At 35.2% G+C, this 144,179-nt stretch overlaps 1 protein-coding gene across 15 annotated transcripts; it reads right to left on the bottom strand.

The window, feature by feature from the left end:
• Positions 1-68,384: 68,384 nt before the first annotated feature.
• LOC129940249 (ryanodine receptor) lies at positions 68,385-141,214 on the bottom strand. 15 transcript variants are annotated; one of them, XM_056048528.1, is made up of 36 exons: positions 141,193-141,214; positions 115,552-115,749; positions 115,274-115,477; positions 114,194-114,271; positions 113,939-114,127; positions 105,426-105,625; positions 105,181-105,355; positions 104,762-105,111; positions 103,970-104,659; positions 103,683-103,823; positions 103,321-103,617; positions 102,840-103,259; positions 102,170-102,773; positions 101,881-101,980; positions 100,380-100,486; positions 100,212-100,309; positions 94,651-94,875; positions 94,141-94,586; positions 93,999-94,063; positions 92,763-93,940; positions 91,505-91,657; positions 91,323-91,438; positions 88,995-91,270; positions 87,979-88,458; positions 87,779-87,916; positions 87,310-87,584; positions 85,155-87,252; positions 79,720-79,829; positions 79,227-79,575; positions 79,136-79,168; positions 73,797-74,097; positions 73,105-73,215; positions 72,906-73,033; positions 71,740-72,031; positions 71,473-71,674; positions 68,385-71,398 (listed from the first exon to the last, which is right to left on the bottom strand). In XM_056048528.1, the coding sequence occupies exons 2-36, from the start codon at positions 115,603-115,605 to the stop codon at positions 68,719-68,721; spliced, it is 15,363 nt and encodes a 5,120-aa protein (XP_055904503.1). In that variant the 5' UTR covers positions 115,606-115,749; positions 141,193-141,214; the 3' UTR covers positions 68,385-68,718. The 15 variants fall into 15 exon arrangements, with proteins under 15 accessions (XP_055904503.1, XP_055904489.1, XP_055904490.1 ...); XM_056048514.1 differs by lacking the exons at positions 79,720-79,829; positions 101,881-101,980 and adding exons at positions 80,238-80,350; positions 101,407-101,506 and having other exon boundaries at positions 73,105-73,239; positions 87,310-87,596; positions 91,505-91,705; XM_056048515.1 differs by lacking the exons at positions 79,720-79,829; positions 101,881-101,980 and adding exons at positions 80,238-80,350; positions 101,407-101,506 and having other exon boundaries at positions 87,310-87,596; positions 91,505-91,705.
• Positions 141,215-144,179: the final 2,965 nt, after the last annotated feature.

Below are 144,179 nucleotides of genomic sequence, written 5' to 3'. Positions count from 1 at the left end.
TTTTTTCAAGGCTTGCTTCAGGACATAATGCCTTCGACACATAATTTGTCATGGGTAGGGTCGAAATTCCGTAATTTTACAATACTACAAATATTTCTGAAGATAGAGCTCGAAAAATCTTTTGGTTTGCAGGCATGGATAGTGCTTAAAAAGACCTTTCTTTTGATGTATATCTTGGTGGGGTCCAGAACAATAATGAAAAAATTGTTATTTTTAGACAAGGGGTTAGCCCACGATTTTTTCGAAAAAATGAAAAATTCAAAATTGTCGGTAATTGTGAGGATGTTCACATCGTTAGAAAGGTGTATTAATTTCCTATCAAGCAGTGAAAATCGCATCTTTTTTCAAGGCTTGCTTTAGGACATAATGCCACCGACACATAATTTGTCATGGGCAGGGTCGAAATTCCGTAATTTTACAATACTACAAATATTTCTGAAGATAGAGCTCGAAAAATCTTTTGGTTTGCAGGCATGGATAGAGCTTAAAAAGACCTTTCTTTTGATGTATATCTTGGTGGGGTCCAGAACAATAATGAAAAAATTGTTATTTTTAGACAAGGGGTTAGCCCACGATTTTTTTCGAAAAAATGAAAAATTCAAAATTGTCGGTAATTGTGAGGATGTTTACATCGTTAGAAATGTGTATTAATTTCCTATCAAGCAGTGAGAATCGCATCTTTTTTCAAGGCTTGGTTCAGGACATAATGCCACCGACACATAATTTGTCATGGGCAGGGTCGAAATTCCGTAGTTCTACAATACTACAAATATTTCTGAAGATAGAGCTCGAAAAATCTTTTAGTTTGCAGGCATGGATAGAGCTTATAAAGACCTTTCTTTTGATGTATATCTTGGTGGGGTCCAGAACAATAATGAAAAAATTGTTATTTTTAGACAAGGGGTTAGCCCACGATTTTTTCGAAAAAATGAAAAATTCAAAATTGTCGGTAATTGTGAGGATGTTCACATCGTTAGAAAGGTGTATTAATTTCCTATCAAGCAGTGAAAATCGCATCTTTTTTCAAGGCTTGCTTCAGGACATAATGCCACCGACACATAATTTGTCATGGGCAGGCAGGGTCGAAATTCCGTAATTTTACAATACTACAAATATTTCTGAAGATAGAGCTCGAAAAATCTTTTGGTTTGCAGGCATGGATAGAGCTTAAAAAGACCTTTCTTTTGATGTATATCTTGGTGGGGTCCAGAACAATAATGAAAAAATTGTTATTTTTAGACAAGGGGTTAGCCCACGATTTTTTCGAAAAAATGAAAAATTCAAAATTGTCGGTAATTGTGAGGATGTTCACATCGTTAGAAAGGTGTATTAATTTCCTATCAAGCAGTGAAAATCGCATCTTTTTTCAAGGCTTGCTTCAGGACATAATGCCACCGACACATAATTTGTCATGGGCAGGCAGGGTCGAAATTCCGTAATTTTACAATACTACAAATATTTCTGAAGATAGAGCTCGAAAAATCTTTTGGTTTGCAGGCATAGATAGAACTTAAAAAGACCTTTCTTTTGATGTATATCTTGGTGGGGTCCAGAACAATAATGAAAAAATTGTTATTTTTAGACAAGGGGTTAGCCCACGATTTTTTCGAAAAAATGAAAAATTCAAAATTGTCGATAATTGTGAGGATGTTCATATCGTTAGAAAGGTGTATTAATTTCCTATCAAGCAGTGAAAATCGCATCTTTTTTCAAGGCTTGCTTCAGGACATAATGCCATCGACACATAATTTGTCATGGGTAGGGTCGAAATTCCGTAATTTTACAATACGCATCTTTTTTCAAGGCTTGCTTCAGGACATAATGCCACCGACACATAATTTGTCATGGGTAGGGTCGAAATTCCGTAATTTTACAATACTACAAATATTTCTGAAGATAGAGCTCGAAAAATCTTTTGGTTTGCAGGCATGGATAGTGCTTAAAAAGACCTTTCTTTTGATGTATATCTTGGTGGGGTCCAGAACAATAATGAAAAAATTGTTATTTTTAGACAAGGGGTTAGCCCACGATTTTTTCGAAAAAATGAAAAATTCAAAATTGTCGGTAATTGTGAGGATGTTCACATCGTTAAAAAGGTGTATTAATTTCCTATCAAGCAGTGAAAATCGCATCTTTTTTCAAGGCTTGCTTCAGGACATAATGCCACCGACACATAATTTGTCATGGGCAGGCAGGGTCGAAATTCCGTAATTTTACAATACTACAAATATTTCTGAAGATAGAGCTCGAAAAATCTTTTGGTTTGCAGGCATGGATAGAGCTTAAAAAGACCTTTCTTTTGATGTATATCTTGGTGGGGTCCAGAACAATAATGAAAAAATTGTTATTTTTAGACAAGGGGTTAGCCCACGATTTTTTCGAAAAAATGAAAAATTCAAAATTGTCGGTAATTGTGAGGATGTTCACATCGTTAGAAAGGTGTATTAATTTCCTATCAAGCAGTGAAAATCGCATCTTTTTTCAAGGCTTGCTTCAGGACATAATGCCACCGACACATAATTTGTCATGGGCAGGCAGGGTCGAAATTCCGTAATTTTACAATACTACAAATATTTCTGAAGATAGAGCTCGAAAAATCTTTTGGTTTGCAGGCATAGATAGAACTTAAAAAGACCTTTCTTTTGATGTATATCTTGGTGGGGTCCAGAACAATAATGAAAAAATTGTTATTTTTAGACAAGGGGTTAGCCCACGATTTTTTCGAAAAAATGAAAAATTCAAAATTGTCGATAATTGTGAGGATGTTCATATCGTTAGAAAGGTGTATTAATTTCCTATCAAGCAGTGAAAATCGCATCTTTTTTCAAGGCTTGCTTCAGGACATAATGCGACCGACACATAATTTGTCATGGGCAGGGTCGAAATTCCGTAATTTTACAATACTACAAATATTTCTGAAGATAGAGCTCGAAAAATCTTTTGGTTTGCAGGCATGGATAGAGCTTAAAAAGACCTTTCTTTTGATGTATATCTTGGTGGGGTCCAGAACAATAATGAAAAAATTGTTATTTTTAGACAAGGGGTTAGCCCACGATTTTTTCGAAAAAATGAAAAATTCAAAATTGTCGGTAATTGTGAGGATGTTCACATCGTTAGAAAGGTGTATTAATTTCCTATCAAGCAGTGAAAATCGCATCTTTTTTCAAGGCATAATTTGTCATGGGCAGGCAGGGTCGAAATTCCGTAATTTTACAATACTACAAATATTTCTGAAGATAGAGCTCGAAAAATCTTTTGGTTTGCAGGCATGGATAGTGCTTAAAAAGACCTTTCTTTTGATGTATATCTTGGTGGGGTCCAGAACAATAATGAAAAAATTGTTATTTTTAGACAAGGGGTTAGCCCACGATTTTTTCGAAAAAATGAAAAATTCAAAATTGTCGGTAATTGTGAGGATGTTCACATCGTTAGAAAGGTGTATTAATTTCCTATCAAGCAGTGAAAATCGCATCTTTTTTCAAGGCTTGCTTCAGGACATAATGCCATCGACACATAATTTGTCATGGGTAGGGTCGAAATTCCGTAATTTTACAATACGCATCTTTTTTCAAGGCTTGCTTCAGGACATAATGCCATCGACACATAATTTGTCATGGGTAGGGTCGAAATTCCGTAATTTTATAATACTACAAATATTTCTGAAGATAGAGCTCGAAAAATCTTTTGGTTTGCAGGCATGGATAGTGCTTAAAAAGACCTTTCTTTTGATGTATATCTTGGTGGGGTCCAGAACAATAATGAAAAAATTGTTATTTTTAGACAAGGGGTTAGCCCACGATTTTTTCGAAAAAATGAAAAATTCAAAATTGTCGGTAATTGTGAGGATGTTCACATCGTTAAAAAGGTGTATTAATTTCCTATCAAGCAGTGAAAATCGCATCTTTTTTCAAGGCTTGCTTCAGGACATAATGCCACCGACACATAATTTGTCATGGGCAGGCAGGGTCGAAATTCCGTAATTTTACAATACTACAAATATTTCTGAAGATAGAGCTCGAAAAATCTTTTGGTTTGCAGGCATGGATAGTGCTTAAAAAGACCTTTCTTTTGATGTATATCTTGGTGGGGTCCAGAACAATAATGAAAAAATTGTTATTTTTAGACAAGGGGTTAGCCCACGATTTTTTCGAAAAAATGAAAAATTCAAAATTGTCGGTAATTGTGAGGATGTTCACATCGTTAGAAAGGTGTATTAATTTCCTATCAAGCAGTGAAAATCGCATCTTTTTTCAAGGCTTGCTTCAGGACATAATGCCATCGACACATAATTTGTCATGGGTAGGGTCGAAATTCCGTAATTTTACAATACTACAAATATTTCTGAAGATAGAGCTCGAAAAATGTTTTGGTTTGCAGGCATGGATAGTGCTTAAAAAGACCTTTCTTTTGATGTATATCTTGGTGGGGTCCAGAACAATAATGAAAAAATTGTTATTTTTAGACAAGGGGTTAGCCCACGATTTTTTCGAAAAAATGAAAAATTCAAAATTGTCGGTAATTGTGAGGATGTTCTCATCGTTAGAAAGGTGTATTAATTTCCTATCAAGCAGTAAAAATCGCATCTTTTTTCAAGGCTTGGTTCAGGACATAATGCCACCGACACATAATTTGTCATGGGCAGGCAGGGTCGAAATTCCGTAATTTTACAATACTACAAATATTTCTGAAGATAGAGCTCGAAAAATCTTTTGGTTTGCAGGCATGGATAGAGCTTAAAAAGACCTTTCTTTTGATGTATATCTTGGTGGGGTCCAGAACAATAATGAAAAAATTGTTATTTTTAGACAAGGGGTTAGCCCACGATTTTTTCGAAAAAATGAAAAATTCAAAATTGTCGATAATTGTGAGGATGTTCACATCGTTAGAAAGGTGTATTAATTTCCTATCAAGCAGTGAAAATCGCATCTTTTTTCAAGGCTTGCTTCAGGACATAATGCCATCGACACATAATTTGTCATGGGCAGGGTCGAAATTCCGTAATTTTACAATACTACAAATATTTCTGAAGATAGAGCTCGAAAAATCTTTAAGTTTGCAGGCATGGATAGTGCTTAAAAAGACCTTTCTCTTGATGTATATCTTGGTGGGGTCCAGAACAATAATGAAAAAATTGTTATTTTTAGACAAGGGGTTAGCCCACGATTTTTTCGAAAAAATGAAAAATTCAAAATTGTCGGTAATTGTGAGGATGTTCACATCGTTAGAAAGGTGTATTAATTTCCTATCAAGCAGTGAAAATCGCATCTTTTTTCAAGGCTTGGTTCAGGACATAATGCCACCGACACATAATTTGTCATGGGCAGGCAGGGTCGAAATTCCGTAATTTTACAATACTACAAATATTTCTGAAGATAGAGCTCGAAAAATCTTTTGGTTTGCAGGCATGGATAGTGCTTAAAAAGACCTTTCTTTTGATGTATATCTTGGTGGGGTCCAGAACAATAATGAAAAAATTGTTATTTTTAGACAAGGGGTTAGCCCACGATTTTTTCGACAAAATGAAAAATTCAAAATTGTCGGTAATTGTGAGGATGTTCACATCGTTAGAAAGGTGTATTAATTTCCTATCAAGCAGTGAAAATCGCATCTTTTTTCAAGGCTTGGTTCAGGACATAATGCCACCGACTTATAATTTGTCATGGGCAGGCAGGGTCGAAATTCCGTAATTTTACAATACTACAAATATTTCTGAAGATAGAGCTCGAAAAATCTTTTGGTTTGCAGGCATGGATAGAGCTTAAAAAGACCTTTCTTTTGATGTATATCTTGGTGGGGTCCAGAACAATAATGAAAAAATTGTTATTTTTAGACAAGGGGTTAGCCCACGATTTTTTCGAAAAAATGAAAAATTCAAAATTGTCGGTAATTGTGAGGATGTTTACATCGTTAGAAAGGTGTATTAATTTCCTATCAAGCAGTGAAAATCGCATCTTTTTTCAAGGCTTGCTTCAGGACATAATGCCACCGACACATAATTTGTCATGGGCAGGGTCGAAATTCCGTAATTTTACAATACTACAAATATTTCTGAAGATAGAGCTCGAAAAATCTTTTGGTTTGCAGGCATGGATAGTGCTTAAAAAGACCTTTCTTTTGATGTATATCTTGGTGGGGTCCAGAACAATAATGAAAAAATTGTTATTTTTAGACAAGGGGTTAGCCCACGATTTTTTCGAAAAAATGAAAAATTCAAAATTGTCGGTAATTGTGAGGATGTTCACATCGTTAGAAAGGTGTATTAATTTCCTATCAAGCAGTGAAAATCGCATCTTTTTTCAAGGCTTGCTTCAGGACATAATGCCATCGACACATAATTTGTCATGGGTAGGGTCGAAATTCCGTAATTTTACAATACTACAAATATTTCTGAAGATAGAGCTCGAAAAATCTTTTGGTTTGCAGGCATGGATAGTGCTTAAAAAGACCTTTCTTTTGATGTATATCTTGGTGGGGTCCAGAACAATAATGAAAAAATTGTTATTTTTAGACAAGGGGTTAGCCCACGATTTTTTCGAAAAAATGAAAAATTCAAAATTGTCGGTAATTGTGAGGATGTTCTCATCGTTAGAAAGGTGTATTAATTTCCTATCAAGCAGTAAAAATCGCATCTTTTTTCAAGGCTTGGTTCAGGACATAATGCCACCGACACATAATTTGTCATGGGCAGGCAGGGTCGAAATTCCGTAATTTTACAATACTACAAATATTTCTGAAGATAGAGCTCGAAAAATCTTTTGGTTTGCAGGCATGGATAGTGCTTAAAAAGACCTTTCTTTTGATGTATATCTTGGTGGGGTCCAGAACAATAATGAAAAAATTGTTATTTTTAGACAAGGGGTTAGCCCACGATTTTTTCGAAAAAATGAAAAATTCAAAATTGTCGGTAATTGTGAGGATGTTCACATCGTTAGAAAGGTGTATTAATTTCCTATCAAGCAGTGAAAATCGCATCTTTTTTCAAGGCTTGCTTCAGGACATAATGCCATCGACACATAATTTGTCATGGGTAGGGTCGAAATTCCGTAATTTTACAATACTACAAATATTTCTGAAGATAGAGCTCGAAAAATCTTTTGGTTTGCAGGCATGGATAGTGCTTAAAAAGACCTTTCTTTTGATGTATATCTTGGTGGGGTCCAGAACAATAATGAAAAAATTGTTATTTTTAGACAAGGGGTTAGCCCACGATTTTTTCGAAAAAATGAAAAATTCAAAATTGTCGGTAATTGTGAGGATGTTCTCCTCGTTAGAAAGGTGTATTAATTTCCTATCAAGCAGTAAAAATCGCATCTTTTTTCAAGGCTTGGTTCAGGACATAATGCCACCGACACATAATTTGTCATGGGCAGGCAGGGTCGAAATTCCGTAATTTTACAATACTACAAATATTTCTGAAGATAGAGCTCGAAAAATCTTTTGGTTTGCAGGCATGGATAGAGCTTAAAAAGACCTTTCTTTTGATGTATATCTTGGTGGGGTCCAGAACAATAATGAAAAAATTGTTATTTTTAGACAAGGGGTTAGCCCACGATTTTTTCGAAAAAATGAAAAATTCAAAATTGTCGATAATTGTGAGGATGTTCACATCGTTAGAAAGGTGTATTAATTTCCTATCAAGCAGTGAAAATCGCATCTTTTTTCAAGGCTTGCTTCAGGACATAATGCCATCGACACATAATTTGTCATGGGCAGGGTCGAAATTCCGTAATTTTACAATACTACAAATATTTCTGAAGATAGAGCTCGAAAAATCTTTAAGTTTGCAGGCATGGATAGTGCTTAAAAAGACCTTTCTCTTGATGTATATCTTGGTGGGGTCCAGAACAATAATGAAAAAATTGTTATTTTTAGACAAGGGGTTAGCCCACGATTTTTTCGAAAAAATGAAAAATTCAAAATTGTCGGTAATTGTGAGGATGTTCACATCGTTAGAAAGGTGTATTAATTTCCTATCAAGCAGTGAAAATCGCATCTTTTTTCAAGGCTTGGTTCAGGACATAATGCCACCGACACATAATTTGTCATGGGCAGGCAGGGTCGAAATTCCGTAATTTTACAATACTACAAATATTTCTGAAGATAGAGCTCGAAAAATCTTTTGGTTTGCAGGCATGGATAGTGCTTAAAAAGACCTTTCTTTTGATGTATATCTTGGTGGGGTCCAGAACAATAATGAAAAAATTGTTATTTTTAGACAAGGGGTTAGCCCACGATTTTTTCGAAAAAATGAAAAATTCAAAATTGTCGGTAATTGTGAGGATGTTCACATCGTTAGAAAGGTGTATTAATTTCCTATCAAGCAGTGAAAATCGCATCTTTTTTCAAGGCTTGCTTCAGGACATAATGCCATCGACACATAATTTGTCATGGGTAGGGTCGAAATTCCGTAATTTTACAATACTACAAATATTTCTGAAGATAGAGCTCGAAAAATCTTTTGGTTTGCAGGCATGGATAGAGCTTAAAAAGACCTTTCTTTTGATGTATATCTTGGTGGGGTCCAGAACAATAATGAAAAAATTGTTATTTTTAGACAAGGGGTTAGCCCACGATTTTTTCGAAAAAATGAAAAATTCAAAATTGTCGGTAATTGTGAGGATGTTCTCATCGTTAGAAAGGTGTTTTAATTTCCTATCAAGCAGTAAAAATCGCATCTTTTTTCAAGGCTTGGTTCAGGACATAATGCCACCGACACATAATTTGTCATGGGCAGGCAGGGTCGAAATTCCGTAATTTTACAATACTACAAATATTTCTGAAGATAGAGCTCGAAAAATCTTTTGGTTTGCAGGCATGGATAGAGCTTAAAAAGACCTTTCTTTTGATGTATATCTTGGTGGGGTCCAGAACAATAATGAAAAAATTGTTATTTTTAGACAAGGGGTTAGCCCACGATTTTTTCGAAAAAATGAAAAATTCAAAATTGTCGGTAATTGTGAGGATGTTCACATCGTTAGAAAGGTGTATTAATTTCCTATCAAGCAGTGAAAATCGCATCTTTTTTCAAGGCTTGCTTCAGGACATAATGCCATCGACACATAATTTGTCATGGGCAGGGTCGAAATTCCGTAATTTTACAATACTACAAATATTTCTGAAGATAGAGCTCGAAAAATCTTTTGGTTTGCAGGCATGGATAGAGCTTAAAAAGACCTTTCTTTTGATGTATATCTTGGTGGGGTCCAGAACAATAATGAAAAAATTGTTATTTTTAGACAAGGGGTTAGCCCACGATTTTTTCGAAAAAATGAAAAATTCAAAATTGTCGGTAATTGTGAGGATGTTCACATCGTTAGAAAGGTGTATTAATTTCCTATCAAGCAGTGAAAATCGCATCTTTTTTCAAGGCTTGCTTCAGGACATAATGCCATCGACACATAATTTGTCATGGGCAGGGTCGAAATTCCGTAATTTTACAATACTACAAATATTTCTGAAGATAGAGCTCGAAAAATCTTTTGGTTTGCAGGCATGGATAGTGCTTAAAAAGACCTTTCTTTTGATGTATATCTTGGTGGGGTCCAGAACAATAATGAAAAAATTGTTATTTTTAGACAAGGGGTTAGCCCACGATTTTTTCGAAAAAATGAAAAATTCAAAATTGTCGGTAATTGTGAGGATGTTCACATCGTTAGAAAGGTGTATTAATTTCCTATCAAGCAGTGAAAATCGCATCTTTTTTCAAGGCTTGCTTCAGGACATAATGCCATCGACACATAATTTGTCATGGGCAGGGTCGAAATTCCGTAATTTTACAATACTACAAATATTTCTGAAGATAGAGCTCGAAAAATCTTTTGGTTTGCAGGCATGGATAGTGCTTAAAAAGACCTTTCTTTTGATGTATATCTTGGTGGGGTCCAGAACAATAATGAAAAAATTGTTATTTTTAGACAAGGGGTTAGCCCACGATTTTTTCGAAAAAATGAAAAATTCAAAATTATCGGTAATTGTGAGGATGTTCACATCGTTAGAAAGGTGTATTAATTTCCTATCAAGCAGTGAAAATCGCATCTTTTTTCAAGGCTTGCTTCAGGACATAATGCCATCGACACATAATTTGTCATGGGCAGGGTCGAAATTCCGTAATTTTACAATACTACAAATATTTCTGAAGATAGAGCTCGAAAAATCTTTTGGTTTGCAGGCATGGATAGAGCTTAAAAAGACCTTTCTTTTGATGTATATCTTGGTGGGGTCCAGAACAATAATGAAAAAATTGTTATTTTTAGACAAGGGGTTAGCCCACGATTTTTTCGAAAAAATGAAAAATTCAAAATTGTCGGTAATTGTGAGGATGTTCACATCGTTAGAAAGGTGTATTAATTTCCTATCAAGCAGTGAAAATCGCATCTTTTTTCAAGGCTTGCTTCAGGACATAATGCCACCGACACATAATTTGTCATGGGCAGGGTCGAAATTCCGTAATTTTACAATACTACAAATATTTCTGAAGATAGAGCTCGAAAAATCTTTTGGTTTGCAGGCATGGATAGAGCTTAAAAAGACCTTTCTTTTGATGTATATCTTGGTGGGGTCCAGAACAATAATGAAAAAATTGTTATTTTTAGACAAGGGGTTGGCCCACGATTTTTTCGAAAAAATGAAAAATTCAAAATAGTCGGTAATTGTGAGGATGTTCACATCGTTAGAAAGGTGTATTAATTTCCTATCAAGCAGTGAAAATCGCATCTTTTTTCAAGGCTTGCTTCAGGACATAATGCCACCGACACATAATTTGTCATGGGCAGGCAGGGTCGAAATTCCGTAATTTTACAATACTACAAATATTTCTGAAGATAGAGCTCGAAAAATCTTTTGGCTTGCAGGCATAGATAGAGCTTAAAAAGACCTTTCTTTTGATGTATATCTTGGTGGGGTCCAGAACAATAATGAAAAAATTGTTATTTTTAGACAAGGGGTTAGCCCACGATTTTTTCGAAAAAATGAAAAATTCTAAATTGCCGGTAATTGTGAGGATGTTCACATCGTTAGAAAGGTGTATTTATTTCCTATCAAGCAGTGAAAATCGCATCTTTTTTCAAGGCTTGCTTCAGGGCATAATGCCACCGACACATAATTTGTCATGGGCAGGGTCGAAATTCCGTAATTTTACAATACTACAAATATTTCTGAAGATAGAGCTCGAAAAATCTTTTGGTTTGCAGGCATGGATAGAGCTTAAAAAGACCTTTCTTTTGATGTATATCTTGGTGGGGTCCAGAACAATAATGAAAAAATTGTTATTTTTAGACAAGGGGTTAGCCCACGATTTTTTCGAAAAAATGAAAAATTCAAAATTGTCGGTAATTGTGAGGATGTTCACATCGTTAGAAAGGTGTATTAATTTCCTATCAAGCAGTGAAAATCGCATCTTTTTTCAAGGCTTGCTTCAGGACATAATGCCACCGACACATAATTTGTCATGGGCAGGGTCGAAATTCCGTAATTTTACAATACTACAAATATTTCTGAAGATAGAGCTCGAAAAATCTTTTGGTTTGCAGGCATGGATAGAGCTTAAAAAGACCTTTCTTTTGATGTATATCTTGGTGGGGTCCTGAACAATAATGAAAAAATTGTTATTTTTAGACAAGGGGTTGGCCCACGATTTTTTCGAAAAAATGAAAAATTCAAAATAGTCGGTAATTGTGAGGATGTTCAAATCGTTAGAAAGGTGTATTAATTTCCTATCAAGCAGTGAAAATCGCATCTTTTTTCAAGGCTTGCTTCAGGACATAATGCCACCGACACATAATTTGTCATGGGCAGGCAGGGTCGAAATTCCGTAATTTTACAATACTACAAATATTTCTGAAGATAGAGCTCGAAAAATCTTTTGGCTTGCAGGCATAGATAGAGCTTAAAAAGACCTTTCTTTTGATGTATATCTTGGTGGGGTCCAGAACAATAATGAAAAAATTGTTATTTTTAGACAAGGGGTTAGCCCACGATTTTTTCGAAAAAATGAAAAATTCTAAATTGCCGGTAATTGTGAGGATGTTCACATCGTTAGAAAGGTGTATTTATTTCCTATCAAGCAGTGAAAATCGCATCTTTTTTCAAGGCTTGCTTCAGGGCATAATGCCACCGACACATAATTTGTCATGGGCAGGGTCGAAATTCCGTAATTTTACAATACTACAAATATTTCTGAAGATAGAGCTCGAAAAATCTTTTGGTTTGCAGGCATGGATAGAGCTTAAAAAGACCTTTCTTTTGATGTATATCTTGGTGGGGTCCAGAACAATAATGAAAAAATTGTTATTTTTAGACAAGGGGTTAGCCCACGATTTTTTCGAAAAAATGAAAAATTCAAAATTGTCGATAATTGTGAGGATGTTCACATCGTTAGAAAGGTGTATTAATTTCCTATCAAGCAGTGAAAATCGCATCTTTTTTCAAGGCTTGCTTCAGGACATAATGCCACCGACACATAATTTGTCATGGGCAGGCAGGGTCGAAATTCCGTAATTTTACAATACTACAAATATTTCTGAAGATAGAGCTCGAAAAATCTTTTGGCTTGCAGGCATAGATAGAGCTTAAAAAGACCTTTCTTTTGATGTATATCTTGGTGGGGTCCAGAACAATAATGAAAAAATTGTTATTTTTAGACAAGGGGTTAGCCCACGATTTTTTCGAAAAAATGAAAAATTCTAAATTGCCGGTAATTGTGAGGATGTTCACATCGTTAGAAAGGTGTATTAATTTCCTATCAAGCAGTGAAAATCGCATCTTTTTTCAAGGCTTGCTTCAGGGCATAATGCCACCGACACATAATTTGTCATGGGCAGGGTCGAAATTCCGTAATTTTACAATACTACAAATATTTCTGAAGATAGAGCTCGAAAAATCTTTAAGTTTGCAGGCATGGATAGTGCTTAAAAAGACCTTTCTCTTGATGTATATCTTGGTGGGTTCCAGAACAATAATGAAAAAATTGTTATTTTTAGACAAGGGGTTAGCCCACGATTTTTTCGAAAAAATGAAAAATTCAAAATTGTCGGTAATTGTGAGGATGTTCACATCGTTAGAAAGGTGTATTAATTTCCTATCAAGCAGTGAAAATCGCATCTTTTTTCAAGGCTTGCTTCAGGACATAATGCCATCGACACATAATTTGTCATGGGTAGGGTCGAAATTCCGTAATTTTACAATACTACAAATATTTCTGAAGATAGAGCTCGAAAAATCTTTTGGTTTGCAGGCATGGATAGTGCTTAAAAAGACCTTTCTTTTGATGTATATCTTGGTGGGGTCCAGAACAATAATGAAAAAATTGTTATTTTTAGACAAGGGGTTAGCCCACGATTTTTTCGAAAAAATGAAAAATTCAAAATTCAAAATTGTCGGTAATTGTGAGGATGTTCACATCGTTAGAAAGGTGTATTAATTTCCTATCAAGCAGTGAAAATCGCATCTTTTTTCAAGGCTTGGTTCAGGACATAATGCCACCGACACATAATTTGTCATGGGCAGGCAGGGTCGAAATTCCGTAATTTTACAATACTACAAATATTTCTGAAGATAGAGCTCGAAAAATCTTTTGGCTTGCAGGCATAGATAGAGCTTAAAAAGACCTTTCTTTTGATGTATATCTTGGTGGGGTCCAGAACAATAATGAAAAAATTGTTATTTTTAGACAAGGGGTTAGCCCACGATTTTTTCGAAAAAATGAAAAATTCAAAATTGTCGGTAATTGTGAGGATGTTCACATCGTTAGAAAGGTGTATTAATTTCCTATCAAGCAGTGAAAATCGCATCTTTTTTCAAGGCTTGCTTCAGGACATAATGCCACCGACACATAATTTGTCATGGGCAGGGTCGAAATTCCGTAATTTTACAATACTACAAATATTTCTGAAGATAGAGCTCGAAAAATCTTTTGGTTTGCAGGCATGGATAGAGCTTAAAAAGACCTTTCTTTTGATGTATATCTTGGTGGGGTCCAGAACAATAATGAAAAAATTGTTATTTTTAGACAAGGGGTTGGCCCACGATTTTTTCGAAAAAATGAAAAATTCAAAATAGTCGGTAATTGTGAGGATGTTCACATCGTTAGAAAGGTGTATTAATTTCCTATCAAGCAGTGAAAATCGCATCTTTTTTCAAGGCTTGCTTCAGGACATAATGCCACCGACACATAATTTGTCATGGGCAGGCAGGGTCGAAATTCCGTAATTTTACAATACTACAAATATTTCTGAAGATAGAGCTCGAAAAATCTTTTGGCTTGCAGGCATAGATAGAGCTTAAAAAGACCTTTCTTTTGATGTATATCTTGGTGGGGTCCAGAACAATAATGAAAAAATTGTTATTTTTAGACAAGGGGTTAGCCCACGATTTTTTCGAAAAAATGAAAAATTCAAAATTATCGGTAATTGTGAGGATGTTCACATCGTTAGAAAGGTGTATTAATTTCCTATCAAGCAGTGAAAATCGCATCTTTTTTCAAGGCTTGCTTCAGGACATAATGCCATCGACACATAATTTGTCATGGGCAGGGTCGAAATTCCGTAATTTTACAATACTACAAATATTTCTGAAGATAGAGCTCGAAAAATCTTTTGGTTTGCAGGCATGGATAGAGCTTAAAAAGACCTTTCTTTTGATGTATATCTTGGTGGGGTCCAGAACAATAATGAAAAAATTGTTATTTTTAGACAAGGGGTTAGCCCACGATTTTTTCGAAAAAATGAAAAATTCAAAATTGTCGGTAATTGTGAGGATGTTCACATCGTTAGAAAGGTGTATTAATTTCCTATCAAGCAGTGAAAATCGCATCTTTTTTCAAGGCTTGCTTCAGGACATAATGCCACCGACACATAATTTGTCATGGGCAGGGTCGAAATTCCGTAATTTTACAATACTACAAATATTTCTGAAGATAGAGCTCGAAAAATCTTTTGGTTTGCAGGCATGGATAGAGCTTAAAAAGACCTTTCTTTTGATGTATATCTTGGTGGGGTCCAGAACAATAATGAAAAAATTGTTATTTTTAGACAAGGGGTTGGCCCACGATTTTTTCGAAAAAATGAAAAATTCAAAATAGTCGGTAATTGTGAGGATGTTCACATCGTTAGAAAGGTGTATTAATTTCCTATCAAGCAGTGAAAATCGCATCTTTTTTCAAGGCTTGCTTCAGGACATAATGCCACCGACACATAATTTGTCATGGGCAGGCAGGGTCGAAATTCCGTAATTTTACAATACTACAAATATTTCTGAAGATAGAGCTCGAAAAATCTTTTGGCTTGCAGGCATAGATAGAGCTTAAAAAGACCTTTCTTTTGATGTATATCTTGGTGGGGTCCAGAACAATAATGAAAAAATTGTTATTTTTAGACAAGGGGTTAGCCCACGATTTTTTCGAAAAAATGAAAAATTCTAAATTGCCGGTAATTGTGAGGATGTTCACATCGTTAGAAAGGTGTATTTATTTCCTATCAAGCAGTGAAAATCGCATCTTTTTTCAAGGCTTGCTTCAGGGCATAATGCCACCGACACATAATTTGTCATGGGCAGGGTCGAAATTCCGTAATTTTACAATACTACAAATATTTCTGAAGATAGAGCTCGAAAAATCTTTTGGTTTGCAGGCATGGATAGAGCTTAAAAAGACCTTTCTTTTGATGTATATCTTGGTGGGGTCCAGAACAATAATGAAAAAATTGTTATTTTTAGACAAGGGGTTAGCCCACGATTTTTTCGAAAAAATGAAAAATTCAAAATTGTCGGTAATTGTGAGGATGTTCACATCGTTAGAAAGGTGTATTAATTTCCTATCAAGCAGTGAAAATCGCATCTTTTTTCAAGGCTTGCTTCAGGACATAATGCCACCGACACATAATTTGTCATGGGCAGGGTCGAAATTCCGTAATTTTACAATACTACAAATATTTCTGAAGATAGAGCTCGAAAAATCTTTTGGTTTGCAGGCATGGATAGAGCTTAAAAAGACCTTTCTTTTGATGTATATCTTGGTGGGGTCCTGAACAATAATGAAAAAATTGTTATTTTTAGACAAGGGGTTGGCCCACGATTTTTTCGAAAAAATGAAAAATTCAAAATAGTCGGTAATTGTGAGGATGTTCACATCGTTAGAAAGGTGTATTAATTTCCTATCAAGCAGTGAAAATCGCATCTTTTTTCAAGGCTTGCTTCAGGACATAATGCCACCGACACATAATTTGTCATGGGCAGGCAGGGTCGAAATTCCGTAATTTTACAATACTACAAATATTTCTGAAGATAGAGCTCGAAAAATCTTTTGGCTTGCAGGCATAGATAGAGCTTAAAAAGACCTTTCTTTTGATGTATATCTTGGTGGGGTCCAGAACAATAATGAAAAAATTGTTATTTTTAGACAAGGGGTTAGCCCACGATTTTTTCGAAAAAATGAAAAATTCTAAATTGCCGGTAATTGTGAGGATGTTCACATCGTTAGAAAGGTGTATTTATTTCCTATCAAGCAGTGAAAATCGCATCTTTTTTCAAGGCTTGCTTCAGGGCATAATGCCACCGACACATAATTTGTCATGGGCAGGGTCGAAATTCCGTAATTTTACAATACTACAAATATTTCTGAAGATAGAGCTCGAAAAATCTTTTGGTTTGCAGGCATGGATAGAGCTTAAAAAGACCTTTCTTTTGATGTATATCTTGGTGGGGTCCAGAACAATAATGAAAAAATTGTTATTTTTAGACAAGGGGTTAGCCCACGATTTTTTCGAAAAAATGAAAAATTCAAAATTGTCGATAATTGTGAGGATGTTCACATCGTTAGAAAGGTGTATTAATTTCCTATCAAGCAGTGAAAATCGCATCTTTTTTCAAGGCTTGCTTCAGGACATAATGCCACCGACACATAATTTGTCATGGGCAGGCAGGGTCGAAATTCCGTAATTTTACAATACTACAAATATTTCTGAAGATAGAGCTCGAAAAATCTTTTGGCTTGCAGGCATAGATAGAGCTTAAAAAGACCTTTCTTTTGATGTATATCTTGGTGGGGTCCAGAACAATAATGAAAAAATTGTTATTTTTAGACAAGGGGTTAGCCCACGATTTTTTCGAAAAAATGAAAAATTCTAAATTGCCGGTAATTGTGAGGATGTTCACATCGTTAGAAAGGTGTATTAATTTCCTATCAAGCAGTGAAAATCGCATCTTTTTTCAAGGCTTGCTTCAGGGCATAATGCCACCGACACATAATTTGTCATGGGCAGGGTCGAAATTCCGTAATTTTACAATACTACAAATATTTCTGAAGATAGAGCTCGAAAAATCTTTAAGTTTGCAGGCATGGATAGTGCTTAAAAAGACCTTTCTCTTGATGTATATCTTGGTGGGGTCCAGAACAATAATGAAAAAATTGTTATTTTTAGACAAGGGGTTAGCCCACGATTTTTTCGAAAAAATGAAAAATTCAAAATTGTCGGTAATTGTGAGGATGTTCACATCGTTAGAAAGGTGTATTAATTTCCTATCAAGCAGTGAAAATCGCATCTTTTTTCAAGGCTTGCTTCAGGACATAATGCCATCGACACATAATTTGTCATGGGTAGGGTCGAAATTCCGTAATTTTACAATACTACAAATATTTCTGAAGATAGAGCTCGAAAAATCTTTTGGTTTGCAGGCATGGATAGTGCTTAAAAAGACCTTTCTTTTGATGTATATCTTGGTGGGGTCCAGAACAATAATGAAAAAATTGTTATTTTTAGACAAGGGGTTAGCCCACGATTTTTTCGAAAAAATGAAAAATTCAAAATTGTCGGTAATTGTGAGGATGTTCACATCGTTAGAAAGGTGTATTAATTTCCTATCAAGCAGTGAAAATCGCATCTTTTTTCAAGGCTTGGTTCAGGACATAATGCCACCGACACATAATTTGTCATGGGCAGGCAGGGTCGAAATTCCGTAATTTTACAATACTACAAATATTTCTGAAGATAGAGCTCGAAAAATCTTTTGGTTTGCAGGCATGGATAGAGCTTAAAAAGACCTTTCTTTTGATGTATATCTTGGTGGGGTCCAGAACAATAATGAAAAAATTGTTATTTTTAGACAAGGGGTTAGCCCACGATTTTTTCGAAAAAATGAAAAATTCAAAATTGTCGGTAATTGTGAGGATGTTTACATCGTTAGAAAGGTGTATTAATTTCCTATCAAGCAGTGAAAATCGCATCTTTTTTCAAGGCTTGCTTCAGGACATAATGCCACCGACACATAATTTGTCATGGGCAGGGTCGAAATTCCGTAATTTTACAATACTACAAATATTTCTGAAGATAGAGCTCGAAAAATCTTTTGGTTTGCAGGCATGGATAGTGCTTAAAAAGACCTTTCTTTTGATGTATATCTTGGTGGGGTCCAGAACAATAATGAAAAAATTGTTATTTTTAGACAAGGGGTTAGCCCACGATTTTTTCGAAAAAATGAAAAATTCAAAATTATCGGTAATTGTGAGGATGTTCACATCGTTAGAAAGGTGTATTAATTTCCTATCAAGCAGTGAAAATCGCATCTTTTTTCAAGGCTTGCTTCAGGACATAATGCCATCGACACATAATTTGTCATGGGCAGGGTCGAAATTCCGTAATTTTACAATACTACAAATATTTCTGAAGATAGAGCTCGAAAAATCTTTTGGTTTGCAGGCATGGATAGAGCTTAAAAAGACCTTTCTTTTGATGTATATCTTGGTGGGGTCCAGAACAATAATGAAAAAATTGTTATTTTTAGACAAGGGGTTAGCCCACGATTTTTTCGAAAAAATGAAAAATTCAAAATTGTCGGTAATTGTGAGGATGTTCACATCGTTAGAAAGGTGTATTAATTTCCTATCAAGCAGTGAAAATCGCATCTTTTTTCAAGGCTTGCTTCAGGACATAATGCCACCGACACATAATTTGTCATGGGCAGGGTCGAAATTCCGTAATTTTACAATACTACAAATATTTCTGAAGATAGAGCTCGAAAAATCTTTTGGTTTGCAGGCATGGATAGAGCTTAAAAAGACCTTTCTTTTGATGTATATCTTGGTGGGGTCCAGAACAATAATGAAAAAATTGTTATTTTTAGACAAGGGGTTGGCCCACGATTTTTTCGAAAAAATGAAAAATTCAAAATAGTCGGTAATTGTGAGGATGTTCACATCGTTAGAAAGGTGTATTAATTTCCTATCAAGCAGTGAAAATCGCATCTTTTTTCAAGGCTTGCTTCAGGACATAATGCCACCGACACATAATTTGTCATGGGCAGGCAGGGTCGAAATTCCGTAATTTTACAATACTACAAATATTTCTGAAGATAGAGCTCGAAAAATCTTTTGGCTTGCAGGCATAGATAGAGCTTAAAAAGACCTTTCTTTTGATGTATATCTTGGTGGGGTCCAGAACAATAATGAAAAAATTGTTATTTTTAGACAAGGGGTTAGCCCACGATTTTTTCGAAAAAATGAAAAATTCTAAATTGCCGGTAATTGTGAGGATGTTCACATCGTTAGAAAGGTGTATTTATTTCCTATCAAGCAGTGAAAATCGCATCTTTTTTCAAGGCTTGCTTCAGGGCATAATGCCACCGACACATAATTTGTCATGGGCAGGGTCGAAATTCCGTAATTTTACAATACTACAAATATTTCTGAAGATAGAGCTCGAAAAATCTTTTGGTTTGCAGGCATGGATAGAGCTTAAAAAGACCTTTCTTTTGATGTATATCTTGGTGGGGTCCAGAACAATAATGAAAAAATTGTTATTTTTAGACAAGGGGTTAGCCCACGATTTTTTCGAAAAAATGAAAAATTCAAAATTGTCGGTAATTGTGAGGATGTTCACATCGTTAGAAAGGTGTATTAATTTCCTATCAAGCAGTGAAAATCACATCTTTTTTCAAGGCTTGCTTCAGGACATAATGCCACCGACACATAATTTGTCATGGGCAGGCAGGGTCGAAATTCCGTAATTTTACAATACTACAAATATTTCTGAAGATAGAGCTCGAAAAATCTTTTGGCTTGCAGGCATAGATAGAGCTTAAAAAGACCTTTCTTTTGATGTATATCTTGGTGGGGTCCAGAACAATAATGAAAAAATTGTTATTTTTAGACAAGGGGTTAGCCCACGATTTTTTCGAAAAAATGAAAAATTCAAAATTGTCGGTAATTGTGAGGATGTTCACATCGTTAGAAAGGTGTATTAATTTCCTATCAAGCAGTGAAAATCGCATCTTTTTTCAAGGCTCGGTTCAGGACATAATGCCACCGACACATAATTTGTCATGGGCAGGCAGGGTCGAAATTCCGTAATTTTACAATACTACAAATATTTCTGAAGATAGAGCTCGAAAAATCTTTTGGTTTGCAGGCATGGATAGAGCTTAAAAAGACCTTTCTTTTGATGTATATCTTGGTGGGGTCCAGAACAATAATGAAAAAATTGTTATTTTTAGACAAGGGGTTAGCCCACGATTTTTTCGAATAAATGAAAAATTCAAAATTGTCGGTAATTGTGAGGATGTTCACATCGTTAGAAAGGTGTATTAATTTCCTATCAAGCAGTGAAAATCGCATCTTTTTTCAAGGCTTGCTTCAGGACATAATGCCACCGACACATAATTTGTCATGGGCAGGCAGGGTCGAAATTCCGTAATTTTACAATACTACAAATATTTCTGAAGATAGAGCTCGAAAAATCTTTTGGCTTGCAGGCATAGATAGAGCTTAAAAAGACCTTTCTTTTGATGTATATCTTGGTGGGGTCCAGAACAATAATGAAAAAATTGTTATTTTTAGACAAGGGGTTAGCCCACGATTTTTTCGAAAAAATGAAAAATTCAAAATTGTCGGTAATTGTGAGGATGTTCACATCGTTAGAAAGGTGTATTAATTTCCTATCAAGCAGCGAAAATCGCATCTTTTTTCAAGGCTTGCTTCAGGACATAATGCCATCGACACATAATTTGTCATGGGCAGGGTCGAAATTCCGTAATTTTACAATACTACAAATATTTCTGAAGATAGAGCTCGAAAAATCTTTTGGCTTGCAGGCATAGATAGAGCTTAAAAAGACCTTTCTTTTGATGTATATCTTGGTGGGGTCCAGAACAATAATGAAAAAATTGTTATTTTTAGACAAGGGGTTAGCCCACGATTTTTTCGAAAAAATGAAAAATTCTAAATTGCCGGTAATTGTGAGGATGTTCACATCGTTAGAAAGGTGTATTTATTTCCTATCAAGCAGTGAAAATCGCATCTTTTTTCAAGGCTTGCTTCAGGGCATAATGCCACCGACACATAATTTGTCATGGGCAGGGTCGAAATTCCGTAATTTTACAATACTACAAATATTTCTGAAGATAGAGCTCGAAAAATCTTTTGGTTTGCAGGCATGGATAGAGCTTAAAAAGACCTTTCTTTTGATGTATATCTTGGTGGGGTCCAGAACAATAATGAAAAAATTGTTATTTTTAGACAAGGGGTTAGCCCACGATTTTTTCGAAAAAATGAAAAATTCAAAATTGTCGGTAATTGTGAGGATGTTCACATCGTTAGAAAGGTGTATTAATTTCCTATCAAGCAGTGAAAATCACATCTTTTTTCAAGGCTTGCTTCAGGACATAATGCCACCGACACATAATTTGTCATGGGCAGGCAGGGTCGAAATTCCGTAATTTTACAATACTACAAATATTTCTGAAGATAGAGCTCGAAAAATCTTTTGGCTTGCAGGCATAGATAGAGCTTAAAAAGACCTTTCTTTTGATGTATATCTTGGTGGGGTCCAGAACAATAATGAAAAAATTGTTATTTTTAGACAAGGGGTTAGCCCACGATTTTTTCGAAAAAATGAAAAATTCAAAATTGTCGGTAATTGTGAGGATGTTCACATCGTTAGAAAGGTGTATTAATTTCCTATCAAGCAGTGAAAATCGCATCTTTTTTCAAGGCTCGGTTCAGGACATAATGCCACCGACACATAATTTGTCATGGGCAGGCAGGGTCGAAATTCCGTAATTTTACAATACTACAAATATTTCTGAAGATAGAGCTCGAAAAATCTTTTGGTTTGCAGGCATGGATAGAGCTTAAAAAGACCTTTCTTTTGATGTATATCTTGGTGGGGTCCAGAACAATAATGAAAAAATTGTTATTTTTAGACAAGGGGTTAGCCCACGATTTTTTCGAATAAATGAAAAATTCAAAATTGTCGGTAATTGTGAGGATGTTCACATCGTTAGAAAGGTGTATTAATTTCCTATCAAGCAGTGAAAATCGCATCTTTTTTCAAGGCTTGCTTCAGGACATAATGCCACCGACACATAATTTGTCATGGGCAGGCAGGGTCGAAATTCCGTAATTTTACAATACTACAAATATTTCTGAAGATAGAGCTCGAAAAATCTTTTGGCTTGCAGGCATAGATAGAGCTTAAAAAGACCTTTCTTTTGATGTATATCTTGGTGGGGTCCAGAACAATAATGAAAAAATTGTTATTTTTAGACAAGGGGTTAGCCCACGATTTTTTCGAAAAAATGAAAAATTCAAAATTGTCGGTAATTGTGAGGATGTTCACATCGTTAGAAAGGTGTATTAATTTCCTATCAAGCAGCGAAAATCGCATCTTTTTTCAAGGCTTGCTTCAGGACATAATGCCATCGACACATAATTTGTCATGGGCAGGGTCGAAATTCCGTAATTTTACAATACTACAAATATTTCTGAAGATAGAGCTCGAAAAATCTTTTGGCTTGCAGGCATAGATAGAGCTTAAAAAGACCTTTCTTTTGATGTATATCTTGGTGGGGTCCAGAACAATAATGAAAAAATTGTTATTTTTAGACAAGGGGTTAGCCCACGATTTTTTCGAAAAAATGAAAAATTCTAAATTGCCGGTAATTGTGAGGATGTTCACATCGTTAGAAAGGTGTATTTATTTCCTATCAAGCAGTGAAAATCGCATCTTTTTTCAAGGCTTGCTTCAGGGCATAATGCCACCGACACATAATTTGTCATGGGCAGGGTCGAAATTCCGTAATTTTACAATACTACAAATATTTCTGAAGATAGAGCTCGAAAAATCTTTTGGTTTGCAGGCATGGATAGAGCTTAAAAAGACCTTTCTTTTGATGTATATCTTGGTGGGGTCCAGAACAATAATGAAAAAATTGTTATTTTTAGACAAGGGGTTAGCCCACGATTTTTTTCGAAAAAATGAAAAATTCAAAATTGTCGGTAATTGTGAGGATGTTTACATCGTTAGAAATGTGTATTAATTTCCTATCAAGCAGTGAGAATCGCATCTTTTTTCAAGGCTTGGTTCAGGACATAATGCCACCGACACATAATTTGTCATGGGCAGGGTCGAAATTCCGTAGTTCTACAATACTACAAATATTTCTGAAGATAGAGCTCGAAAAATCTTTTGGTTTGCAGGCATGGATAGAGCTTAAAAAGACCTTTCTTTTGATGTATATCTTGGTGGGGTCCAGAACAATAATGAAAAAATTGTTATTTTTAGACAAGGGGTTAGCCCACGATTTTTTCGAAAAAATGAAAAATTCAAAATTGTCGGTAATTGTGAGGATGTTCACATCGTTAGAAAGGTGTATTAATTTCCTATCAAGCAGTGAAAATCGCATCTTTTTTCAAGGCTTGCTTCAGGACATAATGCCACCGACACATAATTTGTCATGGGCAGGGTCGAAATTCCGTAATTTTACAATACTACAAATATTTCTGAAGATAGAGCTCGAAAAATCTTTTGGTTTGCAGGCATGGATAGAGCTTAAAAAGACCTTTCTTTTGATGTATATCTTGGTGGGGTCCTGAACAATAATGAAAAAATTGTTATTTTTAGACAAGGGGTTGGCCCACGATTTTTTCGAAAAAATGAAAAATTCAAAATAGTCGGTAATTGTGAGGATGTTCACATCGTTAGAAAGGTGTATTAATTTCCTATCAAGCAGTGAAAATCGCATCTTTTTTCAAGGCTTGCTTCAGGACATAATGCCACCGACACATAATTTGTCATGGGCAGGCAGGGTCGAAATTCCGTAATTTTACAATACTACAAATATTTCTGAAGATAGAGCTCGAAAAATCTTTTGGCTTGCAGGCATAGATAGAGCTTAAAAAGACCTTTCTTTTGATGTATATCTTGGTGGGGTCCAGAACAATAATGAAAAAATTGTTATTTTTAGACAAGGGGTTAGCCCACGATTTTTTCGAAAAAATGAAAAATTCTAAATTGCCGGTAATTGTGAGGATGTTCACATCGTTAGAAAGGTGTATTTATTTCCTATCAAGCAGTGAAAATCGCATCTTTTTTCAAGGCTTGCTTCAGGGCATAATGCCACCGACACATAATTTGTCATGGGCAGGGTCGAAATTCCGTAATTTTACAATACTACAAATATTTCTGAAGATAGAGCTCGAAAAATCTTTTGGTTTGCAGGCATGGATAGAGCTTAAAAAGACCTTTCTTTTGATGTATATCTTGGTGGGGTCCAGAACAATAATGAAAAAATTGTTATTTTTAGACAAGGGGTTAGCCCACGATTTTTTCGAAAAAATGAAAAATTCAAAATTGTCGGTAATTGTGAGGATGTCCACATCGTTAGAAAGGTGTATTAATTTCCTATCAAGCAGTGAAAATCGCATCTTTTTTCAAGGCTTGCTTCAGGACATAATGCCACCGACACATAATTTGTCATGGGCAGGCAGGGTCGAAATTCCGTAATTTTACAATACTACAAATATTTCTGAAGATAGAGCTCGAAAAATCTTTTGGCTTGCAGGCATAGATAGAGCTTAAAAAGACCTTTCTTTTGATGTATATCTTGGTGGGGTCCAGAACAATAATGAAAAAATTGTTATTTTTAGACAAGGGGTTAGCCCACGATTTTTTCGAAAAAATGAAAAATTCTAAATTGCCGGTAATTGTGAGGATGTTCACATCGTTAGAAAGGTGTATTAATTTCCTATCAAGCAGTGAAAATCGCATCTTTTTTCAAGGCTTGCTTCAGGGCATAATGCCACCGACACATAATTTGTCATGGGCAGGGTCGAAATTCCGTAATTTTACAATACTACAAATATTTCTGAAGATAGAGCTCGAAAAATCTTTAAGTTTGCAGGCATGGATAGTGCTTAAAAAGACCTTTCTCTTGATGTATATCTTGGTGGGGTCCAGAACAATAATGAAAAAATTGTTATTTTTAGACAAGGGGTTAGCCCACGATTTTTTCGAAAAAATGAAAAATTCAAAATTGTCGGTAATTGTGAGGATGTTCACATCGTTAGAAAGGTGTATTAATTTCCTATCAAGCAGTGAAAATCGCATCTTTTTTCAAGGCTTGCTTCAGGACATAATGCCATCGACACATAATTTGTCATGGGTAGGGTCGAAATTCCGTAATTTTACAATACTACAAATATTTCTGAAGATAGAGCTCGAAAAATCTTTTGGTTTGCAGGCATGGATAGTGCTTAAAAAGACCTTTCTTTTGATGTATATCTTGGTGGGGTCCAGAACAATAATGAAAAAATTGTTATTTTTAGACAAGGGGTTAGCCCACGATTTTTTCGAAAAAATGAAAAATTCAAAATTCAAAATTGTCGGTAATTGTGAGGATGTTCACATCGTTAGAAAGGTGTATTAATTTCCTATCAAGCAGTGAAAATCGCATCTTTTTTCAAGGCTTGGTTCAGGACATAATGCCACCGACACATAATTTGTCATGGGCAGGCAGGGTCGAAATTCCGTAATTTTACAATACTACAAATATTTCTGAAGATAGAGCTCGAAAAATCTTTTGGTTTGCAGGCATGGATAGAGCTTAAAAAGACCTTTCTTTTGATGTATATCTTGGTGGGGTCCAGAACAATAATGAAAAAATTGTTATTTTTAGACAAGGGGTTAGCCCACGATTTTTTCGAAAAAATGAAAAATTCAAAATTGTCGGTAATTGTGAGGATGTTTACATCGTTAGAAAGGTGTATTAATTTCCTATCAAGCAGTGAAAATCGCATCTTTTTTCAAGGCTTGCTTCAGGACATAATGCCACCGACACATAATTTGTCATGGGCAGGGTCGAAATTCCGTAATTTTACAATACTACAAATATTTCTGAAGATAGAGCTCGAAAAATCTTTTGGTTTGCAGGCATGGATAGTGCTTAAAAAGACCTTTCTTTTGATGTATATCTTGGTGGGGTCCAGAACAATAATGAAAAAATTGTTATTTTTAGACAAGGGGTTAGCCCACGATTTTTTCGAAAAAATGAAAAATTCAAAATTATCGGTAATTGTGAGGATGTTCACATCGTTAGAAAGGTGTATTAATTTCCTATCAAGCAGTGAAAATCGCATCTTTTTTCAAGGCTTGCTTCAGGACATAATGCCATCGACACATAATTTGTCATGGGCAGGGTCGAAATTCCGTAATTTTACAATACTACAAATATTTCTGAAGATAGAGCTCGAAAAATCTTTTGGTTTGCAGGCATGGATAGAGCTTAAAAAGACCTTTCTTTTGATGTATATCTTGGTGGGGTCCAGAACAATAATGAAAAAATTGTTATTTTTAGACAAGGGGTTAGCCCACGATTTTTTCGAAAAAATGAAAAATTCAAAATTGTCGGTAATTGTGAGGATGTTCACATCGTTAGAAAGGTGTATTAATTTCCTATCAAGCAGTGAAAATCGCATCTTTTTTCAAGGCTTGCTTCAGGACATAATGCCACCGACACATAATTTGTCATGGGCAGGGTCGAAATTCCGTAATTTTACAATACTACAAATATTTCTGAAGATAGAGCTCGAAAAATCTTTTGGTTTGCAGGCATGGATAGAGCTTAAAAAGACCTTTCTTTTGATGTATATCTTGGTGGGGTCCAGAACAATAATGAAAAAATTGTTATTTTTAGACAAGGGGTTAGCCCACGATTTTTTCGAAAAAATGAAAAATTCAAAATTGTCGGTAATTGTGAGGATGTTCACATCGTTAGAAAGGTGTATTAATTTCCTATCAAGCAGTGAAAATCGCATCTTTTTTCAAGGCTTGCTTCAGGACATAATGCCACCGACACATAATTTGTCATGGGCAGGGTCGAAATTCCGTAATTTTACAATACTACAAATATTTCTGAAGATAGAGCTCGAAAAATCTTTTGGTTTGCAGGCATGGATAGAGCTTAAAAAGACCTTTCTTTTGATGTATATCTTGGTGGGGTCCTGAACAATAATGAAAAAATTGTTATTTTTAGACAAGGGGTTGGCCCACGATTTTTTCGAAAAAATGAAAAATTCAAAATAGTCGGTAATTGTGAGGATGTTCACATCGTTAGAAAGGTGTATTAATTTCCTATCAAGCAGTGAAAATCGCATCTTTTTTCAAGGCTTGCTTCAGGACATAATGCCACCGACACATAATTTGTCATGGGCAGGCAGGGTCGAAATTCCGTAATTTTACAATACTACAAATATTTCTGAAGATAGAGCTCGAAAAATCTTTTGGCTTGCAGGCATAGATAGAGCTTAAAAAGACCTTTCTTTTGATGTATATCTTGGTGGGGTCCAGAACAATAATGAAAAAATTGTTATTTTTAGACAAGGGGTTAGCCCACGATTTTTTCGAAAAAATGAAAAATTCTAAATTGCCGGTAATTGTGAGGATGTTCACATCGTTAGAAAGGTGTATTTATTTCCTATCAAGCAGTGAAAATCGCATCTTTTTTCAAGGCTTGCTTCAGGGCATAATGCCACCGACACATAATTTGTCATGGGCAGGGTCGAAATTCCGTAATTTTACAATACTACAAATATTTCTGAAGATAGAGCTCGAAAAATCTTTTGGTTTGCAGGCATGGATAGAGCTTAAAAAGACCTTTCTTTTGATGTATATCTTGGTGGGGTCCAGAACAATAATGAAAAAATTGTTATTTTTAGACAAGGGGTTAGCCCACGATTTTTTCGAAAAAATGAAAAATTCAAAATTGTCGGTAATTGTGAGGATGTTCACATCGTTAGAAAGGTGTATTAATTTCCTATCAAGCAGTGAAAATCGCATCTTTTTTCAAGGCTTGCTTCAGGACATAATGCCACCGACACATAATTTGTCATGGGCAGGCAGGGTCGAAATTCCGTAATTTTACAATACTACAAATATTTCTGAAGATAGAGCTCGAAAAATCTTTTGGCTTGCAGGCATAGATAGAGCTTAAAAAGACCTTTCTTTTGATGTATATCTTGGTGGGGTCCAGAACAATAATGAAAAAATTGTTATTTTTAGACAAGGGGTTAGCCCACGATTTTTTCGAAAAAATGAAAAATTCTAAATTGCCGGTAATTGTGAGGATGTTCACATCGTTAGAAAGGTGTATTAATTTCCTATCAAGCAGTGAAAATCGCATCTTTTTTCAAGGCTTGCTTCAGGGCATAATGCCACCGACACATAATTTGTCATGGGCAGGGTCGAAATTCCGTAATTTTACAATACTACAAATATTTCTGAAGATAGAGCTCGAAAAATCTTTAAGTTTGCAGGCATGGATAGTGCTTAAAAAGACCTTTCTCTTGATGTATATCTTGGTGGGGTCCAGAACAATAATGAAAAAATTGTTATTTTTAGACAAGGGGTTAGCCCACGATTTTTTCGAAAAAATGAAAAATTCAAAATTGTCGGTAATTGTGAGGATGTTCACATCGTTAGAAAGGTGTATTAATTTCCTATCAAGCAGTGAAAATCGCATCTTTTTTCAAGGCTTGCTTCAGGACATAATGCCATCGACACATAATTTGTCATGGGTAGGGTCGAAATTCCGTAATTTTACAATACTACAAATATTTCTGAAGATAGAGCTCGAAAAATCTTTTGGTTTGCAGGCATGGATAGTGCTTAAAAAGACCTTTCTTTTGATGTATATCTTGGTGGGGTCCAGAACAATAATGAAAAAATTGTTATTTTTAGACAAGGGGTTAGCCCACGATTTTTTCGAAAAAATGAAAAATTCAAAATTCAAAATTGTCGGTAATTGTGAGGATGTTCACATCGTTAGAAAGGTGTATTAATTTCCTATCAAGCAGTGAAAATCGCATCTTTTTTCAAGGCTTGGTTCAGGACATAATGCCACCGACACATAATTTGTCATGGGCAGGCAGGGTCGAAATTCCGTAATTTTACAATACTACAAATATTTCTGAAGATAGAGCTCGAAAAATCTTTTGGTTTGCAGGCATGGATAGAGCTTAAAAAGACCTTTCTTTTGATGTATATCTTGGTGGGGTCCAGAACAATAATGAAAAAATTGTTATTTTTAGACAAGGGGTTAGCCCACGATTTTTTCGAAAAAATGAAAAATTCAAAATTGTCGGTAATTGTGAGGATGTTTACATCGTTAGAAAGGTGTATTAATTTCCTATCAAGCAGTGAAAATCGCATCTTTTTTCAAGGCTTGCTTCAGGACATAATGCCACCGACACATAATTTGTCATGGGCAGGGTCGAAATTCCGTAATTTTACAATACTACAAATATTTCTGAAGATAGAGCTCGAAAAATCTTTTGGTTTGCAGGCATGGATAGAGCTTAAAAAGACCTTTCTTTTGATGTATATCTTGGTGGGGTCCAGAACAATAATGAAAAAATTGTTATTTTTAGACAAGGGGTTAGCCCACGATTTTTTCGAAAAAATGAAAAATTCAAAATTATCGGTAATTGTGAGGATGTTCACATCGTTAGAAAGGTGTATTAATTTCCTATCAAGCAGTGAAAATCGCATCTTTTTTCAAGGCTTGCTTCAGGACATAATGCCATCGACACATAATTTGTCATGGGCAGGGTCGAAATTCCGTAATTTTACAATACTACAAATATTTCTGAAGATAGAGCTCGAAAAATCTTTTGGTTTGCAGGCATGGATAGAGCTTAAAAAGACCTTTCTTTTGATGTATATCTTGGTGGGGTCCAGAACAATAATGAAAAAATTGTTATTTTTAGACAAGGGGTTAGCCCACGATTTTTTCGAAAAAATGAAAAATTCAAAATTGTCGGTAATTGTGAGGATGTTCACATCGTTAGAAAGGTGTATTAATTTCCTATCAAGCAGTGAAAATCGCATCTTTTTTCAAGGCTTGCTTCAGGACATAATGCCACCGACACATAATTTGTCATGGGCAGGGTCGAAATTCCGTAATTTTACAATACTACAAATATTTCTGAAGATAGAGCTCGAAAAATCTTTTGGTTTGCAGGCATGGATAGAGCTTAAAAAGACCTTTCTTTTGATGTATATCTTGGTGGGGTCCAGAACAATAATGAAAAAATTGTTATTTTTAGACAAGGGGTTGGCCCACGATTTTTTCGAAAAAATGAAAAATTCAAAATAGTCGGTAATTGTGAGGATGTTCACATCGTTAGAAAGGTGTATTAATTTCCTATCAAGCAGTGAAAATCGCATCTTTTTTCAAGGCTTGCTTCAGGACATAATGCCACCGACACATAATTTGTCATGGGCAGGCAGGGTCGAAATTCCGTAATTTTACAATACTACAAATATTTCTGAAGATAGAGCTCGAAAAATCTTTTGGCTTGCAGGCATAGATAGAGCTTAAAAAGACCTTTCTTTTGATGTATATCTTGGTGGGGTCCAGAACAATAATGAAAAAATTGTTATTTTTAGACAAGGGGTTAGCCCACGATTTTTTCGAAAAAATGAAAAATTCTAAATTGCCGGTAATTGTGAGGATGTTCACATCGTTAGAAAGGTGTATTTATTTCCTATCAAGCAGTGAAAATCGCATCTTTTTTCAAGGCTTGCTTCAGGGCATAATGCCACCGACACATAATTTGTCATGGGCAGGGTCGAAATTCCGTAATTTTACAATACTACAAATATTTCTGAAGATAGAGCTCGAAAAATCTTTTGGTTTGCAGGCATGGATAGAGCTTAAAAAGACCTTTCTTTTGATGTATATCTTGGTGGGGTCCAGAACAATAATGAAAAAATTGTTATTTTTAGACAAGGGGTTAGCCCACGATTTTTTCGAAAAAATGAAAAATTCAAAATTGTCGGTAATTGTGAGGATGTTCACATCGTTAGAAAGGTGTATTAATTTCCTATCAAGCAGTGAAAATCACATCTTTTTTCAAGGCTTGCTTCAGGACATAATGCCACCGACACATAATTTGTCATGGGCAGGCAGGGTCGAAATTCCGTAATTTTACAATACTACAAATATTTCTGAAGATAGAGCTCGAAAAATCTTTTGGCTTGCAGGCATAGATAGAGCTTAAAAAGACCTTTCTTTTGATGTATATCTTGGTGGGGTCCAGAACAATAATGAAAAAATTGTTATTTTTAGACAAGGGGTTAGCCCACGATTTTTTCGAAAAAATGAAAAATTCAAAATTGTCGGTAATTGTGAGGATGTTCACATCGTTAGAAAGGTGTATTAATTTCCTATCAAGCAGTGAAAATCGCATCTTTTTTCAAGGCTCGGTTCAGGACATAATGCCACCGACACATAATTTGTCATGGGCAGGCAGGGTCGAAATTCCGTAATTTTACAATACTACAAATATTTCTGAAGATAGAGCTCGAAAAATCTTTTGGTTTGCAGGCATGGATAGAGCTTAAAAAGACCTTTCTTTTGATGTATATCTTGGTGGGGTCCAGAACAATAATGAAAAAATTGTTATTTTTAGACAAGGGGTTAGCCCACGATTTTTTCGAAAAAATGAAAAATTCAAAATTGTCGGTAATTGTGAGGATGTTCACATCGTTAGAAAGGTGTATTTATTTCCTATCAAGCAGTGAAAATCGCATCTTTTTTCAAGGCTTGCTTCAGGACATAATGCCACCGACACATAATTTGTCATGGGCAGGCAGGGTCGAAATTCCGTAATTTTACAATACTACAAATATTTCTGAAGATAGAGCTCGAAAAATCTTTTGGTTTGCAGGCATAGATAGAGCTTAAAAAGACCTTTCTTTTGATGTATATCTTGGTGGGGTCCAGAACAATAATGAAAAAATTGTTATTTTTAGACAAGGGGTTAGCCCACGATTTTTTCGAAAAAATGAAAAATTCAAAATTGTCGATAATTGTGAGGATGTTCATATCGTTAGAAAGGTGTATTAATTTCCTATCAAGCAGTGAAAATCGCATCTTTTTCAAGGCTTGCTTCAGGACATAATGCGACCGACACATAATTTGTCATGGGCAGGGTCGAAATTCCGTAATTTTACAATACTACAAATATTTCTGAAGATAGAGCTCGAAAAATCTTTTGGTTTGCAGGCATGGATAGAGCTTAAAAAGACCTTTCTTTTGATGTATATCTTGGTGGGGTCCAGAACAATAATGAAAAAATTGTTATTTTTAGACAAGGGGTTAGCCCACGATTTTTTCGAATAAATGAAAAATTCAAAATTGTCGGTAATTGTGAGGATGTTCACATCGTTAGAAAGGTGTATTAATTTCCTATCAAGCAGTGAAAATCGCATCTTTTTTCAAGGCTTGCTTCAGGACATAATGCCACCGACACACAATTTGTCATGGGCAGGCAGGGTCGAAATTCCGTAATTTTACAATACTACAAATATTTCTGAAGATAGAGCTCGAAAAATCTTTTGGCTTGCAGGCATAGATAGAGCTTAAAAAGACCTTTCTTTTGATGTATATCTTGGTGGGGTCCAGAACAATAATGAAAAAATTGTTATTTTTAGACAAGGGGTTAGCCCACGATTTTTTCGAAAAAATGAAAAATTCAAAATTGTCGGTAATTGTGAGGATGTTCACATCGTTAGAAAGGTGTATTAATTTCCTATCAAGCAGTGAAAATCGCATCTTTTTTCAAGGCTTGCTTCAGGACATAATGCCACCGACACATAATTTGTCATGGGCAGGCAGGGTCGAAATTCCGTAATTTTACAATACTACAAATATTTCTGAAGATAGAGCTCGAAAAATCTTTTGGTTTGCAGGCATAGATAGAGCTTAAAAAGACCTTTCTTTTGATGTATATCTTGGTGGGGTCCAGAACAATAATGAAAAAATTGTTATTTTTAGACAAGGGGTTAGCCCACGATTTTTTCGAAAAAATGAAAAATTCAAAATTGTCGATAATTGTGAGGATGTTCACATCGTTAGAAAGGTGTATTAATTTCCTATCAAGCAGCGAAAATCGCATCTTTTTTCAAGGCTTGCTTCAGGACATAATGCCATCGACACATAATTTGTCATGGGCAGGGTCGAAATTCCGTAATTTTACAATACTACAAATATTTCTGAAGATAGAGCTCGAAAAATCTTTTGGCTTGCAGGCATAGATAGAGCTTAAAAAGACCCTTCTTTTGATGTATATCTTGGTGGGGTCCAGAACAATAATGAAAAAATTGTTATTTTTAGACAAGGGGTTAGCCCACGATTTTTTCGAAAAAATGAAAAATTCTAAATTGCCGGTAATTGTGAGGATGTTCACATCGTTAGAAAGGTGTATTTATTTCCTATCAAGCAGTGAAAATCGCATCTTTTTTCTAGGCTTGCTTCAGGGCATAATGCCACCGACACATAATTTGTCATGGGCAGGGTCGAAATTCCGTAATTTTACAATACTACAAATATTTCTGAAGATAGAGCTCGAAAAATCTTTTGGTTTGCAGGCATGGATAGAGCTTAAAAAGACCTTTCTTTTGATGTATATCTTGGTGGGGTCCAGAACAATAATGAAAAAATTGTTATTTTTAGACAAGGGGTTAGCCCACGATTTTTTCGAAAAAATGAAAAATTCAAAATTGTCGGTAATTGTGAGGATGTTCACATCGTTAGAAAGGTGTATTAATTTCCTATCAAGCAGTGAAAATCGCATCTTTTTTCAAGGCTTGGTTCAGGACATAATGCCACCGACACATAATTTGTCATGGGCAGGCAGGGTCGAAATTCCGTAATTTTACAATACTACAAATATTTCTGAAGATAGAGCTCGAAAAATCTTTTGGTTTGCAGGCATGGATAGAGCTTAAAAAGACCTTTCTTTTGATGTATATCTTGGTGGGGTCCAGAACAATAATGAAAAAATTGTTATTTTTAGACAAGGGCCCACGATTTTTCTAAAAAATGAAAAATTCAAAATTGTCGATAATTGTGAGGATGTTCACATCGTTAGAAAGGTGTATTAATTTCCTATCAAGCAGTGAAAATCGCATCTTTTTTCAAGGCTTGCTTCAGGACATAATGCCACCGACACATAATTTGTCATGGGCAGGGTCGAAATTCCGTAATTTTACAATACTACAAATATTTCTGAAGATAGAGCTCGAAAAATCTTTTGGTTTGCAGGCATGGATAGAGCTTAAAAAGACCTTTCTTTTGATGTATATCTTGGTGGGGTCCAGAACAATAATGAAAAAATTGTTATTTTTAGACAAGGGGTTGGCCCACGATTTTTTCGAAAAAATGAAAAATTCAAAATTGTCGGTAATTGTGAGGATGTTCACATCGTTAGAAAGGTGTATTAATTTCCTATCAAGCAGTGAAAATCGCATCTTTTTTCAAGGCTTGGTTTAGGACATAATGCCACCGACACATAATTTGTCATGGGCAGGCAGGGTCGAAATTCCGTAATTTTACAATACTACAAATATTTCTGAAGATAGAGCTCGAAAAATCTTTTGCTTTGCAGGCATGGATAGAGCTTAAAAAGACCTTTCTTTTGATGCATATCTTGGTGGGGTCCAGAACAATAATGAAAAAATTGTTATTTTTAGACAAGGGGTTAGCCCACGATTTTTTCGAAAAAATGAAAAATTCTAATTTTACAATACGAAATTCCGTAATTTTACAATACTACAAATATTTCTGAAGATAGAGCTCGAAAAATCTTTTGGCTTGCAGGCATAGATAGAGCTTAAAAAGACCTTTCTTTTTTGAAAAAATGAAAAATTCAAAATTGTCGGTAATTGTGAGGATGTTCACATCGTTAGAAAGGTGTATTAATTTCCTATCAAGCAGTGAAAATCGCATCTTTTTTCAAGGCTTGCTTCAGGACATAATGCCATCGACACATAATTTGTCATGGGCAGGGTCGAAATTCCGTAATTTTACAATACTACAAATATTTCTGAAGATAGAGCTCGAAAAATCTTTTGGTTTGCAGGCATGGATAGTGCTTAAAAAGACCTTTCTTTTGATGTATATCTTGGTGGGGTCCAGAACAATAATGAAAAAATTGTTATTTTTAGACAAGGGGTTAGCCCACGATTTTTTCGAAAAAATGAAAAATTCAAAATTGTCGGTAATTGTGAGGATGTTCACATCGTTAGAAAGGTGTATTAATTTCCTATCAAGCAGTGAAAATCGCATCTTTTTTCAAGGCTTGCTTCAGGACATAATGCCACCGACACATAATTTGTCATGGGCACAGGCAGGGTCGAAATTCCGTAATTTTACAATACTACAAATATTTCTGAAGATAGAGCTCGAAAAATCTTTTGGCTTGCAGGCATAGATAGAGCTTAAAAAGACCTTTCTTTTGATGTATATCTTGGTGGGGTCCAGAACAATAATGAAAAAATTGTTATTTTAAGACAAGGGGTTAGCCCACGATTTTTTCGAAAAAATGAAAAATTCTAAATTGCCGGTAATTGTGAGGATGTTCACATCGTTAGAAAGGTGTATTTATTTCCTATCAAGCAGTGAAAATCGCATCTTTTTTCAAGGCTTGCTTCAGGACATAATGCCACCGACACATAATTTGTCATGGGCAGGGTCGAAATTCCGTAATTTTACAATACTACAAATATTTCTGAAGATAGAGCTCGAAAAATCTTTTGGTTTGCAGGCATAGATAGAGCTTAAAAAGACCTTTCTTTTGATGTATATCTTGGTGGGGTCCAGAACAATAATGAAAAAATTGTTATTTTTAGACAAGGGGTTAGCCCACGATTTTTTCGAAAAAATGAAAAATTCAAAATTGTCGGTAATTGTGAGGATGTTCATATCGTTAGAAAGGTGTATTAATTTCCTATCAAGCAGTGAAAATCGCATCTTTTTTCAAGGCTTGCTTCAGGACATAATGCGACCGACACATAATTTGTCATGGGCAGGGTCGAAATTCCGTAATTTTACAATACTACAAATATTTCTGAAGATAGAGCTCGAAAAATCTTTTGGTTTGCAGGCATGGATAGAGCTTAAAAAGACCTTTCTTTTGATGTATATCTTGGTGGGGTCCAGAACAATAATGAAAAAATTGTTATTTTTAGACAAGGGGTTAGCCCACGATTTTTTCGAAAAAATGAACAATTCAAAATTGTCGGTAATTGTGAGGATGTTCACATCGTTAGAAAGGTGTATTAATTTCCTATCAAGCAGTGAAAATCGCATCTTTTTTCAAGGCTCGGTTCAGGACATAATGCCACCGACACATAATTTGTCATGGGCAGGCAGGGTCGAAATTCCGTAATTTTACAATACTACAAATATTTCTGAAGATAGAGCTCGAAAAATCTTTTGGTTTGCAGGCATGGATAGAGCTTGAAAAGACCTTTCTTTTGATGTATATCTTGGTGGGGTCCAGAACAATAATGAAAAAATTGTTATTTTTAGACAAGGGGTTAGCCCACGATTTTTTCGAAAAAATGAAAAATTCTAATTTTACAATACGAAATTCCGTAATTTAACAATACTACAAATATTTCTGAAGATAGAGCTCGAAAAATCTTTTGGCTTGCAGGCATAGATAGAGCTTAAAAAGACCTTTCTTTTTTTGAAAAAATGAAAAATTCAAAATTGTCGGTAATTGTGAGGATGTTCACATCGTTAGAAAGGTGTATTAATTTCCTATCAAGCAGTGAAAATCGCATCTTTTTTCAAGGCTTGCTTCAGGACATAATGCCATCGACACATAATTTGTCATGGGCAGGGTCGAAATTCCGTAATTTTACAATACTACAAATATTTCTGAAGATAGAGCTCGAAAAATCTTTTGGTTTGCAGGCATGGATAGTGCTTAAAAAGACCTTTCTTTTGATGTATATCTTGGTGGGGTCCAGAACAATAATGAAAAAATTGTTATTTTTAGACAAGGGGTTAGCCCACGATTTTTTCGAAAAAATGAAAAATTCAAAATTGTCGGTAATTGTGAGGATGTTCACATCGTTAGAAAGGTGTATTAATTTCCTATCAAGCAGTGAAAATCGCATCTTTTTTCAAGGCTTGCTTCAGGACATAATGCCACCGACACATAATTTGTCATGGGCACAGGCAGGGTCGAAATTCCGTAATTTTACAATACTACAAATATTTCTGAAGATAGAGCTCGAAAAATCTTTTGGCTTGCAGGCATAGATAGAGCTTAAAAAGACCTTTCTTTTGATGTATATCTTGGTGGGGTCCAGAACAATAATGAAAAAATTGTTATTTTAAGACAAGGGGTTAGCCCACGATTTTTTCGAAAAAATGAAAAATTCTAAATTGCCGGTAATTGTGAGGATGTTCACATCGTTAGAAAGGTGTATTTATTTCCTATCAAGCAGTGAAAATCGCATCTTTTTTCAAGGCTTGCTTCAGGACATAATGCGACCGACACATAATTTGTCATGGGCAGGGTCGAAATTCCGTAATTTTACAATACTACAAATATTTCTGAAGATAGAGCTCGAAAAATCTTTTGGTTTGCAGGCATGGATAGAGCTTAAAAAGACCTTTCTTTTGATGTATATCTTGGTGGGGTCCAGAACAATAATGAAAAAATTGTTATTTTTAGACAAGGGGTTAGCCCACGATTTTTTCGAAAAAATGAACAATTCAAAATTGTCGGTAATTGTGAGGATGTTCACATCGTTAGAAAGGTGTATTAATTTCCTATCAAGCAGTGAAAATCGCATCTTTTTTCAAGGCTCGGTTCAGGACATAATGCCACCGACACATAATTTGTCATGGGCAGGCAGGGTCGAAATTCCGTAATTTTACAATACTACAAATATTTCTGAAGATAGAGCTCGAAAAATCTTTTGGTTTGCAGGCATGAATAGAGCTTAAAAAGACCTTTCTTTTGATGTATATCTTGGTGGGGTCCAGAACAATAATGACAAAATTGTTATTTTTAGACAAGGGGTTAGCCCACGATTTTTTCGAAAAAATGAAAAATTGTCGGTAATTGTGAGGATGTTCACATCGTTAGAAAGGTGTATTAATTTCCTATCAAGCAGTGAAAATCGCATCTTTTTTCAAGGCTTGCTTCAGGACATAATGCCACCGACACATAATTTGTCATGGGCAGGCAGGGTCGAAATTCCGTAATTTTACAATACTACAAATATTTCTGAAGATAGAGCTCGAAAAATCTTTTGGCTTGCAGGCATAGATAGAGCTTAAAAAGACCTTTCTTTTGATGTATATCTTGGTGGGGTCCAGAACAATAATGAAAAAATTGTTATTTTAAGACAAGGGGTTAGCCCACGATTTTTTCGAAAAAATGAAAAATTCTAAATTGCCGGTAATTGTGAGGATGTTCACATCGTTAGAAAGGTGTATTTATTTCCTATCAAGCAGTGAAAATCGCATCTTTTTTCAAGGCTTGCTTCAGGACATAATGCGACCGACACATAATTTGTCATGGGCAGGGTCGAAATTCCGTAATTTTACAATACTACAAATATTTCTGAAGATAGAGCTCGAAAAATCTTTTGGTTTGCAGGCATGGATAGAGCTTAAAAAGACCTTTCTTTTGATGTATATCTTGGTGGGGTCCAGAACAATAATGAAAAAATTGTTATTTTTAGACAAGGGGTTAGCCCACGATTTTTTCGAAAAAATGAACAATTCAAAATTGTCGGTAATTGTGAGGATGTTCACATCGTTAGAAAGGTGTATTAATTTCCTATCAAGCAGTGAAAATCGCATCTTTTTTCAAGGCTCGGTTCAGGACATAATGCCACCGACACATAATTTGTCATGGGCAGGCAGGGTCGAAATTCCGTAATTTTACAATACTACAAATATTTCTGAAGATAGAGCTCGAAAAATCTTTTGGTTTGCAGGCATGGATAGAGCTTAAAAAGACCTTTCTTTTGATGTATATCTTGGTGGGGTCCAGAACAATATTGAAAAAATTGTTATTTTTAGACAAGGGGTTAGCCCACGATTTTTTCGAAAAAATGAAAAATTCAAAATTGTCGGTAATTGTGAGGATGTTCACATCGTTAGAAAGGTGTATTAATTTCCTATCAAGCAGTGAAAATCGCATCTTTTTTCAAGGCTTGCTTCAGGACATAATGCCACCGACACATAATTTGTCATGGGCAGGCAGGGTCGAAATTCCGTAATTTTACAATACTACAAATATTTCTGAAGATAGAGCTCGAAAAATCTTTTGGCTTGCAGGCATAGATAGAGCTTAAAAAGACCTTTCTTTTGATGTATATCTTGGTGGGGTCCAGAACAATAATGAAAAAATTGTTATTTTTAGACAAGGGGTTAGCCCACGATTTTTTCGAAAAAATGAAAAATTGTCGGTAATTGTGAGGATGTTCACATCGTTAGAAAGTTGTATTAATTTCCTATCAAGCAGTGAAAATCGCATCTTTTTTCAAGGCTCGGTTCAGGACATAATGCCACCGACACATAATTTGTCATGGGCAGGCAGGGTCGAAATTCCGTAATTTTACAATACTACAAATATTTCTGAAGATAGAGCTCGAAAAATCTTTTGGTTTGCAGGCATGGATAGAGCTTAAAAAGACCTTTCTTTTGATGTATATCTTGGTGGGATCCAGAACAATAATGAAAAAATTGTTATATTTAGACAAGGGGTTAGCCCACGATTTTTTCGAAAAAATGAAAAATTCAAAATTGTCGGTAATTGTGAGGATGTTCACATCGTTAGAAAGGTGTATTAATTTCCTATCAAGCAGTGAAAATCGCATCTTTTTTCAAGGCTTGGTTCAGGACATAATGCCACCGACACATAATTTGTCATGGGCAGGCAGGGTCGAAATTCCGTAATTTTACAATACTACAAATATTTCTGAAGATAGAGCTCGAAAAATCTTTTGGTTTGCAGGCATGGATAGAGCTTAAAAAGACCTTTCTTTTGATGTATATCTTGGTGGGGTCCAGAACAATAATGAAAAAATTGTTATTTTTAGACAAGGGGTTAGCCCACGATTTTTTCGAAAAAATGAAAAATTCAAAATTGTCGGTAATTGTGAGGATGTTCACATCGTTAGAAAGGTGTATTAATTTCCTATCAAGCAGTGAAAATCGCATCTTTTTTCAAGGCTTGCTTCAGGACATAATGCCACCGACACATAATTTGTCATGGGCAGGCAGGGTCGAAATTCCGTAATTTTACAATACTACAAATATTTCTGAAGATAGAGCTCGAAAAATCTTTTAGTTTGCAGGCATGGATAGAGCTTAAAAAGACCTTTCTTTTGATGTATATCTTGGTGGGGTCCAGAACAATAATGAAAAAATTGTTATATTTAGACAAGGGGTTAGCCCACGATTTTTTCGAAAAAATGAAAAATTCAAAATTGTCGGTAATTGTGAGGATGTTCACATCGTTAGAAAGGTGTATTAATTTCCTATCAAGCAGTGAAAATCGCATCTTTTTTCAAGGCTTGCTTCAGGACATAATGCCATCGACACATAATTTGTCATGGGCAGGGTCGAAATTCCGTAATTTTACAATACTACAAATATTTCTGAAGATAGAGCTCGAAAAATCTTTTGGTTTGCAGGCATGGATAGTGCTTAAAAAGACCTTTCTTTTGATGTATATCTTGGTGGGGTCCAGAACAATAATGAAAAAATTGTTATTTTTAGACAAGGGGTTAGCCCACGATTTTTTCGAAAAAATGAAAAATTCAAAATTGTCGGTAATTGTGAGGATGTTCACATCGTTAGAAAGGTGTATTAATTTCCTATCAAGCAGTGAAAATCGCATCTTTTTTCAAGGCTTGGTTCAGGACATAATGCCACCGACACATAATTTGTCATGGGCAGGCAGGGTCGAAATTCCGTAATTTTACAATACTACAAATATTTCTGAAGATAGAGCTCGAAAAATCTTTTGGTTTGCAGGCATGGATAGAGCTTAAAAAGACCTTTCTTTTGATGTATATCTTGGTGGGGTCCAGAACAATAATGAAAAAATTGTTATTTTTAGACAAGGGGTTAGCCCACGATTTTTCGAAAAAATGAAAAATTCAAAATTGTCGATAATTGTGAGGATGTTCACATCGTTAGAAAGGTGTATTAATTTCCTATCAAGCAGTGAAAATCGCATCTTTTTTCAAGGCTTGCTTCAGGACATAATGCCACCGACACATAATTTGTCATGGGCAGGCAGGGTCGAAATTCCGTAATTTTACAATACTACAAATATTTCTGAAGATAGAGCTCGAAAAATCTTTTGGTTTGCAGGCATGGATAGAGCTTAAAAAGACCTTTCTTTTGATGTATATCTTGGTGGGGTCCAGAACAATAATGAAAAAATTGTTATTTTTAGACAAGGGGTTAGCCCACGATTTTTTCGAAAAAATGAAAAATTCTAAATTGCCGGTAATTGTGAGGATGTTCACATCGTTAAAAAGGCGTATTTATTTTCTATCAAGCAGTGAAAATCGCATCTTTTTTCAAGGCTTGCTTCAGGGCATAATGCCACCGACACATAATTTGTCATGGGCAGGGTCGAAATTCCGTAATTTTACAATACTACAAATATTTCTGAAGATAGAGCTCGAAAAATCTTTTGGTTTGCAGGCATGGATAGAGCTTAAAAAGACCTTTCTTTTGATGTATATCTTGGTGGGGTCCAGAACAATAATGAAAAAATTGTTATTTTTAGACAAGGGGTTAGCCCACGATTTTTTCGAAAAAATGAAAAATTCAAAATTGTCGGTAATTGTGAGGATGTTCACATCGTTAGAAAGGTGTATTAATTTCCTATCAAGCAGTGAAAATCGCATCTTTTTTCAAGGCTTGCTTCAGGACATAATGCCACCGACACATAATTTGTCATGGGCAGGCAGGGTCGAAATTCCGTAATTTTACAATACTACAAATATTTCTGAAGATAGAGCTCGAAAAATCTTTTGGTTTGCAGGCATAGATAGAGCTTAAAAAGACCTTTCTTTTGATGTATATCTTGGTGGGGTCCAGAACAATAATGAAAAAATTGTTATTTTTAGACAAGGGGTTAGCCGACAATTTTTTCGAAAAAATGAAAAATTCAAAATTGTCGATAATTGTGAGGATGTTCATATCGTTAGAAAGGTGTATTAATTTCCTATCAAGCAGTGAAAATCGCATCTTTTTTCAAGGCTTGCTTCAGGACATAATGCGACCGACACATAATTTGTCATGGGCAGGGTCGAAATTCCGTAATTTTACAATACTACAAATATTTCTGAAGATAGAGCTCGAAAAATCTTTTGGTTTGCAGGCATGGATAGAGCTTAAAAAGACCTTTCTTTTGATGTATATCTTGGTGGGGTCCAGAACAATAATGAAAAAATTGTTATTTTTAGACAAGGGGTTAGCCCACGATTTTTTCGAAAAAATGAAAAATTCAAAATTGTCGGTAATTGTGAGGATGTTCACATCGTTAGAAAGGTGTATTAATTTCCTATCAAGCAGTGAAAATCGCATCTTTTTTCAAGGCTTGCTTCAGGACATAATGCCACCGACACATAATTTGTCATGGGCAGGCAGGGTCGAAATTCCGTAATTTTACAATACTACAAATATTTCTGAAGATAGAGCTCGAAAAATCTTTTGGCTTGCAGGCATAGATAGAGCTTAAAAAGACCTTTCTTTTGATGTATATCTTGGTGGGGTCCAGAACAATAATGAAAAAATTGTTATTTTTAGACAAGGGGTTAGCCCACCATTTTTTCGAAAAAATGAAAAATTCAAAATTGTCGGTAATTGTGAGGATGTTCACATCGTTAGAAAGGTGTATTAATTTCCTATCAAGCAGTGAAAATCGCATCTTTTTTCAAGGCTCGGTTCAGGACATAATGCCACCGACACATAATTTGTCATGGGCAGGCAGGGTCGAAATTCCGTAATTTTACAATACTACAAATATTTCTGAAGATAGAGCTCGAAAAATCTTTTGGTTTGCAGGCATGGATAGAGCTTAAAAAGACCTTTCTTTTGATGTATATCTTGGTGGGGTCCAGAACAATATTGAAAAAATTGTTATTTTTAGACAAGGGGTTAGCCCACGATTTTTTCGAAAAAATGAAAAATTCAAAATTGTCGGTAATTGTGAGGATGTTCACATCGTTAGAAAGGTGTATTAATTTCCTATCAAGCAGTGAAAATCGCATCTTTTTTCAAGGCTTGCTTCAGGACATAATGCCACCGACACATAATTTGTCATGGGCAGGCAGGGTCGAAATTCCGTAATTTTACAATACTACAAATATTTCTGAAGATAGAGCTCGAAAAATCTTTTGGCTTGCAGGCATAGATAGAGCTTAAAAAGACCTTTCTTTTGATGTATATCTTGGTGGGGTCCAGAACAATAATGAAAAAATTGTTATTTTTAGACAAGGGGTTAGCCCACGATTTTTTCGAAAAAATGAAAAATTCAAAATTGTCGATAATTGTGAGGATGTTCACATCGTTAGAAAGGTGTATTAATTTCCTATCAAGCAGTGAAAATCGCATCTTTTTTCAAGGCTTGCTTCAGGACATAATGCCACCGACACATAATTTGTCATGGGCAGGCAGGGTCGAAATTCCGTAATTTTACAATACTACAAATATTTCTGAAGATAGAGCTCGAAAAATCTTTTGGTTTGCAGGCATGGATAGTGCTTAAAAAGACCTTTCTTTTGATGTATATCTTGGTGGGGTCCAGAACAATAATGAAAAAATTGTTATTTTTAGACAAGGGGTTAGCCCACGATTTTTTCGAAAAAATGAAAAATTCAAAATTGTCGGTAATTGTGAGGATGTTCACATCGTTAGAAAGGTGTATTAATTTCCTATCAAGCAGTGAAAATCGCATCTTTTTTCAAGGCTTGCTTCAGGACATAATGCCACCGACACATAATTTGTCATGGGCAGGCAGGGTCGAAATTCCGTAATTTTACAATACTACAAATATTTCTGAAGATAGAGCTCGAAAAATCTTTTGGCTTGCAGGCATAGATAGAGCTTAAAAAGACCTTTCTTTTGATGTATATCTTGGTGGGGTCCAGAACAATAATGAAAAAATTGTTATTTTTAGACAAGGGGTTAGCCCACCATTTTTTCGAAAAAATGAAAAATTCAAAATTGTCGGTAATTGTGAGGATGTTCACATCGTTAGAAAGGTGTATTAATTTCCTATCAAGCAGTGAAAATCGCATCTTTTTTCAAGGCTCGGTTCAGGACATAATGCCACCGACACATAATTTGTCATGGGCAGGCAGGGTCGAAATTCCGTAATTTTACAATACTACAAATATTTCTGAAGATAGAGCTCGAAAAATCTTTTGGTTTGCAGGCATGGATAGAGCTTAAAAAGACCTTTCTTTTGATGTATATCTTGGTGGGGTCCAGAACAATAATGAAAAAATTGTTATTTTTAGACAAGGGGTTAGCCCACGATTTTTTCGAAAAAATGAAAAATTCAAAATTGTCGATAATTGTGAGGATGTTCACATCGTTAGAAAGGTGTATTAATTTCCTATCAAGCTGTGAAAATCGCATCTTTTTTCAAGGCTTGGTTCAGGACATAATGCCACCGACACATAATTTGTCATGGGCAGGCAGGGTCGAAATTCCGTAATTTTACAATACTACAAATATTTCTGAAGATAGAGCTCGAAAAATCTTTTGGTTTGCAGGCATGGATAGAGCTTAAAAAGACCTTTCTTTTGATGTATATCTTGGTGGGGTCCAGAACAATATTGAAAAAATTGTTATTTTTAGACAAGGGGTTAGCCCACGATTTTTTCGAAAAAATGAAAAATTCAAAATTGTCGGTAATTGTGAGGATGTTCACATCGTTAGAAAGGTGTATTAATTTCCTATCAAGCAGTGAAAATCGCATCTTTTTTCAAGGCTTGCTTCAGGACATAATGCCACCGACACATAATTTGTCATGGGCAGGCAGGGTCGAAATTCCGTAATTTTACAATACTACAAATATTTCTGAAGATAGAGCTCGAAAAATCTTTTGGCTTGCAGGCATAGATAGAGCTTAAAAAGACCTTTCTTTTGATGTATATCTTGGTGGGATCCAGAACAATAATGAAAAAATTGTTATTTTTAGACAAGGGGTTAGCCCACGATTTTTTCGAAAAAATGAAAAATTCAAAATTGTCGGTAATTGTGAGGATGTTCACATCGTTAGAAAGGTGTATTAATTTCCTATCAAGCAGTGAAAATCGCATCTTTTTTCAAGGCTTGCTTCAGGACATAATGCCATCGACACATAATTTGTCATGGGCAGGGTCGAAATTCCGTAATTTTACAATACTACAAATATTTCTGAAGATAGAGCTCGAAAAATCTTTTGGTTTGCAGGCATGGATAGTGCTTAAAAAGACCTTTCTTTTGATGTATATCTTGGTGGGGTCCAGAACAATAATGAAAAAATTGTTATTTTTAGACAAGGGGTTAGCCCACGATTTTTTCGAAAAAATGAAAAATTCAAAATTGTCGGTAATTGTGAGGATGTTCACATCGTTAGAAAGGTGTATTAATTTCCTATCAAGCAGTGAAAATCGCATCTTTTTTCAAGGCTTGGTTCAGGACATAATGCCACCGACACATAATTTGTCATGGGCAGGCAGGGTCGAAATTCCGTAATTTTACAATACTACAAATATTTCTGAAGATAGAGCTCGAAAAATCTTTTGGTTTGCAGGCATGGATAGAGCTTAAAAAGACCTTTCTTTTGATGTATATCTTGGTGGGGTCCAGAACAATAATGAAAAAATTGTTATTTTTAGACAAGGGGTTAGCCCACGATTTTTCGAAAAAATGAAAAATTCAAAATTGTCGATAATTGTGAGGATGTTCACATCGTTAGAAAGGTGTATTAATTTCCTATCAAGCAGTGAAAATCGCATCTTTTTTCAAGGCTTGCTTCAGGACATAATGCCACCGACACATAATTTGTCATGGGCAGGCAGGGTCGAAATTCCGTAATTTTACAATACTACAAATATTTCTGAAGATAGAGCTCGAAAAATCTTTTGGTTTGCAGGCATGGATAGAGCTTAAAAAGACCTTTCTTTTGATGTATATCTTGGTGGGGTCCAGAACAATAATGAAAAAATTGTTATTTTTAGACAAGGGGTTAGCCCACGATTTTTTCGAAAAAATGAAAAATTCTAAATTGCCGGTAATTGTGAGGATGTTCACATCGTTAAAAAGGCGTATTTATTTTCTATCAAGCAGTGAAAATCGCATCTTTTTTCAAGGCTTGCTTCAGGGCATAATGCCACCGACACATAATTTGTCATGGGCAGGGTCGAAATTCCGTAATTTTACAATACTACAAATATTTCTGAAGATAGAGCTCGAAAAATCTTTTGGTTTGCAGGCATGGATAGAGCTTAAAAAGACCTTTCTTTTGATGTATATCTTGGTGGGGTCCAGAACAATAATGAAAAAATTGTTATTTTTAGACAAGGGGTTAGCCCACGATTTTTTCGAAAAAATGAAAAATTCAAAATTGTCGGTAATTGTGAGGATGTTCACATCGTTAGAAAGGTGTATTAATTTCCTATCAAGCAGTGAAAATCGCATCTTTTTTCAAGGCTTGCTTCAGGACATAATGCCACCGACACATAATTTGTCATGGGCAGGCAGGGTCGAAATTCCGTAATTTTACAATACTACAAATATTTCTGAAGATAGAGCTCGAAAAATCTTTTGGTTTGCAGGCATAGATAGAGCTTAAAAAGACCTTTCTTTTGATGTATATCTTGGTGGGGTCCAGAACAATAATGAAAAAATTGTTATTTTTAGACAAGGGGTTAGCCGACAATTTTTTCGAAAAAATGAAAAATTCAAAATTGTCGATAATTGTGAGGATGTTCATATCGTTAGAAAGGTGTATTAATTTCCTATCAAGCAGTGAAAATCGCATCTTTTTTCAAGGCTTGCTTCAGGACATAATGCGACCGACACATAATTTGTCATGGGCAGGGTCGAAATTCCGTAATTTTACAATACTACAAATATTTCTGAAGATAGAGCTCGAAAAATCTTTTGGTTTGCAGGCATGGATAGAGCTTAAAAAGACCTTTCTTTTGATGTATATCTTGGTGGGGTCCAGAACAATAATGAAAAAATTGTTATTTTTAGACAAGGGGTTAGCCCACGATTTTTTCGAAAAAATGAAAAATTCAAAATTGTCGGTAATTGTGAGGATGTTCACATCGTTAGAAAGGTGTATTAATTTCCTATCAAGCAGTGAAAATCGCATCTTTTTTCAAGGCTTGCTTCAGGACATAATGCCACCGACACATAATTTGTCATGGGCAGGCAGGGTCGAAATTCCGTAATTTTACAATACTACAAATATTTCTGAAGATAGAGCTCGAAAAATCTTTTGGCTTGCAGGCATAGATAGAGCTTAAAAAGACCTTTCTTTTGATGTATATCTTGGTGGGGTCCAGAACAATAATGAAAAAATTGTTATTTTTAGACAAGGGGTTAGCCCACCATTTTTTCGAAAAAATGAAAAATTCAAAATTGTCGGTAATTGTGAGGATGTTCACATCGTTAGAAAGGTGTATTAATTTCCTATCAAGCAGTGAAAATCGCATCTTTTTTCAAGGCTCGGTTCAGGACATAATGCCACCGACACATAATTTGTCATGGGCAGGCAGGGTCGAAATTCCGTAATTTTACAATACTACAAATATTTCTGAAGATAGAGCTCGAAAAATCTTTTGGTTTGCAGGCATGGATAGAGCTTAAAAAGACCTTTCTTTTGATGTATATCTTGGTGGGGTCCAGAACAATATTGAAAAAATTGTTATTTTTAGACAAGGGGTTAGCCCACGATTTTTTCGAAAAAATGAAAAATTCAAAATTGTCGGTAATTGTGAGGATGTTCACATCGTTAGAAAGGTGTATTAATTTCCTATCAAGCAGTGAAAATCGCATCTTTTTTCAAGGCTTGCTTCAGGACATAATGCCACCGACACATAATTTGTCATGGGCAGGCAGGGTCGAAATTCCGTAATTTTACAATACTACAAATATTTCTGAAGATAGAGCTCGAAAAATCTTTTGGCTTGCAGGCATAGATAGAGCTTAAAAAGACCTTTCTTTTGATGTATATCTTGGTGGGGTCCAGAACAATAATGAAAAAATTGTTATTTTTAGACAAGGGGTTAGCCCACGATTTTTTCGAAAAAATGAAAAATTCAAAATTGTCGATAATTGTGAGGATGTTCACATCGTTAGAAAGGTGTATTAATTTCCTATCAAGCAGTGAAAATCGCATCTTTTTTCAAGGCTTGCTTCAGGACATAATGCCACCGACACATAATTTGTCATGGGCAGGCAGGGTCGAAATTCCGTAATTTTACAATACTACAAATATTTCTGAAGATAGAGCTCGAAAAATCTTTTGGTTTGCAGGCATGGATAGTGCTTAAAAAGACCTTTCTTTTGATGTATATCTTGGTGGGGTCCAGAACAATAATGAAAAAATTGTTATTTTTAGACAAGGGGTTAGCCCACGATTTTTTCGAAAAAATGAAAAATTCAAAATTGTCGGTAATTGTGAGGATGTTCACATCGTTAGAAAGGTGTATTAATTTCCTATCAAGCAGTGAAAATCGCATCTTTTTTCAAGGCTTGCTTCAGGACATAATGCCACCGACACATAATTTGTCATGGGCAGGCAGGGTCGAAATTCCGTAATTTTACAATACTACAAATATTTCTGAAGATAGAGCTCGAAAAATCTTTTGGCTTGCAGGCATAGATAGAGCTTAAAAAGACCTTTCTTTTGATGTATATCTTGGTGGGGTCCAGAACAATAATGAAAAAATTGTTATTTTTAGACAAGGGGTTAGCCCACCATTTTTTCGAAAAAATGAAAAATTCAAAATTGTCGGTAATTGTGAGGATGTTCACATCGTTAGAAAGGTGTATTAATTTCCTATCAAGCAGTGAAAATCGCATCTTTTTTCAAGGCTCGGTTCAGGACATAATGCCACCGACACATAATTTGTCATGGGCAGGCAGGGTCGAAATTCCGTAATTTTACAATACTACAAATATTTCTGAAGATAGAGCTCGAAAAATCTTTTGGTTTGCAGGCATGGATAGAGCTTAAAAAGACCTTTCTTTTGATGTATATCTTGGTGGGGTCCAGAACAATAATGAAAAAATTGTTATTTTTAGACAAGGGGTTAGCCCACGATTTTTTCGAAAAAATGAAAAATTCAAAATTGTCGATAATTGTGAGGATGTTCACATCGTTAGAAAGGTGTATTAATTTCCTATCAAGCTGTGAAAATCGCATCTTTTTTCAAGGCTTGGTTCAGGACATAATGCCACCGACACATAATTTGTCATGGGCAGGCAGGGTCGAAATTCCGTAATTTTACAATACTACAAATATTTCTGAAGATAGAGCTCGAAAAATCTTTTGGTTTGCAGGCATGGATAGAGCTTAAAAAGACCTTTCTTTTGATGTATATCTTGGTGGGGTCCAGAACAATATTGAAAAAATTGTTATTTTTAGACAAGGGGTTAGCCCACGATTTTTTCGAAAAAATGAAAAATTCAAAATTGTCGGTAATTGTGAGGATGTTCACATCGTTAGAAAGGTGTATTAATTTCCTATCAAGCAGTGAAAATCGCATCTTTTTTCAAGGCTTGCTTCAGGACATAATGCCACCGACACATAATTTGTCATGGGCAGGCAGGGTCGAAATTCCGTAATTTTACAATACTACAAATATTTCTGAAGATAGAGCTCGAAAAATCTTTTGGCTTGCAGGCATAGATAGAGCTTAAAAAGACCTTTCTTTTGATGTATATCTTGGTGGGGTCCAGAACAATAATGAAAAAATTGTTATTTTTAGACAAGGGGTTAGCCCACGATTTTTTCGAAAAAATGAAAAATTCAAAATTGTCGATAATTGTGAGGATGTTCACATCGTTAGAAAGGTGTATTAATTTCCTATCAAGCAGTGAAAATCGCATCTTTTTTCAAGGCTTGCTTCAGGACATAATGCCACCGACACATAATTTGTCATGGGCAGGCAGGGTCGAAATTCCGTAATTTTACAATACTACAAATATTTCTGAAGATAGAGCTCGAAAAATCTTTTGGTTTGCAGGCATGGATAGTGCTTAAAAAGACCTTTCTTTTGATGTATATCTTGGTGGGGTCCAGAACAATAATGAAAAAATTGTTATTTTTAGACAAGGGGTTAGCCCACGATTTTTTCGAAAAAATGAAAAATTCAAAATTGTCGGTAATTGTGAGGATGTTCACATCGTTAGAAAGGTGTATTAATTTCCTATCAAGCAGTGAAAATCGCATCTTTTTTCAAGGCTTGCTTCAGGACATAATGCCATCGACACATAATTTGTCATGGGCAGGCAGGGTCGAAATTCCGTAATTTTACAATACTACAAATATTTCTGAAGATAGAGCTCGAAAAATCTTTTGGTATGCAGGCATGGATAGTGCTTAAAAAGACCTTTCTTTTGACGTATATCTTGGTGGGGTCCAGAACAATAATGAAAAAATTGTTATTTTTAGACAAGGGGTTAGCCCACGATTTTTTCGAAAAAATGAAAAATTCAAAATTGTCGATAATTGTGAGGATGTTCACATCGTTAGAAAGGTGTATTAATTTCCTATCAAGCAGTGAAAATCGCATCTTTTTTCAAGGCTTGCTTCAGGACATAATGCCATCGACACATAATTTGTCATGGGCAGGGTCGAAATTCCGTAATTTTACAATACTACAAATATTTCTGAAGATAGAGCTCGAAAAATCTTTTGGTTTGCAGGCATGGATAGTGCTTAAAAAGACCTTTCTTTTGATGTATATCTTGGTGGGGTCCAGAACAATAATGAAAAAATTGTTATTTTTAGACAAGGGGTTAGCCCACGATTTTTTCGAAAAAATGAAAAATTCAAAATTGTCGGTAATTGTGAGGATGTTCACATCGTTAGAAAGGTGTATTAATTTCCTATCAAGCAGTGAAAATCGCATCTTTTTTCAAGGCTTGCTTCAGGACATAATGCCACCGACACATAATTTGTCATGGGCAGGCAGGGTCGAAATTCCGTAATTTTACAATACTACAAATATTTCTGAAGATAGAGCTCGAAAAATCTTTTGGTTTGCAGGCATGGATAGTGCTTAAAAAGACCTTTCTTTTGATGTATATCTTGGTGGGGTCCAGAACAATAATGAAAAAATTGTTATTTTTAGACAAGGGTTAGCCCACGATTTTTTCGAAAAAATGAAAAATTCAAAATTGTCGGTAATTGTGAGGATGCTCACATCGTTAGAAAGGTGTATTAATTTCCTATCAAGCAGTGAAAATCGCATCTTTTTTCAAGGCTTGCTTCAGGACATAATGCCATCGACACATAATTTGTCATGGGCAGGGTCGAAATTCCGTAATTTTACAATACTACAAATATTTCTGAAGATAGAGCTCGAAAAATCTTTTGGTTTGCAGGCATGGATAGCGCTTAAAAAGACCTTTCTTTTGATGTATATCTTGGTGGGGTCCAGAACAATAATGAAAAAAATTGTTATTTTTAGACAAGGGGTTAGCCCACGATTTTTCGAAAAAATGAAAAATTCAAAATTGTCGATAATTGTGAGGATGTTCACATCGTTAGAAAGGTGTATTAATTTCCTATCAAGCAGTGAAAATCGCATCTTTTTTCAAGGCTTGCTTCAGGACATAATGCCATCGACACATAATTTGTCATGGGCAGGGTCGAAATTCCGTAATTTTACAATACTACAAATATTTCTGAAGATAGAGCTCGAAAAATCTTTTGGTTTGCAGGCATGGATAGTGCTTAAAAAGACCTTTCTTTTGATGTATATCTTGGTGGGGTCCAGAACAATAATGAAAAAATTGATATTTTTAGACAAGGGGTTAGCCCACGATTTTTCGAAAAAATGAAAATTCAAAATTGTCGGTAATTGTGAGGATGTTCACATCGTTAGAAAGGTGTATTAATTTCCTATCAAGCAGTGAAAATCGCATCTTTTTTCAAGGCTTGGTTCAGGACATAATGCCACCGACACATAATTTGTCATGGGCAGGCAGGGTCGAAATTCCGTAATTTTACAATACTACAAATATTTCTGAAGATAGAGCTCGAAAAATCTTTTGGTTTGCAGGCATGGATAGTGCTTAAAAAGACCTTTCTTCTGATGTATATCTTGGTGGGGTCCAGAACAATAATGAAAAAATTGTTATTTTTAGACAAGGGGTTAGCCCACGATTTTTTCGAAAAAATGAAAATTCTAAATTGCCGGTAATTGTGAGGATGTTCACATCGTTAAAAAGGTGTATTTATTTCCTATCAAGCAGTGAAAATCGCATCTTTTTTCAAGGCTTGCTTCAGGGCATAATGCCACCGACACATAATTTGTCATGGGCAGGGTCGAAATTCCGTAATTTTACAATACTACAAATATTTCTGAAGATAGAGCTCGAAAAATCTTTTGGTTTGCGAGCATGGATAGAGCTTAAAAAGACCTTTCTTTTGATGTATATCTTGGTGGGGTCCAGAACAATAATGAAAAAATTGTTATTTTTAGACAAGGGGTTAGCCCACGATTTTTTCGAAAAAATGAAAAATTCAAAATTGTCGGTAATTGTGAGGATGTTCACATCGTTAGAAAGGTGTATTAATTTCCTAATCAAGCAGTGAAAATCGCATCTTTTTTCAAGGCTTGCTTCAGGACATAATGCCCCACCGACACATAATTTGTCATGGGCAGGCAGGGTCGAAATTCCGTAATTTTACAATACTACAAATATTTCTGAAGATAGAGCTCGAAAAATCTTTTGGTTTGCAGGCATAGATAGAGCTTAAAAAGACCTTTCTTTTGATGTATATCTTGGTGGGGTCCAGAACAATAATGAAAAAATTGTTATTTTTAGACAAGGGGTTAGCCCACGATTTTTTCGAAAAAATGAAAAATTCAAAATTGTCGATAATTGTGAGGATGTTCATATCGTTAGAAAGGTGTATTAATTTCCTATCAAGCAGTGAAAATCGCATCTTTTTTCAAGGCTTGCTTCAGGACATAATGCGACCGACACATAATTTGTCATGGGCAGGGTCGAAATTCCGTAATTTTACAATACTACAAATATTTCTGAAGATAGAGCTCGAAAAATCTTTTGGTTTGCAGGCATGGATAGAGCTTAAAAAGACCTTTCTTTTGATGTATATCTTGGTGGGGTCCAGAACAATAATGAAAAAATTGTTATTTTTAGACAAGGGGTTAGCCCACGATTTTTTCGAAAAAATGAAAAATTCAAAATTGTCGGTAATTGTGAGGATGTTCACATCGTTAGAAAGGTGTATTAATTATCAAGCAGTGAAAATCGCATCTTTTTTCAAGGCTTGCTTCAGGACATAATGCCATCGACACATAATTTGTCATGGGCAGGGTCGAAATTCCGTAATTTTACAATACTACAAATATTTCTGAAGATAGAGCTCGAAAAATCTTTTGGTTTGCAGGTATGGATAGAGCTTAAAAAGACCTTTCTTTTGATGTATATCTTGGTGGGGTCCAGAACAATAATGAAAAAACTGTTATTTTTAGACAAGGGGTTAGCCCACGATTTTTTCGAAAAAATGAAAAATTCAAAATTGTCGATAATTGTGAGGATGTTAACATCGTTAGAAAGGTGTATTAATTTCCTATCAAGCAGTGAAAATCGCATCTTTTTTCAAGGCTTGCTTCAGGACATAATGCCACCGACACATAATTTGTCATGGGCAGGGTCGAAATTCCGTAATCTTACAATACTACAAATATTTCTGAAGATAGAGCTCGAAAAATCTTTTGGTTTGCAGGCATGGATAAAGCTTGAAAAGACCTTTCTTTTGATGTATATCTTGGTGGGGTCCAGAACAATAATAAAAAAATTGTTATTTTTAGACAAGGGGTTAGCCCACGATTTTTTCGAAAAAATGAAAAATTCAAAATTGTCGGTAATTGTGAGGATGTTCACATCGTTAGAAAGGTGTATTAATTTCCTATCAAGCAGTGAAAATCTCATCTTTTTTCAAGGCTTGCTTCAGGACATAATGCCACCGACACATAATTTGTCATGGGCAGGGTCGAAATTCCGTAATTTTACAATACTACAAATATTTCTGAAGATAGAGCTCGAAAAATCTTTTGGTTTGCAGGCATGGATAGTGCTTAAAAAGACCTTTCTTTTGATGTATATCTTGGTGGGGTCCAGAACAATAATGAAAAAATTGTTATTTTTAGACAAGGGGTTAGCCCACGATTTTTTCGAAAAAATGAAAAATTCAAAATTGTCGGTAATTGTGAGGATGTTCACATCGTTAGAAAGGTGTATTAATTTCCTATCAAGCAGTGAAAATCGCATCTTTTTTCAAGGCTTGCTTCAGGACATAATGCCACCGACACATAATTTGTCATGGGCAGGCAGGGTCGAAATTCCGTAATTTTACAATACTACAAATATTTCTGAAGATAGAGCTCGAAAAATCTTTTGGTTTGCAGGCATGGATAGAGCTTAAAAAGACCTTTCTTTTGATGTATATCTTGGTGGGGTCCAGAACAATAATGAAAAAATTGTTATTTTTAGACAAGGGGTTAGCCCACGATTTTTTCGAAAAAATGAAAAATTCAAAATTGTCGATAATTGTGAGGATGTTCACATCGTTAGAAAGGTGTATTAATTTCCTATCAAGCAGTGAAAATCGCATCTTTTTTCAAGGCTTGCTTCAGGACATAATGCCATCGACACATAATTTGTCATGGGCAGGGTCGAAATTCCGTAATTTTACAATACTACAAATATTTCTGAAGATAGAGCTCGAAAAATCTTTTGGTTTGCAGGTATGGATAGAGCTTAAAAAGACCTTTCTTTTGATGTATATCTTGGTGGGGTCCAGAACAATAATGAAAAAAATGTTATTTTTAGACAAGGGGTTAGCCCACGATTTTTTTGAAAAAATGAAAAATTCAAAATTGTCGATAATTGTGAGGATGTTAACATCGTTAGAAAGGTGCATTAATTTCCTATCAAGCAGTGAAAATCGCATCTTTTTTCAAGGCTTGCTTCAGGACATAATGCCACCGACACATAATTTGTCATGGGCAGGGTCGAAATTCCGTAATTTTACAATACTACAAATATTTCTAAAGATAGAGCTCGAAAAATCTTTTGGTTTGCAGGCATGGATAGAGCTTAAAAAGACCTTTCTTTTGATGTATATCTTGGTGGGGTCCAGAACAATAATGAAAAAATTGTTATTTTTAGACACGATTTTTTCGAAAAAATGAAAAATTCAAAATTGTCGATAATTGTGAGGATGTTCACATCGTTAGAAAGGTGTATTAATTTCCTATCAAGCAGTGAAAATCGCATCTTTTTTCAAGGCTTGCTTCAGGACATAATGCCACCGACACATAATTTGTCATGGGCAGGCAGGGTCGAAATTCCGTAATTTTACAATACTACAAATATTTCTGAAGATAGAGCTCGAAAAATCTTTTGGTTTGCAGGCATGGATAGAGCTTAAAAAGACCTTTCTTTTGATGTATATCTTGGTGGGGTCCAGAACAATAATGAAAAAAATGTTATTTTTAGACAAGGGGTTAGCCCACGATTTTTTCGAAAAAATGAAAAATTCAAAATTGTCGGTAATTGTGAGGATGTTCACATCGTTAGAAAGGTGTATTAATTTCCTATCAAGCAGTGAAAATCGCATCTTTTTTCAAGGCTTGCTTCAATACATAATGCCATCGACACATAATTTGTCATGGGCAGGGTCGAAATTCCGTAATTTTACAATACTACAAATATTTCTGAAGATAGAGCTCGAAAAATCTTTTGGTTTGCAGGCATGGATAGAGCTTAAAAAGACCTTTCTTTTGATGTATATCTTGGTGGGGTCCAGAACAATAATGAAAAAATTGTTATTTTTAGACAAGGGGTTAGCCCACGATTTTTTCGAAAAAATGAAAAATTCAAAATTGTCGGTAATTGTGAGGATGTTCACATCGTTAGAAAGGTGTATTAATTTCCTATCAAGCAGTGAAAATCGCATCTTTTTTCAAGGCTTGCTTCAGGACATAATGCCACCGACACATAATTTGTCATGGGCAGGCAGGGTCGAAATTCCGTAATTTTACAATACTACAAATATTTCTGAAGATAGAGCTCGAAAAATCTTTTGGTTTGCAGGCATGGATAGAGCTTAAAAAGACCTTTCTTTTGATGTATATCTTGGTGGGGTCCAGAACAATAATGAAAAAATTGTTATTTTTAGACAAGGGGTTAGCCCACGATTTTTTCGAAAAAATGAAAAATTCAAAATTGTCGATAATTGTGAGGATGTTCACATCGTTAGAAAGGTGTATTAATTTCCTATCAAGCAGTGAAAATCGCATCTTTTTTAAAGGCTTGGTTTTGGACATAATGCCACCGACACATAATTTGTCATGGGCAGGCAGGGTCGAAATTCCGTAATTTTACAATACTACAAATATTTCTGAAGATAGAGCTCGAAAAATCTTTTGGTTTGCAGGCATGGATAGAGCTTAAAAAGACCTTTCTTTTGATGTATATCTTGGTGGGGTCCAGAACAATAATGAAAAAATTGTTATTTTTAGACAAGGGGTTAGCCCACGATTTTTTCGAAAAAATGAAAAATTCAAAATTGTCGGTAATTGTGAGGATGTTCACATCGTTAGAAAGATGTATTAATTTCCTATCAAGCAGTGAAAATCGCATCTTTTTTCAAGGCTTGCTTCAGGACATAATGCCACCGACACATAATTTGTCATGGGCAGGGTCGAAATTCCGTAATTTTACAATACTACAAATATTTCTGAAGATAGAGCTCGAAAAATCTTTTGGTTTGCAGGCATGGATAGAGCTTAAAAAGACCTTTCTTTTGATGTATATCTTGGTGGGGTCCAGAACAATAATGAAAAAATTGTTATTTTTAGACAAGGGGTTAGCCCACGATTTTTTCGAAAAAATGAAAAATTCAAAATTGTCGATAATTGTGAGGATGTTCACATCGTTAGAAAGGTGTATTAATTTCCTATCAAGCAGTGAAAATCGCATCTTTTTTCAAGGCTTGCTTCAGGACATAATGCCATCGACACATAATTTGTCATGGGCAGGGTCGAAATTCCGTAATTTTACAATACTACAAATATTTCTGAAGATAGAGCTCGAAAAATCTTTTGGTTTGCAGGCATGGATAGTGCTTAAAAAGACCTTTCTTTTGATGTATATCTTGGTGGGGTCCAGAACAATAATGAAAAAATTGTTATTTTTAGACAAGGGGTTAGCCCACGATTTTTTCGAAAAAAATTAAAAATTCAAAATTGTCGGTAATTGTGAGGATGTTTACATCGTTAGAAAGGTGTATTAATTTCCTATCAAGCAGTGAAAATCGCATCTTTTTTCAAGGCTTGGTTCAGGACATAATGCCACCGACACATAATTTGTCATGGGCAGGCAGGGTCGAAATTCCGTAATTTTACAATACTACAAATATTTCTGAAGATAGAGCTCGAAAAATCTTTTGGTTTGCAGGCATAAATAGAGCTTAAAAAGACCTTTCTTTTGATGTATATCTTGGTGGGGTCCAGAACAATAATGAAAAAATTGTTATTTTTAGACAAGGGGTTAGCCCACGATTTTTTCGAAAAAATGAAAAATTCAAAATTGTCGATAATTGTGAGGATGTTCACATCGTTAGAAAGGTGTATTAATTTCCTATCAAGCAGTGAAAATCGCATCTTTTTTAAAGGCTTGGTTTTGGACATAATGCCACTGACTACAATACTACAAATATTTCTGAAGATAGAGCTCGAAAAATCTTTTAGTTTGCAGGCATAAATAGAGCTTAAAAAGACCTTTCTTTTGATGTATATCTTGGTGGGGTCCAGAACAATAATGAAAAAATTGTTATTTTTAGACAAGGGGTTAGCCGACGATTTTTTCGAAAAAATGAAAAATTCAAAATTGTCGATAATTGTTAGGATGTTCACATCGTTAGAAAGGTGTATTAATTTCCTATCAAGCAGTGAAAATCGCATCTTTTTTCAAGGCTTGCTTCAGGACATAATGCCATCGACACATAATTTGTCATGGGCAGGGTCGAAATTCCGTAATTTTACAATACTACAAATATTTCTAAAGATAGAGCTCGAAAATCTTTTGGTTTGCAGGCATAGATAGAGCTTAAAAAGACCTTTCTTTTGATGTATATCTTGGTGGGGTCCAGAACAATAATGAAAAAATTGTTATTTTTAGACAAGGGGTTAGCCCACGATTTTTTCGAAAAAATGAAAAATTCAAAATTGTCGATAATTGTGAGGATCGTTAGAAAGGTGTATTAATTTCCTATCAAGCAGTGAAAATCGCATCTTTTTTCAAGGCTTGCTTCAGGACATAATGCCACCGACACATAATTTGTCATGGGCAGGGTCGAAATTCCGTAATTTTACAATACTACAAATATTTTTGAAGATAGAGCTCGAAAAATCTTTTGGTTTGCAGGCATGGATAGAGCTTAAAAAGACCTTTCTTTTGATGTATATCTTGGTGGGGTCCAGAACAATAATGAAAAAATTGTTATTTTTAGACAAGGGGTTAGCCCACGATTTTTTCGAAAAAATGAAAAATTCAAAATTGTCGGTAATTGTGAGGATGTTCACATCGTTAGAAAGGTGTATTAATTTCCTATCAAGCAGTGAAAATCGCATCTTTTTTCAAGGCTTGCTTCAGGACATAATGCCACCGACACATAATTTGTCATGGGCAGGGTCGAAATTCCGTAATTTTACAATACTACAAATATTTTTGAAGATAGAGCTCGAAAAATCTTTTGGTTTGCAGGCATGGATAGAGCTTAAAAAGACCTTTCTTTTGATGTATATCTTGGTGGGGTCCAGAACAATAATGAAAAAATTGTTATTTTTAGACAAGGGGTTAGCCCACGATTTTTTCGAAAAAATGAAAAATTCAAAATTGTCGATAATTGTGAGGATGTTCACATCGTTAGAAAGGTGTATTAATTTCCTATCAAGCAGTGAAAATCGCATCTTTTTTCAAGGCTTGCTTCAGGACATAATGCCATCGACACATAATTTGTCATGGGCAGGGTCGAAATTCCGTAATTTTACAATACTACAAATATTTCTGAAGATAGAGCTCGAAAAATCTTTTGGTTTGCAGGCATGGATAGTGCTTAAAAAGACCTTTCTTTTGATGTATATCTTGGTGGGGTCCAGAACAATAATGAAAAAATTGTTATTTTTAGACAAGGGGTTAGCCCACGATTTTTTCGAAAAAATGAAAAATTCAAAATTGTCGGTAATTGTGAGGATGTTCACATCGTTAGAAAGGTGTATTAATTTCCTATCAAGCAGTGAAAATCGCATCTTTTTTCAAGGCTTGGTTCAGGACGTAATGCCACCGACACATAATTTGTCATGGGCAGGGTCGAAATTCCGTAATTCTACAATACTACAAATATTTCTGAAGATAGAGCTCGAAAAATCTTTTGGTTTGCAGGCATAGATAGAGCTTAAAAAGACCTTTCTTTTGATGTATATGATGGTGGGGTCAAGAACAATAATGAAAAAATTGTTATTTTTAGACAACGGGTTAGCCCACGATTTTTTCGAAAAAATGAAAAATTCAAAATTGTCGATAATTGTGAGGATGTTCACATCATAAGAAAGGTGTATTAATTTCCTATCAAGCAGTGAAAATCACATCTTTTTTCAAGGCTTGCTTCAGGACATAATGCCACCGACACATAATTTGTCATGGGCAGGGTCGAAATTCCGTAATTTTACAATACTACAAATATTTCTGAAGATAGAGCTCGAAAAATCTTTTGGTTTGCAGGCATGGATAGTGCTTAAAAAGACCTTTCTTTTGATGTATATCTTGGTGGGGTCCAGAACAATAATGAAAAAATTGTTATTTTTAGACAAGGGGTTAGCCCACGATTTTTTCGAAAAAAATTAAAAATTCAAAATTGTCGGTAATTGTGAGGATGTTCACATCGTTAGAAAGGTGTATTAATTTCCTATCAAGCAGTGAAAATCGCATCTTTTTTCAAGGCTTGGTTCAGGACATAATGCCATCGACACATAATTTGTCATGGGCAGGGTCGAAATTCCGTAATTTTACAATACTACAAATATTTCTGAAGATAGAGCTCGAAAAATCTTTTGGTTTGCAGGCATGGATAGAGCTTAAAAAGACCTTTCTTTTGATGTATATCTTGGTGGGGTCCAGAACAATAATGAAAAAATTGTTATTTTTAGACAAGGGGTTGCCCACGATTTTTTCGAAAAAATGAAAAATTCAAAATTGTCGGTAATTGTGAGGATGTTCACATCGTTAGAAAGGTGTATTAATTTCCTATCAAGCAGTGAAAATCGCATCTTTTTTCAAGGCTTGCTTCAGGACATAATGCCACCGACACATAATTTGTCATGGGCAGGGTCGAAATTCCGTAATTTTACAATACTACAAATATTTCTGAAGATAGAGCTCGAAAAATCTTTTGGTTTGCAGGCATGGATAGTGCTTAAAAAGATCTTTCTTTTGATGTATATCTTGGTGGGGTCCAGAACAATAATGAAAAAATTGTTATTTTTAGCCCACGATTTTTTCGAAAAAATGAAAAATTCAAAATTGTCGGTAATTGTGAGGATGTTCACATCGTTAGAAAGGTGTATTAATTTCCTATCAAGCAGTGAAAATCGCATCATTTTTCAAGGCTTGGTTCAGGACATAATGCCACCGACACATAATTTGTCATGGGCAGGCAGGGTCGAAATTCCGTAATTTTACAATACTACAAATATTTCTGAAGATAGAGCTCGAAAAATCTTTTGGTTTGCAGGCATGGATAGTGCTTAAAAAGACCTTTCTTTTGATGTATATCTTGGTGGGGTCCAGAACAATAATGAAAAAATTGTTATTTTTAGACAAGGGGTTAGCCCACGATTTTTTCGAAAAAATGAAAAATTCAAAATTGTCGATAATTGTGAGGATCGTTAGAAAGGTGTATTAATTTCCTATCAAGCAGTGAAAATCGCATCTTTTTTCAAGGCTTGCTTCAGGACATAATGCCACCGATACATAATTTGTCATGGTCAGGGTCGAAATTCCGTAATTTTACAATACTACAAATATTTCTGAAGATAGAGCTCGAAAAATCTTTTGGTTTGCAGGCATAGATAGAGCTTAAAAAGACCTTTCTTTTGATGTATATGATGGTGGGGTCAAGAACAATAATGAAAAAATTGTTATTTTTAGACAACGGGTTAGCCCACGATTTTTTCGAAAAAATGAAAAATTCAAAATTGTCGGTAATTGTGAGGATGTTCACATCGTTAGAAAGGTGTATTAATTTCCTATCAAGCAGTGAAAATCGCATCTTTTTTCAAGGCTTGGTTCAGGACGTAATGCCACCGACACATAATTTGTCATGGGCAGGGTCGAAATTCCGTAATTCTACAATACTACAAATATTTCTGAAGATAGAGCTCGAAAAATCTTTTGGTTTGCAGGCATAGATAGAGCTTAAAAAGACCTTTCTTTTGATGTATATGATGGTGGGGTCAAGAACAATAATGAAAAAATTGTTATTTTTAGACAACGGGTTAGCCCACGATTTTTTCGAAAAAATGAAAAATTCAAAATTGTCGGTAATTGTGAGGATGTTCACATCGTTAGAAAGGTGTATTAATTTCCTATCAAGCAGTGAAAATCGCATCTTTTTTCAAGGCTTGGTTCAGGACGTAATGCCACCGACACATAATTTGTCATGGGCAGGGTCGAAATTCCGTAATTCTACAATACTACAAATATTTCTGAAGATAGAGCTCGAAAAATCTTTTGGTTTGCAGGCATAGATAGAGCTTAAAAAGACCTTTCTTTTGATGTATATCTTGGTGGGGTCCAGAACAATAATGAAAAAATTGTTATTTTTAGCCCACAATTTTTTCGAAAAAATGAAAAATTCAAAATTGTCGGTAATTGTGAGGATGTTCACATCGTTAGAAAGGTGTATTAATTTCCTATCAAGCAGTGAAAATCGCATCTTTTTTCAAGGCTTGGTTCAGGACATAATGCCACCGACACATAATTTGTCATGGGCAGGCAGGGTCGAAATTCCGTAATTTTACAATACTACAAATATTTCTGAAGATAGAGCTCGAAAAATCTTTTGGTTTGCAGGCATGGATAGAGCTTGAAAAGACCTTTCTTTTGATGTATATCTTGGTGGGGTCTAGAACAATAATGAAAAAATTGTTATTTTTAGACAAGGGGTTAGCCCACGATTTTTTCGAAAAAATGAAAAATTCAAAATTGTCGATAATTGTGAGGATGTTCACATCGTTAGAAAGGTGTATTAATTTCCTATCAAGCAGTGAAAATCGCACCTTTTTTCAAGGCTTGCTTCAGGACATAATGCCACCGACACATAATTTGTCATGGGCAGGCAGGGTCGAAATTCCGTAATTTTACAATACTACAAATATTTCTGAAGATAGAGCTCGAAAAATCTTTTGGTTTGCAGGCATGGATAGAGCTTGAAAAGACCTTTCTTTTGATGTATATCTTGGTGGGGTCCAGAACAATAATGAAAAAATTGTTATTTTTAGACAAGGGGTTAGCCCACGATTTTTTCGAAAAAATGAAAAATTCAAAATTGTCGATAATTGTGAGGATCGTTAGAAAGGTGTATTAATTTCCTATCAAGCAGTGAAAATCGCATCTTTTTTCAAGGCTTGCTTCAGGACATAATGCCACCGACACATAATTTGTCATGGGCAGGGTCGAAATTCCGTAATTTTACAATACTACAAATATTTTTGAAGATAGAGCTCGAAAAATCTTTTGGTTTGCAGGCATGGATAGAGCTTAAAAAGACCTTTCTTTTGATGTATATCTTGGTGGGGTCCAGAACAATAATGAAAAAATTGTTATTTTTAGACAAGGGGTTAGCCCACGATTTTTTCGAAAAAATGAAAAATTCAAAATTGTCGATAATTGTGAGGATGTTCACATCGTTAGAAAGGTGTATTAATTTCCTATCAAGCAGTGAAAATCGCATCTTTTTTCAAGGCTTGCTTCAGGACATAATGCCACCGACACATAATTTGTCATGGGCAGGGTCGAAATTCCGTAATTTTACAATACTACAAATATTTTTGAAGATAGAGCTCGAAAAATCTTTTGGTTTGCAGGCATGGATAGAGCTTAAAAAGACCTTTCTTTTGATGTATATCTTGGTGGGGTCCAGAACAATAATGAAAAAATTGTTATTTTTAGACAAGGGGTTAGCCCACGATTTTTTCGAAAAAATGAAAAATTCAAAATTGTCGATAATTGTGAGGATGTTCACATCGTTAGAAAGGTGTATTAATTTCCTATCAAGCAGTGAAAATCGCATCTTTTTTCAAGGCTTGCTTCAGGACATAATGCCACCGACACATAATTTGTCATGGGCAGGGTCGAAATTCCGTAATTTTACAATACTACAAATATTTTTGAAGATAGAGCTCGAAAAATCTTTTGGTTTGCAGGCATGGATAGAGCTTAAAAAGACCTTTCTTTTGATGTATATCTTGGTGGGGTTCAGAACAATAATAAAAAAATTGTTATTTTTAGACAAGGGAGCCCACGATTTTTTCGAAAAAATGAAAAATTCAAAATTGTCGATAATTGTGAGGATCGTTAGAAAGGTGTATTAATTTCCTATCAAGCAGTGAAAATCGCATCTTTTTTCAAGGCTTGCTTCAGGACATAATGCCACCGATACATAATTTGTCATGGTCAGGGTCGAAATTCCGTAATTTTACAATACTACAAATATTTCTGAAGATAGAGCTCGAAAAATCTTTTGGTTTGCAGGCATGGATAGAGCTTGAAAAGACCTTTCTTTTGATGTATATCTTGGTGGGGTCCAGAACAATAATGAAAAAATTGTTATTTTTAGACAAGGGGTTAGCCCACGATTTTTTCGAAAAAATGAAAAATTCAAAATTGTCGATAATTGTGAGGATGTTCACATCGTTAGAAAGGTGTATTAATTTCCTATCAAGCAGTGAGAATCGCATCTTTTTTCAAGGCTTGGTTCAGGACATAATGCCACCGACACATAATTTGTCATGGGCAGGCAGTGTCGAAATTCCTTAATTTTACAATACTACAAATATTTCTAAAGATAGAGCTCGAAAATCTTTTGGTTTGCAGGCATAGATAGAGCTTAAAAAGACCTTTCTTTTGATGTATATCTTGGTGGGGTCCAGAACAATAATGAAAAAATTGTTATTTTTAGACAAGGGGTTAGCCCACGATTTTTTCGAAAAAATGAAAAATTCAAAATTGTCGATAATTGTGAGGATCGTTAGAAAGGTGTATTAATTTCCTATCAAGCAGTGAAAATCGCATCTTTTTTCAAGGCTTGCTTCAGGACATAATGCCACCGACACATAATTTGTCATGGGCAGGGTCGAAATTCCGTAATTTTACAATACTACAAATATTTTTGAAGATAGAGCTCGAAAAATCTTTTGGTTTGCAGGCATGGATAGAGCTTAAAAAGACCTTTCTTTTGATGTATATCTTGGTGGGGTCCAGAACAATAATGAAAAAATTGTTATTTTTAGACAAGGGGTTAGCCCACGATTTTTTCGAAAAAATGAAAAATTCAAAATTGTCGATAATTGTGAGGATGTTCACATCGTTAGAAAGGTGTATTAATTTCCTATCAAGCAGTGAAAATCGCATCTTTTTTCAAGGCTTGCTTCAGGACATAATGCCACCGACACATAATTTGTCATGGGCAGGGTCGAAATTCCGTAATTTTACAATACTACAAATATTTTTGAAGATAGAGCTCGAAAAATCTTTTGGTTTGCAGGCATGGATAGAGCTTAAAAAGACCTTTCTTTTGATGTATATCTTGGTGGGGTCCAGAACAATAATGAAAAAATTGTTATTTTTAGACAAGGGGTTAGCCGACGATTTTTTCGAAAAAATGAAAAATTCAAAATTGTCGGTAATTGTGAGGATGTTCACATCGTTAGAAAGGTGTATTAATTTCCTATCAAGCAGTGAAAATCGCATCTTTTTTCAAGGCTTGCTTCAGGACATAATGCCACCGACACATAATTTGTCATGGGCAGGGTCGAAATTCCGTAATTTTACAATACTACAAATATTTTTGAAGATAGAGCTCGAAAAATCTTTTGGTTTGCAGGCATGGATAGAGCTTAAAAAGACCTTTCTTTTGATGTATATCTTGGTGGGGTCCAGAACAATAATGAAAAAATTGTTATTTTTAGACAAGGGGTTAGCCCACGATTTTTTCGAAAAAATGAAAAATTCAAAATTGTCGATAATTGTGAGGATGTTCACATCGTTAGAAAGGTGTATTAATTTCCTATCAAGCAGTGAAAATCGCATCTTTTTTCAAGGCTTGCTTCAGGACATAATGCCACCGACACATAATTTGTCACGGGCAGGGTCGAAATTCCGTAATTTTACAATACTACAAATATTTTTGAAGATAGAGCTCGAAAAATCTTTTGGTTTGCAGGCATGGATAGAGCTTAAAAAGACCTTTCTTTTGATGTATATCTTGGTGGGGTCCAGAACAATAATGAAAAAATTGTTATTTTTAGACGATTTTTTCGAAAAAATGAAAAATTCAAAATTGTCGGTAATTGTGAGGATGTTCACATCGTTAGAAAGGTGTATTAATTTCCTATCAAGTAGTGAGAATCGCATCTTTTTTCAAGGCTTGGTTCAGGACATAATGCCACCGACACATAATTTGTCATGGGCAGGCAGTGTCGAAATTCCGTAATTTTACAATACTACAAATATTTCTAAAGATAGAGCTCGAAAATTCTTTTTGTTTGCAGGCATGGATAGAGCTTGAAAAGACCTTTCTTTTGATGTATATCTTGGTGGGGTCCAGAACAATAATGAAAAAATTGTTATTTTTAGACAAGGGTAGCCCACGATTTTTTCGAAAAAATGAAAAATTCAAAATTGTCGATAATTGTGAGGATCGTTAGAAAGGTGTATTAATTTCCTATCAAGCAGTGAAAATCGCACCTTTTTTCAAGGCTTGCTTCAGGACATAATGCCACCGACACATAATTTGTCATGGGCAGGGTCGAAATTCCGTAATTTTACAATACAACAAATATTTTTGAAGATGGAGCTCGAAAAATCTTTTGGTTTGCAGGCATGGATAGAGCTTGAAAAGACCTTTCTTTTGATGTATATCTTGGTGGGGTCCAGAACAATAATGAAAAAATTGTTATTTTTAGACAAGGGGTTAGCCCACGATTTTTTCGAAAAAATGAAAAATTCAAAATTGTCGATAATTGTGAGGATGTTCACATCGTTAGAAAGGTGTATTAATTTCCTATCAAGCAGTGAAAATCGCACCTTTTTTCAAGGCTTGCTTCAGGACATAATGCCACCGACACATAATTTGTCATGGGCAGGCAGGGTCGAAATTCCGTAATTTTACAATACTACAAATATTTCTGAAGATAGAGCTCGAAAAATCTTTTGGTTTGCAGGCATGGATAGAGCTTAAAAAGACCTTTCTTTTGATGTATATCTTGGTGGGGTCCAGAACAATAATGAAAAAATTGTTATTTTTAGACAAGGGGTTAGCCCACGATTTTTTCGAAAAAATGAAAAATTCAAAATTATCGGTAATTGTGAGGATGTTCACATCGTTAGAAAGGTGTATTAATTTCCTATCAAGCAGTGAAAATTGCATCTTTTTTAAAGGCTTGGTTTTGGACATAATGCCACCGACACATAATTTGTCGTGGGCAGGCAGGGTCGAAATTCCGTAATTTTACAATACTACAAATATTTCTGAAGATAGAGCTCGAAAAATATTTTGGTTTGCAGGCATAAATAGAGCTTAAAAAGACCTTTCTTTTGATGTATATCTTGGTGGGGTCCAGAACAATAATGAAAAAATTGTTATTTTTAGACAAGGGGTTAGCCGACGATTTTTTCGAAAAAATGAAAAATTCAAAATTGTCGATAATTGTTAGGATGTTCACATCGTTAGAAAGGTGTATTAATTTCCTATCAAGCAATGAAAATCGCATCTTTTTTCAAGGCTTGCTTCAGGACATAATGCCACCGATACACAATTTGTCATGGTCAGGGTCGAAATTCCGTAATTTTACAATACTACAAATATTTCTGAAGATAGAGCTCGAAAAATCTTTTGGTTTGCAGGCATAGATAGAGCTTAAAAAGACCTTTCTTTTGATGTATATGATGGTGGGGTCAAGAACAATAATGAAAAAATTGTTATTTTTAGACAACGGGTTAGCCCACGATTTTTTCGAAAAAATGAAAAATTCAAAATTGTCGGTAATTGTGAGGATGTTCACATCGTTAGAAAGGTGTATTAATTTCCTATCAAGCAGTGAAAATCGCACCTTTTTTCAAGGCTTGCTTCAGGACATAATGCCACCGACACATAATTTGTCATGGGCAGGGTCGAAATTCCGTAATTTTACAATACAACAAATATTTTTGAAGATGGAGCTCGAAAAATCTTTTGGTTTGCAAGCATGGATAGAGCTTGAAAAGACCTTTCTTTTGATGTATATCTTGGTGGGGTCCAGAACAATAATGAAAAAATTGTTATTTTTAGACAAGGGGTTAGCCCACGATTTTTTCGAAAAAATGAAAAATTCAAAATTGTCGGTAATTGTGAGGATGTTCACATCGTTAGAAAGGTGTATTAATTTCCTATCAAGCAGTTAAAATGGCATCTTTTTTCAAGGCTTGGTTCAGGACACAATGCCACCGACACGTAATTTGTCAAAAATTTTGCAACTTTACTTTATGGCAAACATTTTCGAAGATAGAGTTTTCAAAATTAATCGGTATAAAAGTGTTAATTATGTTTGAAAAGAAATTTTTTGATTTTTATTATTTATTAACAGTTTAATTAGTTGAGCGCAAGATACTTTAAGCTACTTAAGTTTCTCCATCTTAGACGTTAACCTCAGTTTAGAAAATAACATCTTTATAATAAAAACTTCTTCTCGGAAGACTTTTTTTCAAATATAAAACATTTTATTCTTTAATAAGATTGTCAACAAGTTAAAAAGTATTGAAATAGTTCTCTTTGTTTATGTATTTATAAATTGAAAAAGGAAAATTAGTAAAATATTCATTTTTATTTTCATTTTTATAGTGAAATATATTTTCAAAATTAATAAATCGAGACAAAATTCTAATATTTGATTTTATTAATTATGTTAAAGTACTTTCAAAAACACTTTCCATCTTCCAATATATTATTATAATACTTTATACCTATGTAACATTTCGTTTAATTCGTTTAAAAATTTTAACTAACCATTTCGCTCAAAAGAACTACTAGCCTCCACTACCGCCGGACAATTCGTCCTCATATTGCTTACGGAAGCAATCTCCCACCGGGAAGAAGTCCCAGCTTCTCTGCTGATACATGTTCCAAACATACGTCTCTTGACCCGTGTACTCAGTGTCGGGTTTGTTGATAAGATGCATAAGGAAGAACATGTAGTTGGCCAGGTTATGTTCCTTCTGGACGTGCGTATCAAAACCGTGTGGCACTATATCAAAGTAGTCTTTGCCTATGCCACATATGAAGCAGTTGGACTCCATGTTCTCTTTTACGGATTCCAATTGATCACGAAGCTCTCCAAAAGCATCGATGATCAAACCTTGAATGATGGCCAGAAGGATAATGATGATGAAGAAGAAGAATGTGATATCAAAGATGATTCGATAGAATTCGTAGTCGTCACCGTCGGGGTCGCCGATTTCATCACCGATACCACCTCCGGCTCGGACACCCTTATACAAATGGAAGACAAAGCACGTCAACATGCCGTGACACTTCTTGTCGACTTCATCGTCTTCTTCCTGAATGTAGAACTTACGGAAGAAGTTGAACGCAATGACCGTGTAGATGTAAACGACTATAGTCAGCAGCAGCACTGTTAGCACCAACTGCTTGCCGTTGTGAGTGACGGACTGCAAGATCGTCCGTAGAGTCTTAAAACCAACAGCAACATCCAACAAATGGGCAGCAAAGAAGAAGTTGTTGAAGTTGCCCATGACCGAGAAAGTGAAGTACCACAGGGAGTATAGGAAGGCATTGTCCGTTATGGTCACTCCTGCCTTCCAGACTTGGTAACGCCAATCGATGTTGAAAATGTACTTGATGAATCCGCCTTCTTCACTCTCTTGCGCTGTGAAAGCACTCTTCTCCATTCCCAAGAGGTTCGATATCGAGTCAAAGTCGTAGGTCTCGCTATACTTTTGGCGGACCTTCTTCTTGACGAATTTGTCCCAATAGTTGACAGGGAACGATTTTGCCGATATCACTAATTTATCCCAGTGTGACTTCAGATCGTCGTCCTCGGGTTGTTCAGCAATGAAAAGACCATCGAACTCCAAACGTCTGGCGATTTCTTTTTCCCTCTTGAAGATAGCCAATGGCACTTTGAGATGGTAGTAAGCAATCAACATCGCCAGAGATACCATACTGTGCAGGAAGGCTGCTATTCTGATAACGTGTTCCATGTAGAAGTAGTCTTCGTCAACGTGCACCAATTCCGGTATAGCATCGATTTCTTCGTCATCTTCACCTGAGCCCTCTCCCGAGCCGAAGCCAGAAGACGAAAGTCCTCCCCCAGAACCGGATCCCATGATAAGTTCCTCGTCACCTGAGCCATCATCGTCGTCATCGAAAGAAGTCACCTTGTAGAACAACAGCATGAAATTGATGCTGAAGGCAAGAACCAGAGCCACGTATTTGAGATTGTAGAAGTTCCTAGCGAGGAAACTGACAGCACGATGGGTGTATTGGGAGAAGTCGATTTGATGAACAGCCGGAGTTTCCTGAGGAGCCGCAGATGACTTCTTCGCCTCGGCTTCAATCGATGCCATGGCTGCCTCCTGTGCCTTCTGAGCTTCTTGACGCTCCTGGGCTGCCTTCTTGGCGGCATCTCCTCCAAGCAGATCCACAATAGACATAGGTTCCTGCTGTTGCTCATCCAACACTGCTTCAGATGTTCCTGTTCCGTCTTCGGGGCTAGATTCGCCTGTTTCCTCCATTGACGAGGTTGGACTTACACCAGGAGACTCATGAGGTGCAACCTTATACTGGCCGTTCTCTTCCTTGCTGATATCCAAACCAAACGCTTGGACAGTACCTGGAGGTTCTTCGATTGGCAATGGTGGCAGTGTTCTTCCACCGAACTTGTCTTCCTCAATTGGTAGCATGACCTCCGCTTCGTCTGTCGATGATCCACGCATCAGATTCATAATGATTCCAAAGATGTACTTGACAACACAAACATTTCCGTAGCCAGTGTAATAGAACATGTAGAAGATGATTTTGAAGAATCCCACAATAAGCTCTGGGATGGTCTTGGTTTGCATGACACCGATTTGATGCTTGATGTTAGCCGGGCTCAGCATATGTATGACAAACTTGATGCCATCCTTGACAGCTTGAATACTCCTTCTGATCGGATCGCGGGCTGCACGTTCTTCTTCCTCCTCACTCATGTAAGAACTGTACGAGGATTCGCGCTTCACATTCGATCCGCCATCATCGGTTGCCATCAATCCTGAGGCATGAGTCATTTCAAAGATGGCATCTTCACAGAAATTAACAAACGCCTCCAGCTTCTCCTTGTCGCCACCTTCTGTCACAATTGAATAGAAGAAGGCTCGTTTCGATTCCTTAATTTGGGGTTTCTCCCATTGTTCGATATTCGATTCCTTTATTTCAAAGTAAACTCGCTCAATACGTTTCGAACTGCCTAAAATTTCAATACGACCCAAGAACGGTTCGAAATAGTTCAGCACCGAACCGGCTGTCTCGAGGAATCGTGCTAATCGAGGTTCATTGGGCATATGCTCGCTTAGATTGGTCAATAGTACAGCCAAGTTGAAACCAATTTCCTTTGATGGTTCATGGAAACGGTCGACGAAAGCTCCGTAGTCGATTTTCCCTTCGTGATTCCGTTCGCAACATGCCAAAAGGAAATCCATTTCTTCTCTATTAAATTATAAAAGTAAGATAAATAGTTAATCAAATGTTTGTGTTAGAGATTTCTTGACATTGGGACTTACGGTGTATAATTTTTCGATTGTTCCATTTTATCTCTGAAATCTTTAGGCGTAACCCATCCCTCATTTTTGATATCAATTTCCTGGAAGCTTGGTGATTCGGTAAGGTCCTTGAGTTTCAAGAACATGTCGAAGTATTTCAGAATCAATTCAACATTCGATGCAGATTCTACCAAAGTGTCCACCATCTGTTTACCAATAGTTCCTGGAAAATCCCGATGAACAACAAAAATATAAGGTCTGTTTCACAAGATGTTATCATTTTCATACCGTTTACAACATTTCCTTCCAACATAGACAACATCATTGTGATCATGTCCTTTTGCAAGTTCAACAATTCCTTGAGAAGATCAACTTGACTGGAATGTTTTGATAGTTTCTCTTGCATGTGTGAGAATAAGAATAAGAAACCACCAACGGCGTCCCACAATCTGGAGTGAGCTAAAGCCTGTTGATTCAGTGTACAAGGACCTTGAATTACTTCAGTTAGGGTGTTAAAGACTTGACTTGCTACTTCGATGGCTTTGAAGAAGTTTGCTTTTCCAGCTGGATCGATGATTTCCTGAAATTTTAAAGAAACAAAAAGTTCAAGGTTTATATAAAATTAACAGTACAAATAAAGTTTTAACGTAAAAATGCATGACGTAACGTGACATTAGTTTATGTTTTCTTACATTTCAGTTTTTTCATTGCTTAAAAAAGAAATTCAAAAAACTGTACATTTCTATTTATACGCAATGGGTACATTACATTACATAAAATGAAACAATGTGTCACTAAGGATTATAGCTAAATTATTAACAATATATTGTAGGCATGTCTTGTTATGTTACGTAAAGTGATTCTTTACAACGTAATGTACCCGGATATGGGTAAAAGAAGCGTAATAATACTTCACTTCACACATTTTCGATTGTTTGTGTTACGACACGTTACTTATTCTTTTATAAGTTAATATACTAAATAATTGACTTAATGGCTGAATCACAAAGATGCTTCAGCTTCGGCTTCATCTGCGTTACGGTGGGCCTTCTTCGAGATTGCTTTGCATGACATTTCTATTATTTCATCCCTCCAAAGAGCAAATATTTTGTTTGTTGACATTTTTGTACAGCTGTTGAGCTGTCAGACAAAGCAAGTGTTCGGATAATTGAACTAGAGCTACCGTTTGGAGTCACATTACGTTCTTTTTCTTACGATTGTCAAACGAAACGTGAGGTCGAAGCTCCATTGTGATAGCCTGCATTGAATTTCTATGGCTGAACTCGTAAACGTCAGGTGAAGCCGAAGCTAAAAAGTGTCTACTTGTGTTACGTAATCCAAATAATTGTCTCATGTTATTACGTTACAGAAGGTTATGTTACGATACATTATGTTACGTTGTGTTACGTAAATGTAATTTTCGATAGTTGGTAAAAAGTTATTTATTATATTACCTTGCTCGAATAATGCCAGTAGAAGTCCATAATAGACTCTTGAAGTCGAAGTAGGTAATCCACAGTACAGATGACCACATTCACAGTCGTTGTATTTCCAGCCTGGGTCCTCAGATAGTTCTGCCATTCTATAGAAATGATAAAAACGAAAAATATTTTACTAATTACATCCTTTACTAATACTTATGTTAAAACCTACCCAAGTTGTGACCCTCGCAAGTCAGCTGGATGAATCGAAACAGGGCACATGTAAACTCCGCATCATGCATGTTCTTCTCGCCAGCAGCACCTTCCGAACCGACACCTAGACCTGCGCCCGCACTTGGAATATATTCTTTTTGTTTTTTCGAATTTTTTGATTTGTTTTTGCATATTACAATTATATTAACAAAAGTCAACAGGAAAAGCAAGGAGCGCCATGAATTGTAATAGTTTTCATGATTTACACAGGACACACGCATTGAATTATGTATAATGGTGCATTTTTATTGTTTTTGTGTTCAACAGGGTGTTATTATTTTTTTAATTTTATTTTTAGGACATTCGTGCATTTTTATTTTATTATAGTTTTTGGTTGATCAGGGAAAGGTTTTTGATTGTTGCCGATCGTATTGGTGAATGAAATTAGAAAATAATAAAAAAAAAACAAAGATTTTAATTTGATTTAAAAACTTGAAAAGAAACAAAAAATTAAACAGATTATTTGTGAAATTTAGAGCAAAAGTTATAAAAAACAAAAATAAAAATTGCATTAGGTGACGACAAACACAAAAGCCATAAAAATCAAATTAAGAAATTGTGCACAAACCAAGAGTATTTTTATATATATTAAATAGATATTTTATGTAGTTATTATAAGAACTCCGACAGAAGAGAAATCTAATAAATTACCTTCAGCTTTGGTATTACGTTCGAATGCGTCCAGATCAAGGACACTACAGGAATTCATAAGACCCGCAATCGAAGTGAAGAAACCTACGTCTTTTTTCTCCTTGAGATGATTTAACATTCCCATTTGAATGTCAATATTACCGCCTCTTAAAATGGCAATTCCCAGATTGAGCGTTGTCATAACCATTTCCGATGGAACACCCTTGGATGCAGATATGTGAAGTAAAACCATTTCAGCAACACCTCGATTGGATAGACGAGCTTGATGGAAGAGTAGCTTTTGTTTTTCCATTTCTTGTTCCTTTTTAAAATAAATTTAATTATTTATTAGGAATTACTTTTTTGTAATTTTTGAAGAAATAAAACTATTTACAACATAAAATAAAAGAACATTATATACAAATTTAAATTTTAAATAAAAAAAAATAAAAAAAATTTTAAAACAAAATGATGCTTAATTTACATAATACTCCTATTAGTTGGTAAAAAGATATTAAAGAAAGTCTTAATGAAATGGAGATAACAGCCCTGGATTTTTGCAGTGTCGAAAATAAATGCGAAGTAAAGTTTCTTAGTCCAACAACTACTTTGTATTTTAAGTCAAGTTAGCTTTTTAAGTTTCATACATTTCAAACTCATATCTTCACTAACCTCTATCTTTATCTAAAATCTTTCAATCATGTAAAATAAATAACAAATAAATCGAAGAATAATAAAGTTCAGCTTTCAGTTGAATAAAAAAAAACATCATCAATTGTCGTTTTGACAGAAGAAGATTTGACTTGATAGTTAGGGAGATTTTTTTTTTAAGTATCCTTAATTTAAAGGTAATTTTTTGGCAGCTGGCCCAACTTTCAAGTCCCTTATGTCGGTTGAACCTGTCCATTGTCTTACCTTCAAGTCCCTTATGTAGTCTTAACCTTACTAATCTTCCTTACTATCAAGTCAAATCTTCTAAAGTCAAAATGTCAGCTGATCATGTTTTTTTCTTCATTCCATTGCAAGCTGAATTTCAAAAGTTTATGATTATTTTATTTAGTACACAATTTTATTTAAACTTTTTTGAAAGGGTTTCTGACATATTTGTAAATGTGTAATGACTTTTTCTTTACAATAAAAAATACAACTTGACATTCCAGCAGTCATCTGGACATTTGACATAGTAACTAGCTGTCTTTGCCTTAATTTGCGTTCAGAATGTAGTTGGCTATGAAAAGAAATTTCTTATGTTCTCTGAACCTTTTCACTAATATGTTATCTAGTTCTGGCTGTCAGAAATTTACAAAATGTGTGCCACAAGTGACGTGAAAGTGTGCAAATTATTAAAAAAATATTAATTATAAAAGTTTTACGCTGAACATAATGAATTTTTAAAAAGCGATATAGAACTTTAAGTTGGTAACGCTATTTAACCTGGCAGCCATTTTGCAATCTGTTAAGAGATCTAGTAGATCCTTTCTGATTCTGAAATATCGGCGTAATTCTTCCACTGTCCTCTGTGCAGGAAGTAGTTTTTGTTGTAATTTCTTTTTGTAGTGCAGAGGTGTGTGAGATAAGATAGGAGGAACAGATTAGACAAATTGGAAAGCGCTGAGGCAGCTGCAAGAAGAGGTTACGCGAGGATGCTGTTCAAAATCACTTAAGATCTTGTAGGCCAACAAAATATTGTCAACCATCCTGTTCGTGACACGAATGGTAGCCTTTTAGTGTCAATGGAAGATCAATTGCTAAACGATGATTAGAATACAAATGCAATCGCTAATGCAAATCATCAACTGCCGTAGATCTACCAGAAGCATTTATATTGACCCCCCCCACATGCACGGAAATAAGAACCGCGATACATCTTTTAAAGAACAACGAAGCAGATGGGCCCGACTTGGCTGCCGATATTTTGTTGCCACTTCTTAAGTCTGTTCGGGAAAACGAAACCTTTCCCAGGGAATGGAAGGACAGGGTTCAAGCTACAAAAAAGGCGATCTTAAGAACTGCAATAACTGGCGTGGAATCACCATTCTGTCCGTATTTTCAAAGTTAATGGCAACCATCATTTTCGAGAGGATAAAATCTAAGATCGGGTCAACGCTCAAAAGGCATAAAGCGGAATTTCGCAGTGGTCGATCATGTGTCGACCCCATTAACACCTTGCGAATTATTCTTGAACAATCGTCGAAGTACCAATCGCCGCTTTACCTCATGTTCGTCGATTTTGAAAAGGCGTTAGTCGTGATGTTAATTGGTGCGATAGGCATTCCTGATAATATTGTCGCGATGATAAAAAAGTCTTACAACAACGCAAGGTATTTCATTTTCCACAATGGACAGCTTTCCGACACATTTGAAGTGCTAGAGGGAGTGAGACAGGGTGATGTATTGTCACCGCTTCTGTTCTTGCTTGCTATTGATGATGTTATGACTGCTTCGATGGGTAAACACGAGAGATTGGGTATCCACTGGCTCCTGAAGGAAACATTAAGCCATTTGGACTATGCTGACGACAAATGCTTGGTAAACAGAAATGTAGACCTCAGCCAAATGTGCAACTCTCTTCAACAAAATGGGGAGGTGGCTGGCTTAAGGATTAATGCCAGTAAGACTAAGTTATTGCAGACCAGACGAAACCAACAACAACAGGTTATTGTGAGAGAAATGGCAGTAGAAGAGGTCACCCAGTTCAACTATCTGGGAAGCTTTTTGGCACTCTATGATGGAACGGTGCCCGTAGTGCATTCGCAATGCTTTCTTAAGTGTGGAGATCCAGGAAAATAACGATCCGTACCAAGTTGTACGAGTACAACGTAAAATACGTGCTGCATATACCTACGAAACGTGGAAGTGCTCTGCTAACATCTCGAGAAGGTTGTAAACTTTTGTCAACCGCTGTCTACGGTACATCCTGAACATCCAGTGGCAACAAACTATATCTAATAATAAACTGTGGCTCAGGACTGAAAAAAACAAAAGTGGATGTTAACATCTCGCCGAGAAAGTGGCGCTGGATTGGCCATACATTGAGGAAGCCGGACGACAACATAGCAAAGCAGTGCTTTCAATGGAATCCTCAAGGTAGAAGGCGGCCTGGAAGGCCAAAAGAAACATGGAGATCATCTGTCATAAAGGAAACTCGGTCCCAAAATTTGGAGACGTGGTCCCAGCTGAGGTATCGTGCTAGGAATAGAAAGAGAGTCCTATGCTCCAGGAGGAGCTAAAGTGCTGCTTTTAGCAGCCGGAAACGAAGAAAGAACCAAACATACATATTTTAAATTCGGTTTGGCAATTCAACATGAAAAGAAAGACCCCGGAAGAACGCTTCCTAATCTTGCACATTTATTTTGAAAATAATGGCGCTCGATTTTTTCTTCATTCCTTATAGCGTCTTGCATTAGCAATAGTTTACAAGTAGCGATTGGTATGCCAGTATGTGCCAGAAGTGGTAGGATGGGCTGCACTGTATCGTTCCTGGCAATTCATCTGCCTTACAGTTACCTGAAATGGCCCAGCAAAGGTGAATATTAAACTGTTATAGAGTCAGCAGAGGCAGAGTCCGGAGATCTGATAGCAGCCTGACTATTTGAGAAAATACGGATATCAGATGTTGATATCTTTAAGCCAGGACTTTTGCCTGGAACACGATTCAGTGATTGACTTAATTGCAGTCGTTCAGAGTACAAACCTCCACCAACCCCTTCTTTTGTTTTTGAACCATCGCTATAAAAATGGATTGACCCATCTTCCAGGAATGTCCCACGCTCCCAGAAAGATCTGGGAGGTATAAAAGTCTGGAATTGCAGTTGGGGGATGGTGTAGTCTGTGTGGTTTGAAATTGATTCTAAATACCCAAGAATTACGGAGAGACCAATGGTGTTGTTTGTCCACTGTGACGAAGGTTTAGGGAGAATAGCAGATTTTGCAGCTATTTTTTTGTTAAATATGTCAAGAGGTGTTAGGTAGAGTAAGGAAGCGATCCGCTTATATGTACATAGGTAAGCTAAACGTTGGACTTTATTTATTTATACCGGTTTATTCCTTTCTCTTAAGCAGTCCACCAAACTGCCACACCGTACATTAAAATCGGTCTGATTACCGATGTATATAGCCAATGCGTGATTCTAGGTTGGAGGCCCCATTTATTACCAAAAGCTTTTTGGCAAGGAAAGAGAGCTAGAGTAACTTTTTTGACTCCTTCCTGTACGTTGCGTTTCCAATTTAGTTTTTTATCTAAGACAAGACCCAGGTATTTAGCCTTGTCTGAGAATTTTAATTGGATTCCTTTAATATAGGGAGAGTCGATAAATGGAATTTGGTATCTCTTCGAAAATAAGGCTAAATCGGTTTTTTGTAGGTTAACACCCAGTCCCCACCGTTCAGCCCAAAGTATTAGTCTGGCCAAGGCATTTTGTAAGAGTTCTTTTAAAGTGTTAAGATGGTTTCCTGAAACTGCTATAGCAACGTAGTCCGCATAGGCTACCACTCTGAAACCCTCCGCATCCAGACTAGTTAGGATTTCATTTACCACTAGGTTCCAGAGGAGAGGCGATAGAGCAATAGACCATCAACTCCCCAAGCGAACTCCCTAAATTTAGAGATGTTAGTGCAGTTGTGATTGCATATGTGCCCACGTTGTTAAAGGCACCTTCGATGTCAATGAAAGCAACCATAGTGAACTCTTTATGACGGAGGGAATATTCAACGGTGCGTACGCGTAACGCTGTTTCCACCGATTTACCTTTACAGTAGGCATGTTGAAGTATCAATACTTGCCCTTAAATGGATATCAATCAGTCTTTCCAAGGTCTTAAGAAGGAATGATGATAGATTTATAGGTCGTAGATCTTTAGGATTGACTTTCGGGCATTTAACCTGCTTTGGGTATAAAAACAACTTTAACTTCTCTACATGCCGAGGGAACATGGTCTAGGTGAAAATTGCCTGAAGGATTGGTGTAAATATGTCAGAAGTCTTTTGTAGGTCGGCTGGTATTATTCCATCTGGACCTGCAGAAATAAGCTTGTGAAAAATTGGGTTTGGACCTTATTGGATTTGTCTTCGTGGCGATAAACAAAAAGATTGTTTTGAATATGATAAGTGAAAAAAATAGTTTCACTTGAGTAAAGATTTCCTCTGTGAAGTTCTTTCACGAAATGACTACGAAAAAATTCTCCCTAACTGCTGGAAATACGATTTAATTTCAATTTAAAGAATCGATTGCTCACAAAGTTTTATGATATAATTTTTAACCAAATTCTAAAATTATAAAAATAATAGAAAACAAAATAAACAAATTTATATCGAAAACGGTCTTTGTATGTCTGATGTACTATTGTTCGAGTTATTCTTACCATAAGTTTATCCATTTGTTGCTTTAACCGTAACTATTTTATTTGTTAGTTCAAAAGTTCCTCATTCAAAAAATTTCAAAAATCAACTCACGTGAATACTTGTGCCTTCGCCTTCCTCACCGCCCTCGGCACCGCCTTCCTCATCGCCACCTTCCTCTTCTTCTTCACCACACGACTTGGCAGCAATTTGAGCATAAGACATATACAAAGGATCCTCTTGCAGAGCTCCACTTCTCTCGGTCATAGCTCCACGGCAGAACGTTGTAACCAATTGAGTCAATGGATCTGGTTTTCCTTCCTCCTCCTCGGCATCTTTTTTAGATTTCTCCGATTCCTCAAAGGTCTGTGTTAGATCTTCTATCATAACCTCTTGACCACTGTTTTCCTCTTGCAACCATTGTTCGTGATAAGTTCGAGCAAAGATATTACAAGCTCGATGTCTGTTGAGAAATTTTTAAAAAATCAGTAAGTTTTTAAAAAGATTTTCTAAAACAAAATTGAGGAAAATCATGAAAAATAATATTACAATAAATTAGTATTAATTTTTAAGCATTTATTTTAAAAAACAAACAAATATTAAGCACCTGCTTAGCCGGTAAAGATGTTTGGCTCTCAAACAGCGCATTGCCGCTTGGCGTCTTGCCAATGACAACTTTGAGATCCAAGAATTACTTCTCGACTTAAAACGGCTAGCCTATAAAGTTAATGTTAGATGCACACAAAAACAAAGCATTTATTAGTTTAGGTCACTTGTTATTAGTTAGATTGAGATTTTATTTGATATAGCAAAAACTTAGTTTTTTAAAATTGTATTAAATGTGTAAGAAATGTTAATCGTTTTATTTATGGAACTGAAAATAAAAACAAAAGCCAAGAAAGTAAAGCAAAAATTAATTGATTTCAAAACTTCACTAATTCTTAACAAAATCTCAACATAATAGAAATTAAAAATTATCAAAAAAAAAATAAGTCAATATTTTTGTTTAATGGGTTTTTAACGGAGGCAATTTTCTTACAACAGAAAATTAAAACAATCAAATAGAAAAACATTCAAACAAAACAAATCAAATTATTAAAAAAATCATAATAATAATAAAATAACCTTGGAAGTGAATGCAAAGATGTCTGCCGGAAGCAAGCAATAACTGCACGCTTTCTTTGAATTGATACACAACTTCTGTAAACATTTTTACTTTGTTGTTGTGGATGATCAATCTTTTAAAATCAATTTATTTGTTATAAATTGAATTTCAGATTTTGTCACGTAATCAAAAAATAAAAAAAAAAACAATAGAAAATTAACAAATTAAAAAATTAAATTTTATAAGTGTATTGAAAATAAAATAATCGGATGTTTCAGAAAGAAAATTCCAACAGCTGTATTTTGACACGAAAACCTGCATAAAATGACGGTTTGTTATTTTGAATTGTGTACATTATTATTGGCCGCGTTCAATATAGTGTTGGACAGGGTATCTTGAATAGGTGGATTTTTAGATACCTTGTTGAACAAGTTGGATAGCTGCATTGAGATAACTTTCAGCTGTTCACAAAAAGCAGAGAAACATTTAAGCTTCGAAGTCAAAAAAGATCATAATAACCTTCTAAAATTCGGAGGCAAATAGCTTCTTCATCGTCTATTATGTAAAGAACATAATCAAATACAACTTTAACTAACATTTTGTATCTTTTTGTTTACCAACAAATAAAAAGCTGAAATCAATTTTCAAGTTTCTTGAAATTCAACCATGTGTTGAATCAGCTGTTCTATCAGACCTTTGGATTATTTTTTTTTTGATATCTCAGCTGTTTTTGATCAGCTGTTATTTTACACGTTAAACACTAACAAAAGGGTATCCGGATACCCTATCTGTCTGAGATTGAACGCAGCCATTTTATTTCACCTGTGCCGCAATAAGAAAATTGTATTTCATCGCCTTAAATACGATTTTAAATCATTTCAAAGTATATAAAGTAAGGTATACAGCTTGGTGGCTTTTCACACAAAGTCAAAAACCCGATTATCGAGAAATTATCGGTTTTGGCCGAAAACCTACATCGAAAACTCAGGTTTTCCCATATATTTTTGGTAAACCACAAGTTTTCGTAAACCACAAGTTTAATATAAGACCTTTTGAAATCTAGTAGCAATTCAAAGTTAGACTAAACAAACAAACCTTTCGAAACATTCAGCGCTCAAATTAATGGGCGCATTCACAAAGCTAGTGACTACGTAGTCAAAATTCAATTAGCTTTGTGACAAGGCTAGTCAATCCGGAACTGTAATATTAATGTCAAACACAAATATATAAAATAAAAAAAATTTACGTTTTTAGAACTTTAAATAGTTGTTTTCATTTTAAATTCAATAAAACCAAAAAGAAGATATAATTTGATTGATTTATATTTGTATTTAAATACCGAAAGATTCATTTCATTTTGAATTCTTGTGTCCTTACCGATCAGCTGATTGTGAAACGTCAAAACCAGTGTGAACTTACTTTGTAGTAGAAATTTTTATACTACGTCGGTTGGAGGGGAAATTTCAACTACTTTTCAAGTTAAATTTAGCCAATTAGAATCCGTTGACTACGTAGCCACTAGGTTTGTGAATGCGACAAAACAGCTGATGACTGCTTTTTAACGTCGTAAGTATATTATTTCTTTACCACGTAAGAATTATTGTTTTTTTTTTATTTACAGAATATGGAAGAGAAAAAAAAAGGAAAAATTTGGTGGAGTTGCGTTTAAACAAAAAAGAACGTCGAGTATAAAAGCTCGGTGACTGTGTGCGGCACTGGCGGTTCTTTCATGATAATCCAGACCAGAGTTTCAAACGCTCTTTGAACCGGAATTCGCTATGGCAGCTGGCGTTCATAGTTAGTAATAACGTTTCCAAGGGATGCGTCTTCGAACTCGTCGCCACAAACATGTTCGACGCTTTCGCTTACTACCTGAAGAAAGACTTTCCGGTAGCTCCGTTCAATAACAAGGGTTGGGAGATATGAGAAAGGCGATAAGTTCATTTGTGGAGGAGAATAAGTGTGAGAGAACATCTCTGGTGAAGGCTATGTCGCAACGGGATAGGAACATTTTCGCCAAAACGGGGCGACTTTCCATTACCGCAGCACGAATTTCCTTCTGATTTTTTTTTTACAGTTAGATAGGGGTCTCAATAGAACATGTTTTAAATATTAGGGCGAGGAAACAACTTTAAGTCATAAAAAAAATATTTTCTTTTTCGGACTTAACCCTACTTTTTTGTATTGCATTTTTTGAGCCTAAAACAAGTTTTTTTTAATTGATAGCACGGCGGCGTACTAATAGCTAGGTATGTAAGGGGGGGCATGCTGCCCCACTGCAACCCCCCCTGCTTTGGGTCACTATAGGATTTGGGGTGGGTGCGAGTTTGGGTATATGCAAAGTACTTTTCCATTTGAGCACTAAAATAAAAGAAATTACCAAGAAAAAAAAAAAGTATGGCAGCACTGAACAAAAAACAGGGAAGAAATGTCAAAATCAACCATTTTTGAGAGTTTTGTATGGAAAAAAGTGAACTTTAAAAATTAATTAAAAATAGAAATAAATGTTTCGTCGCTCTAACATTGCTAAAGTTATTATTTATTTGCACATATCTATCGAATAAAAAAAACCGCGAGTCGAAATTCGTGCTGCGGTAATGGAAAGTTGAGCCACCAAAACAACCAACCATGTTGTTCCAATAAATAAAAACACAACAGTGGGCTATCACCCCTTGATGGACAGCGGTGTCAACATCAAGAAGATCCTCAAGCCTTTGGACAAGCCAGGCGAGTCCTCAAAGAAACCAAAGAGATAGTCATGGAGAAATTGCAGCTAATCATAAAAGCTTCAGCGACCGCTTTGGATGAGTGTGATTTTGGTACGAATCTGGAACTAGGAATTGAACTTTTCTGCTCCGGTCATAAGGGTCTACACAAAATCCACCTAAAAGTTGCTCGGACGGCCACAATATATGGCGATTCTGAAGGGACATTTGGCCAGCAGAAGCAATAGTCATAAGCTCAGTATTTTGGATTGAATGAAGAAAGAAGAAGAAAATGTTTTAAATAAAATGAATTCTTATTGTAGCAGTTTTGTTTGTTTTTGATTCTATGATATATTTTCTAGACAACAAGCTTCTCCTTAGTGAATTGTTCGAATACAAAATTTGACAGCCGGTGTTAAATAAATTTAAAACAAGGGCTCAACTTTCCTTTACCGCAGCACGAATCGATAGATATGCCTTGAAAATAATATTAATCAGAATTTTAGGGCGAAAAAAAATCTTTTTCTATTATTAATTAACTTTTAAAGTTTCACTCTTTTACACAAAAAACACAAATTATGGCCATTTTACAGATGTTTTTTCTTATTTTGACAGTTCTTGCCAATTTTCCAGTCGTTTCAGTGGTGCCAGATGTACTTTTTATGAGATTTCATTAGAAATTGTTCCTTTTATTTGATTTTGTAAGGGAAATTTTACATAAATTTGTGGGAAATTTTGCTATTCTCTCTTTTTAATTGTTAAAAACAATATATAAAAAATATTACTTGAAAATATGCCGCGATTGAAGAAAAATGATATCAATTTTATTATATAAAAATGGAAAACAAAAGTGTCCCTGGGAGTTCAATTAAAGTTGAGCAAATTACCCCACAAAAAAAAATTAAATTCTGACGATGGACGGAAACAGTGGCAATTATTAAATAGCTTAATAAATTATTGTTTTTCTTATTTAAGTTTATTTAAGGAATTCGGTGAAGCTATACAAAAACATCAGTTTGTTGCCAGATTTCAAAAAAAGCAGAATACACAGAATCCCAATCGCCACCTTCAAACACCATCGGATTCTTTCAGTGCTACAGGGGTACGCACCGAGGCAAAAAAAGGATATCAAGTTCTGTTGGGAAGTGGTTGGAAGAGGCACGTATCCCTGTTCAAAGGGTTATGTACTTGATGTACAGTTTCGCCCGAAAGTTTCCGTACGAAACGGTGATGGTGGAAGATTTTACTTCCGCTTCAAGTTTTGTGTCAAGGAGAACCATCGCTGATTGGTATAGCTACTGCCGTGAAGTAATCGTTGACCACTTCTTGGAGAACCAAGAAATTGGTGCCAAGATTGGTGGGCCTGGACGCATCGTTCAAATGACGAGAGCGAATTTGGACGACGAAAGTTCAATAAAGTTCGTCGGGTAGATGAACATTGGGTTCTCGGTATGATCAAGGATGAATCTGAGGGTCTCGGGCTGGAGGTGTGTACTGGGAATGTACGCAGTGCTGAGACAAGTTTTTATATGTAATTATATAATATAAATAAAGTATTAATAAAGTTTTTTTTTATGTCAGGTACTGATTCCTTTGATAAGGAAGCATGGAAGATGGGACGACAATCCACACCGACTATTGGGGGGCCTATGATTGTCTGAGAGAGCATAGTTACATCCATAAAAAGGTGAACCATAGCCATCCCGAGACCTCTTCCTAATTATAAACAAAATCAAAACGAAATTCGTGATGCAGTAATGAAAAGTCGCCCTAAAACAAGTTACGATAAATTTATGACAAACAATAATAAAACCAAAAACTTAACACGAAAAAAATACATTTTTGACGGAAACCTGAATTTACTGATAGAAAACCCCATTGAAGCCACAGGATAACATAGCAGGGCCTTGATTCGGTGAAAGGCCTTTAATTATTGATCTCAATTATCATAAGCAAATTTTGTATAGTGAAGCTCACATCAAAACTGCTAAAGTGTGTGTTGAGACACCGTTACTTTGTTAAAAATCTAATAATTGAACTTTTCTTTCTTTCCAATGTTCCACGATAACTTAACCCTTAAAAATGGAGTTCGTGAAGTTATACAGCAATTTGAGAATTGGTCATGAAACATACATATATCGAAATGTTCTCTGTTGGAATTTTCATAATTATAAATTATGTTTTCTTGAGTTCGACGGCAATATAAATAACTTTAAAAAAAACCAAACTTACCATATGCAAACCAAAGAGCACCTTAGCCATAGCCACAATCCTATCGACTGTCTCTTGAGTTTTATCTTTCTTTTCGTTTTGATTCGATTTTTCAACGACGGCAGAATCCTCCTGAAGCTCATCCTTCTTACCCAACTTCGAGTACAAATAATGCTGCCATGACATTTCATCGGACGGATCAAGTTTGTCGGGCAATGTAAGTTGCATTCTAGCAAACTCAATTACTTCATATTCTGGCATTTTCTTAAGGTACCTATCCTTGCAATGTTGCACCAATTCTTGCTCACGACCGGCAAACAAATTAAGACCGACGGGAAGCAAACGCTTGAGACAAGCAACCATAAGACTAGCCTGGACTTCCTTGTCCTTGTCACGTTTCTTGTCACGATTCTTCTTCTTCTTTTTCACTTTGCCTCCTGTAACTGGAGCACCATCGGTAATGGCAGCTGATCGGCGTGTTGCAGTTGGCATGATCAGGGCCATGTTGTCGATTTCATTGGCTGATATGAAGTTCTGTTCCTCTTTGAGGAAGTACTGACTCTTTGACCAAATGTTGAATATCTCAGCAACATGGTTGTAGAGTTCTTCGGCTTCGGGAATGTTGTCCTTGAGCCAGTGGTTACGTTGCAAATCAACGTACTTGATGAGCAATGGATAGAAGGAGTAAATATCGCGGACCAGAAGCTGCCAGTCCTCCTGGAGCTGTGTCTCAACTTGAGAAGTATCATCGGTAGCTGATTTTATGAAACCACGCATGCTCTCCTCCTTGTGGTACATGTTCTCTGTGCGTTTCTTGACTCTTTCGGCCAGAGGCAAGAACGGATCTTTCAGTAGTTCCTCGGAAGTGTTGATTATGATTTGCTGAGTGTAAGCGGCAATTCTTGTCATCCATGGAGCGTTGTCGTTGCCAATATTCTTCTTGATCATCTTCAAAACATTCTTTAGAAGCGAATTCATGTGGTCAGCTGTGACCATCGTGACATGGTTGCCACTTGTCGGACTGACGTTATCCGGCCCCTGGGCCCACCAAAACGGCAGGTACGAACACAAAAGTGGTAAGATGACATCGATGATAAAAGGCGCATCGATGTAAGTCTTATCCGATTCCACAAACTGATCGACTTCTTGCAAAATTGTCTCAAGATTTGGCATACTGCTTTCCATTTTCACCATAATGTCCTGAGCTTCTAGCGAATGATCAGCAATGCGATTGAGTAACGAGAACTGGTTGTGCTTGTTGAGATGAGGCTCCAAGAAAGCCACCGGGAAGCAAGAACTGTATGCTCCCAAACACGATCCCAAAGCTGGACGATGACGTTCGATCTCAGTCTTTAGATACTTCCGCTCATGAGTAAGGGTCGGATCGGTGCCAAGATTGTAGAGTGCTGCGAGGATTTTGTACGAAGCCACTTGAATTTCATCGAGCAACAGATCACTTCCGTAGTCACATGCAGCCAAATGGTCGAACATCGCCGTTAGCACCGGCAGAATCACCTGATTGACATAGGCCAGAGATGTGGATGTCTTGAGATGGGTGCCCCTCAAATGACTGTACTTGCCATCTTGAAGGTTAACAATAGTATTACCCAAATCGTCAGCTGTCTGGTTAAAGAATGTTAGCATGGAAGTTCTGATAAACTCAGGGCAGTTCTTCACTAGCGACTTGGCATCGATGCCCTTGACCAGAACCTGAAGACAGCGCACTGTGATTCTAACATCTGGACCAAAAGCTGCCAATCGGTTTCTTAGCAAAGATGCTAACTTGCAGAATATCGATGCAACCATTTCTTTTTCTTTGAGTGAAGCAGCACCGATATTGTTTGTGGCAGTTGCAACGGCAATGAAATAGTTTCTGTGTGTGGAGAAATATTTCTCCATCAAAGGAAGCACTACTTTGGAAAAGAATTTGATGTCTCGCGAGGCGGTCTTGAAGGAACTTCTGCGGCTAAATGTCGTTGAAGGTTTCAGCAATTTCATGTTAATTGTTGCTCGATCGAGGTATTGTATGAGTTTCTCTAGCAGAGAATAGGAGAATCTTAGTTCCACAGCAGCCTGAGTGGCAACACCTTCACCTTCAGTAGCACCACCTTTAGTGGGCCTTCAAAAAGAGAACAACAAATTATTAGAGTGACAGAGCTTGCGAGGATATACTCACTTATGCAACTTGTATCCTTGATACTGCATATATTTCAAGAACTCCTGTGAACGCTCCCGATCCTTTCGTTTCTCCTTGTCTGTGAGCAAATCGTATGGGACCAATTGTGAGTGAATCACACCTCCACATGTATTCAATTCCTCCTTCTTCTTCTTGGCCCAAATATCATGGGAGTTTTCTGCCAATCGCTCAGCCATATTCTGCATTTCCCTGCTCAACGTAAGATTTGTCATATCCACCGGATGTGGATTGTAATTAAAGGCATTTCCTTCATTCTGAAAATCATTCTAGTGATCAAAACAAAAAAGAATTTGGAATAGGAGCACATGGACAAGGGCAAAGGGATTTTAATAGAAACACGGATGTATAAGAAGTGAAGAGGGTGATACAAAACAAAAAAAGTAAATGTAAATGGAAGATTTTTAGTTTTGACGGACATCACTCAAATTTCATTGCAATTTCAACATACGATTTGTGGCTTGGAGGTGCGTCTTGTTGATCCTCGATTGCTTAGTGGAACATCTAGTTCAGAGTGTTCGATGGTCCAGCCAATGGACAAAAGGGCCTTGAGACTCTCACGAACTGGATCACGATAGCGTTCCCTTTCCTAAAAAAAAAGAAATGTAACTTTACCAAGCTTTCATTTAAACAGTTAGAAATTAAACTTACGTATTCACTCAACATGTTGTACGGTTTCAATCTAGGATGCTTTCTCTCCGAATCCGATCGGATGTCTCCATGGACCCAACCGCCTTCCAACCGACGACTTGCCCAAGCATCATGATAATGTTCGCTGAACTTCTGAACCAATGAATTCAAATCATTGTCCAAATGTACAACTGATGTATCAATAGGATTTGGATCATATTGCGGTTGATCTGGAGCACCAGTTTGTCGTCCATAGTAATCCTCATCGGTGTTCTTGGACAAACTGTAGTCAGGCGGCAAAGCACATCCAATTGCAATCAAACAGGGCAAAGCCTTTCCAAACAATTCCGGATCATAATCCATGTTGCTGAGAGAGTCGAAAATGTTCGAAAATAGTAACATTGTAAGACGTTTCTCTTCGTCTGATGATGCACCATAGGAGCCTTGTCCCTGGGTCGAACCATAGTATTTGGCACAACGGTCAAAATGTAAGGTCAAGAGCTATAAATAAATAATTGCCAAAATGAGGTCAGAATTTGGTACAAAATTTTTGGAAACATGATGAATAAGATGAATGGAAGCTGACCTGTGATGTGGAAATAAAAATGGTTAGTTTTATTATTTTATTAATTAGTACAAGAAAATGAAGAAAATAAATGAAAAATTTGTACCAAAAAGTCAGAAAAAAAATATCCTCAAGTTAATTTGGTCTAATTTTATAGATTAGTACCAGAAAATTATTCTTTTTCCAAAATTGAAAAAACAAACTATACCATAATGTTAGAACATAAATTTGAATAGTTTTTCTGATGAAACAAAAATTCAAAAAATTAGTTATGATGTGACCAAAAAATAATACTGATCAATCCACATTTCTCTTGATTCGCAAGAAATAACAAAAAACATCTTAATAAATCTACTTTTCATCTCAGAGCTCTCAAAATCCAAAAACGAAAGCATTTAGCAAACAAAAATCAAAAACAAGATTGATCAGTATTATTTTTCGACTTTATGTCAGACAAAAATGTGTATCTTACTCTTAAAGCCACTGTTGTGTACTCAGAAAGTTTCGAGACATCCACAGTCAACTTGCGTAAAAGTTTTAACAACATCGCAGGTTGCATCTGAGATGTCAGCGCAACAAGAAAATCTGATACAGCTTCTCGTTGACCTTTCGTCAACATACGGTTCTTCGAGAGTCTGTAGACCGTATGTAGCGTAGCATCTAACAAGCTTGCATAATTCTCAGCTTCGTTGTAGAATTTGGAGTGTTTGATGAGCAGTGGAAGAATTGAATTGCCGATATAACGGTTCATTGACAGAGCCATGTCACTCTCGGAACCATCACTCTTGTCCAACATAGTGGCAGTTCGTAAGTCCGGAAGGAAGGCATCTTCCAACAGTCTATAGAAGAGATCTTGAACTTCTATGCCATAGACACGCTCCAAGAAGAGCACTATACTCTGTTTGTTGTTGGGCAACAGACCCGATGGCATGTCGGATTTGGGTCTCTCTTCGCCCGGTGCAGTTTGCGTTAGAGTAAATTTCAAACTAAGAACTCCTTGAAGATCTTCAAGTGGCACAAGAGATCTCAAAATAGCTCTAGCTCTCAGCGATTCGTTTTTGCCCTGTTCAATTACTGAAGCATCTGGTGCACATCTGCCAAGAAGATCTACCAATGTACAATAGAAATTCAAGATAGCTGCACCAGTGTCAATGTAATCTTCATCGTCTTCGCCTTCGGGCAGGGGATGGGTAAAGTTGAGGCCAGCAATTGTGCCTTCGGCTTCGTCTTGTAACTTACAACGATCGGCAATTTTCTCCGACATCTTATTGGCCTCAACAATAGCTCGAAATAGACCTTCCCCTTCTCCTCTTAGAGCCGGCCCTAAACATTCTGGACGTCGGATAAGAAGACGAATGACAAGGTTTGCATTTTCTTCAACACTTTCTCCGTTTACCCATACGCAATAACGAAGGAAATCTAAATAACGTTCACCCTCAACTGGGTCCCAACCCAGATCTGGATATCCTTTTTCGACAAGTTCTGAGTTGCTTTGTAATCCACACCTGGATAGGTACACAGCAATTTTTTCCAAATAGTGTTCTCTAAGCGCCAGAGCTAATTCTGTGTTCTCCATTAAACTCGAGTATGCCACATCTAATGGAGTCGATCCGCGTAAACTCGGACGAGCTAGCAGAATGTTTGCATTATCAAGCAGGAAGTCAAAGTGATCGAACATGGCTTTTTGGTTTTGACGGCCAGTTCGACAGAAATAGCAGAGGAATCGACAACAAGCCACCACCATTTCATGGGATGTGTCTTTCTCCTTGGGCGGAGCACCTTCGGTGCCTTCACTCTGTGCTGGGGCATCACTCTGAGCCTGGGCACGACGACCCAGGGTATTCATCATTACGGCCATGACGTTCTCGTGCACTCTCAGGATACGAATCAGATCAGGATGTTGGAAAAATGTAGCATTGTTAACTAATTTCCAAAGCCTCTTCCGCATGAGTTCTTCTTCTTCTTGACTCATCTGGACGGGAAGAAGGGCCCGAATTTGGCTTAAACCAACCCACATTTCCGCAACATCATCTCGGGCTCTACTATTAATGACATAGGTCTTCTCTAAGGCACGTACTAATTCCCCCACGGTGTCGTATTGACGAACAAGTAAGCTGAACATCTCTCGGACGAGCTTTGGATTCTCGATTTGTGATTCTTCCGCCCATTGGACTATTGTTTTGATGAGAACCTTGCGGAAGATTTCTTCGGGAGTTTTCTTTTCTGGTTCTTCGGGTTCCTTGGGACCTTCCTCGAGCTCCTTCACGGTGTTAATGAAGTTGAATATTTTAGTTATCGGTCCGGTTTTGATTTCTTCAATAGCGTTAGCTGCATCGCCCTCTTCGGGCTCTTGCAAAGCGTTCAAGGACACTTTGTTCATTAGGCCATCGTGGAAGTCGTAGAGGCTTCCACGCAGATCCAAACCACATGTGCAGTTCTCCTGATCGTCAGGTTCGAGATTCTTGAAGCACAAAATCTGGTTCATCTGTTCTCGTGGTGGACAACGGAATTCCTTGGTCTTCTTAGCTGCAACGGCACTTGGAAGATCGGATTGTTTAATCTCAATATAACGACGCAACTGATCTGCTTGCAGGTCTCCGACGAAGTCGTGTGAGAAAGCTATGATACTCTCAACTCTGTGTCGCAGTTGGATGTCGTACAAATGATGGAGCAAGTAACACATCTGGAGCTTAGCACCTTCAGCCATTTTCATAGTAAGCAATCCCTTTCGGTGCTCATCTTTTCCATCTAAAAGATTCTTGCTATGATTTAAAGCTTTAAAAACGTTAACCATACCAACCTTTTTCGAAAGAAGGATCCCACGTTTCAGGGTTAACCATCACCAAAAGCTTTTGTACATCTTCATCGGTAAGCACTCCAACCAATAGTAGTCGATCCGTTAACTTAATTAATGGCCTGCGCAAATAAAAACCCTCCATTTTTCAAATAAACAATTCTTTAAATTAGCCGTTTTTAACTTACAAAAACAGATTCTCATTTGACCAACCAATCGGATCACGATTATGCACCTGATTCACCTCGACAGCTTCTTTGAGAGCCTCCATTACAAATTCACGGACAACTTCCAACGGGAATTTTGGTGAATAGAGTTGCTCAATCGTCGGGATGGGTTCACTGGAAGCACTTGGCGCTAAACCAATTGTTTGAGGACTTGTGGGGGGACTGGATTGTTTTGAAAATGTACACAAGTGCAAAATGTGGGGCATATAAATAGATTCAAATGCATCATAACATTAAAATGAAAAGTTAAGTTAAGAGTTAAAGTAGGTTTTTTTCTGTTTGTTTTATTTTCGACCATCACCATGATTGTATTTATATAGAAAGTGTTCAAAAGTGAAGTTTTTGAGTTTATTTCTTGGATTCAAAAACCAAATGAAAAAATAATAATTAAATTGAAAGGAGTGTTCTGTTTTGTTTTTGTATGTTTTGCAAAAAATATTAGAAAAAGCAAAAACTAAAGAAGTCCACGAGGAAAGTTCTCAAAATGTCCAGAATGAAAAATATTATTTTCTCTGAAGTAAAGCTTCTTTAGGCTCATATAAGTCAATCAAGATGGAAAATGTAGAACAAGCTCATGTTAGAAAGGCAATGTTAAACATGCTGTACACTAAATGGCGCCCGGGAAATAAATATCAATGTGTGTGGACTTTATGAGTTTTTAGAAAACTCATGGAAAATTAAAAAAACTAAATTCTTACTACACAGCTCCCATAGTATGGACATATTGGAATAAAATGATGTAAGCGCCCCGCAGAGTTTGACGTTCATTTGTATAATAAATCCTTTTACTACAATAGATGGCGCCCAAGCAATAAGTTGAAAATTATTTATTAGAAATGTTGACTTTATCAGGATATTTAAGTATTCTTAACAATTAGTTCACTTTAAACGAGCTGTTAAAAATAAACAGCTTCAAAACTAATTCCAATTTGATAATATGTGCTTTTGAATTAGCGCCCGGGCTGGGATCAAAATAAATTTTTTAACATAACTCAATTAAAATTATCTTGAATGTTTTTTTTTTTAAAGAAGCTTTACGTTCATCAAAAATCAAAAATTTAGTTTATATACAAACAAAAATCTTTTGAGAACTAACCAAGTTGACAGAAAGTAAATTCAAGGAAACTTTTACTCACTCGTCAAAAAAAATGAACAAGATGGTGGGCTTCATAGTAGTTGAACGATAAAGAATAGAAAAAACAAAAACAATTCAACTTACGTTATTTCGGTCATTCTTAACTGTGGTCTCACGGACTCTGTTACAAGAGAACGCAGTGAATGACACATCTCTTCGTCACCATAAAGCTCCTTTAGTTCTGGCCCCAAAGGAGTAATGTACTCGTTTTTGCAAACTTCCATCGTCGTTGCATGTGATTCCAAATGGAGAGCAATTAAAAGATCATAGAATCCTTGACGCAACGGTCCACTCATGTACTCCGAACGAATTGCATAAAGCAGTTGTTTTTGATCGACATGCTGACACAGAGCATGAGCAGCCCTGTAGTTGGATTGGTAGCACAAAGCGGCATACAAGGTAAGGGTGTGCGAGTGGAAGGACAAACTCTTGTCCATTTCGATCAATTCCAGGATATCTATGCAGCGATCTTCTTCGGGAATATGCAAGGCCAGCATCGAAACTGGATCTTCGCAGAGCATTGACCAACCACGGATGTCGGAAAGTTTAAGAGCATGAACTTGAAGAGCAGTGTTCGGGACACGCGCCCATTGATGGGGTTTGAGACATTGGACCTTAAGACGTGGCGGTGATTGTGGATTGACGTGTTTGTCGCTTGTTGGAAGAACAGCCGCTGAAAGTGGAAGTGTTGTTGGAGTCCTTCCCAATTCGATTTGGAGTATTTCCTTGCTGGTTGCTTCGACAAATATTGCCGGGAAAAGCTTTGTATCCGGCTCCATGAGCCAACGGTGTGATGTTTCCTTTCCTTCACAAGTGAATTTAATGATACCCGTTGCTGTGTCTACAAAACAACCCACAAACATTCCCTGAGATGCACCTTTGCCCGAAGCGTCCTGTGTCACTTCGTTGAAAAGCTCATCAGCCCGGACAACATAACAACTTTGACGGTCAATATGCTCCATAATTTGTTCGTAGTAGTCCTCGATGACCACAGAAGCACATCGCACCTTGGACTTGTTGAAATCTTTGCTGTGCAAGTGGTATTGCGTTGTCACCCAACCGACATACACGTGGGTTGGATCCTGTCCTGGGAAGATACGAACTCCATAGAAGTACTCATTTATGAGTCTCAAACATTCTGCATCGAACATCTCGTTGCCGGAAGACTCTACTGATGGATTTCCTAAGTTACCTCCACTCATGGCCTTCGGTCCAGCTTGACGTTCGGGCGCTGCTGGGGGTTGGGCATTTTGCTCATTGGTCTAGAAATATAAACAACTTGTCAAATCCTCAGAACTCTAAGACCTTAAATAAACTTACATTAGTGACGCGAACTGTAGGATTTCGAGTGGTCATCTGTGAATTGACGACATTCCTTCCATGAGCTGGGGTTGAAAAAGATAAAAGCCATTTTGAAAAAATTGTTTCTTTACGAATTACAAGGGTTATATTTAGATCTTACCGACAGTGTTTCTCCTTTCCATAGGAGAGGTTTCCCTTGGTCTAACTTTGTCCTTGCTCTGATCACGTGATTTTTTGGAGAAAAACTTGAAAGGACTGCGTCCACGCTTCTTCTTGTCATCAGCCTCATCCAAACCATTCATCATGTCCAAATTAGTAGCCGAACCGCGCATATTATCAGACATTCCGTCTTCAAAGGTTATGTTCCTCGTAAGAGAACCCTTCCTTGGAGGTCTTGACGGACCGTTCATATTATCTTCGGCCTCGGTGTTGTCGTTGTAGTTTCGATTCAAACCCTTGATGTCGTTCATAGTGAAGCCACTCTTAAGCATATGATCGACATGAGCAGTTTGTGATGGTTGGGGCTGCATAGCTTCTTGACTGTCAATCAAAAGACGGTATTGACGAATTTTGATTTCTTCCCATCGACGAGCTTTTTCGTTTTCACTGGAAATTTATTTGATAACTTGTTTAAGTTTGTGAACAAATTGTGGACTATATTTTTATTTACCTTATAAATTCACTCATACAAGTGACAGGAAGTGATAAACGCAAAAATTCCCAATTTGCCTTTTCCATCGTTTCGAAAGTGTTATGTGAGATTTTCAAATGAGGTGGAGTATCAGCTCCACCAGGAATTCGAGTAACATCAATTCGGCAATCGGGCATTTCTTCGGTATTTTCGAAAATTGGCTGGTCTTTGGTGTACCAATGTGTTACTGGGCGACGCATGTTGCTAATTTGATGAGAAAAAAGTGACATTTAGAAATAAAGTCGTTTGTTTGTAAATTGTATTTAAATTCCTAAAAAGATGATATTCTATTTCTTGTACACTTATATAAAAGATGAGACTTAGTAACAATTGAAATACAAAACTAAATGTCCAGCAACCGTAAATAAGAATATATAAGCAATCAGTTTATAAAGTCGGAGGTTCACCTAAAGAAAGGCTTACTTAAAATATTTTGACACAAAAGTACTTTATCAAACTAGCCGTTTGGATTTAGCATAAAAACTTTAGGTCCCCTCTATTCTTGATATTACTCACACACAGGAATAGTTGAGAGTAGTAAGTAACTAAGCCCTAGTTCTCCTCAAGCTGTTGCGATAAATATTTTATTTAATTTTGTACGTCTTCAAGTGCAGCTGATGTTTCTTAGTTTTCAGAATGATATGATAAGTGTGCAGGTGTACCACAGGGATGTATATTGAGTCCTTTTCTGTTTGTTTTTTACATTTATGATGTAGCTGATATTCTACCTAGAGGCGTACATTTTGGGGGAGATCTCATAAAGCTACATCTCTATGCAGAGGACTTGATGTTGATATAAGATAATCCCTATTCGTTTCAACTTCAAATAAATCGATTGCAAACGAACTGAGGATTTTATATTAACGTATTGAAAACGAAAATCATGATCTTTGAGAATAGACAGAGAGAAGACTGCGGGAATAGTAACTTGACGGCTTAATAATGAGCGGATAGATGTGGTGACTGAATTTAAATACACCGGTGTTTTGTCATTATTAAACTTTAACTTTTCCAAATTTACAAAGGAATTAAAGCTAAATTGGCAATCAACATAATGAGGTCGAAATATTTCGCAAATCCAAATATTGATTTTGCCTTTAAATTAACCCTACTGTCAAAACGCGTATGTGACTGGGGTCAGTTCTATTGAAGAATTTGAAGCTGTTCAAAGATATTTACTTAGGCGACTATTCCATTTGCCGAAATATACCGCAACCTATTAAATTTACGTAGAAAATAGTCTTAATATATCAATTTCTTTAAGATCACTGATAACCAATGCTGCTCCTTTTACAGAATGGAACTTACTGACCTTATCGTATGATATCACACTATTGTGGTCTGAGAATAACGTTGGCGATTGGCAGGACATATTTTCAATGATCACAGCTAAGGTTGACGACAAAATATATGACCAGCATTTAAAAAAGCATAACCATCCTCTTCTAGACTGTTCTACAAAAGCCTCAAACATCAATTGCCTCCTAGGAATTTTTTTTTCAAAAGTAACTACTTATCTGAGGTGATGAAAACCATTTTTAAAGCAAGGGTCGAGCTATTAGTACTGAATTGTAAACCTCACAGGAATATCTATAGTAAACATATAATCTATGCAACAGAAGAGAATGTAAAAATATATTCGATTTTATGAAAGAATGTGCTATTTTACGAGAAATCCGAAGTTTATATTTCCAGAAAAGTTTTCTGAATTTAAATAGTCGCCCATGTTCCTGATTTCGATTGAAAGTGAATTGAAATCACTTTTCAATTTCACGTGAAATGAAATTGAATGCTCTTTTATTCGATCGATTTCGAAAACTATGAAATTGCTTCGAACTGATAGAACTGAGGAATCATCCAATATTTTTGGTCATTTTAAGTGGACAAAGGAAGTAGAATTTAAGAGAAAAAATATGACGACGAATTTTGAGAGACAAAGCAAATATATTGGATTTACCTGACAGAATTTTTCAGAATTTTTCTGATAAATGAAGTAAATTCCTGATTTCCTCTTTTAAGCATTCATTAAAATTTCGGATTAAGAAAAGACGCTTTTTATATGTTCTAAAGAAAATAGAACCTTTTGTAATACCTTCATCGATTCCTTCAGTTCAAAAACTTGCTGCAACCCTCCGATTCCTAGCAGAAGGAAACTATCAAAGATTAAAAAAAATGTGATTTGAATGCGTTCAAAACATTGAACAAACCGAAATACAGAACATCAATTTGCAAGTTCGAAAATCCAATTCACAATAAAGAATTGTGGAACACCCAAATTCACTTGCGCAAAGTATATTCACAATAAGTGAAATGCAGATTTGGGCAAGTAATCTACGATATATTAAATGGCTCTCAGGGTTGGTTCACCTATCGTAATAGCTGCTGAATTCACAGATATTATTCAATAATTTTAAATTTTAGTTTGTATGTTTTAAATCATCCACAATTCCTAGATTTTATGTTGCAAATCATCAAAACTTTAAATAAGCAAATAATTAAGTTACATCTAGTTCTTATTTTATTACATTTTTTTTATGAAATGGCATATCCGGCAGATTGCAAATTTTGTCATGTCCGTATTCTTAACCAAAATATTGAACTTTTTAGTTAAATAAAGAAAAATCTATACCTCTTAACCTAATTGCTGGGTACTTTGTTTTACAAGCACTCTGCCATGATTTGGGCCACTTTGTACGGTAAAGGGGTTTAAAATAATTACCTACTGTAGTTAATACACCCTAAACTGATTGGGAAACAAAGTTTCTGAAATGCGAGAGATAATAGAAGTCGCAACACTAAAGGATACATTCAAAAATGACCTTCCCACCAGGACCAGCGTCCAAATCAACATCACGACGAAATAAAGGTAAGGGAACTTTTTAAAAAGACTCAACCATGAATTTCAGAATGCGGAAATTCGACTTACATATGTAAAGAAGGTGAGGACGAAAACAAGGAGGAAGCTACCTTCGTCTTTCTATATACGAATGCCCAAGCCTAGGCAAAAAAAGAATAACAGTGTTGCCAAAATATTTCTTCGTATGTCGACCTTGCCGACAAGAGAAATTCTGAAACTTTGTTCTGCCTTTATGGATAATCACCCCGTCAAACCTAACCTACGTCATCAAAATCCAGAATCTTATTTGTATGCATTTTGTATATTAAATGCTTTGAAAACTTAAAAGTACAACACAGCCATATTTTATGATTACTAAACTTTTTTACTTTCTTATCATTCACTTAAATAATATTCAATTAAAAAAAATCTAACAGTGAACTTTATACTTTTATTATAATTCACTACTATTAACCAAACATACTAATGTAACATCCTACGATTGAACTTTTTCACTTTTACATTGTAATTCACTCATTCAGTACTATTCATTATTTATTATGTTTTGAAACAAATGGTGGCAACGCCGAATAACCAAACATTATAAAGCAAAAGGTGGCAACGCCAAGAAAAAAACTTTATTACATACAAAAATGCTTTCTTTATATTCCTTATCTACATTCCACAAATAATAACGGATGGATTCCACAGTGAAAAAGCTCATTCTGAATCGTCTAAAAAAAAGATCAATTCAGAACATTTGCATTGTGGGTGTGCTTCCGGAGACCCGTCACCAACAACAGCCGCTGTAGATCGGCGGCTGTGGCCCGGAACCTTGTTCTGACGTTTCCGGATGGATCAAGGATTAAAGCAAAGAAGAACGCCAAATACCTGGGAATACACTTCCATGAGCTGCTACGCTTCAACCCACACTTTAGAGCTGTGATAACGAAAGCCATCGAGTTCAACCTCTCTTGAAGAAAAAAACTGGATTGAGTAAAACAACAAAACTATTGATATACAAAAAGCTGTTAAGACCGGTTATCACCTACAGTTTTCAGCAAAACTGCAATGGAAAAACTTAAAGTCTTCGAGAGGAAGATACTAAAGATATGCAATTATCTACAATTCGACCATCAACGACAGAAGCACCGTAACAATCAAAGAGTCTACGAAGAAGCTGAAATCAAGCCACTTAACCAGTGATCACCAAAGTCGCCAGCCACCCTCACCAATTAATGAGAAGGATGACCAATCAGGAACGACACCCGGACCCGAGATACCTTTTTGGTATGGATATCTTGGACAAACTCCCCATTGACAAAGACTACGTCTCCTTCAATGCTGGCCTGGAGGCAGCATACTACCGCAGCTGAACGCCGCCGGCCGCCGCCATACCCAACCAACCTCTATCAGGACAACCGGGACTAAACAACCCGAGATGAACCTCGTCAACGACACTCTTTTTTTAGCCATCGACTTCATGTTAAACACATGTTAATTTTTCATAATTTACCAACGCATAAAGTAAGGCCCCCTTTCTGCCAACAACTGTTGTGATTTAAGTTATTGTTAAATATTATTTATGTTAGAATTAAGCCAAATGTATGTAAAATTTGTACGGTTCAATAAATTAAAATGTAAAAAGAAAATGTGAATATTTTCATTCACGCTACGCTTGGTATCTTCATAGCTACGGTCGGGCACCCCTTTCATCGCCTTTCACCTTCCGAGCACATACACTTAGGCAACCTTTGTATCATTTACTTTTATTCAATTAAATAATAAGGTTAACAATATTATCTATAATTTTCATTAATAAAAAACTTGAACATTTGTTAATCTTTTGAAAGAAAACCTTTGTTTTTTAATTTTGTCTATGAGATAAACTATATATAGCCTGTTCAGCGTCTGCTGCAGTTTTCGGACAGCACAGAAAGTGTCAAAGATTAAGGCAAAGCTGCGTGTAAGTTTATAACACCCGACGCGACGGTGTACCATTATCAATTTTAAAGAAATGTGTTGTGTATTAAGCACACCCGTTATGGGTTCATTTTAACACGTCCTTAAGTAACTCGCGGTTTCCTTTTATCTGGAATAGCTCGTTCATAATACCAGTACACAAAAAAGGCCCTATAAACGAAATTATGAACTACCGACCTTTTGCCAAACTATCTGTAATACCTAATCTATTCGAGTCAATCGTATGTAGGGTCCTTTCTTTTCAATGTAGTTCAATTATCTGTGATAACCAGCATGGTTTTGTTAAAAAGCGTTCAACTGTTACTAATCTGTTTAACATTACGTCCTCTTGTTTAGATGTTTTTGAAAAACGTTAACAAGTAGATTGTATCTTTACTGATTTCAGCAAGGCCTTTGATAAATTGTGTCATAAAACATTACTTTTAAAACTATCACAGCAAGGTTTTAACGACAGTTTCATAAACTTGATCTCCTCATATTTGCAAGATAGACGTTATAGTGTTAAATTTACTAATGAGTGTTCAAGTTCATTTGTTGTGAATTCTGGTGTCCCCCAGGGTAGTCACCTTGGTCCTATTATATTTGTTTTATTTATAAATGACTTGGTTTCGATCATAACTATGTTCCACTTAGTAACTTTTTTGTTTAAGATTTGATTTGATTTTATCAAATATCTCAGTTTTAAGAAGATTGCGCCTAATTTTAATTTTCTTTAACTTACACACAGAACGGTTCATAACCCTCTTGTAGACCACAAGTTGTGAAGAATTTCAAAGAGTCAACATCTTGTCCATAAATCAAACGTGCTTTTTGGCCAACCTAAAATTTAAAAAAAAAAACATTTAATTAATTTCTATCCTACAACTTATTCGCAGTCCTAAATACGTACCCCTAAGGTACAAGCTGGAACAAAACCAACTCCATCAGCTGTAACATCAGCAAAGGTCGTCTCACCACCCAATGCATCCATTAAAAGTTCACCATTCAATGAGAAACCTAGATTTTTTCATGCACATAAGAATTATTATAATATTTTGTTAATTATTAAAGTAAATATATTTAACAAATAAAAAAAAATACTAATTTCAATTACAAAAAAGTTAACATTATATTTTTGTATATTAATAAGCGAAAACGCATGCTATTTTCAGTTATGGAAAACTCTGTGGAAAATATCTCAGAAGCGATTTGGTTTTCATGAATTGTTGTAGGTATTATAAATTTGCAAAAAATGCTAGATTTTAAAATTCTATCATAGTATTAACAAAATTTAGTACAAGTTAGTGCCAAAATAAAAATAATATAATAATATATTAGTAAAGTCATTGATTGATTAAAGAGAAGAACAAAAACAAAACAGTTCGTATGATTTTTTAGTCGAAAATGTGTCTTTTCAAACCTTGAAACTTATATTTTTTAAAAAATTGTGTAAAGGGACATAACTGCTTCATAGTCAATAGAAGCACATGAATGCATGTTTTGTGTTTTTATTTTTTAAAGACGAACATTGAATACGATTTTTGTTAAAAAAATGTAAGGTTTTTTTCATATAAAATATTCATAATGTATCACTGCAGGATATCAATGATTTGTTGGTTGAGGTACTTTTGTGTTCAAAAATCATTAAAACAAAATAAAATAAAATGATATAAAAAAAAACAGAATGCAAACGATTTTTTTTTTAAATGAAAATCCTTGTTTTCTTTTTGTGGTGAAATTCATACTTTTTCTATAATAAAAAGCAAAATATTGAATTCGAAGTGGAAAGAGAATAGGGTTGCAAGAACTAGAGATTTGTTGTTGTTGTTTTTGTTTGTAAGGATATATGCTAAGCAGGATACAAAATAAAATAACGCCTCATAACTAATTTCTTTTTGTTTTGTTTTTATTTTTAGATAATAAAATTTAATTCTTACTAATATTGTGATCAGCGAGATCGAGAAACACACCGACGATATCACCAGGTCCACATTGTTTACCAAAGGACTCACTTGTCCCGCCAAAGACTTTCTCTTCCTAAATTTTATGAACGAAAATTGTGCGGGAAAAAAATTTGTTTGGCACATTAAATTAAATTTATTCAATATTCATTGTTTAAACGTTGGAAACCCTATATTTTAAGCTTTCAGAAGATGAAGAAGAAGTTTTGTTTTGGTTTTGAGTTGCTCTATACCTATAAATTATTATTTCATATATTAAATTATAAACACAACATTTTATATCTATCCGCAGGATTATTTGTTTTTATAGTCGTTGCATTAATAAATTTAATTAAGAAAATAAAAAACAATCGAGTTATATGTGAGAAAAAAAAAAACACGTTTACAGAAAAATTATTTTAAACACAAATCAACTTAGGTAAAGATGCGATTTTTGTTTGCGATTCTTACTTATAGTTTGTTCCTTGACGTCTATAAAACAACCAATTACGTCGCCTGCTTCATAACGAACACCAAAATGTTCAATCGAACCTCCGTGCACCTTAGTAACCTGTTTACATTACGTGTTGACAATTTTTTATAATTCAGTAAAATTTACAAAACAAAAACAAATTTGAAAACAAATAAAAAATCCAGTAGATTTTTCGAAAACTTTTCGTTGATATTTGGTGTCCCGTAAAATTTCAAGCAACTCTTGAAAATAGAATCTAATCTAATCTAATTCCAAAAAATCACTTACATTATGTCCATCGAAAGCCCAACTGCAATCGTCACTTCCCAGCATTGCTCCTGGATGACAATCAGCACGGGCCCATCCAACCCTCATGGGACCTGATGTCAGAACTTCGAACTCAAAATACCACTTGCCCGATGTCACGGCATAGTTTTTCTCCACTCGATATGTTCTGAATGCAGCGAACTTCAGACGAAGGGCTTCAGCCAGCAGAGCTTCGTTTCCCTCGCCGGTTGGGGGATCAAGCACATAACCGTAGACCAAAAGTGTGCGGACGGTTTCTGAAGCAGTATCACGATTGGCCTTCTTGATGGCTTCATCGACTTTAGAATATGGCACAAGATGAGGACTTCGGTGATTCTCCGAGTCTTCATTTAAGCCATAAGTCCAGCCCTGCTGGATTCTCTCCTTAGCCCATAGATTGTGGGTGTTTTCAGCCAGCTGATCGACCAGTTCCTCCAATTTTGGTGTCAAAGTCACAGCACTTAAGTCCAATGGAGCTGGCTTATAGCCGTTGGCTTGCATGAATATTTCATTTGGCAAACGTACTGGACGGATTCTAGCTGGAGGCTTATCCATTGTGATATAGTATCCCAATGATATGATGGTTCTAGATGAAAATCAAAACAATTTTAGACCTTTTTCAACAATGTTCAAATTGAAAAACAAAACTTACTTCAATGTTTGCACAGCAAGCTGACTGTCATAGCGTTTCTCGGCCGGTGGAAGCTTCTCGAATTGTGTCAAGCAAGGATGTATACGATGATAGTCATCCCGATGTTCACCCCACGACCAACCTGATTCGATTTTATTCAAAGCCCACATTTCGTGTATATTCTCAGCCAATTTTTCCTTGATCGAGTCAACGGAAGATGGAAGAGATACACCTGACGTATCAACCGGATTTGGTACGAAAGCAGTGTCATCCTCTATCATCCATGGACCAGCAAGGACATTTTTATTTAAATTTCCAAAATAAAAACACGGATCGAGACTTAAGATTTGATGGGGCATCAGACATTGGACTAATGGTGAAAATCCAACTGGTGGTGGATATTTAAGACGACCGTGATCTCCGCCAAATAAGAAACGACAACTATAGAATTGCAAACCTTAAACTCCCAAGAAATCGAATTGAGTTAGAAAAGAAAACAAACCTCAACTTCGATGAGCAACTCATCACAGGGAAGAACATTCCATCTAAATTAAAACCTCTAAAGCTGCCTCGAACTTTCATGCCATTGAAAGAAAAAGTGATTATCGGAACAGCCAGATCAAGAGCTACACCAATGACGTCTCCTTTCCTTATAAACGGTTCATCTGGTAGATTCTCGACAATTTGTGTTTTTCTGCCTCCAGTCCAAAAGTAAGCTCCGTCGAAACCGAAGGAGTACAAATCATCACCAACTCCATTTCCACCCCATTTCTTACCTCCACCAGGATATGGCACATAACTGAGAATGAAAAATTAAGAAACTCAGTTTTTCTTTCTTTAAGGTCTTGCGTTCTGCATACTTACCCAGCAGTATTGGCCCAACCAATTCTAAGATGTGGCATCATGTGTGTTGTTCTTTCAATATGATCCATGGTAACTTCAAAATACCATTTTTGGTACATAGCTGAGCCTTCAACCCTTCCAACAAAAATATTTGGTCGAATACTGGAAAGATATACAACAGTTTTAAGTCTCAGTCTCAAAGCGAAATCAATGAATGGAATCATTTGAATTAAATCGCTTAATAATTTTCAAAGATTGCGTTCGTCAAATATCTTGATCTCTAGTTTTAAAAATCACACTTAAATTACCTCGCAACATGATCAACCAGCTGAGTCTGCAGAAGGAGATTCTTTCCAGGCAACAGATAGTCACAAATATTATTCTGTGACGATCTTACAGCAACTCCATTACCAACGCACAGCGAACACAACACATCCAATACCTTTGGATCTCGACCATGCTTCTCCAGCAATGATATAATAACCTTGATATGTTCATCTCTCATCATATTCAAGGCTTCCGGAGAATCAATTAGAACACAATGCAATACATCAAGCATTCCTGAACCTTCACTTGATGCCTGTGAACCCAAACGAGAAAAAAGCCAATTCAAACGATTGCTATTGGCAAATTGGGCACAATTCGTGTGGTTTCCTTTAATGATTGCTGCCAAAAGTTGATACAAATAAGTGGATATTAAATCCCAACTCTGACCAATTTCGTCGCTGGCCAAAAAACTGGCTAGGAATCCTTGTGATGTGATGATATTGATCTTATCAATAGCCTCCAAAATAAGATTGAGAACGCCTTCTTCTTGGAACAAGTCTTGACGATTCCTTAACGCACGGAACTTATTTTGTTTTTCTTCGTGCTCCATGTCATCTTCGGGTTGGGAGAAGTAATTGATCAAATCCTCCAGGCACATCACCATTTCACCAAGATTGACTTTTTGGAAGAATATCGAATGCCTTCTGTTTGATTGTAAGGTTTCCAGACCACTGTTAAAGAAGACCAAACAGTTAGAAAATATGCTTCCAATTTTCTCACTCAAGGTGGAACTAGCTGTTCCATCCGCAAGCTTAACAAACATGACAACTTACTTGATGAATTGAGTAAACAAACTGCTACACTTTCGAATAACTCTCGCAGTTTTTGATTCTTCTTCTTGCGATCGCGAAAAGTCTAAGCAATCGTCCATTTTTCCTTCTTCATGTAGAATGGCCTGTTTCTCTTCAACTTTACCCACTCCCTTCTTCTTTGTTTCGTAACTCTTATAACTCAGCCACAAACTTGACTCGCAATGTTGCACAATAACTGTAGTATCACCATATTTGATAATGGGGGCTCCAATAATTTCCAAATCCTTATCTTCGAGTACAACTTTTTGATCGTCTTTTTCTTGTCTTAGACAAAAAGTTGTCGAGGAAATAGTTGCATCTTCTTTTTTAACCTATTTAACGGTGATATAATCTTTTGAATTAATTTCGTTTTTTTAAAGAAATTCAAAATATAAGTTTACCAAATTTAATTCGTTGTTCTCATTCACACCCAAATATCTGCCCGTTGTTATGTGTCTTATCCGCATGGGATGGAGCCAATTTATAAAACCACCTGTCCATTTTGTTCGTGCCAATTCTAATCTCCAAAGTGATCGAGCTTGTGACATTACCGAACCTCCTTCATAAACAACAATGCTGCCATAAAAGAATTACCAAAATTAAGGGTATTGAGTTTGTTTTTGAAAATTTGTTAAAATTGTCTTACTTTTGCCCAGCTTCTCGACCCCAAGTACTTGGTATTGTAAGACATTCATCACCTCCGTGAAAGAATCTCAAGACATCACCACCGAAAACATAACCAACATACTTCATTCGAGATATACCCGTACCGTAAGGTTGCACCGACCAGTGGGTTACGTGGAAGCTTGCATTTACAATTGATTGCTCATTTTCCTTAGTTGTGTGCTGGAAATCAGAAATTAATACAGTTCAAATGTAGTTCATAGCTTCGAAATTTTTGGATATTCTACGACCAATTGTGATCTTAAATTTCAATGCAGTGTAAAGGGGCCTTAATAAATCAAAAATAGAGTCTACTGTTAATGAAATTTTGATAGATCATTACAAAGTTGCGTCAACAAGTAAAAAATACGTTGCCGCTGGAGAACAAGGTTATATTGATAAGCGTCTTGCTCGAGTTGTTTCCGGTTCTTATATCCAGAATGTTGAACTTCTATTTTACACGAATTTAAAATGGTTTTACCTGTCAAAGTTCAATCCATTAACTTCAACCGATTCAATTATTCAATACCTTTCGTCTTATTTAAATGTTAATTATTTTAAATGCTACAAAGTTCTGAAAATGGATCTGACGCTTGGTCATATTCCTTGAGTGAGTTTTTAAATCTAAAGTTGAAGAATATGCTCAACCGTTTCACGGGTATCTTAAATACAGTTTTTAACTTATTTGTACCTTATAGGACTGAAAAGAATATCTCAAAACCTCCGTGGTATAACAAAAGGCTGGCTCATTTCAAAAATTTAAAAACTAAATCACGCGTTGGATGACAAACATTTATTTTGTAAACTTCGTAAAGAATTCATGGTTCTCAGCAAATTCTTGCACAGGAATTATATTTTGAATAGTGATCCGAAATGGTTCTGGAGTTTTATTAATTCTAAAAAGAAATCAATTTGCATTCCAAATGCGATGAATTTTAGAGGGGATAATTCTACTAATATTAAAAAAACTCTTGATCTTTTTGTTCAATTTTTTAATCAATTACTCAACTTCACAAGGAAACTTGGATTTTCTTTCAGATATTACCCCTAAAGTACATATTGGCTCAATACACTTAGAATTATCTGAAGTATTTAATGGTCCTCAGAATCTTAAACCCAATCACATTCCTGGTGTCGTTGGCATACCTGTCTTAAAAAATGCTCTGGTTCTGTATATTTTCCATTGAAAATTATATTCAACTTATCTTTATCGTCCGGACCAAAGACCAAACTGGACTTTTTCGTAAAAGGACATGTAAGTGATGCCCAGCATTGGTTTATATACGGTAGATCAACTGTCACTAATCTTGCATGTTTTCCCTCTTTCGTTATTAATTGTATAGAAGGTCAAAATCAAAAATACTCTATTTACCAAGATCGGAATCTTTCGTACGTTTCACTCTCCCAAACCCGTTTGTTTACATTGTTGTATTTTTAATTTTGACAATTAGTCCATGAATAGATGTGAAAACAAATTAAAAAAAACGATGCCGTGGGCTAGCGGCACTTTGCAAAGCAAAAACAAAATGGGCAGGTCAATATGTTTTTTTCAGGTTTTTCTTTTTACTTTTTTCGATGAAAAAGTCAGTTTTAAGCTTTAATTATGCAGTCAATTTACCAATGTACATTTTTGTCTTGAAAAAAGCATGTTCAACATCATTTTATTGTAATTAATTCACTAATTTAGAGTAATCAGTACGAAATTCTTTAAATTTCATAATTAACCTCGAATTATTGCATCAAAGATGCGTTCGAAGAACCATCAAATTAAGGGTGCGAGCGCAATTTTTTTGTATTGAGTTCTAATAAATTTTCTTTAATGAACGGCCCAAATATTTTTTTGCAAGTAATCAATATGAATCAATATGTATGAATTTAACTAATCCAAGTATAGATGTATATAATTTTTTTTTAATGATTTAAGCTTTCAACTATTCTTCAATTCCATTTTGATTAATAAATATTAAGTTTTAAAAAAAAGTTATAATCGAAAAATACCTTATCCATAACATTCTTGATTGATGGATGCATCAAAGGAACACCAATGTTTTATAAAAAACAATTTAGAACGATTATAGCGATCCTGTTGATGAATGCAGAACAAATAAAATGAAAATTTTGACCTTTACCACAAAATGAAAACGTCAAAAAATCGTTCTAAATTCATGTACAACTCATTTCATAGATCAAATAATCGACATTAATGTTTATTGTTGACGTAAAACAGTTTTTTTTAGTGAATTCATTCATTCCATTAAATTGTTTAGTTACCAAAGTTCAAGTTAACTTATTATTGTTAAAAGAGTAGTTTAATCAAAGTGCTGCTAATAATAACAAAATTAATGAGTTACGTATATATTAAAATTGCTTTACACAAAGCAACTTATTTTTAAAACATGGTTACCTCAAATTTGTGTTTCAAAATCTAACTACAAACGAAATTCTAACTCTAACATAGTCCCTCAGGAATATTCCTGCAACAATCAAAACTAAAATTTGGTCTTGCAATTATCGAACTGCTTAAATGATGAAAATACTAATTTAATTGAGGAATCTTAACTAGCTAAAGTTGGCAATGGAACTTCACAAGTATGCTTCTCGTAGCATTGTCTGTACAAAGAACTACGGAGGCACCCACCTATTGTTTCCACCTCAACTTCAAACTTCGCCAAAAAAAATACTCTAAGCCAACTACACCTGAAAAAAATGTCTGTTTTGTCGTTACACTTTTGTCCATTTCCAATTATACTTAACCAGTTGCAGCTCATATTGTTCGCAAATAAGTAAATAAAAACCAGCACTAATACATCATTAAAAAGTATTTGGTCAATCTTATTTTATATACATTAACAACATTTATTTGGATTGAAATTAAAAAGCTATACAAATCTTCCAATTTAAGACCACGTCTCAGTACTTCAGACTATGATGGTTAGGATGGTTTAGTTTTTGAACGAGGCCATAAAACATTCAAAATAAAGCATTTAGATGTGCCTGCAGACTATAATGAAGCATTTTGATGGGCCGGAACACTAAATGTGAGAATGTGTTTGGCTTTTGCATCATTTCACGCACACTTTCTCACATTTAGTGTGTACTTAGCTTGTAGGCAAACCGAAATGTCAGTCTGAGATTCCGATCTTGGTAATGGAGTATTTTTGGTCAAAATCAAGCAGACGCTATCTACACGGATTTTAGTAAGGCATTTGTTTCTGTATGCCACAACATTCTGCTTCGTAAGCTTCATAACTTTGGGATTCACTCTAATCTCCTTCAATGGATTTCATCTTTCTTAACTGATAGGGTACAAAAAGTAAAACTTGACAATCAAACCTCGAGATCTAATAAATGTACCTCAGGAGTTCCCCAGGGCAGTCATCTTAGCCCACTTTTATTTATAACCTTTATCGATGCTATTTGCAAAAACATAAAATTTAGCCAATATCTATACATATATGGTGATGCTATAAAACTATTTTTAAAAGTGAATTCCATTTGTGATTGTTTTAATCTCCAAATACACCTCGATAATTTATCAAACGGATGTTTGGCTGTCTTAAACTTAATGTGAAGAAATGCTTCGCTATCTCTGTCTCTAGGAAACTTTCAAATTATGAGTTTTGCGTATTCTCTTGATCGTATCCCTCTTCAGAGAACTGCTACAGTAAAGGATTTGGGTGTCTCTTTTGATTCCAAGTTTACATAGTTTACATTTGCTTCGCACATGAATTCTTTTGTCACTAAAGCCAACTCTATGATTGGTTTCATTAAAAGAAACTTAACTGACTTTTCGGATTCCTACACGCTTTTATCTTTATATAACTCAGTAGTTGGATAATTACTTGATTATGCTGATGTCATATGGAATCCTTTCCAATAAACATTTTTGGATAGAATTGAGAAAGTTCAGAATCGTTTTACAAAATTTGTGTTTTGTAAAATGCGCTGAAATTGTTGTCCAGATTCTCAAGCTCGACGTAATTTTCTGGATCTGAAATGTCTCAAATCGCGAAGAACTTTTTATAATAAAATGATAAAGTGTCCTAGCCTTCTATCGTTAATTTGTATTTATGCCCCGATTAGAACATTTAGAGAAAGATACTTTCTTTTTCAACCTAAGCATAGGACAAATTTTGGATTGAATGAACCAGTTTCAAGGTCAACGAAGTAATTAATCATAATTGACATAGCATGGCCTAAAAACAAATTCAAAATTGATTTGTATTATCTATTTTTAAGAAATTAATCATGAATTGTAAATTACTTATTTATTTGTTTATACCTATGTATTTATTCTTTTTTGCATCTGCTGAGCATGTAGCTCTTAGATTTAACAAATAAATAAATAATACCTATTTAAAAAGCGACGGGAAAGTGGGAGATTCTGCGACATGGAATGCTTTCAAGTACGTGTGGTAAAGACGCTTTTAGTAAGAAAACGTGTCGTGAGTGGTTTCAATGCTTCAACGATAGTGGCTTTGAAAGACCGGCATAAAAGTTTTAAAACATTCAGAATTGAAGACATTACTGCGTGAAGACTCGGGTCAAACTTAAGAAAAATTGGCAAGTTTATTGGAAGTGACACAGGAAGCGATCTTAAAATGTTATAAGGTCATGGGTATAATTGAGAAAGAAGGAAATTGGGTTCCGTATGATTAGAAACCAAGAGACAATTAACTCGCCTTTAAATCTGAAACTAGAATGATCCCGCACTGAAAAACCGGGCCTAAGTGTTTTTGAACAGTCAGAGGAAAAAAACGAATGGATTTCTGTATAGAATTCTGGCCCGTAACGAAAAGTGGGTTTATTAAGTTAACAATAATTCAACAAATCATGAGAATATCCCAGCGATCCTTCCACGTTACCGGCCATACCAAATATTCAAAGGTTCAAGATCATTTTAACAGTCGTTTGAGTGACTAACAGCTCCCAACCATACCTGTGTGCGAGCCATGTCAGGAATGGAGTTTCAGTTTTATGCCGAATCCGAACGGCTAATCTTAGAAGGATCTTCTCAAGACAAGAACTATTCTTGGAGGTTTATCGTCGTCAATTCCTCGGAAGAGGCAGTATCAGTGAAAAAACTTAAGGCAGGGTTTGAACCCAAAACCTCTAGCATGACAGTCCTTCGTACTAACCATCTCGCCACGGGTACTATACGGCGTCTTGCTGTTAAAACCAAGTGAAACAATGACAGGTGACTGTTGATTAAGGCAATTAATGCGTTTGAGCCGAGAATTAAAAGACAAAAACCTGCGATACAGAGAAAGACACGTTGCAAAAGTGGTCAAAACGTACTTTTGATTATCACTTGTTTCGATCAAAGCACGGCCCATGACCTGGGGGACCAAGAATTCAAAAAGTGGATCGATTTGTGAATCGCATCCAAAGATTAAACATTTTTTCAACGCGTCATTCATACGCTGCCCGAAAGATGGAAGAATATAGTAGAAGTAGAAAGTAGTGGCGTAGTGTACTATGAGGTGGTAAGACCAAGTGAAACAATCATAGGTGACAGTTATCGATGGCAATAAATGTCTTTAAGTCAAGAATTAAAAGACGAGATTTTGCAGGAAGACAATTTCGACACCACGTTGCAATAGTAGTCAATCTTACCCTACTTTTCCGTATTCACCAGACATTGTTCCTACTGATTATCACTTGTTTGTCAATAGGATGTCTAAACTACCTAAAGTTTTCTTTTACGGTCAATGTCCTTTTCGAGTTACTGACAAATCCTCTAAATCCTCTAAGAATAATTCTTTTTTTCAAATTAGCCGTTCGAATTTGGCATAAAAACAAAAAATGTACGTCCTCTCCATCACTGAAAAGGCTTGCACACAGAAATGGTTAAGAGCTGGAAGTGAACTAATTTATTTATTTATTTATAAGCATTTTTTTCAATAAGGGATCATATTTTGGAAAAAAAGTAAAGTAGTATACCTTTTATATTCTTCGTTTAAATTCTTCTAACCAATCTGTAACTTTTCAAAAACCTTAAACAACCTTTTCCAAGGCTGCTGTGCGAGATTGTGGTTTTGAAGAAATTAAACATCCACCCTATAGTCCAGACCTTGCCCCTAGTGATTACTTCTTGTTTCCGGATTTGAAAAAATGTCTTCGTGGAAAAAGATTTTCGGATGATGAAGAACTCAAGTCGGCAATAAATGGGTATTTTGCAGGGAAAGAGGAAACTTATTTTTTTGAGGGTTTAAAAAAGCTTTTCTCAAGATGTAACAAATGCATTGATGTTAGGGGAGATTATATTGAAAAATTAAAAAAAACAATTTAAATTGAATTCGCATTTTCCTTCATATCGATACCGAGAATATATTGAACGCCCCTCGTAAACTACTCGTACCTATTTTTGATTTTTTTAAAAATAAATGGAAACACTTATGTCAAAACAAGTAGCTTCAAAAGAATCTAATCAAATCATTGAAAAATCCTGCCAATAAAGTCACCATTTATCCTGGTATATCAAATTTAGTATTTGAATCTTTCAAAAAGCACAAATATACCTTTCAGAAAAAAAAACCCCTAACTTCTATAAAGTCTGTTTTCTTTCTTAGGCTCATAGCAGAGTTTGATCAGAGATCTCCGAGGACTTAACTGTCAATACTTTTATAATTTGCCATAAATGACCCTTTTACGTGAAAGCACGTCAAGCTTTTTACTTCATTAGATCGATCATTTTATTCAAAGCTCATAGAGCGCACTCTGAACTAAATCTAAATGAAAAAACCCAGCCCTTTTTTGACAGCCCAGTTTTCTGCTTTGAGCTTGAAAAGAAAAAATGCCTGTAAATTTGACAAAGATTACATGACAATGGCTGCATTAAATCTCAACGGAAAGGGTGTACGGATACCTTTTTGTTAGTGTTTTACGTCTAAAAGAACAGCTAATTACAAAACAGCTGTGGTCTGTTCTTTTTCTAAATATTGTTATGTCAAAAGAAATGTTTAAAAAACTTTTCACATGAGCGCGACCAAAGAATGAACAAATATTTGTCTATTATGACATTTCTTGCACAAAGCTTGTTCTTAAGTAGTATTCACATGAGCGCGACCGACGAACGACGAATGAGTAGCAAAATGTAAGATGTTTGAAGACATATTTCCCGACAAATTCTAAACAAAACGATAACAATATATGTACATACATAGTTTCTATTTGACTTATGATGCATACTTTTATTTTGCAATATCATATATTAACAAATTTAAGAAAACAAATTTATTCTTCGGGAAAAAAATTGTAGTTGTTACGAACTGTCAAACTTTATTCGCGTTCCACATCAAGCACATTCGCAACGAATAAAGTAATCGCGCAAACTTAACCTAACAAATCATTTTTGTTTTCATTCATTCGCGATGAATTAAAAACTCTCATTTAAAAGAAATGTCAAAATCGACGAATTCGTTCATTCGTTGGTCGTGCTCATGTGAATAGTGCCTAAGATGCGCGCAAGCATTTTATTCGTTGAAGTGTGGGTTGTATTTGAAACGTGAATTGAGTTTGACAGTTCGTTACAATCATATTGTAATTTATGAAGGAAATAATTGTTTTCTTAAATTTCTCCTATTTCGGCAATGAAGAAAATAGTTTTATTACCTTTTGATTAACTTAAGATTTATTTCTACCTTTTTGTTTAAAATTTGCACAAAATTTAAATTTATAAATTGTTTAAAATCAATTTTTTTCATTTTTTCATTTGTCGATAGCCGCTCTCGTGTGAATAGTCCTTCACGGTTATTGTTACTAATTATTGGACTTTGTTAGATTCATTAAAGAACGACTATTGTTAGGAATGTTTGTACCGACAACTGAAAAAATTGTTTTTTTTTACAACTTCATACCAAAAACTAAATAACAAAAGAAAGATTGAAGCTGCTCCTAGCTCGCTTGTGAAATTTAATAAAAACTGGTGCCGTAAAAATTGTATTTTTTTTAACATATCCTTAATCAAACATATGTATGTATACGTATGTATTTGTTTTGAAATGAATCATATGCAACTCATTCAATTTGACAGTTTAACACTTCCAACTCATCTCCCGAGTTAAGTTGGGCTGTCAGATTCAAAAGTGACAATTCAAAAGTGACAATAGTTAACAATTTGTAACTAGAAAAAGAACAGACCTCTGGGTTATCAAAAAAGAAATCCAAAGCTATCAATAACATCTGGAACATATTTTGACAGCTGATAGCTTAAACATGATTTGTAATTCGTATGTTTTTGGACAAATACGGAGACTTACTAAAACTATTTATTGAACATTTTATTAAACATTTTTTTTTTGACAGCTATCCAACTTGTGTCACTCTCAGCCATTGTCAGATGACTCACGTTTCAAATTAAACAAAAAAATCTGAGAATTGATAACAATATGTTTCACAATGCATGTCCGAGCTCAAAATTGGAGTTGTAGGTCTTACGGATAATATGTGTAAACCGTGACAGCTTTTTGAAGAAAAAAATATAACAAAACTTACCAAATATCTTTCTGTTGCAACGGACACCAAAATAAGATCATCACCCACTCGGACCTTCTCACCCTCAGAACGCTGTTTGCTTGCCGGATGAACCGTCCACCAACAGGCTTCCCCCTGACTATGCTCCTGAAGACCGACATCAAAAGACAGCTTATCATTCGATGAAGACGTTGAAAGGCACGCTAAATACTGTAATATTCCAATCAAAGTTTAAGTCCTCCAACATTTTCAGACAAAAAATTCAAAACTATTTACCATATCACTGTTATGATGACGGAGGAGAATAGCATTTCCATATAAAAGTGTTCTATGGCCTGAACCAGTTCCTTTACCCTATTTAAGCGGCAAAAATATACAAGCACAAGAAATATATGCGATTATGATATTAATTTAATAATTTTAACACTCAAAAATTGTTGCTATTTTTTTTTTTTGTAAAACTTAAACATAAAATTAATCAAAAAGTGTGACGGGGGTCTAAAACGACTCAGTGTCAAAAATGAAAACAAATTGGAAAAAAAAACTTAAAAATTGTACCAATAATTCGGTTCTAATTTTTGTTTTTCTGTTTATATTTTGAAAATTTGGGTTTGATTGTTGGTTAAGTTATAAAGCACAACACACCGTTATTTTATAGTTTGTGTAGCACAATAAGTTAAGGAAAAACTTGATCATATAATTTTGAAGTTTCATGTACAGAAATTAGTCATCCACAATTTTTACTTTTTTTTGGTTTTATTGTAGATTTTTAAAAACAAATTTGTTGTATACTTACAAAAGTCTTGTCCTTTTTTGCGTAACGGTTTTTATTTTGGATTTTATGTATATTTTGGTTTTTGATGGATGGAAATATTTTGAAAATACAGTGTCATTGGTTTTTTTCATATATTTCCAAAAATTTAGGAAATAAATTTTGACGTTTTTATGCAGGTGGTATACCGCGTAGGGATGAGTTCGGAAATAAAAATTTTGGTAAAAGCAACCGGAAATTGGAACAAAAAAAAAAGAAATATAAAGAATCAAACTAATGAAGGTATATTTTGTATTTAAATGGGTTTTAAAATTAGCAAAAAGAAAATGCAATAAATTTAAATTAATAAATAATAAGAAAAAAAAGTATTTTTCTTTATAGCGAATTGGTATACTAAAATATTCTGTGTGGATTGATGAAGGCTTTTTTAAAAAAACAAATCAAATTTTAAGAAACAACTTCATCTGCACAACAACAATTTAATGATTTTTTTAACTGTACTTCGACTTAAGATGAAACTGACTGTTTTGATTTAGCTTGATTTGAATTGAAAAGTTTGGAAATTAAAAATTAATCACACGTACGGTTTCCGATCCAGCTGCTGTAACCAACTCCTGCAAGGCACGAACGGACAATGCTTGTTCGATAACAAAAACACATTGTGATAAATCGGGAGGAATATTTTTATCAGCTATATTTTCCAGGAAGCAATGTCTGTTACCAAATCCCTCAGCAGCAAGACAGACTCTTTCACCAGTTGCTGTACATGAAAGACACACCATGTCTTCCTACATATAAATAAAATTCCAAATTAAGAAAACATTTTTTTAAAAACTAACTTCAAAAACCGGATTTTACTAACCGTACGCAAGAATGAAACATCATCCTGCTCTGAGCTTCCTTCTGCCTCAGCCATAATTATTCAATTACAACGAGGATGTTTAATATAAAATCCGCGATGTTATTCTACCAATTTTTAGGTTATTTTGGCTCTGAGACATTACCTGACTTTTAAAACTTTCAAGACAACTTCTTTTTTTTTTAAAGTTGTACTATATTCCTGTGAATTAATAATTAAGTGTAAGAAGAAGAATTATTTTAGAATTTATAAAAATACTAAATTTACCAAGTTCCTATTTTAGTTTAGATTTGGAATTAAGAGTTAAAGTATTCAAATAAATACCGATCAAATTTTCATGTTGAATGAGCAAATTTGTAAACTTGTTCGTCATTTTAAAACACAGCTGAATATCGGAGAGACAGATACATAGAAACTGTGTTCCAGGCCTTGTTTCAAACAGTTTCAGACTGAAAGCTTAAAGGCCCAACTATAATAGACTTAACCGAAAGTAAGCTAATGTCAAAATCGAACGAAAAGTTATCAGAAGTTATCGTCAAAACAAAAAGTAACCATAATAGATTCAAGTAACTTAACACATTTTACATTTGCTTAAGCTCGAGCCATTTAAATGACTCTTGCGTTGTTGCGCGAAAGATAGCGAAATTTTACGAAACTGAGCAGAACGTCTATTATGTTTAGTGACATAAAAGGCTGCGTATTGGTTCGTTCCCTTAACCTGGCTTAATCTCGGTTAAGTCTATTATAGTTGGGCCTTAACTCATTTCAATTGTGCAAATTTTTACAAAAGAGAGAGTGCGCAAGAGAATATTTTCCATTCTCTTTTTGCCTGATTTAGCCCGAGCAACTTTTTGTGGTTATTTCTGGGCTGGCTGTCAAATTCGATTTGACGTTCACGGCAAGTAATGACAGAAGACAAAAAAACGTGTGTGGCCTATTGACTGAGGGTTGCAGAAATAATTCTTTTATTTTTATTTTAGTTTTAGTAACTGTGAATATTGTTTACATTTTCTATTTCCTTTAATTATTCAAATTCCAAAAAATGTCCTTTTTCTAAAGCTGGTACTGAAGAAAAAATGTTTAGTACTTACTTACTTAAGTTGGCGCTACAGTCTGGGACGGACCTGGACCTCAACCAACATGCGTCTCCTGCCAGCTCGGTCCCTCGGTTGAGGTCTTCTTCCACTAGCGTGCGCCACCTGAGACGCGGTCTTCCTCTGATGCGCTGTCCCTCGGGATTGGATTCGAAGACATTTCGGGCTGGAGCGTTGATGTCCATTCGCTCTACATGACCAAGCCATCTAAGTAATTGGGCTTTGATTCTGTTAACTAGGTCAGTGTTACTGACCGTCTTTATATCTTCTCCTCTCTTTTCCATCCATGCATACGAGACCAAAAATCACCCGAAGAATTTTTTTCTGGAAACATCACTAGACGCTCTCATCTTTCTTTGACAGGGTCCAGGCCTCAGCGCCATAAATAAGAAACGGGATGACGATGATTTTAGATGCTCAAAAAAAGCAGCGAATTGCGAGAGTTGTTCTTCGTTTGATTTCAGTGCTGGTGTCGTTGTCTGTATTTATAGCGGTGCCTAGGTAGACAAAATCCTTATTTACCTCGAAGTTATAGCATTCCATGGTAACGTTTTGTCCAAGACGTCGTTATCCAATCTATTTTTTTGATGACAGCATATACTTGGTCTTGCCCTTGTTGACCACTAAACCCATCTTTTTCGCTTCCGTCGCAATGCTTAAAAACGCCAATTATGTCAATATTATCGGTGTATCCCAGTAATTCGATGGACCTTTAGAAGATTGTGCCTCTAGTGTTGACGGCTGAGTTTTGCACAATTCTTTCCAGAACGAAATTGAAGAAATCGCATGACAATGCATCGCCTTGTCTAAAACATTTTTTGACATCAAATTCATCGGTGCGATCTTTTCCGACCTTGATAGAGCAGCGTGCATTCTCCATCGTCATTCTGCACAAACAGATAAGTTTGGCAGGTATGCCAAAATTAGACACTGCTCTGTAGAACTATTGCCAATAGACGCTGTCATACGTGGCTTTAAAATCGATAAAGAGATGGTGGGTATCGATTTGAAGTTCCTAGGCCACACTGATAAGGACCAATCAGGTTGTTGACAAACGGCTTCAGACGTTCAGATAATACGGCAGAGAAGATCTTATATGCAATGTTAAGGAGATTGATTCCTCTGTAGTTGGCGCAATTTAGAGGGTTTTCTTATAAACCTGGCACACTATGCTGAGATTCCACTCATCGGGCATGCTTTCTTATGACCATATTTTACAGATAAGTTGATACATGCTTCTTACCAAGTCATCGCCATGCTTTGAATAGTTCGGTAGAGATGTCATCAGCTCCAGAAGCTTTGTTTGACTTAAGTTTTGATATAGCTATCTTCACTTCGTCGATGTCGGGTAGGCGGAATTGTTGATCTGCGTCGCCTAGGTTGAGTGGTTCTATCTCCTTTACAGTGGTATTCGGTTCGTCATCGCCGTTATATAATTTGGAGAAGTGGTCTTTCCATATTCTCAACATAGACTGCGGTTCTACTACGATGTTCCCCTGATCGTCCTTACGGGCTTCGGTTCGTGGCTTGGGAGATTTTTCTTACCTTTTGGTAAAATTTACGAACCTCATTCCTGTTGTGACATCCCTCTGTGTCCTCGATCGCGTGCTTCTCGTGCTCTCTTTTTTCCTCTCCTGGCTGCAAGGCAATGTTGCCAATGGTTTTCAATGCTTGATGCAAGCAGCAAGGACATGGCAGTCTCTTACGATTGTAGCCGTCTAACGTCGAAACTTCTCACAGTACTTTCTTGTTTTGGCTTGGACTAGGATATCCGCAGCCGTACCTCGGCTACAACGAGGTAGTGGTTCGAGTCAATGTTGGTAACTCAGAATGTTCGGATATCCTGTATACTGGAGCAGTGTCGTGCGTCGATAGCAATAATTGACGGTTGATTGATCAGGAGATTTCCATGTGGATATTGAGATGTGTGAACTGTGTACTAGCTACCAGAACGTCTTGCCCGCAGCGAAATCGATCAGCCTGAATCCGTTGTTGGAGGTGGTGTCGTGAAGGCTGTATCTCCCGATTGTGCCACCAAAGATGTCGTTTCTTCCTAGCTTGGAATTAAAATCTCTCAAGATAATTTTAATGTCATAGCCAAGGTACTGCTCATAAGTCCTGTCCAAGAGCTGGAAGAATATATCTTTGTTGTCTTCGTCTTTCTCCTATGCTGGGGCGTGACGAATATCAGGCTTAAATAAAGAAATCAATTAGGTGGGGCAACAGTCCATGAAGAATCAGGGCCTAGTGACTTACAATTCTCAACAATTCTTGTGTGCGAGTAATGTTGTCAGAGATGGAAGGGACCTACAGTTTATATGCCGAATCCTAACGGCTTATTTTGAGAAAGCACTTTTCATGACAAGAATTACTCTTGGAGGATTTGTCAATTCTTCGTAAGCGGCAGTACCCGTGAAAACATTTTTTTTTTAAATTAAGGTGGCACTGGCAGGAATTGAACCAAAGACCCCTTGCATGGCAGTCCAACGAACTAACCATCATGCTTATGTTGGTGAATTTGGCATTAATGCGGATTGTCGTGATGCACTCGCTCATACCGTTGAAACTCAAGATTTTTTGCCTGAGTCTAGTTCCAAGAACAAATCCATTCCACGTACAGATCCGAAGTTCGTTGTCCTTATTTCGTTTGCTTGGGTTGTCAACAGTAAATCCGTCCGTATCCATGGCTTGTTGGTGCTTCGCAACTAATGTATTTTGTACGTGATCAGGAGTCACCCAAGGACGGAGAGCCGCATAAACCGCTCCTTATAGGGCTTATAGGTGTTCACTAAGTAGTTCAACCTTACTGGAACTGTAGACGCCACCGTTGATTCTATCTCTAGAATTCGTTCGCTGCTGTCTGGATAAGGGGAGGTGCCTTAGTGGAAACACCTCTCCCCCCTCTTTCGTTTGCTTATTCAAACAACTTTCCATGCTGGGGTTAGAACCCAATCTCCAGTTGAGGTACTAGGCACCCGATGTTCACCGCGGGGAGGTGAGAGTAGAAGTTGATAGACAGAGATGGGTTTTGAGAAAAGCCTGTGGACGCTTGTATCCTCTTGAAGTCACATGTCTACCATTTGAACAATTTGAAGTACAAAAAATATAAATAACTGTCAATATTTACTAAAAATTGTAGTGTTGATATTTATTTTATTGCATTCTTATTCATGATTAAGTTGATTAAAATTTGTCAATAATCTTCGGTAACCCTGCTCGGCTCGAGCATATTTTTTGACGTTAAAAAAGTAGTCCAAATTCGTGCAAATTTGTTGCGAAGAGCGTTCCAGACATTTTGACAGCTTTCTTTTTGAGAGCACTTCATCCCCACTCCTTTGGCATTTGACCAACTTTTAGTGCGAGAAATGTCTGGAACACAGCTGCAGTAAGAAACCCAATTAACTATTGGCTATTGGCACGTTCACGTACATAGCTGCAGATTTAAAACTTGTAAGAGAAGAGAGAGAGAAGTGTCAGGTGTCATAAAGACCACAAAATGTCAAACTTCAGAGGCGGTGGTATCTCCGCCGTGCTGAATAAATGACAGTGTAATTCTATGCGATACTTGTTGTATCGGAAAGTTACTCAATGTCTTTAAACAAAAATAGCTAAATAAAACAATGAACATTACATTAAGGGCGAATCTTAATTTTGAGAGGCCGAGGTTCTCCACCGAACTGTTTTCAATAAAAGATCAGATTGTTGAATGCAACATTATCTAGATTCCAGATTTGTTTATTGAACTTTTATAAATGCAATTTGATAGTTTTAAAATTAAATAAATGTCTATTGTGTTGAATAATAATAAAATAGTTTGTTGGCACATAGGCGGCATACTTTAAAACATTGACATTACGGTTGTCATTGTTGATGGTTTGTTGATTGGTTTGAGGGCTGATGGTAGACTATAGCCACGCCGTCGGTTGGTGGTCTGAACCTAGGTCTTATATTATGTTTACCTGGCATCTACAACATACAGCTAGGTGGTCATCCTTTTAATAAGTTGGTTCGGGTGGCTAAATGAGTTACGTACTAGCTTCCTAGCCAAAAGTAGGATGTAGTTATCCAGTGTAATTGTTCATACTGTGTTTGTACATTTTGTATGCGAGCTTTTCGTGATAAGAAAGCCTTTTTTTGACCTTTCTTTATATTCAAGTTCACGGCAATACCAAATATATTTTATTTATTTTTAAAAATTATTGACAGGAAGGCCTAGTTAAATTTTGCTTCAAACTGTTTTCCCAAAAGTGTTTAAAACCGAATTTCCAAACGAAAACCTCGCTAGAGCCGAAAAATTATACAATATTAAAATTATTCAGATCGGTCTTTCGACTTTTGACATGATCACGGGAATGATTATGATTACAAATTGAATTGCGCCGTAAAGTGAATATAATTTTTAGTATGAGGTCAATTCACGAGTGAATAACGTGAAGCTATGCGGTTATTACTCATTTACTTCAATATATCAATATATCAGCTGTTTCACATGTCTTCTTAAACCAAAACAACAGTTTAAATAGTGTTTTCAACTTAAAATTCTTCCCAAAAAAAAACACCCGTTATTAGTTTCTTTTGTTTCGAAGCCTGTGTGTCACCGGTGTACTGACATTCCCCACCGTTGCCACTTGAAAAAAAAGAGTGTCCAAATTTGAAAATAATAAACTTTTAGGTAAAAATTGACAACATAATTGAAGTCCGAAATGTTTGTAAACACAGAACAGTGAATTAATCACATTGTTGAAGCACAAGCAGTTCGTCAACCTATTATTGAATTTTATTAAACTCACTTTTTGAATTCACTTAAAATCTATATTTAAATTAACTTTTAACTTAAAAAAAATGTATTTTCAATTTGATATTTTGAATACTTAAACTTTAATTTGAATGTAAAACTTTAATTAAAACTTAAAACCTAAATTTGAATTAAATTCTTAAATGTAAATAAAAAATAATTGTGATTATAGATTCAAATGTCAAGATCTTAAACCCGTACTTTAATTCTTAACTTTTCAAATTTGCCGCCAATAAAAATGATCGGCCATCTTTTATTTTAACAAAAATGTACTAAAATTAAAAACAAGAAAGAGAAAAAAGAAAATAAAAAAGAATCTGGTATTCAAGCAAAGACCACCGTACTATAAAGTTTAAATTTGTTTTGCGTTTTTTCTTTACTCCGGTCCACCGTCGTCGTCGTCGCTCTTTTTTGCTCGAATTTTTCGAAGACTTTCAGACTGAAGTAAGTAAGTAAAAAATAATAGAAATTTCTATTTGAATAATTATCTGTGAAGATTTGCTAATCAGATGAACATTCGCGATTAAAATCTAAGCAGAGCGAGTAAAAAACTTGTAAGCACTTTTTTTTAACATATTTAACAAAATTCCTAACAAACTTAATTAAATTAGATTAACCCAAATAAAGGTGACGAAACATAAAAAAATAAAGCGTTGTTAGAAGAGATCACAGTTTAAAAGCTTACAAAATGTAAATATGCACAAAACCATATTTTTAGAAAATCTATTTCCTTCCAGGCACTATTATTATTTTAAATCTCTTGTCGTTTTGAAAGTTCTAAATTCAAATATAAAGGGTTTGTTTTGAAATTAATTTTATTAAAAGAAGTACTGTTCGACTTTTAGGCTTGTGTAATGCGTAGATAATTATCTCTGTTACCTTAATAAAATTAAATTCAACAGTTTATAATTTTAATAAAGTTATTATTTACACAAAGTTGCCTAAAAAAAATTCAACCGTTGGTTGTGTGGGTATGATAAACGAACATTTTTGTACTAAAACTCCTTACTCAAATTGTGGAGTATCTTATGAACAAATGGAATAAAAAAATACCATTTGACCAAGTGAAAAAAATTACCAAATTTGGTCACAAATGCCCAACGTGTCAACCGTGCGCACGACACACCAAATCGTACACACATTAGCAGTGAAAGAGATCTCAAAGATGAAAGATCAAAATGAATGACGTTGAAGCATGAACATTTTCTTGAAACAAAAATCGGTGTCTGGTCCAGCCTACACACAGCACACATTTCTGTACACCGACACAAGGGTGGTGTCCATGGACCGCTTAAGGGTCTCGAAAAATGAAATCCAGCATCCTTTTAATAGTGTTGTATATTGACATCTTTCATCTCCTTGTACATCCTTAATTATTCAACATTATTTTCCAAGCACTATGAGAATCAGAATGGTCTGAAATATTGATTATAACATATTTTTTCTTTTTGCCCTAGGCACAAATATTTTCACAGCTTTATAAACAAACCTCTGCTACTGGTTTCTTGCATCATTTAAAAGTAATTAAATCTTTGTCTATGCAAAATTAGTTTTGAATCATGTAAATTTGTTTCTTTTTCCTCTTCGAGAAATCTTTAGTTAATTAGTAATTTTCTCCTGCTTTATTTATGGGATTTCGTAAAATCATACCTTCCAAATTAATATATGCAAAACTCATTAATTTCAAGCAATAATTTCCTGAACAATAAGTTATAGATATTTACGATTACTTACATTATTGGGAAATTTCTTAATTAGATAGGAGAGCAACCATATTTTGGGTTTGCTTGTGTTCGAAAAAGAACCTTGAATAAGACTCAAGGCTAGAATTACAAACAATTTATGTACGTATGCATACCTATAGAAACTAAGATTTAATAAAGCCTTAAGGCTATTTTAAACGGTAAACAAGCCTTTACATAAATTGATTTGCTATTAAAAACAGTTTAATAAATCTTTCTCGATTTCGGTCGGTTATCGGAGTCGAGTCAAAATTTGTGAAGAAAAACCTTTGAGGTTGCATTATGGTATGTTTATTTGCATGTTTATACAAAAAATAAACTTTTGTTTTAATCGAATCAAAAGAAAATTGCGCATGAAGTAGGTAGCATATTCTTGTATGGTGCTGAACTATTCAGTTCTTCATTGTTTAACACGAGTATCTCACTTGCACTCCATAAGAAACATCGAAAAACCATTTGCATTTTAGAAAGTGCTGTCAAACTTAATTATTTTTAAATCTTCTTGTGCGGTGGAAACACTTAAAAGATTTATTTAACCTAAACTGAGATAAGCCTTTGGTGTAAACATAGCAAAATTTAATAACCTTTTCTATTGTTTTCTCTTACAAAATAAGCCCAGTTAGTCCATTTTCATTAACAAAACCAAATAATATCAACAGTAACAGAATGATTTGTTCCCCAATGGAAAACACATGAATACAAATGCACAACAACTCAACGAACACAGCCATCGAGATACAAATGCAATATCAATCACATCTATCTATTCGTGACTCGTATAATGTCAAAACCCATCCGCAGTAAGATTCTACTTTAACTTTTATCGGTAGTATTCGAACTGCGGATATTGTTTTTGTTATTCGCGTAAAATCCTACTATACTATTGAAAGATTTTCCAAAAAAAAACACGGGTATTGATTTTTGAAGTCGGATATGAACCAAGGCCAAGGCAAGGTGTCTCCAAAAGTTTCTTTGATGTCAAAATTAAAGCCGCGAACTGGCTGTAATATCTGAATGTTTTTCATTTTTTTTGGAAATTTGTACTTTTTTAACGAAAACGTAAATTCTTTAAAAAAAGGTCGTTAAGACTAGTTTTCTTAATCTTTGTAGTTTAGGTTAGGTTGGAGTGGCTGTCCAGATTTCATTGTCGCACGTAGACCTCAAGGGTCCATTGTGATACCACTAATGAGGTTACTCATGGTAGAGTTATCAACTTAAACAAACCATTTTGTACTTTTAATAAAGTTAGAGAGACGTTTTGTGTCAATCGTTGCCAGTTCACTGGTATTATCGAAGAAGGGATTACCGAGAAAGTTATTCCTTCAAATGGAGAGAGCTGGACTGTTTCCTCTTCCTCTTCGTCCATGCAGCTTTTACAAAAGTCATTTGTGTAGACCCCTAGCCTCAAAGCATGTCTTCCTTTTAGGCAGTGTAATGTTATTACTCCATTTATAGAGCTTATACTTTGCCTGCTCAGGGATATCAAGCCTTTTGACCGTTTTAAGTCTATGCTTGACCATATTTGCTTGTACTCTGTTTCCATATAGCATTTGTTGATTCTAGAGCATATTGCTTGAGAAGATATTGTCATGTAGCAACTGGTGTTCCTATGTTAAGTTTTTGTCTAACATTAGGCAGAAGTGTTTCGTTTTTGGCGAGTTCATCAGCTTTGCAATTTCGCGGAATGTCTCTGTGGCCCGGCACCCAAATGAGGTGAATATTAAACTGTTTCGTCATCTCATTCAGAGATGATCGACAATCGTGGACTATTTGAGAGTGTGTGGAGACAGACGCGAGAGATTTAAGAGCGGCTTGGCTGTCCGAGAAGATTCGTATATCCTTGCAAGATATAACGTTTTCTTTGAGCCGGGATAGTGCTTCTTTAATCGCCATTACTTCTGCCTGGAATATACTACATTGATTGGGAAGTCTATAGGATAGACTGAGATTCAGTTGTTCCGAATAGATACCACTTCCAACTCCGTGATCGGTCTTTGAACCGTCTGTATAGAAGTGTACCGCATCGTATCTCTTATTCCCTGGAGGATCTTGAAGGGATGGATACATGAAAGCTTTTACCGAATACCATTTTTGGAGTGGTATAGTCTAAGCGATCTGGGATAATCTTTGCATATTTCTAACATTATTTATCATGATTTTGATTTATTTGGCCATTTTTGTAATAAGACTGAATAACTTTAACGCGTTGCTGGATTGTGTATCTTTTCATGGTTCAATTTGAGTTAGTCTGAAGTTTAGAAATGTCATATAAAAAACTTGGCGTTTAGGTGTGGTTCACATTCAACATCATCCCTTAAAATTAAATAACCCTTTTTTTTTTGAAAAAGTCTGGTTATAAAAGTTTAGTTTTGAGATCTGAAATATTATGATAAAGTAATTGAAGAATGGCAGACGGCAGAATTTACATATTGCTTTTCTGTCAAACTTATTGCGAAATCCGACAGCGTTCGCTTTCGAGTGGTTTACAAAAAAAGAAGACAAATTTGGAACAGTAGTAAATTTTTTTTAGCTGCAGTCAAAGAACTAGTAGAAGCTGTCGTCAAACAATTCACTTAAAAATGTCATATCAGGTGCTGATTTGACAACCGGCCCAAGCGAAATTTCGCTAACAAAAAGTTGATTTTTGGTTTGCAATTTGTTGTCTCCTTTAAACAGATTTAATTGGAGTGAATTGAAATTTTAAACAAGCTATTGTCAAGAGTTCAAAATTTGCTAGTTATGATTTTGGTAAACATTTAGCAATATACTTAGCGACTCCAAAATTGTAAACCTTGCTTTTCGTCGCTAAAAATGCCTTTAACATTTGACTAAATCGTTTAAAATTTTGAGCCATTTTCCTTTTTTCCAAAATAGAAGTGATTGCAAGCCCAGGGGCCTTTGAGTGTGTATGTGCGGTGGCAATTAGTTTTTCGGCAATCTCCGTCGATGCAAACTCCATTATGACAGTGTTGCGTATTTGTTTGGATTTATTAACTTTGATTTCTTCACATTCTCTTAACTTCAGAAGCCCCTTGCAAGTCTGTTTTTTTTAATTGGATTGCATTGGTTTCTGTGTCTAAGGGAAGGTGTAGCACAGTAGACTTTTCCAAATAATTTCCACTTTCGTTTCAAGAAGATTGAAACTTTTCATCGTTAAAGTGAGTTTGTTGTCGAGTTAAGACTTTCAATCTTTAAAGAAATTCGATCATTAGGAAGATCTATCAAATCGCTTTTGGTGGCAAGTTCTTTAAGCTTTTCATCAAGTGACTCATCTAAGTTAGTTTTTTTAATTCAACAACAGTTGATTCTCTCACTCTCATAGTGGATTTTTTGGCAACAGAATTCCGTTTGTTGGTGCTGTTTACTTTAGGAATATCTCAAATAAATAACGCTTTCGGTTCATCGCCAAATTGATTTCTCATAGGAGATAAATATTTTGAATAACTCTTAAAATCAATATTTAATAAATCACAGCAAAATTTACAGATTCCAATTACTAATTAATAAAATCAATATTTCTGTGCAATTTAATAGAAAAATAACTTATAATGGGTTATCCATTTTGCGGTTTTTAAAAGGATAGGGCTGAAATTCTACATATGTCAAACTAAGTTGTAAAACCATTTTTTTCCGTTGATGTCTGTCATTTACGAAAAAGGATCGCTTAACTATCGCACAACGTATACAAATTGTTAAAACCTACTAAAAATATGGTGATTCTGTCAAAACCACATATCGTGCTTTAAGAAGAAAATATGGTTTACATAATCGTTCAAATACGCAAGCAATTGGAAAAATTGTGAAGAAATTTAAAGAGACTGGATTAGTTATAAAGGGTGATTTAATAAAAGTAATAGGAAAGTTTTTCAAAAAGAAGCACATACAATTCAGAAAAATTATTTCATGCAAATGTTGACCTTGACTGCGCCTCAAATTTTCAATCCACTTAGTCCAATGTTGTCATACTCTTTCCAACATTTCCGGCCAGTATCTCATGAATAAATGCTTCAATGTTGTGTTCCAATGCGTAAATTAAAGCGGACTAGTCTGTATAGACATGAGCTTTAACATAGCCCCACAATGGCGTTAAATCGCACAATCTAGGCGGCCAATTGACCGGTCCCGAACGTGAAATAAATTGTTAACCTAACTCGCCTCTCAAAAAGTCCATTGTTGCGCATGCTGTGTGGCATGTGGCACTGTCTTCTTGAGTCAAGCTCTATTCACCCAAAAATCGACAATTCTGCTTATTTACGTACCCATTGAGCTAAAAATAAGCTTCGACGCTAAACAACATTTTTCAGTAAAAAAGTGGATCTTCGGCCAACTTTCCAAGATCCCATTCACCAAAAATTGTATGTTGCAGTAGGTCGTTCTGCTTTAATTCTTGCACTAGCTGTATTTTAAAAGACACCTAAACCTCTCCAGAAAATTGTCCACGTTTTTGAGGAACAGGGGCCCAATTGCTGCGAACGGCGATGAATCGATAATTGATGGTCATCATTAAAACCGGCCGATACAGCTACGATATTTTCTTCACTTCGCACTCTACGTAAGCGTGTTGGTAGTTTAATGTCCAGCAATGTAAATTTGGTGCGAAATTTAGTTGCAATAGCCCGAACCATAAAATGGAAGAAGCGCGCCATGAACTTTCTTAACAGAGCACGCATTTTGGTTTTAATACAATTCAATAATTGGGTAGCGTTGGATCAATGGATATGTTAATACACAAAATTGACGTACTTATTTGGGGTTCTGCTTCTGACAATCCTTAAGTAAATGAAGAGAGACTATAACATCCACAAAAAGTCACGTGCGCTCTTTGGCCCCGAGGTGTGATTGGACCTTTATTCCTCGAAAACGACGATGGAACGACTGTCACCGTCAAGTCGGAGAGTTATGGTCATACGATAACCGACTTTGTTTGCCTACTATTGAAGAACACCACTTCTTCAACAAGACGTTGCCACATGCCACCCAACTCGAGCATGGCTTTATTGCAAGAGACATTTCCTGGCCGCGTAATTTCTACACGAAAGACCGTCTATATGCAGATAGACCTTTAACTCTTGAGCACTTAAAAACCAACATACCGCCCAATATTTGTCAAAAAGTGGTCTAAATTTACCTCAAAGGAATCGATGCTTGAAACATTTCATGGTGGTTATATAAATGATGTAGTGCTTCACACACATGTCGATTCTAAAGCTTTTATAATTTTTCCCGCAAACATTGTTATGAAAATTTGGTTGCTAAGTATTTTAGCACGTTCTTGTAACGTAATGTGACGTGACGTTTCCATACCGTCACTTTTATGGCTGAATCACAAACACGCTTCACGTTCGGCTTCGTCTGCGTTAGGGTGGGCCTGCTTCGAGGTTGCTTTGAATGACATTTCGATTATTTCATCCCTCCAAAGGGCAAATATTTTGTTTGTTGACATTTTTTACAGCTGTCGAGCTGTCAGACAAAGCAAATGTTCAGATAATTAAAATAGAGCTTTCGTTTGTTGTCACATTACATTACATTACGTTCTTTTCCTTACGATTGTCAAACGAAACGTGAGGTCGAAGCTCCATTGTGATAGCATGCATTGAATTCCTATGGCTAAACTCGTAAACGTCAGGTGAAGCCGAAGCCGAAGCTGAAGCTTGTTTGTGATTCAGCCATTATGAATTTTTCAACTGTCTTTCCTGGTCTTCTCTTTCTCCATCTGAGGTAAAGATTGCAAGAAAAACAACAAATATTTTATTTTGTTGACGAACTCGAGAGGTTTGTTTTATTTGTGTTAATGGAAATAAATTAAAAAAAAGGCTGTGCCGAAAAAAAAATAACGAACAATTTTCCATCAGCAGATGCAGATTTATTTAGTTTTGAAAAGAAAGAATATTCTGGAAAACAAAAAAAAACTGACTAAGTACATTGGGAAGAAAAAGCCGCGGTATGCGATTTCATTGCAAATGAGTTCAATTCGAAGAGTGTATCCCTTTCCCGGCCAACGGATGCTTTGAAAAGCATATACTACAACTTAAGAAAAAGAGCAAAAATAAATTGAGCTTTAGAAAAAAAATGTAATGTCAACGTGGGGAAATGGTTCCAAACACTGAACTTAGGTTTAAACGGAAGAATACTTTCGGTTGACTTGAACTGCAAATTGAACTGAGTTCAAGGGTTAAACGAAACTGTGAAACCGAATAAATTCTTGAACTGAAGTTCCACTGTGAAACTGGAGATAAGTGACGTTTACTAAGTTAAACCACCAAACAAGTCAAATTTATTCCGAAATAAACGGAGTTTTTAAACCAGTTCCAATTATTGGACAATCAGCCATTAGCCAACAGAAAAAGAAAAATATACCAAACCAGGTATGATCCAGCGCAAGTGCTAAGCGAGAAGGATTTCGGGAACAAAAATAGGTTTTCTAAGGAAAATTCGAGGAAATTTATTGCGGTTTGATGGCCCAAATGAGGACACAAGAGGTGGACATATTTTTGTTGGTTTTGGAAGTTACGGCTTCCATCAGATTCAGGGGTCACAATGAGGTACTATTTATGAGTTTGTATAATCATAATCTAAAATAAAAAGAGGTTAAGGACGATTGTTCTGATTTGCACGGCTTTAATCAGTCCAAAATAAGCCTAATTTCTGCTCGTGTAGCCAAAGCACTTGCATCGAAGGCAAGACAGTTTATAAAAATGTCCCAATCTAATGCCCCACCTTAACATATTTTAATTTATTTGGTTCTTTGCCAATTTAAAAATAATGGACATTGTTTGCCACTGGCTTGGTAGTACCCCTGATTCCCGTGTATATGGTGAAAGTACCTTAAAGGACCACTTAGAGAACAATTCCGAGGACGGCTTTGTAACGTTAGCTACAAGGACGATGTTTTGCCAGCCCACTGAAGACCAGAGGAACAGGAACCCCCTTTGGTTTCATTAAGTTGAAGACAATGTTGTACGGTGTAGGGAAGTGCGGCAGGCATGCTTGCTCCCTCGCGGCACGAGCTCGTCGGTGTCGTGGGTTCTTGCAATGCTACCGGACATTCGCTACCTTTTCTTTATAAATGCTTGTTGATATATTTATAAAAGAAAGACACACTAATAAACACTTAAACCACTCTCTAAGATATTGCTAGTAATAAACTCTCTTTCTGTACCCGAATCTCTTATTGGGAAGCCACCAGGTGTTTTGGCTCCTTTTGCGTAACCCTCTCACAGTCAACTATCAAACAAAATTAAATAGTCACCATTCATGGCATATTATCATGTATGCGTTACCCCTCTTAGATCGGGGGTATGTGCCAAGAAAATCGATAAAAACGTGCTGTAAAGGTCTATCTGCTACAAAGGATTGGCCTATTGGTGGTCTTAGGGTTGAATTGGGCGCTTTGGAAGTTTTGCAAACGCCACAGTCTGCAATGAACGCTTTAATTTGTGCTGCCATATTAGGCCAGTAAAATCGTTCACGCAGGCGATATAGCGTTTTGGCAATTCCACCATGCGAAGACTTTGGGGGATCATGAGCCAACCGAACTAAGCAGGACGTCATGGCAGATGAGATCCACAATTTCCACGTCTGGTCATCCTCCGGAGGAATCCTTGTACTATATTTGACCTTCTTGTTAACAAAACCTTCTGTCACTTTCAAGATCAGGTAGTTGACTTTTATTTTTCCCCTCCATTTTTCTAAATCCCACATACTCATTATTGTAAGATCAATTTGTAAAAAATCGAAAGAATTCACAAAACTGGAAGAATCAGCTACAATTTCATCGACACAATGCATGCGTGAGAGTTCATCTGGTACCACATTTTGTGAACCCTTCCGTTGTTCTATCTCAAATGTGAAACGTTGGAGTTTATCACTCCATCTAACCAGACGCCCACTCAAATCCTTCTGACTCATAAGCCGCTTCAGACTCGCGTGGTCCGTTACTATTTAAATTCCTGCATTTCCACGTATGACCTAAACTTTTTAACTCCTAAGACTCCACCCTAACTCAGTGACGCTACAATTGCGTTGAGCAGGATTCAGTTTATGCGAGTAGTAGTATATTGGCCTCTCAACACCGTCCTCATCTAACTCCCGATACCCGAAATTGATGCTTCACACAAAATGATGAAAGGCTATTAAGTTAGGGTTTATTAGAACAGGGGCTTCGGTCAAAGCAGTCTTAAGATCCTCAAAGGCATTTATTGCTTCGGGACCAAAAACAAATGATTTTCCCTTTTTAAGGGTTTCTGTTATAGGTGTAGCACGAGCAGAAAAGTCCTTGATGAATCTCCGGTACCTGCCGCACTTCCCTACGCCGGACAACCTTGTCTACAACCTAATGAAAGTGGGCTGGCAAAACATAGTCCTTGTAGGCAATGTATAGCTAACGTTAAACAGGTGATTTTGTTAGGTTCGAGTCCAGTGGAGGCTCGAAATCTTGCCACGTATTCCGTATTTCTTTGTTTTGTGTTGCGTTCTTTTTTGTGTATGTTTTTATTTTAATATTTTATATCAGTGATTACGTGGATTTTTCTGAAATATGATGGTTCGTGATAAGCCGAAAGAGATTTTATAATGAGTGAATGTGTAAATCATATTTGTCTGACGAATCTCTCGTCTTGACTTCGGCTAGGTTTCAGAACAGAAAGAATCTTCCAAAAGAATGGATTCATAAAATGTTGTCACTTGACGAAACTTATTTATTTCCGCCATTCTTTTGACAGAAGTAGATCAGCTGTTACATGATGGAATTCCATGTATTACAGGGTGGTATGCAATGCTAGTTTATATAGGATGTAATTTTTTTTATTTATCCTTTAATTGGTAGGTAAAGAAGGTCCCCAAAGCTTTTAGGGTCGGATGGTTATGCTTGGAACAATCGTTTATTTACATCTATTGAAAAACGGTTATAATTTTGAAAGAAACATATTTACATGAGAATGTCTATGTAGATGGGTTTATAAACTATGACAATTTGATGTCAAAACCTTTACAAAAAAAACTCAAGTCTGCGGAACTTGGTGGAAATTTCAAGTTACCAAACAGAAATCCTTTTTAATGTAGTAGGTAAATTTTCGTAAAGGATTTTTGGTAAACGTCACTTTTCTATTCCACAAACATTTTGGTTTCATTCGTTGAACATTTTCACTTACAGCTTAATTCTTATTCAATGTTTTAGTAAACTCGAGGAATATAGGTGAAAAAGTCATTTTTTAATTAATTCCGCTGTAAAAGAAAAATGTGAAAATAAAGCAAGAATGACCTTATCAATTAAGAAAAAACTGTTTTTATTTATTTCCGTAAATCAATGAATGTTAAAATCGAAAATTCTACGTTCTTGATTATTACAATACAAAACTTGTCCTCGAAGCACATTTTGAAAAATATCAAAACAAAGTGCTTCTTGTTTCAAAACCAATTTTTCTGTTTCACTATATCTGCCAAAAATATGAAAAATTATCATTTAATATATATTTTGTCATCCAAACACTTGACAAAAAGCATTTTAATTAAGAAATTAAACTGTCAGCCTACTTAATTAAGTTTCTTGGTTTCAAAACCTTGGCAATGAAATTAAATAATTATTTTTACCCACCAAAGTCAATGAACTTGATAATTTCTTCGAGCTATTTTTATCAGATTGTTTATAGATTTTTCACCGGTTCTTTTTCTGTTCATTCATAAAAAAATCATTGCCAATTTCTTCTTTTTTCAAAACAACATGCTTTTTTAACAACAACAAAATAAAAGAAACAAAAGCAATAAGTTTTGTTTTCAAACAATCTTAGATTCTCTCTCAAATAAACATTCCGAATGTCCGAATTGTGAAGTTGAAAGAGCAATCTTCGAATTTCGGAATAAGAGTACAAACATTGTAGTGTTTGTATTGAGAACACCTTGTTGCGCTTTGAGTATTGGAAATTCGAAATTCCAATCTGGAAATTCAAAAACATGTGGATTTATTCATCTGCAATGGAGTTTGAGAGGAGACAAGAGACAAACTGTGAGAGAACTAAACGTCACAATGCGATACCTGGTGGTGGTGGGAGGAAGTATATGATTTTGATTCTTTTTGAAACAAAAAGATGGCATTTTGGTACATTTTTGAATTCTATCAAGAAAAACCAATGAAAATGGATAGATTTTATATAAAGCATTTAATATTTAATCATTTTAAAACATTTAAAAATATTAATTTTTGCTTTTTTCCTACCTTTGACGCTAAGAATTTTTGTTGAACATTTCAGCTTGCAAACCAAGCTCAAAAAACTTAAGAAATAATTATTTATGCATTAATAAGAGTTAGCAACCAATTTTAATCTATCAATTTTAAACGAAATAAATGTGATTTAGTTATATTTAACTTTTTCTTACAATCGAATGGTTAAGAAATATGGTGTAGACTGTAAATATTAAAAATTTACATATTTATTGCTCGAAATCTAGTTTATTTTTGTATGCAAATTTAATGCTAATTTTATTCTGAAAGGGCAATTGTAGGGCACAGACTGAAAAGTAGCTTCAATGTCTTAAAGACATTTTTCTTTACATATATCTAAAAATATGGAGTAGTTCAAACAACGAAATAAAAATCGATATTTCTTAAGAAAATAATAATACATACAACACAGTGTCTGCAAAAGAAAGAAATACCTACACCTACTTTTGCGAAAGGTTGGGGGGTCATTTTGCATTCAAAATAAGGTCGATTGAGTTGTCTTAAGACAATATTTTTTTCAAATGACGGCCAAAACAATTGGAAAATGACATGGAATAAAGTTGGTAAAAGGTCAAATGCTCGTGTAAGTGTCGGTATAATTATGAAGATTTATTGGTTAGATTTTGTCAATGCATACAAAATAAAACTGCAGCTATTTGAAAGTTCAAACAAAAATATATTTAAATCTAGTTTTAGGAAACTATTTTAGGGCCACAAGGAACAGTAGTTGTCACTATTTTCAAACACAGTTTTATTTTTCTTAAAAAAATTACTTCACATGAAAGATAAACTTACTGGCATATAAATAGCACTTTTCCAATGAGCCTTCATTCAAATCCGACTTCAAAGCTAATGTATCACGTCAGGTTTTTGAGATATTACTTTTGAAAAACGTGTATGTATCTATGTATATGAGGCTTTTTGAGGCTATCAACAATTTATAAAGCAGATTTTTTCAATAAAATCCCTTTGTTCAATGTTCTGTTAAAATATTTATATTATTTTATATGACATTTGAAAAATCTTCATAAGTATCTTACAAAAATCTGAAAAGTTAAACAGTCCCAGACCCAGATTGGAATGCTGTTCCAGGCTTCTCTGATTGTTTCCCAAAGATCTGCCAAATTTTTCGTTTTTTTTCCTCAATCTGATGGTCCACATCGTTCCATAGATTCTCTATGGGATTCAGATCAGGACTCTGCGCTGGCCAGGGAAGAACCTTTATTTTCTGGTAACTAATCCATTGCTTCACTAGTCGGGAAGTATGCTATGAATCGTTATCATGCATAAACTTCCACGTCAATGGCATATTATCATCAGCAAACGGCTCCATGTGGTTCTCAAGTATGCTCTTATACAAATGTTGATCCATTCTCTGGTCTATTTTTACAATGGGTCCCACACCGAACCATGAAAATGATTCCCATACCATAATGGAACCACCACCGTGCTTAACAGTTTTTACTGTGTATCTCGGATGAAGTTCTTGCTTTGGTGGTCGCCAAGCATGACGCTTTCCATCTGATCCGAGTCTATTGAATTTTGACTCGTCACTCCATAAGACAGTTTTCCAAAATGAAAAAGGTTTGGTTCCATAGCTTCGAGCAAACTCATGCCACGTATCCAATCAAATCCTTTTCATTTAGCCTTCTGCGTATAGTTCTGCTACTCACTGATATGCCATGGTCTTCCATGGTTTGAATTTCTTTAGATGTAAGAAATGGTTTTTTTTTGCATAAGAAGTAATAACACGATCATCAGCAGGTGTTGTCTTTTTAGGAGAGGGCTTTCTCTGAATAGGGTTGGTTTTATGATGGGTTTCATTATACTTTATTGCATTGTAAACCAATTTTCTTGATCGTCCCATATCATTAGCAGTTTCCTGAATCGTTTTACCGTTATTTTTCATTTGAATCATGGTTTTTCTTAGTTCTGCCGAACACGATTGTTTTCGACCAATCTAACCAATAAATATTATTAAATTATGGAATAAACACTCAAATCGACTTACTTTATTAAATAAAAAGTTTTACTTTGATTTAAAAATATTTCTTGGAACGTGTGCTAATTGTATGACCACAGTAATTTGAATGATACACATTTTTTGTGTTTAGAAAAGATAAGAGAATAACTAAGTAACGGGATATTTGAAAGAAATAACAGGGTGATACTACCTAGAATTTAAAAATATAAAACGTTTTTTTTTTTATTCTTACTTCTCATTATTAAAGAATAAAAAAAGGCTTTTTGTGCTAATTCTTTCTCCAACATTGTATGTATGTAAGCAAGTTCTTGTTTTTTTTAACAATGCTGTTCTCCAAACTACTCTGTTCAAGTTTTTAAAATATATATTAAAGTATATAAAAATAATGTTGAAAATGGGTATTTTTAAAACTTGAACTTAAAATTAAAATTTGTACTCAAAATCAGCAAACAAAATTAACTCCAAAACGTATTTCAAAACTATGAAGGTATTAAATTCAAGGAGTGCTGAAAACTTCATAAATGTTACTGAGAATTTTTAGAATTTTGGTTAGATACGAAAATGATTTAAATTTTATCTAGAAGAGAAAGATGTGTATGTTGCAAAATAATCATCCTATTATTGTTAAGAGGTATTTTAAGTTCTAACTAAGCCTTAAAAAAAACAAATTGTTTTTTGTTTTCAACATTTGTAAAGAAGCCTATTTTAAAAAAATATAATATGATAGACAAATTTAAAGACGAGGTTTTAATTTAGGAAATCTTATGTCTGATTTCATAAACAAACACTAAAAGCTTTTTAAATTTTATCAGGCCTTTAAATTTGTTCCGTTTTACCAAGCTTAAAATGGGAAATTTCAGGGATATTTTTTGTTATTTTTACAGGGTCTTCACAACCCTGTAAAAATAAAACCCCTTTTATCTTTCTATTAGCGATTTGGGTGAGAAAAAATGAGAAAGCATTATATGTTGAAATAAATGACAAGAATCATAAAATACAACAATCTTCAAAATCAAAAACAACCGTTTGAGTAATCGTGTGTCTTGTACGGCGAATAACTCTATGATGTTCATCTTCGTCAGATGAAGATGACCAATCTAATATTCTAATTAAAAATTAAAATCATAGAAATGATATTATAAATAGTAATTGAATTTGTTAACCTATTCATTCTGTATCTCCAAATATTGATAATGCAAATTTTACAAAACAAAAGATCAGCTGTCAATCTGTCATATTCATTTTTTCATGACACTTTTAAAATTTAATGAACCAAAAATTGGCATTTAGTTTTAAAAGGTGTTTAAAGGCTTGTTTATTTTAAAAACGTTTGGTGGAACAAAAATATCCCATTTAACAGTTAAAAATCCTGTTAAATGTATAAAAGTTTTTTTTTATGAAATTGGGCATAATGCCTTATTTATCTGCGAACAAAAATATAGCCGGTTGGATTTTCAAATAGTAGTTGAATCAGATGTACTTAAAATTTGTGGTTTTTAAAAAATATTAGTATAGGTACTGTCTCATTTAAAAATGTGCTTGTGTATTTGTATCTGTTGAAGGATACAAAATTGAACCTATCACTTTATAAGTTTAAACATAAAACAAAAATAAAATTGGTTCAAAATTTACCAATTAGTCTCAGGAGGAGCGAATTTAGGGTTTACTCTAAACTAAATTATGTTGATCGTTTCATTATTGATGTTTTCAACTTTCCGTTTTTGTTTTTACGTTATTATTCTACCACGTACGGACACCAGATAAAATCTAAGATTTATTTCCTCAGTAATAAAGCATTTTTGAATTTGAAAGCAGTCTTGCCTTCTGTGTCTTATTTGGGTGAATATTATAAAAAAAAGACTGACAAGGAACGAAACATATAAGTACCCTGATTGGCACGTTTGATGGCTGAAACACAAACTCGCTTCAGCTTCGGCTTCGCCTGACGTTTACGAGTTCAGCCATAGGAATTCAATACATGCTATCACAATGGAGCTTCAACCTCACGTTTCGTTTGACAATCGTAAGGAAAAGAACGTAATGTAACGTAATGTGACTCCAAACGGAAGCTCTAGTTCAATTATCTGAACATTATTTGCTTTATCTGACAGCTCAAATGTCAACAAACAAAATATTTGCTCTTTGAAGGGATGAAATAATAGAAATGTCATTTAAAACAACCTCGAAGCAAGCCCACCGTAACGCAGACGAAGCCGAAGCTGAAGCGTGTTTGTGATTTAGCCATGAAGCGATTACGTCAGGCGAAGTTCTGATCGATTCCGTTGTAGCTTAAAATCTCTAATCTGGAACAAATCTCAAATCTTCCTTAGGTGACTAATTTATGATGTTTAAAAGATAAAGTTCGTTTAGATATGTATAAAACTTACTTTTGATATATAAAAGGATTACTACAAATTCTGAACTTATACAATTATAGTTCATAAAAATTAAACAGAGGAAGTAAGTATAAGAAATAGTTAATAAAATAAAAGAAATAATAATAAAAAAAGGATTTGATTCATTTTGAGCCGGAAAAAGCATTTCACATTCGTGTTGTACAGTTGAAAAACAATCCTCCAGATTTGTTGCGCTTATCTTATTGATTATTTTACTTATCTGTGTTTTCAATGTGTTTCATTTATTTACTTTGATGCGTGTTTAAACTAGAATAAAGTCCTGAGAATTTATTTTTGTTTTCATATGAGTTCCACCACTTAATTATATTAGAATTTTGTTCTAAGTTTTCAAGAACTTATACTAAAATGTAAATAGAACACAACTTCCGTAAATTGGCAAAATAAATTAGTGGATTAAAAGTTTAACAATGAAAATAGTAAAATTGGGGGTAAATTCAACAATATTTGGAAAGAATGTCATTAAATCGATAGATGTTTTCAATATTGAAACATTTTTGAACAAGATGTATTTTTTTGTTTCACATTAGCCCGAGAGTACAGTCATCAAGAATATTTAAAACATTTCGAAAAAATAGGATTTTCTCACCACAATAGGTTTCCATTTATCACAGAGCTATCTCTAGCTCTGTGTCCTTACTATTTACAAAACAAGGTGTGGAGATCGGCTAAAGTGCTTTTTGATAAATAAGCGTCAATATTACCCAAAATATTCTGTGTAATTTGATAGTCACAAGTGATAACTGTCCCAATTAGAATAGAGCTACCAGAAGCTTTCCAAAAAGACTACAAATTAAATTAGGTGGGGCAATAGTCAATAGAGAACCAGGCCATAGTGACTTACAACTCTCAACCATTCCTGTGTGCGAGTAATGTTGTCAGGAATGGAGGGGACCTGCAGTTTATATGCCGAATCCGAACGGCTAATTTGAGAAAGCACTTTTTCATGACAAGAATTACTCTTGGAGAGTTTGTTTATTCCTCGCAAGAGGCAGTACCCGTGAATAAAACTTTTTTTTTAGGTGGCACATGAAGGGATCGAACAAAAGACCTCTCGCATGACAGTCCAACGCCCTAACCATCATGCCACAGGTACTACAACGTTATCTTTTTATCCTTTTGGAAAATCATTCTTGTAACCGAAAAAGCTTACGACTTCAGAAAATTAACAGGAATGTTGTCAAAAAATAGCCAATTTATTACATGCTTTCATTTAGATCTATTATCTCAACCATTTGAAAATTTTCTTATGGCAATCATTTTTCAATCGAATAGAATTTAGGTGGGCTTTTGTATCACACATTTTGAAGATTGAAGTATAAAAAAGATGCCGACGGAGATTCTACAGAGATTTCAAAATGATGTTTACCAAATCTTAATTAGATTCTTCTTACTCGATCTAAAGTATTATATGTTAAGTCGTGGGGGTTTTAAGAAGAAATACAATGCAAATAATTTAAGGTCATTAGAGTTTGACTTTATAAATCGAGTAAATTCCAGCCGAGAGAAACAATTTTGACCACTTTTGCCTTACGTCTAAGACGTTCTAAGACGTCAATCTTCTCAGGCTTATCTGTGTAGACAAGTAACGAGACATGAAGTAAAGCGCTCACCAAAAGTTTCCTTAACAAAAATTGCATGGAGTATCGAAAACCGAATTGGCAAACCAAACAAAATATAAATCAAGTGACAGCTGTCAAAAAGACAAACCCCGGATTAAAAACCAAACGCCAAAGAAAAACAGTTTTTTGGTTTCATATCAGTTTTTCAGTTACTATAAAATACAACTTTAGCATCCAGCACCCATCAACTTTTATGAAAGAGAAATGTTTTTAGCCAAAGAAAGCATTTGGAAAATTTTAAGGCGAGCTATTTCTACCCCTCCTTAATTTTTTGAGATGTTAATCTAAAGCTCTTACTCAACTTTATGGAAATTAACATTGACCATCAATTCAACCGGAGAAACACTTCTTCAAAGAATTAAGGTCAGCCCCGTAAAAGATCGTCAACGAAGCTTAGCGACCAAGACACCTTCGCTATGTCTCATTTTCATTTTATTGACCACATTTTGTAAGCCAACATTAAAGCAAAAACTACATGAAATTATGACCTTAAACGCTTCAATGAGTTCTTAGCCTAGACAAAAAAAAAATCTGTTGTATATTTGTAGCATTCGAGAGCTTCTCATCAAGCATTAAAAATGTTCTACGATTTTATTTTTTTTTAAACATAGACAGACAAAACATTGAAAATACTTAATTTTATTTTTTCTCAATAAAAAAAAATATAAAAAAAAATATTGAAAAGAATTCAAAGCAAATGTCGTATTTCATCACTTAGCGAAAAACCGGAACATTTTCTATTATTTTTCTGTTCCCCGGCAGCTTCTTTAATTTCTTTTTTCTTGCTGTTGTATTTATTTATAGTTCATTTTCAAGATGTTCAACTTAACCACAATATTTTCAATTTTGACATTTCTTCCAATACATTTCATGAGCAATCGGAAATTACCTGTTCTCGATAGAAATTCTCTAAACATATGTCCTATATGTAAATATTTTAAAATTTTATATCAAATATTCTTACATACCAGAATTGAAATTGGTAAAATTTTACAGACGAAAATATTTCAAAAATAACCCAATTTTGACAAAAAACCAGCAAATGATTAACATATCCGTTTCTATTTTTAAAAGGAAACACACAGTAAATAGCACATTTCAAAGAAAATAAAAATGTGCTTTCAGGAAAGTTGATGCCCAGATGTGAGACTAGAGCACTTTTTCACTTAAAACATATAGAAATCATATAATGTGGCCTAAAAGACAATTGAGCACTTTTCTTTAGATTTACACTTTAAGACATAGAACATTTTTCAACCCAACACACACATTTTTACTTTGAATAATAATAATATATTATTTTTCTATTATTTTAAAAGAAAAACCGTAATCCAGGGTCGGTTTTTCCTTCTATTCAAAGCTTTCACATTTTCACATTACTTTTTTCATATACTTGGCAAAATAAATAAAAATTTTCCTACGATTTGCAATTTTCTCATAGCTAAATAAAATATCTTCAACAAATTTGAAATGTGCTCACACATTTGCCACACGTTCCGCACTTAGAGCCAAAAATAACACATTCCCATTGCCTGGGAGGAAATTATATGAAATTTTTCATTTTCACTTAAATTCCACCAAAATCGCACAAAATCGATGAAAATTTTACCAAAAAACCTTAAAAAAGGTTAATTTCCACATTTTTTGCACATTTTTTCCGACTTTTAACTCTTAATTCCAAAGAAAATTTTACATATATTTTTTTCAAAAATACATATACATCTATAGATACTTAATTTCAGAAATAATTAAATTTTTTACCGAACCCAAAACTTACTTGTCGTATCGAAATCTCGCCGAAGACTGAATAAATTTAGAATTTAGAAATAGAAAATGGTATTTTCGTATTTTTGGGGAAACTTCTTTTGAGAAAAAATATAATACGGACCTGCGCGTTTGAATAATTGGAGTTTTAGGATTAAAGAACGCGTGCGTTGGAATTTGTTTACAAGTAGATTTTGTTAGTGTTTGTTATAAACAAATGTATAGGAATAGGGAAGTTCATGTTTTCGAAATTGGATTTTGGAGTTTTTTCTCATTTTGTTGTGAGTATGAGTGGAGTTAGCAAGAACGCAGAGATTTTGGAAATTGATATTCCAAATACTCACGGGAATGTGTTTTGTATTTATTGTGGAATCGAATTCAAATTTCAAATTGAAATAAGTGCTTCATTCAGATTTTTTGCTGTCAAATAAGAACATTTTTATTTGGCTTGATAACTTTTTTAAAGTGTCAATTTTTGTGAAAAACTCGATGCAAATGTTTAATTTATTACGTAAGCGTAACAGAGGTCTTAGCATCAATCATTGCCTGTGCCATTTACATTTTGTTTCACAGGTAATACCTATTGCGAGGAATTGACAAATACTACAAGAGTAGTTCTTGCCACGATCACGCAATCCCAAATTAGCCGTTCTGATTCGGCTTAAAACTGTAGGGTCCTCCCATCTCTGACAGCAATTCTCACACACAGAAATGGTTGAGAGTTATAGGCAGCGTTACCACTTTACTTCAATTGAAGTAGATCTACTTCTTTTTTTCAAATAAATTTAAAATCTACTTCCTGCTTCGCACCATCATCAAAATATTGAAATCTACTTCATTTTCAATATCTGGTTTTTTACCTACTTCGATTTTAATACAAATAGACTGAATCTACTCCTTTTTTCTCTCACTGTTGTGTGTAGTCTTAAAACTTTTTAGAGAATTAAAAATCGCTTGAATATTTGTATTTGCAGTGAAGTTACGTCTTATCTAATGTATTCAAGTGTAACCCTTTTGTCATTTTCGACGTACATGAAAGGACCTAGAAGGACCTTCATCATAATATCTGGTCAAAAGTGCTGTTGAAAATGTCTAGGCCGTATTTTAATAACAACGACTTGATTTAAGAAAATAATGCCCTAATTCTCATCGTTTCACTTTTCAATAGACGAAAATTATTTATTGTTTTTGTTTCGTTTTCACACAATCCTTAAAGACGTTTTTTAGTTTGATTTTGTAAATATCTTTATCCATCATACAGATAGGGCCTGTATGGCAAGTTTTGCATTGGTAAACAAATTCGAATTCGAAATTTTAATCAAACATGACATTACGATGGTAGAGAAGACGAAAAAAGTGGTCCCCGATGTTTTCAAACTTAAAATAACAGTAGTTTCAATACAAATTTGTACGGTCAAAATCTATAATTCGATTTTTTTCAAAAACAAACCGATAGATTTTTTTAAAGACTTGCTAAAATTTGTGTTCTTAGTTTAGCTTCTTTCAATATAAAAATATATAAAGGCTATTCCATCCCAGCTAGAACCGTTATTTTGATTTTAAGTTTTCTCAAGAACAAAACTGTTTTTTTTTTGCCAAAAATATCATTGTTTTTATTTTTTATTTAAAAATATATATTATTTTTTTCGAAATTTGATTTCTTGAAAATGGGTTATTATTTTTTACAAAATTTAAATGCCAGTCGTCTAATAATAAGTTCAAAATTATATACCAAAAATATTATTAAACTAAAATTCAAAAACGTTTTTCAAACGCAAATTTAAATTTTTTTTATTTTTTCTTGAGAAATCAAATGGCATTTACATTTTTGAAAACAAACTTTTTTGCAGGTACAATTCAATACAGGAAATAGTTTTACACAGACGTTTTTGAATACATGAGCGAGTTCATGCGAACTAGTCGTGCTTTTATTTGTTTCTGTTTGTTAATGTTTTAGTTGGGCCATAGTCTTATTTTGGATTTGATTGTTTGTTTTCAATATTAAAAGATATTTTCAAGTTGTCCAAAAACAAAGATAAAAGGTCTGTTGATGTACTAAAATTGTATTACGATTACAATAACTAATTCTTGAAGAACTCGTTTTTTGCAATGAAAACATCCTAAAGTCATTTGATATGACCAACACGAGCCCAATCTTTGTTTTTTGTTAGTAACAACTAAGATTTAATTTAAGAAATGTTACATTAACATATTGAAGTATATGATGTAAAACCTTAAATAATTACATTTTTTTGTTCTACTTTTTATTGAAATAATATAATTTAAAAATATGCAGAATAATATGAAATCTATTTCCATTTTTCTCAATCTACTTCACTTTTTTCCTAATATCTACTTCTACTTTTTTTTTGAGAAGTGGTAACGCTGGTTATAGGCATAGACTGGTGTGTCTATGGTTATAGGTTCTAGTTTGCAACGTACTGTTGTGTCACGTAATGTATTTATTTTGAGTGTTACGATGGAGGCAAAATTGAAGTTAAAGACTATTTATACGGCAATAGACTATTTGTAACTAATTTTAAAAATTGTTAACTATTGCCGTTGTTGAATATGTTCATTATTACGATTTTTAACAATATAACGTTACCACATCGTTCCTAACATCTGTGTTGAAGTATCAAATAATTGAGATTTGTAATTTTCCTAAATGATAATAAAAAACTCCAACTTTTCGTAACAATGACACTTAAACAATTTTTTCTGACGTAACATAAGGACTTAACAATTGTACAAAAAAGAATAGATCGCAGGCCATACAAGCGAGGCAAGAGTTCATTCACTTATGGTCAGTTCACATCTAAGATTTTAAATCCAACAATTGTGAATGTACTTACCACTCGGGATGTTTTTCGGTTGCGTTTTTTTGACACTTCCCATTGTTTGTTCTCATCCACAAAGTGTAAAAAAAATAATGAAAGAAAACTTAATACGAGAACCACTCATACCACTTGTGAGGATGCTTTGAAAATTCCCAAACGA

Source organism: Eupeodes corollae, chromosome 1, assembly GCF_945859685.1.
Source record: "Eupeodes corollae chromosome 1, idEupCoro1.1, whole genome shotgun sequence".
Lineage (NCBI taxonomy): Eukaryota > Metazoa > Arthropoda > Insecta > Diptera > Syrphidae > Eupeodes > Eupeodes corollae.
Note: the sequence above shows the minus strand (reverse complement) of the source record. Positions and strands in the feature narration are given on the sequence as shown.

Excerpts from the sequence above, each read along its gene's own strand:
- LOC129940249 (XM_056048514.1), bottom strand. The coding sequence starts at position 115,605 with ATGGCTGAGGCAGAAGGAAGCTCAGAGCAGGATGATGTTTCATTCTTG. Across the intron at positions 105,112-105,180 it reads AGAACAACGAATTAAATTTG|GTTAAAAAAGAAGATGCAAC; the intron begins GTAAACTTATAT and ends ACCGTTAAATAG. Across the intron at positions 71,675-71,739 it reads GGAAGGAAATGTTGTAAACG|GAACTATTGGTAAACAGATG; the intron begins GTATGAAAATGA and ends GGGATTTTCCAG.